This window comes from Oxyura jamaicensis, chromosome 26 (assembly GCF_011077185.1).
Source record: "Oxyura jamaicensis isolate SHBP4307 breed ruddy duck chromosome 26, BPBGC_Ojam_1.0, whole genome shotgun sequence".
Classification (NCBI taxonomy): domain Eukaryota; kingdom Metazoa; phylum Chordata; class Aves; order Anseriformes; family Anatidae; genus Oxyura; species Oxyura jamaicensis.
This window is the reverse complement of record NC_048918.1, coordinates 1,375,156-1,497,917: the sequence shown is the minus strand read 5'-3', so window position 1 is coordinate 1,497,917 and position 122,762 is coordinate 1,375,156. Positions and strand designations below refer to the sequence as shown.

The window sequence follows — 122,762 nt, the reverse complement described above, 5'->3', positions numbered from 1 at the left end:
CCCCCCCCCCCCCGCCCCCTGACGTCACCGCCGCCCGCCCTGACGCCACCGCCCGGCCCAGCGCCCCGCAGCCAATCAGCGCCGCCGGCGCGTCCGGGCCGCGTTGCCACGGCAACGGCCCAAGCCCGCCCCTCCCTCGTCGCTCGGCGCCCCCTAGGCGGGCGGGGGCGCGGCCTGCGCGCGGGGCTTGATGGGAAATGTAGGCGCTGAGCGCGGGGCGCGCTGGGAAGGGAAGGCGGGGAGGGGAGGCACAAGATGGCGGCGGGGGGGGGGTGATGGATGTGGGGGTCCTCCTGCCCTCCCCAGCACGCCCTGTGTGCCGCTTTCCGCCCCTCCTGGGGGTACCCAGGCTGTCTGCCTTGTGCGGGGTGAGCTTTGTGCTCTCAACGCCATAGCTGAGGGCCTGGATGAGGCTTTACACCCTCATGCCCAAGGCAAACCACAGCAGCGGCTGCTGGGATGAGCGGCGTGTTTGTACCCCCCGGGCTCCGTGCCCGCTGCGGGTGCTCAGGAAGCAGAACGGCACCCGCAGTGTCCCTCATTAATTCAAGATTCCTGCAAATGTGCAACCCTTAGACAAGGGAGATGGGCAGGGGGGGTGTCGGCAGAGCTGCTGAGCTGGTAAAAGAGCCATAAAATCCTAGAAACGTTAAGGTTGGAAAAGCCCTGAGACATCACCTGGTCCAAGCAGCACCCTGCTGCCAATGTCACCCACCAAACCTTCACGTGGAGAGTGGTTGTGCCACTGCAAACACCCCCATGGTGTTGTTACCCCGGGCAGCTGCGGGTTTCCCACAGGAGACGCCCCCCACACACCCTCCCGCTGGTGTGGGGATGGTCTCAGGGACAGGCGGGTGGAAGAGCAGAGAGCCACGGTGTCCCCACACCCCTGCGAGCTCTCCTTTTCACCCTTCTGCAGGGGTTTATTCCTAGTCCTAGGCACCGGAGCGCACACCCGACGACGTGTGCCTGCTGCTGACTTAGGCAAGCTCCAGGTCGGCCGCTCCGGGAGGGTGAGACAGAGCCGGGCACATCCAGACCTGGCACCCGATCCAGGGCGGGTGCTGACACTGCTCCCTCCGCGCCTGTCCTTGCGGCAATTAACAGCTAACATTCTGCTGCATGGGAACGCGGCTGCTAAGAGCCAAAGCCACGTTCCGGGGACTTGCTTTAAGGAGAGACGATGCAGCCCAGGAGGTGGGGAGAAGCAATGGCACTTTTCACCAGCAGCTCACGACCCAGCATCTCCTGGGGGCTGAGCACGAGGCACAGGGCCCTGCGACAAGACTGCAGAAATGGGCGGAGGTGGCCCCTTTTCCTCCTGGCCTAGGTGTGGGACCTGTCCTGACGCCCAATCGGGGAAGAAATTGCGCTAATGGAGCTGTCAGAGGCGGAGGAGGTCGCCCATCAGTGCATTTCCACCCAGCCCATTTCCTTCCCAGTAGAAACCAGCGTTTGGCACCCTCCCCGTACCCGCCTCTGCCTGAGGATCTCACGGGGCCGTGAGCTGTGCCAGGGTCACCCTGGGAGGCTTCAGATCTTCACACTTCAAGGCCAGAAGAAGGCCCAGCCCCGGCTGATTTCACCCCCGGGGCACAATGTGTTGCGAAGGCCCTGCTCCACCAGAAAACGTGCAGAGTGTCGGGTCCTGTGTTTGAGTGGGATGGCTGGGGCGGCACGCTGGCACTCGTCACAGAGCCAGGCAGGGGCTCCAGAGCTGTCCGGGGACTGTATGGGGTTGCAGCGGTCAGGCACCACTGCTCAGGACTGCTGCACTGCATCCTTTACAATCCCCCACGGTCCCCAGCGCAGTGAAGAGGAGGACGGGGGATTAATTCCACCTGCTGCAGTCCCTGGCAGGCGGGGACAGGCCCCCGGAGCCATCGCTGCGAGGGCTGCAGCCACCCGTGCTCCCTCTGCCACGCGGGGACTGGGCTACGGGGCCACCCAGGCGTCCCTAACGAACACACAGAGCTGCTTTGTCCCAGCAAAGCCACCTCGTGCCACACAGACCTGCAAAAAAGGCCTTTCAGGCAGGCACAACTGAAAAGAAGTGTAAGAAAGGAGCACTGTAAAAACTAGGGGGAGGAAGAGCTCCGCGAGCAAGGGCTCGAAGCCGCACAAGTAGGAAGTAGATTGTAATCTCCCTAACGAACTGCAGTTAAGCATCATGAGCAACTGTGAATCTGGGGTTGATGCAGGGGTTTGCTACCAGTGTCTGTTTTCAGAGGGGGCCCTTACGTGAGCAGGGGCTCTGTGCCTCAAAGTAACAGGCAGGTAGGACTGGACTTAAGAGAGGTACTTGGAAAAATTAACCCCAGTATTGTTTTTTGGTGGTGGTGGTGTTTTTTTTTGTTTTTGTTTTTAAATTTCTGTGTGTGTGTGTGTGCAGGGAGGTTTGCCAGAAGACTTGGCTTTTGTTCTTGGTCTTTCAGGGAGCAAATTAAGTGAAGGAGGCAGGCCAGGCCAATGTCTCTGAAGAGAGCCAACACATCCACCTACTCCCGGAGCTGATGGAGCCAGCCCAGCTGCCTCCAGGAATCTTTTCTATTGCTTTCTGCAGGCCTCAGACCAGATCCCGAAACAGAGAGTCCTACAGTCCAAGGGCAAGGACCTAAATCCAGAGCACTGTTACCTTCCTATACAAGCACTTAATTGAAGTAACGAGGTATTGGCCCTCCCAGAAGACACCCCATTGCCATTCTTGGCCCTCCACAGACTAAACCAAAATCTGCTGGGACCTCTTTTCACTGATTGTGTCTGATTTCTTTTTAATTTCTTTAATTTTCTGCAGTGGATATCCAGACCCTGCCCTGTGCATGAAGATAACCGGGTGCCTGCAGGGCCACAGATGTGCAGGGAACGAGGTCTACGGGCCAGTGGCTCCAAAAGCTTTATTACTTGTTGGTTTGGACTAACATCTACGTGACTCCAGTGACTAACAACCACCTTCAGGGAATGCACGTGTTAGTTCAGGACATCCTGGGCCACCTGGTCAGGGCCGAAAATGTCCTTTGTGAGGGAGGAGAAGTCACTGCTCAGTCCATAAAGGCTGCCCTTTATGGGCAGCCCCTTTGCAGGGGCACAGCGGACGACACAGCAGGCATTGCCAGTAGAAATCAAGGGGGAACGGCAGTCCTGGACTGCGTGGTCCAGACCCGCTGGTGGTGTTTTGAGGCAGTGTTGAAACCAGAGTCCATCGTGCAGGGAGGCACGTCCAGCCCCCTACGCCTGGGCAGCCCGGAGGAGATGGCCCCGCTGCCTTCTCCCCATGTTGGGCTGCCTGAGCTCCTGGCACGCTGTGGCTGCAGCACATCCCTGAAGAGAAGGGGAGCGTCTCTGCCCTACGTGTAGTCACTTATAGGCTCTGTGCTGGTCTCCACTGGTCTCCACCCAGAGATGATCGCACCGACCAGGTCTGCTCAGAGGGCCGTGCTGGGCCCTGCGGCTCCCTGCTGGGCTCTGCCATCCCCTGGGGCTAGTTGGAGGGCTCCATGGCCATGGGGTCCGCATCCGAAGATGGTGGCGGGCCTCTGTTCCCACCGTTGCTCACGTTTTCCTTGCTGCCGTCCCTCACGGGGTCACTGCCTTTCTCTTCCACTTTCTGCTTGAGTTTGAGGGAGGAATCTCTCCGGCACAGGAGGGGATGGTAGCCAGCGAAGCCTCCTCCGCTCACGTTTGTACGCTTGTCTGGGGACAGACAGAAAAACCAGATTATTTGCCTGGGGTCCAAATTCACCTTTTGGTGAAGGAAAAAGGGGCACAGGGTCTCACTGCCAGAGGCGACTGTGCTTCTCTGAGGATCCCAAAGAGGGGGACAGGGAAGAAGAATCGGCAGCAGCACTGAGTTGCATGCCCTGGGGGAAGGTCTCCTACCTCCCGGCTCGATAGGGTGCATCAGTCGGTTCATCTGCACGTTCCAGTGCTTGACGTTGGTGCTGGCCTGCCGCAGCTTCCTCTGGGCCGCCTGCAAGGAGGTGGAGGAGAGCAGTGAGCCGGCCTGAGAGTTTTCCTTCCCTAAGCCTGGGTTTGAGGCTCCCTCTGGGATGGAGGCAGCTCACCCTCCTCCAGGTCTGCTGCTCCCACCCTGCTTCCAACCCTCCGTCCTCCTCACGCGCTCCCAGAGCTGGCGTTGCTGCTCTCTATAGGGACACTAGTGCTGTCCCCCCAGCAGGACGCCCTTGTGGCACTTCAGCCACCGAATCAGCCCCTGGCACGGATCAGAAAAACCCAGAGCCGCGTGGTGAGGAAATGCCAGCCTGGTGGTTTCTCCGGTGCCTGCCCTGTCAGCAGATTTCTCCTAATAGCATCTGCCAGCGCAGCAAAATGGGGGCAAAGTGGCCACAGCCTCCTCCCCGCTTGGCTGGCCTCGCAGGCTGAGCGCCGAGCCTGGCATGGCTCTACCAGGAACAAGGCATGTGCCTCGCAGGGCAGACGTCCCTTCCCAGGCAAACCTCCAGGCTGCTTTCCCTGCTGCAGCTAATGTAACGCCCTAAATCCAGCCTGGCTGCAGCAGGGTATGTGTCGGGAGGTCCCCAAAGTCTCTGGGTTCTCCCCAGCGTGGAGGTGCCTCAGAGGAGAGCCAGGAAGTCCCCCCGGGGCAGTGGCACCAAGGCAACGCTCACCATGACATCTTGGTCCACCCGCTGCCTGTTCACTCTCACTTCCTCCAGCTGCTTCTGGGCCTCTTCCAGACACTTGTTCTTGTTTTCCATCTCCTGCTTGAGGACCTGCTTCTCCAGCTGAGTTTTGATGATGTATTCCTCCTGCTCCTCCTTCAGCTTCATCAGCTGTTTCAGCTTCTCCTCTTCCTCAGCCAGCAGCCTGTCGAGAAAGTGCAAGAGCTGAGGACGTCCCTCTCCCACTTCATCCACCAGCTTCCCCCAGCCCTGCTGCCATCACGGGTGGTCGCGGGCACACGCTGGCTCCCCGAGGAGCAGTCGAGGCCAGTGGCATCACCCCGAGGAGCGTGTCTGACAGCCCTACGCCCAGCCCTTCCCTGGTCGAGGAGAGCCAGGGATGCTGTGGTCCTACCTGGCCTGTGCGTATCTCACAGACTCCTCGTCGTGCCGAGCTTTCACCTCCTGCTGCAGGGCCTCCTGGAGACGCTCCTGCATCTCCTCCAGCTCCGTGATGCGCTTGCGCTGACGCTCTGCCTCTGCCTCCTTCAGGACCATCTCCGCCTGCATGGAGGCACGTGCCTGCGGTGGGAAAGGAGCTGTCAGCGTGGGTGCTGGCCCTGCACCCCTGGGTGGATGGGGCCAGATGTCACCCACACCACGGAGGGCCCATGGGGAGAGCTCCAGAGCACTGGCTGCAAGGACAGATGTGGGCTCCCTGGCCAGCATCGAAGCCTCTCAGCTTCATAAACCCTGGAGCACGTTGTCCTCAGCTCCTGCTCCTCATGCGCTGACCCGTCTGTCCCTTGTCCCCAGGTCCCACACCACCACGGGAGCCCAGAGGTGATGGGTACCGGCAGTGTTATTGCACAAAGAGGACGTGCCCAGCTCCTCCAACCCCCCAGGGACCATGGCCGAGGGATGGGGAAGGCAGCGGTCATCCCACGAGCGATGCGGCCCCGCAGCAGGACCTGCCACGAGGATGCACCCACCTGCTCGGCTTCCCGCAGCTGGATCTCCAGAGTCCTCTGCATCTCCTCGTGCTGCTGCCTCCGCCGCTGCTCCTCCTCCTGCAGGAGTATCTCCGCCTGCCGCTGGGCCTCCTTCAGCAGCTCCAGCTCCTGCAGCTTCCGCTCCTTCTCCTCTTGGAGCTGCTTGAGCCGCTGCGTCTCCTCCTCCTTGGCCGCCTTCCGCTGCTCCCGTTGCTCCCGCTGCTCCCGTCGCTTCTGCTTCAGGTCTTTGTGCAGGGACTTCTTGCCTTCGGCCTGCAGCCGGATGGCGGTCTGGATGGCTGGGGAGGGAAGGAAGACGTCAGCGGGGCCACGGGGGTGCTGGGGAGGGGACACGGAGCGGGCACGGGGACACGGACCTAGCGTCCACTCCTGGCGCTGCCGGGTGTCGGAGGCGCTCATCTCGTACGTGCGGGAGGAGGTCTTCACGCAGAACATGCACCTCTTCCCGTCCCGGTCGGGCAGCACCTGCAGGGAGAGGACACAGCACGGTGTCAGCACGGGGTGAGGGGACAACCAGCAGGATGACGACCAAGATAAACCCACGCGGGAGGCGTTATCCCCGCCATGAGCCGCGGCCCAGGCTGTACCTCCACGCAGCAGTGCTTGTCCAACGCGATGCTCCCCTTCTTCTCCTTCCGTTCCTCGCTCATGTAGTAGGACAGGACGCTGGGCTTCAGCATGAACCACCGCTCCGACCAGTTCCTCCTCAGCTGGCCCTTCTTCCAGAGGTAGCCCTGCGCCCAGGAGACACGAGGTTCAACAACGGGGCAGGGCAAGGATGGGTGGTGGTATAACAACACCATAACCATGCCCTTAAGGGCCAGGAGAAAACCAGAACACCCCCCCAGAGAGAGCTTGTGCCCCCAGGACACGTGGGCTCCTTGCCTGCTTGAGCACGTCCTCGATCACCTCCTGGTACACCTCCTCCACGGCCATGCTGATGGCCTCCTGCTCGATGCCCCGCAGGAGCCGCCCCGAGTTGACCATGTCCAGGAACTGCCAGACCGTCAGGCCGCCCTGCCCCTGTGGCTCCTGGGAGAGGTAATCGTCCAGCTCGCAGGAGTTCAGCTCCACGTTCATGGCCGTGCAGATCTTCTTCAGCAGGTACTCCACCTGCGGGGACGGGGAGATCGGCGTCGGGGAGGAGCGAGAGCCGTTCCCACCCCACAGCCGCCGACTTGGAGCAAGGAAACCCGTGGTGGCTGACCTACAACTGCGTCCCTTTCCGTGCCTTATCTCAAAGATAGCACCCCTTGCACGGGTTGATGGCAATCACCAAGCTCTTCCAGGCTCGGGACGTCGGTTTTGAGTTAAAGCTCGATTAGCCCTGGGAGGTTCTTCATTTTTGGCCACAAGGGCTAGATGCTTTTGGCTTCTTTGAAGAGAGAGAAAGCACCGCAGAAGTCAAGTGCCTCGGGGAGATTGGCCCAGCACCGCTGTCCCCCACCCAACCCACAAGGCAGGCGTCCCAGACCATGGCCCTGACCTCAGCACCACTCTGGTTTCCAGCTGACGTTGTGAGAACCTTGGGCTGGAGCAGGGGAAGAGGTCCTGCAGAGGAGATGAACACCAGCCCCAGCCTGGCCTAGGGCACCCCCAGCCATGGGGCACCCCCAGCTCCTGTGCCAGGGCCTCACCGCCCTCACAGTGAAGAATTTCTTCCTAATATCTAACCCGTATCTCCCTTCTTTTTCCTTTAAACGTCCTTAAGGACATTTCCCCTTGTCCTATGACTGCATCCCCCACAAAGACCCTCCCCACCTCTCCTGCAGCCCCCTTCAGGCACTGGGAGCCCTTCCTCATCTGAGAGGACTTCCCTCTCCTCATCATCTAGCTAGGAGAAATTAATTTAATATATTTTTTTCTAGGACAACATACATTTTTTTTCTTTTTTCCTCAGGCCCGGCCCTGTCAGCAGAAGGATGATTCATTTTGTCATGGTCTGGGGAACAGGAAACACCTCTCCCGGGGAGCAGGAAGTGCGGTTGCCCTCGTACATCTGCGCAGCGCTGCGTTTCTTTTCTTTTTTTGGCATTTTGTTGTTTTTGTTGTGTGTTTTTTGTTGTTTTTTTTTTTGGTGGTGGTGGGTTTTCTGTTTGTTTGGGTTTGCTTTTTATTTTTTATTTTTTGGGAGGGGAGCGGGGGGCTGATCTCAGGGGGGAGATGGTGCCCAAGCGGGTGGCGGCCGCCTGCCCGGCCCTGACCGCTGCGGCAGGGCCCGGCGAGGCCGCTGCTGGCTTCTGAGCCTGTTCCTACTCCCGGCATCTGGAACCTTCTCACGAGGCTTTCGTCTGGGCCCCGGAGAAGGGAAAGCCTAAATGCAGCCCGGAATTTGGAGATTACTGCCCGCCCCTCACCAAACAGCCCGGCTGCGCGCCCCTCAGGTGCTGAGCTCTTGGTGGCAGCGGGCACGGACGGGGACAACGGGGTCTGCTCTGATGCTGCCTTCTTCACAAGGAGCACCCCGTGATAACAGTGGGTTTAAAGGGCTTCTCATCATCCTCTCTCTCATCCCTATAAAAATCAGGAGGAATCCTCCAAGTCCATGCCCAACTCAACCGCTGGGGGATTCCTGGCCCGTTGCAAGGGCTTCAGGAGCCGAGGTGAGGATGCTCCTCGGCTGGTGGTCTGAGAACCAGCCCCTTCATTTCACAGCAGGCCAAACTGCTGCCTCACCCAAAAACCAAGGCGGACCAGCCCTTTCCTTGTCCTCCAAGCCATCTCTGCTCCGGAGGCTTCAGCGTTTCGGAGGGTTCCTCCCGGCTGCCCCCAGACCACCCCACTTCTCGTGGGCACGGCTCTTCCTCCCACCCTGCCCTCCTCTCCCCCAGCCTGGCCCGCAGGATGTGCTGAGGCAGGCGAAGGAAGGACGTGCCAGGAAGCGATAGCGGGACATGTCAGCCCAAAACCGAGCCCGGGGAGAGGCAGCTAGCTCCTACCTCGTCCGGCACCATGACGAGAGGGTATTTGTCTTCAGACAGAAAGTTGAAGAGACACCAGAGCTTGAAGGCGTCTTGGTGGGACACGATGCTGTTCCCGTTCCGGTCGGGCTTGTAATTTTTCTTCGCTGTCAGAGTCCAGCAGAGCTCGTCGAAGTTTTCTTTGACAAAAGCACCTTCCTCCACCTGCGGACAGGACCCAGGCTGGTGAAGGACTGCGAGGGGGCTTCCAGGGGGAGAGGCTGGAGGGAGGGCAGAAGCTCCACACCGGAGATCGCCTGTCCCTGCCGGCACCGACTGATTTGTCCATGCAGCAGAGCACGGGATGCGACCGTCGCCGCAGAGCGTGGCTGAGCACTGACTCTTGCTGCAAGGACACCAAGCACAGGATCCCTTGCACGGGCGGTTTTGGGGCACGCCGACCGGTGGAGAAAGCGCTCCGGGATCGCTGCGGTGCCTGGGCACCGCGGCACAGCACCTGGGGCTGCGGGGCACCAGCAGAAAGCACACGGCAAAGCACATCCAGCACCGCTGGGCTCTCCCCAAGCCCACACTGCAAATGTCTGCATGGCTTTGGGTCACTCTCTTTATCCCATTTGACCAAAAAGAGGAATAGGGGCTCGGCAAAGGGAAGTGACAAGCAGGCAGCACCGGCAGCAGGGATAACACCTCCATCGGCCCCGCCGCCTGTTCACAAGCTTCTGTGGCCACCAAAAGGCTTCCTTGGGGCTGGACCTGAGGTACCGCTGCTGGTTTTGGAGGCTGTGCCACACAGGTAGGGGGTGGCAGGGACCAGACCGGCCTGTCCCGCTCTGCCCCTGCACTTTTCCAGGAGAGCCCTACCACTACCGCGTGGCTAGCATGAGCACAAACCACAGTCTGCAGCAGCAGGGCCAGAGAAAAACCTTGGGTCCTGGGTACCAGGAACAGCTAAAAGCCCCTCTTACTAGGAAAAACCACTTCCCCTTCGCAGGCCGCCTCTGGGATTTTATTAGTGAAAGCAGAAGGGGGTTTGAAGGTCATGTCCCAGAGAACCACATGGGAAACTGCAAGGGTTTGGGACGCTCTGCAGCAGGAAGATCGGGCTGTGCCAAGCAGGATCAGCCCCTGGTGCCCTCCCCGGGGCAGCAGGGTTGGGGTTGGCTCTGTTCCTGCTCACAGCAGAGCCGATCCCTATATCCCTGTAGCTGGGGTCCATGCCAGCATCCCCAGGGCTCAGCCAGCACCCACCGGGGAGCGGCATCGGAGCACCGGCGGCAGCCAAAAACCCATCTCAGCCCTTTGGGGAGGCAGCAGGGGAGGGAAGGGTGCCGGCACCCTGCTCCGGGCCCCCAGCGCCTTGAAAGCACGCAGTGGAAGAAAGCCGTCAGTCGTTTTTCCTCTCCTCGTATGCCCAGAGGAAACGAGCACCGTGCCGCCGTGGTGCGCCGCGCGGAACAAAGGTGCCTTTGAGCCACGGAAAAAGAGCGAAACCCACCCACCTCCCACCCCAACCCCTGCCCTGCCCCAGCGCCCCGGCCTCCCCCAGCCTCCTCCTCCTCCTCTGCCAAGCGGCCGAGAGGTCGTGCCTCAAATCTCAACAGGGGTGGAGAGGAAAAAAGGGCTGGAAGAGGCCTCCGGGACCCCCTCCGAGCCCTTTAGGAAATGCTGACGCAGCTGCGCCTCGTCCAGAGGCCAGATGGAAAGGGGGAGGCTGGCTCGCGCCTCGCCAAGGAGGCTCATTTTGGCCTTCATCTGAGTGCTCTGAATCCTTCTGAATCCTCCTGTCCCAGCCCACCGGCAGCGGAGTGGACAGGAGACGCGGGACGGCCTCGAGACGCGGGAGCGGAGCAGGCACCGCGGTCACAGCGGGTCCCGGGGAGGGGGTCCGGGGGGCTCACCTTGTCCAGGATGTACTTGTTGAGGTAGGGCATGTAACCCTGGCTGGACACGGGCCCGTCGTCGTCATCTCGGAAATGCTCTTCCAGCGCCACGGGGTCGTGGGGGATGCACAGCACCGTGTACAGGTTGTGGGACAGCACCTGGCCGAGCACAAGGGAGAGGGGACGGGGTCAGGCTCCAGCCCTACCAGCTCCCACCACCCTCCCAGCACCGAGCCCCCCGCTGCCTGGCGGGGACCCCCGGCCCCCCAGCATCACCCACTGCAGCCTCGGGGCACGGCTTGGGTCTGGCAGCAGGAAATCCCCAAATATCAACCTCAAATAATCATCTGGGAACGGCAAAGAGTTCACGTGGAAGTGAGGACTTTCTGGCATTCATTTCATTCTTTTCTTGGTACACGGAGAACTTTTTTTTTTCTTTTTTTTTTTTTTTAAATCGGGCTGTTTCAAATATGACAGAGCAAACAGGACACGCTTTGATCTAGAAGGGACGATAAGCCGCCCCGAGCCGTGCTGTTTGGCAGCTGCCCTTAGCGATTTCTTGAAAAAAAATAAAGAAAGAACGCACCCAGGCCGGCTGCCGTGCTGCAACCTGGCGGCAGCAGCTGCTTTCTGTAAGTGTGTCACGAGAAGATGCAAAAATGAAAACAAGGAGAGGTCGGAAAGAAATGAAGACCAGGTTTTGTCTGACGTGGAAGCAGACGACGGTGATCTGGAGCCACACCAGCTCCACCAGCGGTGCCGCCCAGCCGGGTTTTGTCCAAATCCCCCCAAGCGAAGCACATTTTGCCCAAATTTCCCACGTGTTGGCAATCCCGCCTGGAAATCCCAATTTTTCATGCGAGAAAGCCCAGGGGGAAGGTTGCCCGTGAGCACCAACGCCTCCGGCTGGCGGCGCGGCGCCGTCTGCCCTCCTTCGACCACTGGCGAGCCAGAGATGCTGGGAGGAGAGGCCCAAAAGCTGGCGGCCTCCCCTCGCCTTGGGATTTACACAAAAAGCTTGGGTCGAGGATTGGGGCTGGAGGAGATGGTGCCCGGGCACACGGTGTCCTCGCTCCTCTCGGCACGGGGCTGGAGATCTCCTCCCAGAAGGAGAGGACCCGCCGGGGGCCACGCCGGCTGCTGCAGCTGGAGACTGATTCTCGCTCGACTTGATTTTCTCTCTTTTTTACCCTCTGGACAGATGCTATCAGCAGGGCTCCACCCTGCTCAGACACCCTGCGCAGGCCATAGCCCCGAGCACATCTTTTGGGGTTCGGCGCAGCTCCGGGGTCCGCACAGGGGTGGGGAGGGATGGAAGCACCGGGGGGGCATCCGGGAATCCAGACTGAGCACGGGGAAGCGCGCCCTGCCCTCCCCTTCCCACTCGTGGCCTCGTCCCCTCCTTGTCCCCTCTCCTCCTCCCACATCCCCTCCAAGAAGCCCCTGTCCCACCTGGGGAGCTCCAGCTCCTGCCCCGGCAGCACGGGGATGGGGTGGGAGAGACCCAGAGAGGATCCTGCTCCTCCGGGAAAGGGTGAGAGGAATTGTTTCCTCATCCTCAGCCGTAGGGGTGCTGCTGTGTCCCAGCCCAGCATCTCACAGCCCCCCAAAAGCCCCCAGAGGGCTCAGGTGTGCACCCCGCCCCCGCCCGCCCCCCCCCCCCCCCCCCCGAACCCCTCTGTGTGTCCCCCCCACACCGCAGCCTGCTCCTTGCTGGAGCAGTCCCCCAAAATCCGGGAGTGGGGCAGGAAAACCAAACCCTGGCCGGGCTCACTGCAGAGTGCGTGGGGCCGGGGCTGCCCCAACCCCACCGAGACAGAGGAAAACACCCCCCCGGTCCTGAAAAAAGGGGTGGGAAGGCAAATAAAAGTGGGGAGGGGGGGGAAGAAGAAGAAGGGCGAGGATGCTCCGAGCGACAAAGCCCAGCCACGCAGGTTTGGTGACGCAGCCTTTCCACCGCGACGACGTGCAGGGGCGGAGGGGACGGCCCCGGTCAGCCCAGCACCGCGGGCACCCCACGTCCAACCCCCCCCTGCAGCCCCATACTCCTCCCTCCACCCTTTTCTCTCCCAGCCCCGTGGCCGCTGCTGACGCCAGCCGGAGCCGGGGGTGGAATCCGTAACACGGCGGGAGAAAGGCTGCCCCTTTTCCTCGCCCCCGTGGGAGACGCCGGGGGCGATGCCAGGGCTGGGGGGGTGACCTTTGGGGTTGGAGCCCGGCTCGGCGCGTCGAGCACGAACCCCTCCAGCCCCTGCGGGACCTCCGGCACCATCGCTGCTGCCTGGGTTTCCCCACGTGTGAGCAAACCGACCCCTCTGACAAAACTGGAGCATACCCGGAGGGGGCTGCAAGGAGCGATGTCCCCGGGGGAGCTGCCTCCCTGCGGCCAGGCACCTTCAGCTGCCCAATTCCTGCAGCAAGGGGGGCACGAGAGGGGTCCCCCCACCTCGCCACCCCATCAGCCAAAAGCGTCGTGGTTCCAGCCCAGCCCCGTGGGCTCCTGACCTCCGATTTCCCCCCCGTGCACGCACAGAGGAGCTGCTCCCAGCCCTCGTGCTGGCCCAACTGCCGGCGCCAGCCTGTGCCGGGAGCCCTTTGTGCATTCAAGAAGCTTTCAACAAGCACAAGGTCCGAGCCAGGCGCCTCCTTCCTGCCCCCAAGGGTCCGTAACTGGCCGCGGTGAGCGAGCCCGGCCCACCAAGGCATCGGCGATGCCCTGCGTGGATCACGGGCTCCAAAAGAGAGCAAGAGCCGTCCCCCTGCCACTTGCACCCTGTCCCACCCCGACACGCAGCCCGGGCACCTTTGGGACCACCGCCGCCGCCCCGTTTCCAGCCGGGATTCCCAGGGATGAGAAGCCCGGAGCGTGACCAAGCCCTATTAATACCACCCCAAATTAGGATTTTTAAATTCCCCACCCAGCTTCCCAATCCCAAGCAGCATGCTGCCAGCCCCGGCAGAGCTAATGGTGGCTTCCAGCGAGCAGCCTCGGGACACCCAGCTCCTCTCCCCACCCTGCGCCACGGGGACAGGACCCCCAGCAGAGGAGCGAGAAGTGCCGGGACGGGCACAGCCCCCTGCACGCTCAGCTCCGGAGCCTCATCCTGCGCCACGGCCACCCCGAGGCCCCGGGACCGGCTCCGCCAGCGAGGCTGCGATGGCACAGAGAGGATAAAACCTCTTCGGAGACCAGGCCCAGTGCGTGCCCGCGCTGGGAACAGAAACAGCCGATATCTTTCGGCTCGTAGCTCTTAACCACAAGACTGTCTTTCCTTCCTGTGCGAGATCCACACCTACAGAGCACATACATATGCACGCACCCACTTGCATAGGGGTGTACATGTAAAGAACTCAACTGCTGAACCCAGCAGCTTCCCACAGCTCTGCCACCGAGCTTTGAAATGCTGCTAAATTTACTTATGCAACTGGCTCAAGAACGAAACGCCCAGCTCCCACCGGCTCTCTTGTAATCCCCCGGTAAAACCCAGCGTCAGCTTTTGGGGTTAAACTGGGCTTTTGTTTCGGGAGCTGCAAGAAGTCGGTGAATGCCAGCAGCTCTCCCACCCTCCTCCAGGACCCTGCTGGGGTCGGGGGGGCAGAGCGCAGCCCCGCGCCGCCAGCTCGCACCGTGCACGGGGATCCCTGCGAGGGCACGGAGCTCAAACCATCACCCCGCAGGGTTGCTTGGCCGCTGCCCCTCCAAGCAGAAACGCTGCCTTGCGTAGGCTGGGCAGAGCTAAACCTCGCGAGCAGGCAGGGCCTGGAAGCAGCGAGCGATGGAAGTGAGGTCTCGCAGGCGGAGAGCTGTCCAGAACTGAGATTCACGGGGGAAGGAGCACAGCCGGACACCCCGCATGAGCCTGTGCCGTGCCCCGAGCTGCCAGAGTTCCCATTTCAGGGCTGGAGGCGGTGGAACGAGGGTGAATCTGCCTTCTGCTCTGAAACGTCGCTCTGGGTAAAGTCACCGGGGAGATGCCGTCCTCAGCATCCCGCGGCCCTCGGCCACCGCCCCGCACAAACTCTCTAGGAAACTGCCCTTAAACCCGGGGTGTTTGAGGCCTCAGCACCACAGACCCTGCACGACGAGCGTTGGGCGTTGACGTTGTGCTGCCGTCAGCCCCTTTGGAGCCCGGTTTTGCACGGCAGGGCCAGGAGCAGGCCTGGTGCCATGCTCAGCACCAAAAGCCCAGGCAGAAGTTCCCCAGCGGAGCCAGCTCCCCAGCTCTGCTCTATTTTGGCATTTTCCTGAATTTCGACAGATATTTCTACAGCTTCAGGTATATTAAAAAAAAAATCACAAATCAAGCCCTGGGCTGATGGCCCCGGGGAGCCTTCAGGCCGATCCCAGCCCGTGCCCCCGTCGCCACGTGGGTGCTCTCCACCTCCGTCCCGCCACGTGCAGCCTCAGACCCCGAGCACGAAGGCGCCGAGGGGCCCCGTGCTCCTCACACCTGCAGCCACTTTCTGGGAAACAGCCGCAGGAGCCCAGCTCCTCCAGACCCCTTCAGACAAAAATCCAGTTTTCCACCCAAATGTGTCCCCCCCGTCCCCGAGCCCAGCACCTCCCTGCAGCCTGTCCCGGGGGAAGCCCTTGAAAGTAGAAGGAAAAGGAGGAAAAGAGGTTTCGTTGCAGTTTCATAACACATCTCACAGGCTCGTGGCAGCTGCCAAATGCTCCTGACGCAACGTTTTTACCGGGTTTTGCATGTTTCTAGCTCAGGTCCTTCCCCTGCCTTCCACCCCCCTGCTCCAAGGAGCATTTCCAACCCCGGTGCCAGGGGAAGAAGCAGGATTAGACTTTTAAGCAGCGATACAAAAGGGCTTCCAGCATTACCGAGTGGAAAAAAAAAATCTTAACTGTTGCTGCAGCGGTAGCAAAACCTGGTGGATTCCACCAGACCCAGTCCTGGAGGTGGACAAAAAAGGTTTTTAAAGCCACGAGGGTGCCGATGAAGGGCTGAGCTCGGGAGCCTCGTGCAGGGCTGCGGAGGGCACGGGGGAAATCAGAGTTTTTAAAAAAAAATCGTGCGTTATTTCTGGGCTGAGGAGCTGTAGTTTTCACAAGGGGCTCCCTTCACCTTCCAGCCCTGGGGTTGAACAGGAAGCAGAGCCGCGGGTGCAAGCAAGAAAATAAAAGCCGCGTTTGGGCTGGTAGCCGGGTAGTAAAAGTACAAGAAACTAAAAACACCCCCCAAAAAGAGATTTCCCCTTGTTTTATGCATTTTTCCCCCCAAAAAAAATACACTGGAGGATCAACTCCCTCCTACTTCCCCCCACCTTTTTTTTTTTTAATTAATGTTTAAAATGGAGGTGAGGCAGGGACGGGGAACCTCACTGAACCCAGGCACGAAGCGGAGGCGACAGCAGGGGCTCGTTCCTCCCCACACTCAGCAACTCCCCCGGAGCATCCCCGCAGCCACCCCGCAACCTCGCAGCCCACCTGCGAGCCCCGAACGGGGGCAAGCAGCGCCCCGAGCCCCCCGCTTCCCCCCCCCCCCCACCACCCCCGGTACTCACTTTGAGCTGGGATTTGGACACCTTGCCGCTCTTCTCCACGTCCAGGGCGGTGAAGGCGTACCAGATGGACTTGAGCAGCTCCGCTCGCAGGTCCATGGCTACGGGCGGCGGTGGCAGAGGCTGCTCTGTCAACGCCGAGAATCCGGTTTCAGGAAACCGGTTGCTTCGACAGCCTTCGGCAGCCGGAGCCGCGCACGAAGCAGCAGCGCCATCTGCTTGGGTGCACCCCCGGAGCTCCCCGGGGTCCCCGAGGGGTTCGCAGGCAGGGGTCGGCACCTCTCAGGGGCCTGGGGTTGGCACCCGCTGTAGGAATCCCCTCTCTGACCCCGCTCGGATCGCTGGGGGGGGGTGGAGGGAAATAAGAGGGATGCGCGGTTTTGGGGCTCCCGGTGCGCAAAGGGAACGGGGAGTCGGGGCCCTTTGCTCAGCCTGGGGATCAAAAGCTGTCTCAGCACGGAGAAATCCCCTCCCTGGCTGAGGCAGCAGCTTCCTCTTCTCAGCTTTAAGCGAGGAGCTTCCCCTAGCAGCAGGAGCACGAGCTGTGCCCGCTGGAAGGGCTCCAGCCCGGCTGCTTCGGGCTCGGTCACCCCGAGGAAAGGAGGCTGGGACCTAACCCACGGCGGCTGTCCCGGGGAGGTCGGGGTGGCGGCCGCATGCCCACCCTTTCCTGCAGAAACCTCTTCCTCTCCAAACGTCTCGGGTAGATGTGACAAATAAAAACCTGCTCGCTCCCAGCTCCCTGCGCTGGCTTTGGCCACAACCCTGGGGCACGGGCAGGCACCAGGGCTGCTGGCGTTACCCCTGCCAGGTCGGGGAAGCCAGCCCAGGTCTCTCCCCCAATCTAAGAGGGGTGTAGGATGCATTCAGAGGTATTTTCTTACATGAAGTGACACAATCCCCTAAACTGAGGCTTGCAGGAGCCCTTGGAGGAGCCAGGGAATGACGTGGGACTCAGGAGACATCTTTTAGTCCCCCCCTAAGACACACGCTGAGGGCTCAGAGGCTGCTGCCTGGCTCACACCCCTCCTCAGTGCTGCTCGGCGACAACCACTGCTTCAGCAGGGCACGCGGTCAGTTCAGCAAAGCTCCTGAACTTCCTTAATCCTTACAGCTGGAAAATAAGAAAATCCACCCCCCCTCCCATCCTCTGCCAGCCGCTGCCCCCAAGGACCGAAAGAGAGAAGTTTTTTTAAAAATAACTTTTATTTTATTTAATTTCCAATTACATCCAAACCTAGCTCAGCGCCCAACAAGTGTCGGTTCGCCTCATTCTGCTCCATGGCGCTGAGCCTGCCACTGAAATTTGCTCCAGAGCAGAGAGAAGCGTGGTAAAAAGATGGGAGAACTCCTGTCACACCTGGGCGCCTGCTCCGTGCGCAGCCCTGGGAACACCGATTTCCAGCCTCAGGGTAGGGTCCTCACACTAACACCCGGCCCAGGACAGCCTGGGCTCGCAGACGAGGCTTTGTTGCTTCTGTGCCATTTGCTGCCCCCTTGCCCCTTTCATGGAAGGGCTGGCGGAAAAGGGGAGCTGTTGGGCCATTTCTGGAGGGAGGGGAAAGGAAACGCCACCCCAAAAACATTTGGCTCTCCCAGAGACTGATGAAATCTCCGCAGCTCCGTATCTACTGCGGGAGACTGGCAGGTGTTGGAAAACTTAGCCATGAAGAAGCGAGTAACAGAAGACACAACCCGCTGTCTCCAGACAGAGGGAAGCAGCATCCGAGGCAGGGAGCAGTAAAATTGCTGCTCAGAGCCCAGGAAAAAAACAGCAGAGCCTCCAGCAGAAGGCAGCAGCCGGGATCTTGGACACCGCTCCGTGAAGAGCCCTTCCAGCAGGATCACCCTGCACGGTGCACACACCAGCCACGTTTGGCTGGCCTCAGACACCTTCCTGCCCTCGGGTACCACCCGTCTTCCGTGTGCCAGCTGGCCCAGTTCCTGCAGATCTCGATGCCCCCGTGGAGAAACGGGCTCGGGCCGCCTGCTTTCCCCACCCCGGAGGCTCTTCGGGGTCTCAGCACCCGTTTTCAGACACGGCTGCGTCGAGTGTTACGGGTTCGTGCTGGATTGCTGCTGCTGCCATGCTGATGGCGTCCTCCAGGCTCTGCTGCTCTTCTAACTATTGGAGGAAAGAGAAAGAGAACACTGCGCTCCCCAGAAGTGCACTCAGGAGGCTTGGGCTTGTCCCCGAGGACAGAGGTGTGGGTGACGCGGGTACGAAGCAGAGGGGCCAAGCAGAGACACGGCTGTGAGGGGGAAAGGCTGCTTACGAAGGAACATCCTGCGCTCTAAGCAGCGTGCCCCTGCTCTCCCCTACACATCGGGCAGCTGAGAATGAAGTAGCAAGGAACTTGGGCGAGAGGAGGTGCAACAAAGCAAGAGGTGGCTGCTGAAGCCAGCGGCGGGGACGTGCACGGAGGAACAAAGGGGACCGGGCAGCAGCAGCGCTCAGGCTCGCTCAGGGTGCTGCGTGGTACCTGCACGGCGATATGCGTGCCGTTGGCGGTCGCCAGCAATGCCACCTGCTGATGGCAGAGGGATGCCACGGCTGACTCTTCGGACACGACTGCCCCCGAAGTGACAATGGTGACCTAGGGAAAGTTAAGACAAAACCCAAATCATGTCTTAAAAGGAAACGCGACCCCCTCCTTGCAGGCCGTAGCTCTGCAGGGCCGAGGGAAGGCTCTGCTTTTGCCCGTACCGGCTGCGTTTTGGTGCCGTCAGCGTTGACCACGGTCACGGTGTGTGTGTCATCACCCACGAGCTCTTCCTCAGGCACAGCGAAGGCCCCGCTTTGCGTCACCACGCTGATTGCGCTGCCCAGGGCCTGCAGGTCTTCCTGTGACAAAGTGACCTGGGCAGTATAAAAACACACTCTCAGCCAGGGTGGCTTCTCAGGAAGCCTTACACAACTCCTGAATTTAGCAACAGCAAGGCCTCATAAGGATGAAATTCTCTCCCCTCCTTCATGTGGAAGATCTAGGGCACAGAGAGCCCCAAGGACAGGGTGACAGAATTGGTGGAGACCTCACAGACCTCCAGTCTCCAGCCCTACCCCTTCAATCATGCCTCCCCTTCCCATTTAACATCCTTGGGGATGTAGCAGCTCACGCAGGCAGCACCTCACGCTAAGAGGAAACAAACCTGACTCGTGGCAGCTGCTTCCTCTGCCCCATGCCACAGAAGGAGTTTTTCCCAGTCAGCACAGCTGGTGAAGGGAAGCGTGTGCAAGAAAAGCACTGCCATTTACAGGCTGAAATAAAAAGCCATCTCCAAATCCAACCCGTGTCAGCAAAGACTGGGAGCTGCCTCTCGACAGCTGTGCGGGAGGCGAGGGTTGGCAGGAGCTGCACTCAAGCCCATATAAATGTCTGCAAGACCCCATCCAGCCAAAAGTTGAGTCGGGGACCAGAGGCCTGTGGTTTACCCTCCACATCACAGCTGCAGCGGTGGGATAAGACTGTAAGGAGGGAGCCCTCGTGACAGACAGAGCCCGCTAAGCCCCAGGGTCTGCTTTAACTTGAAAAAAAGCCTTGAAGGGAAGGCCACGCTGGGATCCAGCCCCCACGGGACATCCTGTTTAGTGGCACCGGGAGGTACCCCAAGGCACACGGGGTTGGGAGAGGCAGAACCTCGCTCGGATGACTGCTGGCCCCCAAGTGCTGCGGGCTGTTAGGTCCATACCTGCTCTGTCCCACCCGGAGAGATCAGCGAGACCTGTGCGGTCATATCATCATCTTCCTCTTCATCCTCATCTTCCTCCATCTCTGACAGGAAAGCAATGTGCTGGGTCTTCGTGGGGGAGCCTTCCTCAGAAGCAGCTGAGCCAGCAAAACAGGAGAGCAAAATGGGAGCGAGAAGTGCTGATTAAAACACGAGAGGACCCACCTCACCCTAGCACCTGCCTGCTCCCTGAGGGCCAACTGAGGAGCAGATCACGGTGACAACAGCCCAGTGGTGGCCTGAGAAAAAGGACCTTTCTCTCTCCTTGTACTACGGAGAGGGAGAAATTCCACTCCCAGCTCATGACATGCAGTTGGGACCAGGGGCAGCCTTTTCCTTTTGGCCGTGACACAAATCTGGGCACGACGAGCGAGGCCGAAGGTCACAACACAGATTCAGGTCTCAGGGCCAACTGGTCCTTGCCGTCATCTCTCTCCCCTCTGCCACAGGGCCAGCCCCAGCACCCCGCAGGTGACGGGGGAACGGCCGCTCACCCTCCAGCTGCTGCTCTTCGTACAGGCCCTGCTCGCTCTCCTCCGTGGCCTCCAGCTCGCCGTGGCTGCTGCGTTTGTGCGTGGCCAGCGTGGAGGTCTGGCGGTAGGTCTTCCCACAGCTCTTGCAGGTGTAGGGCTTGCAGCGCGTGTGCACCACGTGGTGCTTGTAAAGGCTGGAGTACTCCGTGAAGCGCTTTCCGCAGCCCGGCACGGTGCAGACGTACGGCTTCTCCCCTAGGGCAGAGGCCACAGGGCAGAGTTTAACCCACTCACCCTCATCACGCTCTGCAAAGATTCCCCACCAAGGGGGAATAGCTGGAGGCAGACCACTGGAACAAGTGGAATAATCAGCCTGATAAAACAATTCCCACTTCATTTAATTCCCTGGCTATCCCCCCAACCCTACCCCTGCAATGCCCGGCCTGGAAACGACCATCTCAGCCCCCAGATTTCCCTGCAGATTTCCCCTGTGGGGAGGAGCAGCTGTCCGTTTCCTCCTCTCCCCGGCTTACCTGTGTGGATTCTCATGTGGTTCTTGTAATTGGTGGCGCTGCTGAAGCCCCTCCTGCAGTTGGGCTCTGGACACATGTACGGACGCTCGCCCGTGTGCGTTCGGATGTGAACCTTGCAGATGTTGGAGGTGGTAAACGAGCGGCCACAGCCCTCAAACGGGCACTTGAAGGGACGCTCACCTGCATTGACAGAGCAACGTGGATCAGAGCCTAGCTAGACCGCAGCTGCTGGGGATGCCCCGGACAGCTGTACCCCTTCACCCCTCCCAGATATCACACTAATGAGACCCCCGATCGGTCCCAACTGGAGGCTCGCTGCGTCCAGCAACACTGGCATCTTTAACCCCTTTTGCTCTGCTGACAGTAACTGAGTCGACAGCCCCTGGTGTGACTTCTGCTGCCCGTCCTCTTCTCTCTGAAGACAACCTCAGCCCTGCCTCGCTTCGCCCAAGATACCAAAGGCACGGCCTGAAGGCTGAAGCAGTACTTTACCTTGGAGACCCTTTTGATGGGGAGCTCGGTTCTCCTCTTGTACTGCTCACCTGTGTGTGTGCGGATGTGTTTCTGCAGATCCCCAGAAGTTTTGAAGGCTTTGCTGCACATGTCTTCTGGACACTTGTACGGTTTCTCACCGGTGTGTGTTCTCACGTGGCTCTTCAGCCCGTACCCTGCCCAGTAAAGAAACCGCCCAGTTAATTTTATGAGAAAGAAATCACACCGCAAGCTGCGCGCCACCTCTCAGTTCCCGCACACATCTGTCCTGCGTCCGCAAAGCTGAAGGGGAAGAAATATCCAAAGCGTCTCACAACATCCCTCACAACTCACTTTCTTCTTTTAACTCCTCTCATAATCAAGTTCGTAATCAATCAAGTCCTGGGCAGTCTCCCACACTGAGATTCCTTCTCAGAAGGCTTTAGAAGCTAGCTGTGCTTCTTGTGCTCTGCTGGGAAGAATGGCTGCTATTCTCAAGAGTGGTTTCAACAGGACAGAAGACAATTTGGACACAAGAGAAATCGTTACCTGTAGCAAATGCTTTCCCGCAGCCTGGGAAGTCGCACATATACGGCCGGTCACCCGTATGAGCACGTTCATGTACCTGGAAGAAACAGAACAGTCCTCAAAGTGAGGTCCAAAACAAAGGGGGAAGGAAAACAGCGTGAAGAAATGTAGCCGTTGCACAGAATCTCAAGTTCTCTGCTGGGTTTCACCTTGGGCAACTAACACATCTGTCTCTCATGGGTCAAAACCTCTTCCCAATGACATATTCCCACTTGAATTTTTCGAAATTAGACACTTTTTCCTGTTCCTTCAAGGTTGAAAGCATCTCCCTAAAGACCTCAGAAAAAAACTCACTGCAGAGTGATGTGACAGTACCAAGGGATACTCTGACATCCCCTGGGGCATTTGACCTTCGCCCAGGAGCATTTCCCTGCTCCTTTGTAAAGGAGCATTCTGATCTGGCATTAGAATCTGGGGGTGTGCTTGGTTTGCACACTGACTGTGCGTGAGCTGCTTTACCTTCAGGTGGTGGGCTGTGGTATAGAGGCGGCCGCAGCCTTTGTACCCGCAACGGAAAGCTCTAGCGCCAGCCTGCTGCCCCTTCTCCCTGCCGTGCACTTCTTCCTCCTGCAAGTCCTGCCAAGAGATGTATGGAAATTAATCCAACCAGCCACTACCGCAGGCTTGGCAAAGCCCACACAAATCATTGCCTTCCTGGCTATGCAGACACCCTCCTTCGGTTATCCCCACAAAAATGCGTTCCTGCACACACCGCTTGTACACACAGTGCGGCACAGGGCAGGGAATTTCCCATCCCTACCTCCCAGCTCACTGTTCTCAGACACGTAACTCGCCTCTCCATGCTTCACTCGGCTCATTTGTAAACCCAGTAGCTAACAGATTTGTTAACGTTGCAGAGAAGCCACAAAAGGATTAGTTCTCCTAGCGAAGTGCTCTGCATCAAGAGGAGTGTAGCCTACGTTCAGAAACGCATCTCTGAAAAATTCACACCTGAGAAGGGACATCGCTGGGCTCCTCGCTCTCCACGTGACAAGCATCGGTTACTCCCTCTCCTTCCTCGTCCGACACCTGTAAACAAAGAGGCAAGGCACACCACTCATACCTCCTTGGTACGGTGCGGAGCCCGTGAGCCACCCAAGCACAAAGGCATTCCCAGCAGCAGCGCCGCCCTGCTCTTCTCCAGGGAGCTAGGGGAGGCTGGTGCTGCCACAGCAGAAGGTCTGCAATCTTTTCAGCTGCCCAGCTGAGCGCTGCATCAGCACAGTGCTCGTAGCCCCCTCAACACCATGAAGCTAGGAGAAAATGTCAGCACGCAGGCCTACAGACGTTGGTAGGCTGCAGTGATGGGGCCCTGCAGCGACAATACGTGTTAAGATCAGAAGCTATTACGGTTTTTAAGGTGATTTTTAACATGGGAACTGTGGTCCTAACTTAGCCACTCCTGACACGTAGATTTGCCTCAATCTGCTGCTTGAATCATGTATGGAAGAGCACATCATACCCAGGTGGTGTTAGGAAAAACCTAGGCAAACAGGAAGAAAGAGCCTACAAGGAGGGACACACAAAGCAAGAAGAGAAATCCAAGCTGTATCACAGCAGCTGCCTGCCTTCCCAAACCTGTGCCTGCAGTAGCTTAAGGGTAAAAGGCCCAGCGCTCTGTAGGTGGTGAAGGAGGAACCTGACACGCTCCAGGTCCTTGTCAGCCACCCACCAGGGCTGGCGCTCTCACAAAAGCCCTGCCCAGTTTCTCTTCCCAAAGTTGGCGCTGCTGCAAAACTGACACATGGAAGAACAAATGAAAGGAAGCAACTAAAACTCCAGGCCAAACGCGGACTAGCACACCCGTCCCTCGGTGCTGCTGGCAGACCATGAAAGAAGGATTGCATCCTCACCTTGCTGGCGTACTGCTTTAATGCGTGAACGGTCTTGGCATCAAAGGCATCATCTTCCTCCTCTCCAGCTAACTCCTCCAGCCCAGCTCCTGCCTGCACTTCCAGGATGGTGCTGCCAGGGGGCACGATGACAGGACGATGTATGTAGGCGGTGGAACCATCTTCTAGCTGGACAGCCTCAAAAGTGCTGGAGTCATAACTTTCTGCAAGGGGAAGCAACAAAATCATCTTTAAAGAGCTGCTGAGCATGAGCCACCCTTCATCTTCCCCAGCTACCTACACAGCCCTGGAGATCTGTGACAATTCAGCACTTTCTGCTCCGGCTGCCAAGGGAGGAGAGGGGAATATTTTACCTTTAGGTGCGTTCTGTATGTAGGCCATGCTGCCATCTTCCAACACGACCGGCTGTCCATCTTCAAAAGATACAGGCTCTGAAAAAAAAGGGGGAAAAAAGTCACACACGTTACTGGGAGACTCAGATGGGATGGAGGGGGTGCAGCAGCAGTGCCTGAGCACTGCAGCATTTACACCCACAGAAGAGCACAGAGCAGGGCTGCCTGAGCTGAAGGTCAACCACAGCTGTAGTTTTAAGACACCGCCTGAGCCCTTCAGGCCTAAAGTTGGAGTTTTTTCAGGCTTCACACATAATTTCATGGCACTTCTTTAGCTCTTTGGGGTAATGCAACATCTCACCCATGAGGAACTGCCAGGCTCCGTCCTGCACGTGATGAACAGCTCTAGCACAGATGCGTAAAAGGTAACGCACAGAGCCCAGGGCAGGGGAAGCAGAGATGACAATGAAAAGCCCTCGCACCGTGTTTGGAGGCAGGAAGGAGGATAAAGGGAGGAAAAGGGCAGAGCCAGGCATGCAAAATGGATTTCAAGCATCCTTTGGAGAACAGAAAAGGGAGGTGGCAAAGAACTTGGCAGGGTGAAAGGAGGACTGCCCAGAGCAACTGATTTCCTTCTACCTGCCCTTTCATACCTTATCGTGGCTGGGGAGGATGGCTTTGTGCCACTTTCCTTCCTGCCACATGAAATGAATTCCCATCACATCTTGCATTATCGTCACCTCCTTTCACAGCTGATGAGCCAGTGAACAAGGTGACAAAGCTTCCAGTAATCCCCACCCTTCCCCCTCTAACGACTATTTCAGAATATCTTATAGGTCAGAGATAATTCCAGTTCAACTGCTCCTAAATGGAACAGTTTTTGTCTGGGCTCCATAGTTAGCACAAACACAGCAGACAGCTCGCGGGCCTTGCCTGTAGACTTTGTGATCCATGCGGACAAAATGTGAGAGCCCACATGTGGCACAACCCCTAACAAGCATTTCCTTATCACACCAGCAAACTTAGCTTCTTGACAAATCGCTAAGAAAATCGCAGGAAATCACATGTTCTACGTTCTCGTTCACCCAGCCTCAAAACCATGGAAATTTCAAACAAACAAACGAACAACCTTCCCCTAGAAGGGCTCAAAGCTGCTGGGCCACGGATGATTTCCGTCACACCAATGTCTTTCTGAGAAGGAGGAGGGTGAATTTACAGTCCTCACCTTTCTGAACCGTCACCTGATGGATATAAGCTGTGGTCCCATCTTCAAGTTCGATGACTTGTCCTTCGATCAGCTTTTCACCTGGAACAGTTAAAAACAATGCCATTAGCACTGCCTCCAGAGCCCTCGGTCCTTCTGGTCTCACGAGCCCTTTGCTGCGTCTTCTCAAGGAAGCCAGTCACACAGAAGACGGCGTACCCACACTTATAAGCAGTTATTTATCATGCTTTCCCCCCAGCCACAGAGGAACTTGACTTCCCAGACCTCCCTTTCCTAGACAGGAGAATAGAAGACAAAGAACCTCAGTCATCGCTTGTTTACAAGCTGCCCTTCACAGCTCTTTAAGCCGAGAAGCAGAAAGAATGATGTGTGCTAAGCACTTTGGATTTAAAGTAGAAAGCAATTAGACTTGTGCTGGAGAAAACTCAACTGTGAGCTTGCAACAGCAGTGACCTGAAAATTTACGTTCCTTTGCTTTGTTGGAGGAGCAACTCTTGGAGAAAAATTAGAGGTCCTAAAGGGGTCTAAAGCATTGCTGCCCTTGAGTTATTAAAAAAAGCTCTTAAAAATAGTGCAGAAGTATTAAAAAATAGTGCAAATCTGAGGAACCCTGCAATAACGTTTTAGTTATTTTGTGCAGAGCAGACACTGCTCCTTCCCACTTGAACTTGGGGAATCCGAGTTGCTTTCACCTGGTGCAGAGCATCGAGAGGGCAGGTCACAGAACCTACTGGTTTTCAAGAAGGTTCAACTCCACACATTTAACACATTTCCAGTGAGTTCACACAGAAAAGTAAGCGAGCCAGCAATCACCAGGACCTGGAATCCTTGCAACCTGAGTCCTTGCATCAGGACACTTCCGATAACTCCATTTCAAGGGGTCATTTGAGAGACTTTTATTCTTTCCAGCCCAAAGACACCGTTACCTTTGACAGCCTGCTGAATGTAGGCTGTCGTCCCATCACTAAGGGTCACTGCTTGCAAGCCCAAGCTCTCCATCCTGCCCCGGTGACCTGTCCTCAGACATGAATTTCACTTTTCTCGGCGTGCTCTCAGAGAGCGCTGGGACCCAGAGCACGAGGTCTGCGGAACGGCGAGGCCTCTTCTTCGTTACAAGCCTGAAATAAAAAGAACAATTCAAGTTTTATGTTTTTTCCCTGAAGCACACGCGTTGTTTTTGGCATATTCATCCTGGAGAAGAGAGGGCTCTGGGAAGACCTTGTAACAACTTTCCAGTACCTAAAGGGGGCTACGGGGAAGCAGGAGAGGGACTCTTTGTCAGGGGGTGTAGCGATAGGACAAGGGGAAATGGCTTTAAAATAAAAGAGGGGAGATTTAGGTTAGATATAAGGAGGAAATTCTTTGCTCTGAGGGTGGTGAGGCCCTGGCCCAGGCTGCCCAGAGGAGCTGTGGATGCCCCATCCCTGGAAGTGCTCAAGGTCAGGCTGGGCTCAGCACTGCCTGGTGTAGTGAAAGGTGCCTTGCCCGTGGCAGGGGGTGGAAGCGGGTATCTGTAAGGTCCCTTCCATCCCAAGCCATGCTGTGATTCTATCACTCTAGGTTTCTGTGACTCTAGGATACGAAGAAAAGCTTGAATGGCAAACTATTTTGGAGTCTGTAAAGGCTTATATCGGACAAAAGATGCATTTCTTCCTGTACCAACGTCACGATTTTCTAAAAGGCAGGGCAAACAGCTGCCCTACAGACAAATTCACGACGAAACTCATCAAGCCAGTGAACGGACACCACCTCCAACCCCTCGACAGGTTCCTTCGCCCCCTAAACCCCCAGCCTGCAGGCGTGCTGTGCTGCAAGAGGCAGGGTCGGGCCCACAGCTCTGCCCCTGGCAGCGTCCTCGCCCTCTCTTCCCTTTCCCAGTTCCCAGCTTTTGGGGGAGCCGAATTTCGGGCAGACGATGCCGACCCCCCCCCAGGATCACTTCTCTCCATGCCTGTCTCGGCACGCAGCTGCAGCCGGGATCTACAGGAGTCATCCCTGAGATAACCCAGGATTTTATCATTTTGCCCTAATATTTTCTCCCTTTACTTCCCAGAACCACCAATATTTTACCACTTTGCCCTAATATTTTATCTTTTTGCCTTCCCAGAACCTCCAGTATCTCATCATTTCTCCCTAATGTCTCATTTCTCCTTCCCAGAACCACCAATATTTCATCCTTTAGCCCTAATATTTTATCCTTTCTCCCTAATATTGCATTTCTCCTTCCCAGAATCACCAATATTCCATCGTTTCGCCCTAATATTTTATCATTTCGCCCCAATATTTCCCCATTCGGGGCTGAAGGGACCCCCCTGGGGCTGTCCCTTTTGGGGTCCCCCCCTCAGGGCCTGGGCCCCGCCGCCCCCTCAGGGCCCGGCCAAATCCGCCCCTCCCCCCCTCTCCCTCCCTCCCCCGCCCCGGCACCGACCTGAGGCAACCCGCCGGGCACGAGTCCGCCGCCGGCCCGCCATGCACCGCGGCCCGGTCCCTGCGCGGCCCGCCCCGCAACCAGCATAGCGGCAGAACGCGCAGCCGCACCCCGGCCTCCCGCGGGAGTTTATGCAGGTTCCGGGGCCCAGAGCTGCACAGCCCCTCGCTGCCTCCCGGAAGTAGGCTGGTGCAACCTGCTTGAGGCAACTGAGGTGCGCATGCGCAGTGGTCTACAGTGAAGCCGAAAGGCGCCGGGCGCCAGGTGTGGGCAGGGTCCTCCTGGGTCACGGTTGGGGGGCTGCCCGTCAAGCTGCCTCCGCAAAACTGCCGCGTAGACACAGACCGGGCCGGGCCGAGGCCGAGCGGCCCGCGGAGAGCAACCGAGAACCGGCGGAAACCGCTGCGGGCCCTCTGTGCCTCACCCGCCACTCCCAAGATGGCGGCGCCGTGCCCAAACACGGCGCCACTCCAAGCATGGCGCCCGGCGCTTCCCGCTCTCGCGAGATTTCCGGCAGTATTTATAGCGCGCGGGGCCACGCCCCCCTCCTTTCTGCGAGAGCAGCCGCCGCCATGAGGTGCGTGCGGGGCGGCCACCGCCTGTCATCCACCGCCATCCGCTGTCACCCGTCGCCATCCGGCCCCCGTGAGCGGCCCGGGGGGTTGGCAGGGGCCGGGAAACGGCGGCCGATGGCGGGGGGGAAGCGCGGATGAGGCGGGCCGGGCTCGGCGGCCTTACTTCCTACGCGCGGCCTAGCCCCGCGCCTGAGCCCGTATCGCTTCTCCCCCCGCAGCAGCAAAGTGTCCCGCGACACCCTGTACGAGGCGGTGAAGGAGGTGCTGCAGGGCAGCAAGACCAAGAAGCGCAAGTAAGAGCCCAGCCCCGGCGCTCCGCTCGGTGTTCCTCCCCCCTTCCCTCATCCCCTCGTGCCCTTACCCGGCTGCTTTCCCCCTCCCCAGGTTCGTGGAGACGGTGGAGCTGCAGATCAGCCTGAAGAACTACGACCCGCAGAAAGACAAGCGCTTCTCCGGCACCGTCAGGTTCGGCAAAACTCTCGCTCCCACCCAGCCTTCAGCCCGCAGCCCCTCTGCGGGGCAGGGCGCTTGGCCCAGGCGGTGCTGAACGCCCAGGGTAGTTCAGGACGCCCCTCCCCAGGGGGTGCGGCTGGACGGACCCCCACCCTGGGTCTTAAAACATGAGGGGAGGTGCGGGCGAGGCCACGGCCGCTGCCCCCACCGCCCTGCCCGAGAGGGTAGGTGAGGAGCCGTGGAAGAAGCTGGCGAGGTGCTGCGGTAAGGTGTCATCGTGGTGGGGTCGCTCCGTGGTGCGTGGTCCTGCAGCGCGGGGTGACTCCGGTTCTGTCCGCAGGCTGAAGTCAACCCCGCGGCCCAAGTTCTCGGTGTGCTTGCTGGGGGATCAGCAGCACTGCGATGAGGCCAAAGCCGTCGATATCCCACACATGGACATAGAGGCTCTGAAGAAACTCAACAAGAACAAGAAGCTGGTGAAGAAGCTGGGTGAGTGGTGGTGGGGATGGGTCGCTGAGCACCACGGCTGAGCTGGGAGGGCTGGGCAAGCAGCACGGTTCTCCCTCTGCTCGGATTTCCATGACACAATGAGCTGGAAAGAACAGAAAACTGCCCAAAGTCAGCATGAAGAACAGGGATCTGTCTAAAAACTACCTAGAAGAGCTAAGATCCTTTCACCAGCGTAGCGTGCCCGACAGGTCAGCGCTTGAGGAGTGCTGGTTGATCACCCTCCTCCAGAAGGAGGGGATGCAGGAAAACTGGTGGTGTCTCCCCAAAGGTAGCGCTGTTCCCCGGTGTTCCTTCCTTTCCTGGTCAGGTTCCTGATGCAGCTCAGAGTTCAGTGGCAGTAACGTGGCACGGTAAATGTTTTTCATGGGAACAATCCACGTACAGCAAGCGTGTGAGGTTGCTTTCAGGACGTGAGGCTGGGTCCTGGCAGGTCTGGCTGGTGTGCCAGGGGTAACTGATGGATAACGGGGTTGGAAAAAGGCAGGGTTCTGGGAACGTGGATGTGTGCCGGGAGGAAATGCAGTAGTACAGTCCGAGCTGAGCTGAGGGTCCTTCCTCACCTGCCATTGCCTTCCTCACAGCCAAGAAGTACGATGCCTTCCTGGCCTCCGAGTCCTTGATCAAGCAAATCCCTCGAATCCTGGGTCCAGGCCTGAACAAAGCAGGCAAATTCCCTTCTCTCCTCACTCACAATGAGAACCTGGTGGCCAAGGTGGACGAGGTGAAATCCACCATCAAGTTTCAGATGAAGAAGGTAAAGAGCAGAGGGCTTGGAGCTGCTGAGGCAGCTCCTTGCCTTACCTGGGGGTTGGTGGCAGGAGGTCGCCGTGCGTGGCTGCGATCTCTGCTCGGGGCTGTAGGTGTCCCTGCAGCGTCTTACAACAGCTCCTGGGAGCAGCAGCCCAGCAAAGGGCCACAGCCACCAGAGCGTTCAGCTGCTAACTGGAGAGGAGCAATTTGTGGTCGAAAGATCTTAGAGCAGATGATTAGGAGACGATCCTGATGCTGAGCACAATGGCTCGTAATTAACACTTAATTAACAGCGAGCGGGTGACGCTTGCAGGGTGGGGCCCTCGCGCCCCGGTGGGGTTGTGCAGGCAGCAGTGCTTTGTCAGGGGCAAGCCTGGGACTTGACTCCGCAAGCGAACTCCGCGGCAGCTCTGCGGATGTCTGCTCTTGCTGTCAAAGAGATGCGAAGGCACGCTGACTCCCTGAAACCAAAACAGCCCCACTGAGGCATTGCAATTCTCTGCCAGCGGTCTAAACGCGACTCCTGGGTATTGCTCAGAATTAGCAGCTCTGCCAGCTGAGGTGCGCCCTTGGACTCCAGCTGATCTGGGCTCGAGGGCACAACAACTGGAAGCACCCAGCAGATGTGATAGTTTGCAAATGCTGCAGCAGTTCCAAGCAACTGAGCTAATGATATCCTGACACTTCTCCTGTCAGCTCGCTCGTAAATCCTTTTGTCTTCGGCCTGTGGGGAGCATCGCCTTACAAGCTTCTTGGCGAGGCTGGCAGGCGGAGGCTCGGCCCCCGTGCGCGTTGCGTGCAGAAGGAAGGGGCTGGTGCCAAAACTGAAAGCGAAGCTGGCGCCGCGCTGAGCGGCGAAGTTTGGAGCTATCAGGCTGTGTTAGCAGCTCGCAGGGAACGTGCCAGCGCTGCCTAGCGAGCGGGGCACGGCATCAGAGGTAGAGGAGAGGTTTTATCCCGCCGCCCACCAGCTCACAGCGTGTTGCACGGCCCTCCCAGCCTCCCCATCTGCAGGAGGCTGCTGCAGCGAGCCACCTTTGTGCTCCGAGGAAGCCAGAGCCACGCAAGCGGTGAGATTGCCTCCAGATGCCACTAGCCGTGTTCGTGGGGGGCCGCATGCCGAACGTAACGGGCCGTGCGGACGCTCTTACCCCCGGATGAGCCTGGGACGTCCCGTCCAGCTGGCAGACGGGGCGGGGATCCGATACCTCAGGGCACTGGGCTCTTGCTCTGCCCGTCAGTGTGTGAGTGACCCCCATTTTGTCCCCAGGTGCTCTGTCTGGCCGTGGCCGTCGGTCACGTGAAGATGACGGAGGATGAGCTCGTCTACAACATCCACCTGGCCATCAACTTCCTGGTGTCCTTGCTGAAGAAGAACTGGCAGAACGTGCGTGCTCTGTACATCAAGAGCACCATGGGGAAGCCCCAGCGCCTGTACTAAGAGGGCAGCAATAAACTTGTACAGGACACCGAGAGCTGCGGCTGGTGGTGTGTCTCCAGAGCTTCTTGGGCAGGGCTTTGTAGAGAGCTGCTCCTTTCCAGGAGGTCGCTCGTGCTGGTGGGGATGTGAATTCAAGGGGAACGCCAGAATTTATCTCAGAGCTGTTGGAGGAGCAACCCGAGGGGATGCCCTGGGAGAAAGACAAGCTTCTGATCCCACAACTGGAGCGGGAGGGAGGGGGAAGAGCTCAATTAACACCTAGAACAAGCAAAAGGCAGCTGGTTACCACAAAGCCGAGGGCTCACGGCGCGGGTCGCTGCTCAGCAGTCAAGGTGGAGCCCCAGGTTCCCCAGCTCCCCCCAAGAAGGGTCCCTCATCTTGTAGGGGCAGCTCCCCTCCCCAGCAGCCTCCTTGCCTTGGGGGTGGGCTCACATTTAGAGGTTCTTGCTGTCCTCATGGTGACCAGTGAAGGGTCAGGGGCTCCTCCTGCCCAGCAGCAGCTCGTGAGGACCTGATGGAGCTTTCCAGCTGGCCACAATCACCTTTGGATTTAGGGGAATGGGGGCTATTGGGGGGGGGAGGGGGGTGCTGGCCCCAGTACAAAAAGCATTTTGCAGCGGTTTTGCTTTGCTCTGGCCTAGCAGAGGGGTCCTGAACCAGTCCCCATCCAACTTTGGGCTTAAAAATGAGCTGCAGTGCATCTCATCCCTGTACATAAATACTTTGTGTGGTGACTGGTGGGCTTATGGAAGTCCATAGGATTTAAATTTCTGGGGGGGGGGGGAAGTCCTCTACCCTTGAAAAGAGCTTGTCGTAGCTTCCAAGGGCACAGAACAATGAAGCCAGCTCTGGAGCCTGCTGTTAGAAACCTTTACAATAAGCGTCAGAGCCAGCTTCTGAAAGATCAACACAACACCAAGAAATTCCATTTAATAATTAAAAAAAGACATTACAAAATGCAAACATTTCTTTTTACAAAGTTCAGATACATTTTTTTTTTTTTTAATCAAGTGCAAATAACTTTATGAACTACATCTTTCTCGTTAACTTTACTCGTTTTGCTGGAGATGGTAACTCATGGCCTACTGCAAAAGGCAGATATAAATATTCCAACATGAAAATCAAAACAAAACAACAAAACACACAACAACCCTTAGTTACGTTCCCCGCGTCGAGACATTCAATCCATCCGAGGTGGCTGATGCCGTTTTCAGCCTTTCCAACCTTTTCTGAGTCTATTTTATTTTGGAGGGGGGGGGGGCGGGGGGAGAAAGGACGGCTCCTTCCCGGTGGCCCCGTGGATTTTCTGGGGGGTTTGTTGGGAATATTGGTGAGAAAGGGGAGGATTTGTTATCGGATCTCGTTGTCCTTCGCGCCCTGGCCACCCGACTCGCCTCTTCCAGAGCTGCCTCCGGGGAGCGGAGGTGGCCGCCGCGGGGACATGTGGCACCCAGGACAGCCCCGCAGGGCTCCCAGCGGCAGCAGCCCCGATTTTAAATCACGGAGACTGAAAAAAAAAAAAAAAAAAAAACACCAAAAAACCTTGGGGGGAGGAAGGAGGGGGCTGCGTTGCACCGGGGCCACCAGGGCGAGCGTTCCCGGGGTGGGTTGTTTTTTTTTTTTTTTTTTTTTGGTCCTTTTCTTCTAAAATATGAAAGACCCTTTCAGCGGTCACTGCTCCGCTGCCACTACCCTGGAGCAATAAAGAAAAAAAAAAAACCAACCCTCCAAATCCCTCCAACAGCTTTTGTGCATCAAAGCAGCTGCTTGCAGGCACCAAGCGAGTGACAAAGAGCTCGCTCCCCCCCCGATGTCGAGCTTCCAAGCGGGCTGGGAGCCGGGCGGCAGCAGGGATGAGCCCGCAGCTGCGAGGAATCGGGGCTCTCCCCCCACGAGGTCAAGGGACGGTGACAGAAGCAGGGATGGGGACAGCCAGCAGGAGAGCTGAGCCCCACGGCCCAGCACCTTTCCTCCAGGAGCCGCAGGATGGGGTTGGTGATAGGGGGGTGACAGCCAAGGCTGGGGAGAGGGACGAGGGGGTGCCCGGTGGCAGCGGGGTCGGTCCTTGTCCCCAAGGGGTCCCGTCCGGTCACGGTGACACCCACACTGCCATCGTCACCTGTGGTGCCTGCCTCTGGAGCGCGGGGAAGGGCAGGATGGATCCCCCAGGCTCCTGCAACCCTGCGAGGGAGCTCGGGAAATCGGTGCCACCGCATTTTGGAGGGTGGCACCTGCACCCCAGGGGTGGCACCTGGACCCCAAGGGTGGCACCTGGACCCCGAGGTGACACCCAGACCCCGAGGTGACACCCGCAGCGCGATGAGCGAGCGCAGCAGGACGGCGCCGCGGCACCCGAAGGTGCTTGGAAGCACAAAGCTTCCCGAGAGCCGAGGAGGGCGCAGAGCCCGGTCGCTGGGGGGCAGAGATGCTGGGGATGGGGGGACACACGGGGGGGACCCCTGAGCACAGCGGGATGACAAAACCCCTGGCAAGAGGCAGCAAGGAGGTGCCGTGGCCGAGGGCTGCACCTCGCCAGCCTGGCAGCCTCCGACAATCCCAAACTGCTGCGGATCAGCCCCAAAACGCGTGGCACCGACGCTGTTCGCGGACAGAGACACCTTGAGACCCCCCCCAAAAAAACCTCAGCCCATCGCGCAGCGTGGCCGAGCCCCGCTTCCCCGCAGAGAGAGGCGGGGGCTTTCCACCAAAAGCGGGGATTTTTTTGGGGGGGAAAAAAAAAAATAATGGGGCAGGAAAGGTTCCAAGGCCTGAAAACGCCACCGCGTCGCTCGCTGGCAATCCAGGGCCGGGCTTGCTCGTTTGTTCCTGTGGCAGACACACATTCTCATTTCTCAGGCAGGTATAAATATCGTCGTTTCTAGTAGAAAAAAAAAAATCAAAAACAACAACAACAACAAAAAAAACAACCTTCCCTCTAAAATAATATAAAGAAGACTCAAAACGATTGCACTTAATACATATGGAAAAAAAAAAAAAAAAAGGTAGAAAGGAGGATATCCTAGTGCACAAACATTTACTCCTGCTCTTCACAAAGCTTGCTTTTTCCATCGACGAGTTCCTCTTTGGCAGAGCTTGTAAGAAAGTCTGGTTCCTTGGCACAAGTGTCTCCGGGGGGGTTTGGAGGGGGGGGTGAACGCGGCCGGCTGAAGCCCTCCTCGGTCGCTGCAGTTTCTCTCCCGTGCAGCCAGGCATTGTTCTCCGGGAACGCGGCGTGGCCACCAGTGCTTTACCTTCTCCTTATTATTTTTTAATGAAGTAGGCGTCGTGTTGGTGTTGTTTCCCCCCCCCCTCCCCGATCTCCTCTGCAAAGCTGTGCGGATGGCCGAGCCCCGCGTGCTGCTGCCTCACCTCCCGTGCTGAGCCCCGGGCCTCTGGTGGCATCGAGGAGCGGGGACGGAGCCGGCGCGGAGGCGAAAAGGGAATTAAAAAGGGTTTTGAGGAAGCTGCTTCGGAAGAGAGGACCAGCATCGCCGGCGGCAGAGACAGAGCGTGCTGAGACATCTGCGGAGCGGGAGGTGGCGGTCCTGCCGGAGCCGAGCAGGGGGGAGGAGGAGAAGTGAAATAAGAAGCGAGGGAGAGGAGGGTTTTCCTCGGCAGCCGCGCGGCCCGGGGCGGCAGGGCGCTATTTGTAAGGCCGGAGGAAGCTGGAGACTTTGGAGCGGAGCAGCTTGATGAAGGAGCGGGGCAGCATCTCCTTGTGCTTCTCCGTGTACTTGAAGTAGTTCTGGGGGTGCGCCAGCACGTCGAAGAAGGCCTTGATCAGCTTCTTGTCCTGCGGGGAAGCAGAGCCGGGGTCACCCTCCCTCCCCAAAACCCCAGCACGACGCCGAACCGAAGCAGGGAGCACGAGACGTGCTCACCCCCAAACCCCGCGGGCATCCCCCCAAGGACCACACACGGGGACACGCTCACCTTGAGGATCTCCTGGTGGTTTTCGGAGGCGTATAGCCTGCCGTCCCGCACGATGTCCTCCACCAGCTGCTCATAGTCCTCTGCAACACCCGAGCGAGAAAACAGCTCAGGGGACGCGGCCCCAAACCTCCATCCCCCCGCCCCCAGGCACTGAGCTGCTCCCCCCGGCGTGGAGATTTGGGGTCCCCGGGTACCGGGCGATGTAGGGAGGCGATGCCAGGCCGAGCTGCTCTCCCCCGTGCTCACCGTCGTAGGTGACGTAGGGGATCTGGAAGCCCCGGGCGCTGTTGGCCTCGCTGGTTTTGAAGTTGATCCACAGCTTGCGAGAGCGGGCCGTGAAGGCAATGGGCCTCTCGTACGTCTGGCACGTCTCGTAGGTGGTGATGGAGGACGGCGAGGCTGCAAGGGGAACAGCCGGGGGCTGCGTGACGACCCCGGCCCTACTGCGCCAAAAACCCTTTTAAGGGGGTGAGGGGCAGAGCAGGGGCACCAAGGACGGGGTTTGTCCACGCGCAGCGAGGCTGAGCCCCCTCCAAACCCTCCTGTTGAATGCCAGGGCTGCCGGTATCCCTGCCCTGCAATGGAAGGGGCTCCTTCTTCCCTTCCAGAGGTTTTAAACCCCGGAGAAGGCGTGCTGAAGGGCGCTCAGCCCTACACACATCCCTACAAACCAACAAGGCGCCCGAGCGGGCGGGTGACACCGATCCCCTCCCGCCCACCCATTTCCTAGGAGCACCCCAGCACCGCCACCCCGGGACGGGGCTTTTCCCCTCGGCATAAAGCAGCCCTGCTCAGGAAAACCGCGGCTCTGTGCTCCCCCCGCTGCCGCCGCGAGCCCCGCGGCGCGCTCGGTTACCTACAGTTTTTCCGCATGACCAAGACGTCCCCGCACTCGTCCTCGGAGGGCAGGAAGATCTCCGGCACCACGATGAGGATCTTGCGCTTGGGGGGCGGGTTGATGTTCCACGTGCACTCCACGTTGGCGGGGTAGTTCCCCGGGTAGTTGGGGGACTCGATGTAGCCCGTGTACTCGCCCAGCTCGCCCCCGCACTGCCGGTCTGCAAGCGAGGAGGGAGAGGGCACGGAGAGCCGGTCCCACTGGGAACCGGTGGCACGGGGACTGGGACGGCGAGGGTTTTACTGGGAGGTACTGCCCGCTTACTTTTGCACTGGGACACGGAGGTGGAGCCGTCGAAGTCGGTGGTGGTGTTGCCGGGGCAGGCGATGCAGTAATTCTGCCGAAAATCGGGCTGGTAGGTGCCCACGGCGCAGCGAATGCAGCGGTGGACGCTGGTGTTGTAGTAGTGCCCGGGCGAGCACTGGACTGGGGAAGCGGAAAGCAAAGGGGGGGGGGCTCAAAAGGGGGCACGGCACCCACGGGACCCCCTCCCGCTTACCCCCGGGGGGCTGTCTCGGACCTACCTTTGGTGTCACAGTCCTGGAAGGAGAGGGCTCCCTCGTGCTTGGTGGTCAGCCCCCCGCCGCAGGGGAAGCAGAGCGCCCGCCCCACCTCGGGCTGGTAGGAGCCGCGGGGGCACGGCTGGCAGGGCTTGAAGCCGTCGGCGGAGTGCTGGCCGGGGGGGCACTGACCTGCGGGCACAGGCATCGCTGGCACCCAGCACCCACGGGTGCCCCACGCCCAGCTCCTCGCCCCTCCAGGCTCGGCAGCCCCGATAAAATAGGGGCGGGTGGTGGGGGGGCCCTCTAAAGGCTTCTCCCCTGCTCCAAAATGGGGAACTCCTGGGGGTCTCCGGGCTGCCCAGGGCTTTCCCACCTTCTGGACGAGGACTGGTGGCAGGGCGTTGAGATGGCGCCGCGGGGATGTCCCCAGGGCACTCCCCCCCAACCCCCCTCCGTGGCCCCCTACCCGTGCAGCCGGTGATGTTGGTGGCTCCCACGGGGCCGAAGGCGTCGCTGCGGGGACACAGGTCGCAGGAGAGCTGCCCTTCCTTCTCCTGGTAGGTGCCCGAGGGGCAGGGGACGCACTGCTCCGTCTGGCCGTGGTAGTAGGTTCCCTGCGAGCAGCTGACTGAGAGCCAGGGGTGGAGGTGAGCGGCACGGCAGGGGGATATCCACACGTGCCAGCCCCCGTCCCGGCGCCCCGCGGTGCCCCCTTACCACACTTGGTGCCCAGGCGCTGCTGGCCCGGCCCGCAGCTCTCCTGCCGCTCGGGGGCCACGCTCAGCTTCCTCGCCACCTCGTACTCCATCCCGGCGAAGCGGAGCAGGAACCGCTCCTGGTTGATGGATTTCTTCAGGGCTTTGATGGCCGACTTGAGCTTTTTCTCCACTTTCTGCCGCAGGCAGTGCAGGTTGCAGCTGGCTGGGTGTGCGGGGGGGGGGGGAGGGAGAAGAGGGACGGCGAAAATAAGGGGGAAAGCCAGCGGGATTTCACATCCCACCCCAGTGGGATCCCGCATCCCACCCCAGTAGGATTTCACATCCCACCCCAGCGGGATTTCACATCCCATTCCAGTAGGATCCCACATCCCATCCCAGTAGGATCCCACATCCCATCCCAGTGGGATCCCACATCCCATCCCAGTGGGATCCCGCACCCCACCCCAGCGGGATCCCGCACCCCATCCCAGTAGGATCCCACATCCCATCCCAGTAGGATCCCGCATCCCACCCCAGTAGGATCCCGCATCCCACCCCAGTAGGATCCCGCATCCCACCCCAGCGGGATTTCACATCCCATCCCAGCAGGATCCCACCTCCCACCCCCGCGGGACACCAAGGACCACTTGGGCTCTCCTTTCTGCACGGGGACAGCACGGTGACCCCTGGTGCCACCACCCCGTCCCTCCCCAAAGCACCAGCGCCGTGCCCACCTGTGGTCTCCTCCGGCTTGATCTCGGCCTCGAACTCCAGCGTGATGCGCGTCACCTCCTTGCCGGAGGAGTTGCGAGCCCGGCGGCCCTTCCCTTTCTTGGACGAGTCGCACTTGAGGTTGACGAAGGCAACCTGGCAGTCGGAGCAGGGCGCCACACCGCCTGCAAGGGGGGGGACACAAGTCAGGGCCCCGTCTGTGCCAGGGGGGGACACTCAGGAGCACCCCCTCCGACCCTTCCTCACCTTGCGCCCCGGCTTTCCCGGCCTCATCCTGCTTGCCCTTGGCCCGCGGGTGCAGGTGGCACTTGGCGTCCTTGATCTTGAAGGAAGCCTTTTGCTTGATGGGCGCAACGACAGCCTCTAAAAGAAAAGGCGGGTGCTGAACCAGCCGGGGGGCCGAGGGGGCAGCCTGGGGGGGGATTTTAAGGGGCGGGGGGCGGCTGCTCGGAGCCCCCTTACCGAGGCACTGCTGGCTGCTGTTGGCCGGTCTCTGCTGGCTGCCCTGCCGCAGCACGGGCGTCCCACAGCTCACCGTGTAGCTGCTGTCGGACTCTGCGGGAAGGAGGAGCGGGTGTCGGGGGTGCCCCTCGGCACGGTGCTGAGCCCCCCCGGTCCCTGCAGGGCGGCGGTGCTTGCCCCGGGGGGATGCAGAGACCCCGGGGGGGGGAGTGGGCAGCACCCTGGGGGGGGGGCAGCACCCAGCACCCCACCGCCCGGCTCCTGCGCTGCACAAACCCGTCCCGAGGAGCCAAACTCAGCTGCGAGCCAAAACCCCAGGGGAAAAAAAAAAAAAAAAAAAAAGAAACAAAGCAAAACACTTCCTTTCCCCTCGCCCAGTGCACGGGGCAGCAGGGTGCCCCGGTCAGTGCCCCCTTGCCCCCAGTTTGGGCCACCCAGGGAGATGGGGACCCCCCCCCAAGCCCCCCGTACCTGGCTGGAAGCGAGCCTTGGAGGCGCAGGTGAGGGCGCAGCTGTCCTTCTTGCCCGTCTTGTTGCAGGTGAGGGTGGCCCGCGGCGGCACCGAACCTGACAGGCATTTCACCAGCTCTGAGGGACACGCGCCAGCTGGTGACGACAAGCGGGGACGCCCGTGGGTGGCACAGAGCCACGGCGGGACCCCCTCGTGTCCCCCTCTCCCCCGGCCGGGAGGACGGAGCAGCGTGGGGACCCCGGGAGCAGCATCCCACCCCCCGGCCCAGCTCCTCCTTGAGCCGTCAGCATTTCAGGATTTCGGGGGCAGAGCTGCACTTTGCTCCATCTTTCCCCAACGAAAGGGGGGAGGTCGGGTGCCAGAGCACAGCCAGGGTGACAAAAACCTTTCTTTTAGGGGCACCTCCTGGGGCACAAGCTCACAGCCAGCCCCAAGCACGGTCCATGAATCAGTGGATACAGGTCCATAAATGAGGACGGGGGCGGGCAGGACAACACTTCCCACCCCATCTAGATCCACGCCAAGGGACCCCAGAAAAAAACAGCCAGCTCTGGAGCATCCCTGCACCGGGATGCCCCAAATCCCAGCCCTCCGCCCACTGACAGCTGTGGTTGGGGGCCGTGGGGCTTCGGCACCCCCCCAGGCTGTGCCGGAGCACCCCTGGCAGCAGCAGGCCCTGCCCCGACGTACCTACGCAGTCCTTTTTGTTCCAGTGCAGCTTGCAGCCGGCGGGACAGGTACACTGGTAGCTGCCGGGCGTGTTGATGCAGCCGAATTTGCAGCCCCCGCGGTTGATGCTGCATTCGTCCACATCTGGGGGGGGACACGGGGAAAGGTGGGGGGTGGTGGCGGGGGGGCAGAGAGGGACCCCTCTGACGCTGAATCACCCCCGGAGTGGGATTTTTGGATGGCCGAAGAGCACAAACCCTGTGCACCAGCAGGGTGCTTCCAGCTCTGCCTCCTCCCAGCAGCCGCCCCAGCTCCATGGCCCCAGTTTGGGGGGGTTCGAGGGAAGCCCCAGCCGCGGGTACCCCCAAGGGCAGGGGCCGGGCGGTGGCGGGTGCAGCCCACCCAGGCTGAGCCCGGCCCCACGGCGGGCTGGGGAGCGGCGGGGGGCAGCAGACAGAGCCGACATGGAAGCATTTAGCAGCCCAATTCAAAAGGCAGCTGCTTGGCAGCCCGGCCTCTCTCCCCGCTGCTCCCCTCCGGCACAGCCCCTCCGCGGGGGGACCCCTGAGCCCCAGCCGTGGGCAAAACTCCCCCCGGCTCCCCGTCGGATGGGGAGAGGGACAGAAAACGGGGCTGTCACCGCTCCCTGCTGCGGACCCCACGAGGCTCGGTTCCAACCCTGAGCAGCCCGGGCTGGGGAATGCCACCGGGGGTCTCTGGGGGGTCACCCACCTCCCCTGCCCTGACCCCGCTCCGGCACCCCCTGCGCATCGCATCTGCCTCCCCGCGTCCCGGGGCGCCGCACGCCCCCGCCCTTGGGAGCCCGCCGCCTGGCGAAACTGAACTCGGCCCCTTTTGATGTTCCCCTTCCCACCCCGTCCCAGCTCCCTGCCAAAAACACCGGGGATTTCTCCCCTCTCCGCCGCTGCAGACAAGTCACAAACTGTTCCTGTCGCCCCGTTTGAAGTCGCAGGCGCCAGCCTCTGGCTGCGCGCGCCCTTCCCTGCCTGGCCCCGGCACCGGGTGCACGGCGGGGACACGGGGCAGCCCCCCGGGACCCTGCAAACCAGCCCTTGGGGACAGCCCCCGGGGACCTGCAGCCACTGTGCCGTGGGGCTGCCCTGTTTACTGGGTGTCCCAAGTGCTTCCCCAGGGACCTGAGCCACCAGCCCTCGGGGACAGCCCCCGGGGACCTGCAGCCACTGTGCCGCGGGGCTCCCCCGGGACCCGAACCCATCAGGGAGGTGGGGTGCCAGCACCCACCCGGCCCTACCTCCGCAGTGGGTGAGCCCGTACAGCGTGTAGCCCTTGTTGCACAGGCACTGGAAGCTCCCGGGGGTGTTGATGCAGAGGTGGTCGCAGGTGCGGTCAAAGGAGCACTCGTCGATGTCTGGGGGGGTGTAAAAAAAAGGCAAGGTGTGGAGGTGAGGGCTGGCACGGTCCTCCCCCACCTGCTGCAGCAAACGAGGGGGGGCTGAGCTGGGATGCTCTGGTTGTACTGGGATGCTCTGGGACCCCGTGTCCCACCCTTGCTGCCTCCGAGCTCCCTCCCTGCACGCTCCAGCTGCTGCCAGACGATTTGCAGCCCACCGCATCGCCGTCCTTCCCTCTCCAAACTTCCTACAGCCCCTCGGCACCCAAACCGTGCCAAACCATGCCCTCAGCACGGCTGCGGGGGCCCTTGGGCGCTGCCCGGCGGGCAGGACTCTTGCACGGGCACATCCTGCCCCGGGGACGGTGCCAGAGCTGTCTCCGCACCCCCGCGGGGCACCTCTCTAGGGCTGGGCGGCCCCGGCTGTGCGGGTGAGCCCAGCCCGGCGGGTTTGATCCTCGTTTCATTGGCTTCATTAAGTTAATTGCCACGCTCACGTCAAACTTTGCAAGAGCGCGGCACCTGGACGGAGATGAAAGAGGGCTCAGCCCTGGAGCGTCGGCAAGCCCTGCGCCCCCCTGCTGGGGCCAGAACCCGAGTTTTTGGCTCACAGCAGCTGCGTTTGAGCACTGCCCTCGGCTCGGGGCTGGGGGGGAGCCCCGTGCACCCCCAAAACGGCCCCGCAACCGGCGGTGCCGTGCCCCGGCACGCAGCGGCGAGGTTTGGTGAGATTTTGCAGGACGTCAGGGTGGGGAGAGGAAGGTGGGAAAAGCAGTGCTGAGCAAAAGCCACATCCCTCCCTCCTGCCTGATGGGGAACAAGGAAAACCTCGCAAAAAGCACCCAAAAAAGCGCTGAGCTGTGCCCGGCCAGGGCAGGACCCCTGCTTGGGGCCGGGGCCGCAGAGGGAGGGAGGAGGAAGGGCAGGGAGAGGTGAGGGCTGCATGCCCGGGTCCCCAGCGCCCCTCACCTTGGCAGTTCCTCTCGTTGATGAGCAGCTTGTAGCCCTTCTTGCAGCTGCACTCGAAGCTGCCCACCGTGTTCCTGCAGATGTGGTCGCAGCCCCCGTTGTTGAGCCGGCACTCGTCGATGTCTGGAGGGGACAGGGACACCCCTCGCACCCCGGGCTGGTGACCGCGGCCACCCCCGGGGGCGTTTGGTCCCCCCAAACCTCCCGGCTCTGCCCCTGGACCCTGTCCCCAGCAGGATGGTGCCAGAGGAGGAGACCTGTGGGATTTCCTGGGCCAATTTTTTTCTTGCCATAACCAAGGCTGAAAATGACGCTGTGCCGTAACTGCGAAGAGCGCTGGGAACCTGGAAAGAGGCTGGCTAGAAGATGTTGGTTTATTTTTTCGTCTTTCCCTTTTTTTTTTTCCTACTAAACACACAATTTACTGCTAGGAAATGCCCTGTAAAATGGAAGGAGAGCAGGAAGAGGCGGCTGTCTTCCCCAGCTCCCCGGCCCCCCGCTGCCAAGGCTGGGGCGACAGCTCTGCCTCTCTGGGGCCGAGGCTTTCTCTTTATTATCGCGGGGGAACCGGCTGTAAAACAGCTCGCAATTGTAATAAAACCCCCAGACGCAGGGGCTATGGCTCCAGGTTATTGCGCTTTCCTGGAAACTGCCGAAATCGGAGGGGCAGCGGGCGCTGAAAAAATAACCAGGGGGCAGGGGGCTTCTGGAATCAGTCAGCAGGTAGACAGCTCGCGGCGGGCCGGGGCTTTGGTTTCAACCAGGGTCAAGTTCCTGAAGCTGCCGAAAGACAAAACGCAGGCACGGCCCCGTCCTGCCCCCCCCTCGGGGTCACTGCGTCCCCTGCACCCGGGTGCGTGCGAGGGGCTTCTCCCCTGGCAGACGCACGGGGACGTCCACGGGAGCGTGAAGGGCTTTGCAGCATCCCAAAGCATCGCCCACGCGGGACCCGGTGCTTGAAGTCGGCCAGCAGACCCCCGCAGTCACCCCAGCAGAGCCGCACACCCCAATTTGCCTCCAGCTTGACCCAAATTGCCCTTCCCCGGGGGACTGGGGCCAACCGCGGCACCTTTAGCTAAGAGGCTCCCGTTGCCAGCTCCGAAGGAGCAGAAACAACGGGGCTGCCATCACCCCGCAGCCAGGGTCTCCGGGATTTCCCCACCCTCTTCATCAACCCCTGTGGCCACCAGTCCCTAAAGCACCCCCGGGGTTGGGGCAGCCAGCTCCATGCCACCGTGTGGCTGGGGTAGGGGGGGCTTCAGGGCTGAGCTGGGTCCCCAGGGAGCCCCAGGAGACACAGGGGGGGGGTAAAGGGCTGAGCTGGGTCCCCGGGAGTCCCCGGGGGATCCTAGGACCTGGCCAGGCTATGGGAAGGGAGAGCAGCTCCCCTTGCGTGCACGGCGCCAGGTTGGCAGGACAGGGCGCTGATGCATTTGGATGCATCTTTAAAATAGACAAGGAGATCAGAATTTGGGTTTTTCCCATCTCAGCAGACACCCGAAAAGCTTTGCAAGCCTGGCCCCAGCTCGCCGGATCCTCCCTCGAGCAGAGCACCCGTGGGTGCCCACCACACCCCAGGAGCCCCGCACGGGGACGTTCCCCCTTCTCCACCCCTGGCTGCAAACACCGTGGGCAACGCGGAGCTGAGCCAAAACCGAGCCTTTGCTAAGGGCTCTGAGGACACAAGTGAAGGCACCCAAGGGTGACAGCACCTCCCTACCTTTGCACGTCTTCCTGTCGGGCTGGAGCATGAAGCCCATGGGGCAGCTGCAGTGCACGCCCGTGGCCGCGTCGTGACACTTGCTGTCGCAGCCTCCGTTGTTCACGGCGCACGTTTCTGCGGGGAGAAAGAGAGAAAAAGCCCGGGGCTGAGGCTCACGCTGCCCAAAACGTGCTGCTGCTGCTGGGCGGGGAGAGGCAGAGGCTGCGACCCTCCCTGCTCGGCTACATCGGCCCTGGGAGCCCCCCAGTTAATAACCCCCTGAGCACACGAAGGGAGTGCTTTGGGGTTGAGGCACGATTTCAGCTCAGGGCCCGGCTGCACGCCGGCAGTCCCGCAGCATTTTCCACCTCGGTGGCGCTCGCTGCCTTTACAACGCCCGGCCGCTGCTCTCCGTGGGTTTTGGAGGCGAGATGCTTGGCTCATCCCAGGCTGCAGGCAGGGCAAAGCACCCAGATTTCTTGGTGTCTGTCCTAGCCCCTGCAGAACCCTCCTGCCTTCCAGTAATTCGCGCTTCAGAAGTGGGCAGAGGTCGGTGGCACAGCCGGGGCACGCGGGAACAACGGAGGCGGCTCCATGGAGGCAGAGGGAGAAGCAGCTCTGCAGGATTCATCCTGCCTTGCTCAGCTCCTGGGAAATGGTCCTGGGTCCCCCAGGAACAGGATCTGGTGGGATCGAGGGCTGGCAGCCCCGAGGTGGAGGAATTGCCATTCCGAGTTACGCCCCAGCAGGGTGAGGCTTTGGGGCTTTCCTGCCACCAGGCAGGAGCCGGGGGCTGGTGCTGGGTGAGGGGGCAGCGTGGTGTAAGCCCGACCAGCAGGAGGCTCGGCCAGAAACACCGGGAAAAACGAAGGGAAAAATGCTTTGGGGCTCCTTAGGAGACTCAAAGCAACCCTCATGGTGCAAACGGGTGACAGATCGGCAGGTTGTGGTTGGAGAATCCAGCACCGCTCCTGGGGATACCCGGGGACGGTTTCCAAGATGTTCACCCCCAAAACGCCCGGGAACGGTTCCAGGCTGTTCACCCCAAAACAACCCAGGGACAGTTCCAAGCTTTTCACCCCAAAACACCCGGGGCTGTCACAATTCAGGTGTGCAAAACACACTTGGAGGGCGCGCACAGCCCCGGTCCCACACCAGACACCCCCAGCAGCTCTCATGGGGCACCCCAGCACCCCCAGAGCACTCAGCCATTGCTCCCACCCTCACTAAAGCCCCCCGGCTCTCTCCGAGCTCCAATTCCCACAAAATCCACTCCCAACACTTGCGCATCCCACGTCCGTGTCCCCTGTCCCCACGTGTCACCCACTGGCAGGCTCGGCACAGGCGGGCGCGCTGGCCGGTCCGACGTCGCAGGCTAATTTGGGAGAGGTTTTGTAAAATTAGAACACACACACGCAGGCAGCATCAGTGGAAAAAAAATCCAGTTAAAAAAAAAAAAAAAAAAAAAGCTAATTATTTCAGTATTATCAAAGTCAGCTGTTGCTGGTAAAACTAGAAGGGACACTAATTTAAATGAGGCATTTTCAGCTTGACAGCTTCCCTGTGAGATCAATCTTCAATTTCGGTCCTAACCACCAGAACAATGGCTCGAAGTGCATTAAGTTGTTCACAAAGGGTAATAAAGTATTCCTTTCAGAGGGCTGGTCGCTCGGATAAATGAGGCGCTCGGGCTTCAAGGAACCCGACATGAAAATGCCTTGAAGAAATTCCTTGGAAAGAGCAAAACCCCAGGTCCTGCCGCTCCTTGCGAGAGCCGCGTGGGGCACGAACGGCTGAGCCACGCAACCACCCGCTGCAGGGCGACGGAGCTGGGATCGTTCTGTGCTCGTCTTGCCGCTGCTATTTTTATGATGTCCCGTAATAAGAGAACAAAGGGACCAGCTCACAAAATTAATGGCCGGCGCGATTACAAAACGGCCGGGGAGGGATTGGTTTTTTTGCGCAGATACGGATCCCGCAGCCGGGTCCTCACGGCGCACGCAGCCTGGCCACGATGGGGCCGGCGACGTTACGCCGAGGGGAAGGGAAACTTTCTGGGGGCTCGATTAAGAATTGAACTCGGCCTCTGTCCCGGCGGCTCAGGCACTGGGAGCCCCGGCAGGGTTGGTTTAACAGGGTCGCTGCAGAGATGAGACGGCGTGCTCGGAGCGAACGCTGCTTTTGGGGTGACCGAGGACAACACAGCAAAGGGGGGGGGCGCATCCCAGGGCTTGCAAAAAAAAGCTTTTGCGAGCAGGCCACGGGCTCCTGGGGTACCTGAGAGGCAGCGAAGGGTTGGGGCCGGGTGCTGTGGGGCTGTTCGGGAGCCGGCCCTGGGAGAGGAGCATTGTTTGGTGGTGCTGGCAGCCCGGGGGCTGCTGCGAGCTTGGTGCGAGCCAGCATGAGTCACCGAACCACACAGGGCTTTGGCGAGGGCCCCTGTCGCTCAGGGAGGGAGAAGACAAAGCAGCTTGTGCGCACACAAACGCTCACACACACACACACACACACACACTCGCTCTGTCCCAGCCTTGCCGTGCCACGACCATGCCCCTGCATCGCCCCGATGCCGCGCCGGGTCCAAGCGTGCCCTCCCTGCCCGCCTGCGCTCCGGTTTCGCCTCCACCCGCAGGGAAACGTCAGCCCCACGAGCTTTCTGAGATAACTGTGGGGCAGTCGGGGTGATTAGAACCAGCTTTGCTCAGCTCCGAGCTGAAACTCCCTCTGATCCTGCCCAAGGGAAGGCTCTGCAGAGCCCCCCGAAGCAGAAAGCGGGGAGCTGCACACCCGAGCGCGCCGGGAGGCTGCGTGCACCCAGCGCGTCCCCAGTGGAGCCTCCTGGCTGCAGGCAAAGTGCTGAGCCCTCAGCACGCCCCACGTCCCGGCTGGCAGAGCAGAGGCGTCGCCTGGCCTCGGGGCAGGGCTCGAACCTCCCTGGTGCTGCAGTGATTACAAGGAAAACCCCCAGAGAAGCAGCCACGGTGCCAAGTCCAAGCTAAGCTCGCTGCGAGAGAGCCTCTGAGCAATTTGTCAGCACGGTGAGCAGCCACTCTGGGACGTGCCAGGCCCCCAGATGTCCCCACCTGTGCCTGCAGGGGGGCTCCAGGAAGGGGTAACTTTGGGAGAGCCCGGGGAGCACTGCCGTGTCACCAAGAGCTGGGGTGGCTCCTGGGATCCTGCAGTGATGGTGTGGGGGCTCCTGGGCACGCGGAGGGAGCGGTGTCACTTTGGGGTGCTGCTGAGTCAGCTCTGCCAGGGACACCCGCTGGGGCACGGGAAGGGAAGAGAGGAGGGGGTGTGGAGGGCGCACGGTGAGGGCTCCCCAGCAGAAAGCACCGAGGGAGAGAGCCCTGCCCTGTCCAAGCAGTGTCAGGCACGCCAGGCTTGCGGCACGGCTCCTGCAAACACCTTTTTTAACTGCCCTCCTGCACGGGTGGCAACTGCTCCCACCTTCGCTACGGCCGCAGAGACGGGCACGGGCATCTCCCCCCGTCACACAGCCCCAGGGACACCGCCGGCCACTTCTCACCGCGCGCCTTGGCCGGGGTTTGGGGACAAAGATCACAAACATCGCCGCTGGCGCTGCCCCGCCGGGAAGGAAACCATCACCCCATGCCCGGGCAAGGTGAGCGCCCCGCGTCATGCAAGCGCAGCCAGGGAAGGGGTTTTTCTCTCTCTCTCCCCAAAAGCAGAGGCTGTTCGCAGCCCGAGGCCGGGTTGGAAAGCAGCAGCAGAGGGGATGGTTAGTGGGGCCGGCGGCCGTGCGAAGCGAGGCATGCAGTTAGTCCGCCCGCTCAGCCCCCCGAGTTACGGTCTGGAGGTGAGAGCACGCCGGCGGTTAGATCCCCTCGCGGAGGTAGAGAGAACAAAAATATTTACCATTAGAAAACGTCTCAAGGATAACGTGTTGCTGGAAGTGTCTCTCCCCTGTTTAACATTATAAAAAAGTGATTTAGAAACAGTGTCCAGCAAGGAGCTCGTTTGGTGTCGCACGTCAATTACTGCTACTCTGCTGCCTCTCCAGCCTGGGGGAAACGGGCCCTTTATCATTTTTTTTCTCCCCCACCTCCCAGAAGAACCAAAATCAGGGTGCCGTGCTATCCAACTCCTCCATCGCCCTGTCCGAAGTCACCCCCAGCCTCTCCAAGCCCCCGCCGGTTTCGCGCTCCGCTGACCGTGGGCTCGAGCACCGCGGCAGGCACGGGAGAAAGCAGGTTGCGAGGAGCATTAGTGCGGAGCCCGTTAGTCCCGGGGAACGGTCCCTCGCTCCCAAGGGAGCAAAATTAGTGCTCACCCACGGGGCTGCAAACGCAGGGAGGGGGCAGACAGGCAAGGAACGACCCCAGCCCACCGGGTGCGCTTGAGACGCTCGGATTTAGCGGCAAAGCTGGCTGAGGCGACGGGAGCCCAAGGTGGGGTGCTTGGGGTGCTCGGCGTCCCCCTGCGCTGGTGCACCCGGGTGCTGGGAGCTCTCCAGGGGATGTCTGGGGAGTGTTTTTAGGCGCCGTGGCACTGAGCTGGGAGTTGTCCCTCCTCATCCTGGTCAGTCTGGGGAGGGGATGAGGCGCCCTGGCACCTGGGTTTGCTCCCACGCAGGGATGGAACCCTGCACCCACGGGACGGAGCGGAGCCGCCCGCGTCCCTGCTCCATGAGAAGCAACGCCGGGTCCACGCGGAGGGGAGGGAGGAGAAAAGGGAAAAGAGAGGAGGAAATGCAGCTCGCCCTGCGCCCGTGCTGTGCCAGGAGGCTCAAGCCAAGGGCAGGGGACCCGTCGGCGAGGACACAGAGCTCCCGTGGCTCTGCAGTGCCAAGAAGGGACCTGCCTTCATCCTCCCGGTGAGGCCAGCGTGCTCAGAGCAGCACGCACGGTGACACCACGGCCACCCGCCTCGTGTCCCCAGGCTCTGCTTTCCCCTTCCCAGAGCCTTTCCATCCACCCCACGGCCTCTTCGCCCTGCTCTCCCCAGCCCCGATCCGGCACCATCCCGGCTCCGCGACGCACGGGAGCATCCCACGCGCTGCCGCCAAGCACAGCTCAGGAAATCTGCCATAAACCTCGAGCCGGATTCGGTTTCCTTCCCCGTCTAATCGCATTTCCTGCCCGTCCACATCTCCCGCTCCGGGCTCACCCCGCTGCTGGTGCTCAGCACCCCGCCTCAGCCCCTCTGCGCCCCAAACGCCAGCGGGAGGGGAGCTGCGCCGTGAGCATCCTCCTCGCCTCACGAATCCTCCCAGAAAGCAAAAACCCACGGCCACGCAAACCCACAACAGCCGGGTTCGCACCTCCCCGAGGGCGCCGTACCCCGCGCGGGGCTGCCCTGACCCGACGCTGCGCGGCGCTTTAACTGGGAGGGCGATTTGTTGGGCCTTTTTTTCCCCCCCCCCCCCCCCCTTCTTCTGCTTTTAAGGCTGCTTTTAGAGCACAAACATAAATATCCAAGGTCAGTGGCCTCCCCTCCCCGCTCCCCATCCCCCTCGATGCTGCAGACATGTTGGGAGCCATTAGGGCTGGCCCCGCTTGGCTCGGAGGCATGTTATTCATTATCCGCGTTTTTAAAAGCGGCAATAAAAAGCGGAAAAATGAAAAACACCGGCCGTGGCCTAATGAAACTGCCACTCAGAGGGGCTGCTCGTGCTTCCTGCCGCGTGGTGTGATCTGAAGGGAACCTGGGCCGGGGGCCTGCCCCAGCAGCCCATCAAACGCACCGCGTTCGATTTCAAAGCCCGCAGCCCGGGGAGAGAGTTTGCGTTCCCCTCGCTGGAAACTTTATTCCCCTTGAAACGATGAAATATTTCGGAGGAAATGGAGAAGGAGAAGAGGGGAGGGGGCAGCGCCGGAGAGCACCGGGGCGCTGGGAGAGCGGGGCGGGCTGTTCGCCGAGCCCCAGCCGTAAAACAAAGCCGGGAGGTTGTAAATATCCGAGCAGGTACCTCGGCCCCCGTCTCGGCCGTAAATCTGTCGGCTGGGCTTCCCCAGGGCACCATCCCGCCCTGGTCCTGCTGGGGCTGGGGGGCCAGGACCCCCCCGGGGCGGGCACGGAGCGGAACGGGGCTGTCCCGTGGTGCAAGGGGATGGGGCCGCAGCACCCGGCGCTGCGGGGACGGGATCGGCAGCAGCCGGGGGATTTTGTGCTGATGCTGCTCTGGAAAGCCTCGGTCACGGTGTTTAATTTCCCCCTGTGCGAAGGTTGGGTGGGGGGAGAGCTCGTGGGGATGCACTGGAGGAGGCGGGAGAGGTCTCAGCGGTGCTCGGACTGGGGATGGAAGGGGAGATTTTGGCCAAGGCTGAGTTTTTTTTATAAAATGCAGAAATCCCACTCGCACACCTGTGGTACCCAGGGCTCTGAGCACTGAGACCTTCCAGAAACCAGATCCCTTTCGTGCATCCCCCAGATCACCAGCTGCTCTCACCAGGTAGCATCATTTTGGTGCCAAGCGCCCCGTTCCCGAGTCCCCCCCCATCTCCACAGCCAACACACGCACACACACGCATGGGGAGCCCCACGCAGGGCAAATACAAGAGCAGAGGAACCCCGGGCTGCAAAAATCACTCATGGAGAGCTGCGCTGGAGGAGCTGTCACCTCCCTCAGCACAGCAACGTCCCCACGGGCTCCTGGGGTGGTCCCTGCCGGGTGCCAAGGTGGGACGGGCGAAGACGCATTCACAGGAGCCAACACCGCCCGGCTCCCTGCTGCTCTGGGGCAGGAGGGGATCTGCAAGCAGCCAGGAGGGGCCGGGATTAACCACAGGGGACAGCAGTGACATGAAGTGGCAGGGTGACAGCGGTGACACAAAGGTGGTGGCACTCAGAGGGGCTGGCTGCGGGGAGCGCAGAGCGTCCCCAGTGCAGGCACAGCGGGGATGGGAGCAGCCAAAACCTTGCTGCTGCTTTCAGTTGCTTTCAACTCCTTTTTCTTTTATTTTGCAAGAACTAAAACGTCTAGAGCAATTTGCAGACTTAATCACTCCCCAAACGTAACATATTTTTTAAATCGAATCAGCTGTTCAGCAGCGCAAGCATATGAAACCAGTAAAGCTCCTACCTCTGTCTGATGTTTTACAACTCGAAAACGCGCACAGGAAAAGGACAATTTTGGGGTGGCTGGGTTGTCGGGTTGGTGTTTTTGTGTTGTTTTTTTTTTGTTTGTTTTTTGTTTTGCAAGGCTCAGTTCCTGAGCCGAGACCCCGCGGTGCCAAGTTGGAACCGATCACGCCACATCCAAACCTGCCCCCTCCGTGCGCCTCCCCGGACAGCGAGCCCTAAGGCAGATAGTGGCACCCGGGTGACAGTGACAATGCCACCGCTCTCCCTCCAGGGGCACGACGACAGGCGGGGACTCTGGCACGCCAACCTGTCCCCACGCGTCCCCTCCAGCATCCCCCAAGCCACTTCTGCTCCCGGCGGTGGCGTGGCGGCGCGTCACCGAGCCTGGTGGGTGCACGCAGCATCACCGAGCGGCTCCCATCTCAACCCTTTCAGCTTCATCACCGAGCAGCTCTGACCCCAACCCTTTTAACTCCAAGCCAAAAAGAAGCTCCCCAGCCCAAAAGCCCAAAGAAATCCTTCATCCAGCCAAGACCGAAACGCGTGGGGTGAGCGCGAGCCCCGCGGTGCGGCAGGCGACGCTGGCACCTACCGATGCAGGTCACGCCGTCCGAGTGCAGCAGGAACTTGACGTGGCAGCCACACTTGGGGCCCTGGTCGGTGTCGTCGCAGGTGTGCTGGCAGCCGCCGTTCCCGTAGTTGCAGGTCACTGCCGGAGGCAAAGCGCAGCGGTCACGGGGGGACGCGGCCCCTCTCGTTCCCGACACCCCCCCCCCCCAAGGCTGGGCACGCACCAAAGGACAGCGTAAAGCTGGCGTGGAAAACCTCAACCAAGTCCTAGGACAGGTCTCTCCCTCCTGGATAATTTCTAAAACCCTTCACAGCCTTCCCTGCGGGATCTCGCAAGGTGCGAGCTCTGATTTATTGCTTATTTTTGGCAGATTTTTCCACCGGTGGGTCTGGTGGAAAGGGACCGGAGGGCTGGTCCCCGGGGAGCACAAGGGGAAGGGCGAGACTTCGACGGGCTGCAGAATGACTCAGGTGCTCCCGGGAATCCCTGCCAGCCCTCTCGGGGAGGCGAGGCGCCCTTTGCCTTTAGCTCCTAGGGAAAAAAAGGCTCGTGGGATTAACCCTCCGTTTCATCAGCAATTTTACACGCTTGCTGCCGACGGCGAGCGAGAAGCAAAACACAAACAGTTGCCTCAACACAGAAAGGCACATCCAACGAGCCTGGCAGTGGCAGCGAGGTGCTGGCAGGAGATCAGACGGGCTGAGAGCACCGCGTGCCCCGCGGGGAGGATTCCTGCGCTCCTCCCGTGCCAATCACCCCCCCCCCTTGCTCACCTTCCCTGGGGGAAAGCAAAGCTGGTGGGAGAGGATCGAGGCACGCTGCACCTCCGGGATCCCCTGTCGTGCCATTTCAGGCTCGATAAAGCAGCTGCTATCGGGGGGCTGTGACGTTGGGACGAGGGTACGGAGCAGGACCGGGGGCTGTGGATGCCCCGTGCCCAGCCCCGGGGGTGCTCCTTACGTTTGCAGTCGCGTTGGTTCTTGGTGAGCTCAAAGCCCGGGCGGCACTCGCAGGCGATGCCCCCCTTGGGGGTCTCCCGGCAGATGTGGGCGCAGCCGTGGTTCTTGTTCATGCAGTTCATTCCTTCTAAAAAGAGAGAAGGAAGCAAAGGAAAGCTCCAGAAGGTTGCGGGCGCAGGTCACCGGTGGCAGAAAGACGTCTGGGGTGGGACAGGGGCGTGCGGGGGGCAAAATGAGGGGGGAAAAACTTGGGGGGAGGCGAGGGAGGACCTCGGCAAGGGGCACAATAAGCCCAAGCCCAATGCACTGGGTTCGGGGTCACCCTGGTGGGCTCGCAGCTGACTCAAGACCACCCCATGAGCATTTCTGGGGCCCAGCCCACCCGTCCCATGCCTGGGGATGAGCAGCACCCGTAGGAGCTGGGTGCTCCCCGGCTGCACCCCCCTGCACACCAAAGGGAGGGAGGGGGGGCTCCAATCTGGAAGGGAATTGGCACCCCGGGGTGCACCTGCACACAGGCAGCGGCATGGCCTTGCTTCCCCAAGCAAGGAAAGCTTTTAGGGGGGAGCTCAGGGCTCACACCAGGGCTGCCTCGGAGCTTCGCACGCCCTTTAATCCTTCTTCTCCCTGCCACACGGCCATCTGCGCCGCGAGGACCCTGCTCTGCCCTTCTGCTTTTGCCGGTTGCCCCTCGGGGAGGGAGGGCAGGCTGAGCTTGTGCTGCCCAGGAGGTTTTTGCGTTGGGGCAGGGAACCCCAAAAGTCAGGGATCATTTCTTTCCCATTCCTCTGCACCCAGGAGCATCGCTGGGGTGAGCGTGGCAGGGCCTAAGGCACCTGGGTTTTTGCCACAAAGGGAAGATTTCCTTGCAGGGCTCACCAAAACCTCACGTCTGCTTGTGCCAGCATCTCCCTGCCGCGGGGAGGCAATCCCCGGGGCCCTGCGGTGAGGGACAGGGGCACGGTGCTGCCGGGGGCTCCCAACCCCACAGGGTTTCAACCCCCTGCATCTGCTCACAGCGAGGAGGGAGAGAGGAAAGCAGCAGGGAGAACGGGGCAGGAGAGACCACAGAAGAGCAGAGGGAAAGGAGAAAGCCTGCCAGCGCCAGAGACAGGGAAGGAGAAGGGAGGCTCGGTGCTGGCGAGGACCCCAGGAGGAGGGAGGCAGCCGTGCTGGTGAGGGTTAGCTCTCCAGCACTGACTGCTTCTGCCTTGGCAGTGCCCTAGGCAGGAGAAAAGTCAGAATGAATAGACAACCGTCCCCAGTTCTCCTCATTTTCCAGGCTCACAACTCAGGGATCAGCTCCAACCCTTTCCCCTTTTCTCCTGAGAAGCCTCTCCTGAACCTGAGCGTGGGGACTGGCAGCGATGAATCCACCCTCGGGGCGCAGAACTGACACAAACCTCCCCGGGCCAGCAATGCTCTACAGATGCTCAGCTCAAAAAAACACTCAAAAAACAGCACCTGCCTCCACCGGGGCCACCCACGGCGTCCCTGCGTGATGGCAGGGAAGGGACAAGGGGCTCGTCCCTCCTGGGCACGCACACAGGGATGGGGACGCGGGAGATGCTGCTGAGCCGTCCCAGCCAGGGAGAGATTCCCTGGGGAGCTCGAGGGACCAGCGCAGCTGGGAAGGAGGAAAGCAAAAAACAGCCAGCTGCTTCGCCAAGCAGCAGAGATAAAAATCAGCAGAGATGCAAGAAAAAAAAAAAAAATCTCTCTCATTTCCTCGTATTTTGGCTAAGAGCTTGCTCCAGACGGCAGCAATTTAGAGCTGATATCGAGACGAAGGGATCGGCGCTGGCAGGAAAGGACGGGTCCTGCAGGGCAGCGCGAGGATCTCCGGGTACCTTTTGTTTAATAAAAGGCTCCGAGTACAAATTAACATCCTCCGCTTGGTGTCATTGTGCTTCATTAAGGGGCCTGCGAGGGTTTCGCTCGGGAGATGTTTACGAGCCCTGCAGCGTCCTCTCCCAGTGTGCTCTCACCAAATTTGCTTTTGGATTTGCAAAGCTCCCTGCTCCGAGGCGGGGGGGGGGGGGGCCTAAACCCATGTGTCGTAGGGGGACGATCGCAGGAGCCCACTGACCACTTCGGGGGGGCTCCCTGCAACCACCAGATGGCCACCGCCAGAGCAAACCCCACCACTGGTCCTCGGGACCTGACCCGAGCAACGAGGTGAGGGTTTCCCCACGGGGTCCTTCATCAGGGAGGTGCAGGAGCGCAAAGGTGGGCAAGGAGGGTGGCGGGGGGACGCCGAGCACTGACCTTCGGGGCGCTGGATGCAGGTGTGCTGGTTGTCGCTGAGGAAGAAGCCCTCCCGGCAGAAGCACTCGTAGCTGCCCATCATGTTGACGCAGGTCTGCTGGCAGCCGCCGTTGCCCTCGGAGCACTCGTCCAGGTCTGCAAAGGGAAGGCAGCGGGGGGTGAGCACGGCTCCCCAAAGCGAGGGGAAGAGAGGGCGACGGGGGGTGGGGGGGAGGTTGATGTGCGGCAAAAATTGTTTCTCCTTTGTACAGCCGTGATCCCCCAGCTAGAAGAAAGGGGGACGCTTTAGCGCAGCAGGGGACGAAGCCAAAGCACATCAAGGCGCGGATCTCGGAGGCCACACAGCTTCTCCGGCCGATGGGCAAAAAATAAGAAATAAAAAAATAGGGGGTGGCCCCGTTTTACAGATGGGAACACCAAACCGCAGAGGTTTTCCTTGCCCTACATCCCCGGGCAGGCTGCGCCCAGGATGCTCGGCCGCAACGCAGCCGCCCCCGCTGCCAGCCCCTCCGACCCCGCTGCCGCTGGGGAAGCGCCTGGACTTCATTACGGGGAACAGGGAAACCTTAGCCCGGAGTGGGGATAATTGCTTTTAAGGAGACTCAAATCCCCTACAGCAGCCGGGCTCAGGGAGGAGACGGCGGAGATGAAAACTCCTGCCTGCCCGTCCAAACGCCGCAGGAGCGGTGCCGCTGCCCCGCATCGCTCCTGTCCCCGAGGGGTGACGGCCCCGGCAGGGGGACCGAGGGGCCCCATGCCAAAGAAAACCTCCCCTGAACTCAAGCACTGCAGAGCCAAAAGCTTGGGCGAAAGCTGAGCTCTGCCAGCAGCGGATGCTGGAGAAGCTGGGAGAGCAGCTCGGGGACAGCCTCTTCGTAAATCCTACACGGCACAGCTCGGCTGACACGGCACGCACCGAAACCCCCTGCTTTTGGGGCAGAAACGTGGATAAATGCATGTCTGGGCGGTGCAGGGGCATGGCACTGTGCGAGCCCCAGGGATGCCGCAGCCTGGGGATGCTCAGAGCAGGACGGAGCCCCAGCTGGGAGCTGTCACCAAGCGGTGGCACAGGCTGGGTGGCTGCAGCCAGACAAAAAGGGACACCCTACTCGACGGCTGGAGGCTCACGGCTTCCTCGGAGGCTGGTCCCAGCCAAGCTCTGTCCTGCAGATGCCAGTAACTCCCCTCAAATCCCCCGCTTATAACAAGGGCTTAACGTCTTGTGACTTCTCCTTAAAGCTCGGCACAAAAATGAGGAGGCAGCTGTTCAAAACCAATGGCTGAAACGAGACTCCGCCGCCCTAATACCGATTTTATTAAACGCAACCGAGGCGGGCAGCAGCCAGAAGCCCCGTGGCAGGACGAGGGCTTGAATTCCTGTCCCAGTTCAAAAGGTCGCCCGAGGAGGGGATGCTCAATACCCCAACCCAGCTCCCCAGTCCTGCTCTCCCACGGGTGCCCAGCAGGGACCTGGCCACCTCAGGGCTGGTGTCCTGGGGTGGTGCTTGGTGACTCCAGGTTATTTTGTGCGCAGGGCACGGGAGCAGAGAGCCAGGGCTCCTGCTGCCTGCTTGGCCGCTGCTCCCAGGGTGAGGGAAGCTGGGAAGGCTTCTCAGGAAGCTCTCACCTTGCTTTGTTTCTGTCTCCTGGCTGAACGGGGACGTTCAGAGACTGGGGAATGCACGGCCATGGTGGGGAGGTGGGGGATAAACCCCCTGGGGCTCATCCCTGCTTCCCACCCAGGGCGAGTAAAGAGCAAAACCTGACACAGCCCTGGAAAAAAAAGAGGGCAGCGACATCCTCGTCTGTAAAATGGGCTCCGAGGGATAAATTTGTGCCACCCTTAAACCCCGCTGGGAGGAACCGTGGAAGGGCTGAAGCAAGGAGCCGGGGCTGCCCCCCGTGTCCCCCCCTCGCCCCGGGGGCCGCCGAGCCCAGCGTCTCCCCTCCCGCCCCGCTCTGTAAACACATGACGTCTGCGGCTCGCCGAGCCCGGCTTCCCTTTCTTCTCCTTGGGCTCATCCTCCCGGGAGAGGGGAAGGCAGGGCCGCCCGCCTGCGCCTCCTTCCAGCTGTGTAAATCTCCCTCTTCACCGAGGAGGCTGCAGAGTTCCCGGTGATGGCAGCTAATGCAAAGCGTATGTGGCCATAATCCCTTCCCCCCCCCCCCCCCCCCCCCCCCCCCCCCCCCCCCCGCCTTCTCCTCCCTCCAAGTGATGAGCTCATTAATGACCCCAGCGCAGACGCTAATTAGAAAATAGCACGGAGCCGCCGCTCACGCTGCGGATGCCGGAGGGGGGGCGGGTGGCTCCGGGCCCCACCGTGGGTGCTGCGGGAGGAAGCGGTGCCGGGGTGCGGGCAGCGCGGCCGCCCTGGGGCTGTGCCGCGGGCTCGGCTCGGCCACGGCCGGATGGAGTTTGGGGCGGTGGGAAGGATGCGCGGCCTCTCCGGAGGCAGATGCCGGGTTTGTCTTGGCCCCGGGATTATTTACCCGGTCCCTTCCCTGGTTCACATCCCCACCGTATTTGCTATGAACTCATCTATTTTGGCAGGTGCGGGGCTGACCTCAAGCACGAGCCCAGCGGGCGGCTGCGCCCGGGCGAGCCCTGCAGGCTGGTCCTGCCTTTGGCAGCACAGCAGGACGCGGCTCCCAGCCCTCATCCAGCAGCGGTGAGCAGCCCCCAAGCCCACTTTACCCCAGCAGACGGATAGTTCCCATCCAGCAAGGCTTTGTCCCAGCACAGGGCATCCTCTCGCAGCATCACCACCGTGCAACAGGGACCGATCCTGTCCCTGTCCCCGCAGGGCTGTTGTGGCACGGGACACATCTGTGCCCTGGTTCAGCCGCCTCCCCTGTCAGCAGCTCTCCCAAAGAACACGTTTGAAATGTGTAATTGGGAGATTATCAGCTTTCAGCACGTGGGCTGGCGGGGAAGGGGCGTCCAACTTTCAGCGGCGATGCGTCAGCCTTGGGGAAGGCAGAAAACCCTCGGCTGCTGCTCGTCGGTGGCAGCACAGCGAGCAAGGAGAGGGTCTGCAGCACAGAGCCAGGCAGGGTGCACGGGGATCCTGTGCCCCCGCAAGGAAAGGGGGAGAAAACAAATCTTTTGCCCTGCTTTGTCTCCAAAAACCATCTGCTAGGAGCTCTCGGTGCTTGCACCCTCTAAAACCTGCTGTGCCCTGAGCCACGCCGGTTCATAGGCTGGCGTTGCCGCAGCTTCCCACCAAGAGCAAAGATGCCGAGGTCAATTTACCCAGCAGCAAAGCCTCGGTACAATAAATCCTCTAGCAAAAAGAGGGCAGTGAGCTGGCCCCGAGCCGTGACGGCCGCGTGTGCTCTCCCCAACCCTCACCTAGGCAGTTGTGGCCATCGTGCGCCAGGCGGAAGCCGTCGTAGCAGGTGCAGCGGTAGTTCCCGGGGATGTTGACGCACTCGTGGACGCAGCCCGCGTTGTCCTCCCGCTCACACTCATCGACGTCTGCGGAGAGGAGAGAGAGGAGGGCAGGGGGTGCAGGCAGCTCACGGCTCTGTTTTTTTTCTCCCCAGCCCCATCGCGGTCACCACCCCAGCAGATATTTCGCCCCGGGGTCTCTGCTGCGTCCCTGGCTCCATCTGTGCCTGCAGCATCCCTCCACCACGGGGATCCCGCATCTACAAATCTCACCTCCTCCCCTCTCCCATCCCGATTTTGGGCCTTTGCACACCGGCCAGCAGCCCCTTCACCTCCCTGCCTGCGTGCTGAGGTGCCCCGGGGAGCGCAGCTTTGGATCGCGGCAGCCCCCGGCGCGTCCCCACTCCTGGCTCTGAGCCCCGCGCAGGAGCAGAGACTCGTTTTCACCCCTGTGAAACGTGCGCTTCTGGGCCATTCCCCTTGCTGCACCTCTCGCAGAGCTGGAAACTGAGGGCTCTGCACCCGCAGGGTGATGCATGGCGAGGGGAAGACGTCGCCCGTTCCGCACACGGCTTTGAAAGCCTCGGCGCAGGGCAGGGCCCCACCGCCTGTCCCCCAGAGGAGCAGCTCCCTCGCAGGCCTGGGATCGGCCGGGATTTCCCGAAGGCAGCCTGTCTGCCCGCCTATCTGTGCTGGGATCTGGCGTTAATCCCCTTGCTGTTTGCACTCCTCCTGACTCGGGAAGCTCCCCCTGCACCCCGAGGAGCTGGCTTCCCTTACGCACCCCGCTCAGCTGCATATAGACCTGTCCTTAAACTTCCCGTGCTACTAACCCAGTTCTGCACCTTTTGGGTTGCAAACCCTGCGAGGAAAAAAGCCCAGATTTCTTACAAAGAAACCCCCAGGGGACCCTCCTGGGGCTGGAGCAGCCCCAGCCCTGCAGACGGGGCTGGTTGCAGGGCAGGGGGAGCAGCACGGTGACAATCACAGTCAGACACTGCGCCGTCCCCATTCGGTGTCAAGAGACCAGGCTGGTTTGGGGCAGAAGAGGGGAATAAGAGGTTTGCAGCCAGCTGCAAACCGGCTTTGGGCCTGTTGGCTTGGGGCTCGTTGGAGGGGCTCCCCGATGGCTTGGGGCTTGTTGGGGGGGCTCCAGCGGTGTCGCGCCCCTACCTTTGCAGTGCTTCCCATCACCGGTGTAGCCGGACTTGCAGATGCACTTGTAGGATTTCGGGGTGTTCTGGCAGATGGCGTCGATGTGGCAGCTGTCGGTGCCCTCCACGCACTCGTCCACATCTGCAAAGGGAGAGGAGGCGACGGGCAGAGCCGCGGGCAGGGGAACAAGGAACACGAGGGCCCACGGCAGCCACCCGGGTTTTCAGGCATCAGGACGTGGATGAGGAAGGAACCAAGGGAGGAATTTTGCTCCTTCGCTCCCTACGGCTGCACCCAGCCCCGATGCAACCGGCGATGGGCTCTCTGCAACCAGGGAGCTCCCGGCATCGCCCGCGCCCCCGCTCTCATTAAAGCCGCCCCGAGAGCCACCGACCACACCTAATAGGGATCAAGATGCAGACGCCCAAAGTCCAGGCTGGAGCCGGCCCAGGCAGAGGTGAAAGTCTCTGTCTCCAATTAGCAGTTTCCTGAGCCGACCAGCCACCCAAATAATCGTCATCGCTTTCTATTCTTAGGCGCGGAGGAATGTGCGCAAATTAACGGGAACCGCGCTAAGTCAACCTGGGAGTGGGAACCGAGGAGGGGTAACTGGGAAAAACGTGGCTTACTTGGAGGCACAGCCAAAAGCCCTGCTTCACCGACACCTTGCTGCCCCCCTGAGTACCCCCCTACCCAAATACCTGGGGTGCAGCACCTCACCGAGGCACACAGGACATCACACCCAGAGCACAGCGCTGCAGGCAGCGGCCCCAGATGGCGATACCCAAAGGCTGCAGATGGCACAAATTACAGGGAGGGGAGGTTTTAATGGCATTTAGGACCCCAGGACAAGCCTCAGCTGTGTGGGGTGGAGGTTTAGCAGCAACAGGCTGCTCACCTGGCTGCTTTCTGGCTTGGCTGCTCAGGCAGCAGCGGAGGCTCCGGGGCTGCTGGTGATGGAAGGCAGCTGGGTGTCCCCAGAGGGGGCTGAGCATCACGAGCAGCCCCTCGGCACGGGCGGTGGGGGCACCACATGTGGCTCTGCCCCCGGCCATCTCCCCTGGGAGAGCCTAGGACCCCCCAAAACGGGAGCCTGAGGCCGGGAAGCTCCCAGCTGCCTTTAAAAAGCCGTTTTTCCAGCACCCAAAGAGCAGACGCGCTCCGGGAGGTCCCCGAAGACAAGACACATCCTTGCAAGCCAGGGGAGGGCGAGCAGCCCTGAAAGCATGCCAGGATGGAGGCCACGGCCGCGGGAGCGATGGCCTGAGTGCTTTCTGGCCACCGTGGCGGCGTTTTTTTGCCGGGAGATGTGAGTCACCCGCCCTGGGGGAGGAGAGGTTTGCGTTTGCACCAGGGAGGCGGCACGTGCCTGTGCATTGTATAAATATTTACAGCACGCATTCATATTTGTTATTTGACATTAGCCATGGCCCGCGGCCACCGCAGCCTCCCTCGGGCCATTAATCACGGGCTGGAGGCTGACCCACCGCGGTGGAGGCGGCGGAGGAGCTGCAGGGTGGCGCGGGGACGGGCACCCTGCTCCGACACCCACGGGACCGGCCCCGGTGCCACCACGGGGCCGAGACCACCGTGGGCGCGCTGCACCCAACGACACCCTCGGGGGGACCCTCGCCCTCCTGTTGGGGTTGCAGCCCTGGGGAGCTGAGCGCTCCCAGCTCGCGGCCTCCCCAGCCAAACCTGGCATTTCGCTGGGCAACCTGCCCCGGCGCACGTGCGCCCCGGCCGTGTCCCTGCCTCACCTTGCAGAGGCACCGTCCCACGACACTGAACGCGTGTGCAAACAACCAGCGAGGGGAAAAACCCACACGAGCCCGCGGGAGCGTACAGTTCACTGCTCCCTGAGTCACGGCTCCCGGCGCCCAGCCCGGCCGTCACCGCCGGTCCCCTCCCTGCCACGTCGAGGGACGGCGGTGGCACATTGCTGGGCTCCCCACCCAGCACCCCAAAGCCTCTGGGTGCCCACCCCAGGCCCCCCAGTGCCTGCGGGATGTCAGAGCAGAGGGATGCGTTTGGGATGTCCAGGGCTCGCTGCCTGGCACACCGCGATGAGCCCAACGGAGCCAGCAGCCAACAGTGAATGGAAGGGGTTTTCATCCCCAAATTCATGAACCGCTCTGCGCCCGGAGCCCACAGCCCCGTGGCCACTCACACCCACGTGCTGAGGGAGCCCACCAGGGCAGGGGCTGGGGTTTTGCAGCTCCCTGCACCCAAAGGTGCCCTTGGGACTCAGCACCCGCGTGGTCTGAGCCGGCACAGGGCGTTTGGTGGCCGCCACGCACACCTCAAGCCCAAGGCAAAAAGTTCCCTTACCCGCTAGAGCTGGGAAACCCCACCCGGGCACCACCTGGAGGGGATCAAATCAAATCCAACCCATCAGTTTTCTGAGCTTCAGCAGCTCAGATCCGTGTGCAGCTCATTTCACAGCTCCCGTCCGCGCCGAGGTCGTGCTTCCACCCTGCTCAGCACCGGGCGGGCAGAACCCCCCCATCCCCATCCTCTGAAACCCCCCAAAACACGCAGCATCCATCACACACCATGTCATCGAAAATTTTCCCAGCCTTCTGCCAGAAAACGCGCTTCTTTTGGTATTATTTTTTTTAACATTTCTTTTCTTTCTGTGCCCTCAAAGTCAACACAATGAACAATGCCTGCGCGACACTGAAAACAATGCGTGGCTTCCCTTCTCACACATGTACGGGGGGGGGGGGTTATTTCTATCTTTTTTTTTTTTCCATTCTGTAACTTCAAAACTTCTCTAACTTTGGAAAGATTACACAGCAGCAAAAGTACAAAAGAAAACATTATAAATTTGCCACTCTGTAATTTTTCCAAAGCTGGAGACATTCTGAAAGGTTACGGGATTAGAGAACGGGAAAAAAAAGGGATAAAAAAGTGTGTGTGTGTGGGAAGCGTGAATAAATACCCTCCCAGCCACCCGAGGAGCCATCCCCGTGTTGGCAAGAATCCTAACTTCAGAACACCAAAATTTTGGCTCCTTAGAAAAAGCATCTTTAAGAAATGATGCAGTGGAGAAGAAGAAGAAGAAAAGTGCCTTCTGAAAAAAAAATAACCAACAAATTTTTGACTTTTTGTCAATGCACCAAGCGCTTTCCCACGGCGCAGCAGCTCGGCTGTCGGGACAGCCCCGTTTTCCTGCCGGAGATGTTTCTTCCTCCGAAAGCACCCGCGGCAGCCCTGCAGGTGCTTCCAGCGGCCGCGGAGGTGCGAGGGCCACGATTTCCAAGGCAACTGAAGGGGAGGCTTGAGAAAAAGCAACCTGCAAAACCCCCACTGGTCCCAAACCCAGGGTCCCAAACCCAGGCTGGGGTTTGGGGTCAGCCCCTGCAGACCCCCCCCAACCGTGGCCGCTCTCCCCTTTTCCCGCGCAAATAACCAAACTGCCCTTTTTTAACCCAAAATGGAACCAAGCTGACGGCTGCGCCGTGCCCCACATCCCCTAAATCGGGGGGATTTAAGTTTGACGAAGACGCAAAGTCCCGCTGGGGGGACGCGAGGTCTCTCCCGCGCCCAAAGGCCCCCAGCTCCACACCTGGCCACAATTTTGGGTTTAATTAACCCTAACGAGGGCGCATGGCGCGCGCTCGCCCCGAGGTCCCCGGGTGGGGGGGGGGGGGGGGTGATTCGCAGCGCGGGGCTGGGGCGCTGCCCCGGGAGGAGGCGGCAGCGCCCGGCTCGATGTTTTTTATTCCGTTGTGGGTGGGATTTTCCAGCGCTCGCCGTTGGGCCCCGTTCCGCTCCAGCTGCAGCTTTATTCTCCATTTCAAAGGCAGCCGAGGCAGACGGTTGCAACGCCACTGCCATTTCGAGCGCGCCGAGGGGACGGCGCCCGCGGGGGACCCAAGGGCTCGCAGCGGGGACGTGCGGGGAGGCGGCGGCGGGGACGGGTTCCCCCGGGGGTCCCGTGCCCCAACCCTGCCCCGCGGCGATGTCCGTGTGCCCGGGGGGGACGCAGCCACGGCTCGGCTGCTTTACGAGCCCGGGTTGAGGCTCCCCCCTCGGTTCGTTATTAAAAATAATAATAATAAAAGATGCTTTTATCTGTAGGCTGAGAGGCGAGGTAAATGGGAGGAGGGAGCTGAGCTAAGGTGGCAAGAACGCCCTGAAAACCCCTAAACAAACAAAACCCTTTTTCTCCCTTCGGCTTCAGCTTTTTCTTTTAAAATTAGTTTTATTCTTTGTTTTTAGGTAGGCGCACGTCTTAACAGCCTGCCTGGATAGGGCCGGGTGTGTGTAGCTGTTGGCAGGGGCGCGGAGTTTCCACTCGGCCTTAATGCCAAATTAAAGCTTTATAACTTCAGTAGCTCTTTTTTACCGGGGTATTAATAACCACCTCAGACACTGTGGTGCACTTTATTAATCATTTGTTCGGCCGCGTGCGGCGGAGCGGGCGCTGAGCGGCTCCGCCAGACCACGAGCGGCCGCGGTCCCGCGGGACGGGGCGGGCAGACACCCCGCGAGGCGGTTTGGGCAAATTGGCCAAAAATGCATGGTCTGAACCAGAAATCCTGACTCAGGTGCTCGGCGCTGGCTCGTCGGTGGGACGGGAACCGGGCTCCCGGTGATGTGTTTGGGGAGGGGGAGATGTGACCGCGGGGTGCAGCTCGTTATGGGGCGGCGATGATGGTGGAGCACAAAAAAAAAAAAGAGGAAAAAGCACAAATATGGGCAACGGCAAGGGGGTAGGAAAGCTGTCCCCATCCCACCGCCATCCACCTGCAGCCCGAGGGCGTCGGACCCACTGAGGTGGCTTCCACGCTCCTCGGGGGATTGCTCCTGCTGCTGCTGCCGCCGCCCCTTCGGCTTTTCGGGCTGAGCAAGCCTCACCTTCAAAACCCGTGTCTGTTTGCTTTCTGCTTGGGGAGCAACAATTACAACAGCTCCGGCAGGGACGGCCTCGCCGAAACGCGGCCGGGCGTCCTTCGACAGCGCGAGACGGAGCAAACTTTATTTGCCATCCCGGGCTTCTCCTAACGCCTCTCGGGGGACTTACAGTTTTGAACGTGAAGGTTATTCACCCCTACTTTTTTCTTTTATTTTTTTTTCTTTTTTTTTCCTAAATGGATCACTCCGCTGCAACTGTCTGCAAAGGAAAAATCTGTATAAAACTACAAGAAAAAATAAAATAAAAGCTAAAAACCCCGAGCTGCTTGGAGACAGCAATCCATCTCCGCACTGGAAGACTCGAGGTGTCTGAATATTTATACTCCCCGTTGGCAGTTACAAAAAAACTCTTCTTCCCTCCTTCCCACCCCCCTCCCCTTTTTAATCTAAGTACGGGCATGTTAGACGCCCTCAGTCAAAGATCTCCTTTGAACTGCTGCATGTTGAAATGTTTACAGTTTTACATTTCATATTTCAGAGGGGCGGAGGGGACAGGCACAACAGTCGCACACTGTGAATGCAGGAGAGGGAGGAAAGCGGAGGCCAAGGGGGAGGAGGTTCGGCGGGGATGGGAGGGGAATAAAACGGCATCTCCACGCTGCAATTGGAAAATTTTGTACTCCTTAAGGAAAAAAAAAAAAAGGAAAAAAAAAAAAAAAAAAGGCCCTGGCGGTGTAGGCTCTGCAGGTGCATCCCCACGAAAGCGAAGCGAGCCCCTCGTGCAGGGCGCGCGGGCTGGCAGCGAAGGGGCTGCTGTGAGCAGGGAAGGGTTGGACAAGGTGGCAAACCTTGAGATGTGGCTTCACGTCCGGGGGGTGCTGCCGGAGGGGCCGGGGGACCAGGACTTGCTCTTCTGCCTGCGGGAGGTGGGACGGGCTGGCGGAGGAAGGGCTGGGATGTGTCACCCTGCCACAAAGCGGGGAGCAGAGGGCACGGCAGCAGCAGGGGAAACTTCTCAGCATCCGAGTGCCTGCAGTGCTCGGGCTGCCAGGAGCCTGCCGGGCGTTGTTTGGGTTTATGCCATCATCAGTTCTCTTCTAGCAAGCTTTCCGAGCCCTACACTGACCCGATAAACCCAGCAGACGTCCAGGTCCTCCAGCAGATGCCATCCAGGCCCGATGGCTGTGCCAACCCCTTCCTGCCATACTGAGCTTTCCGGGGTAACACAGAGGTATGAAGGAGCCAGCAAGCCCTGCTCACACTCCGATATTATCACAGCAAAACAAACCTGTCCTGAGCAGGACGAGCTGTCTCCAGCCCGTGACAATCACCTGGGAAAGGCACCCCAAAAGGGCAAAGGCTTTGGTGGGGGCAGTGGGGTGAGGTGCCCTGTCTGTGGGCATCACCCCGAGGATGCAGGGGGATTGCCCGTTGCTCTCCAGAAACACCTTACCCAGGCATATGGCTTGCTTCAAAGAGCTCGACGTTGCTAGTTCATGGAGAAAACCAGGTGACATTGGGTTCCTGGGCAAAGCACATTTTTATCTGGCATCCCCAGGCTCCGCCACCCTGCGTTCAGCCGTGCCCCAAAACCACCGGGTCCACCCCAGCGCCCTGCCTTGGCACCCCGCGTGCCCCAGCAGCGTGGCAGGCACCAGCCTCACCCCCGGCCTCCTCCTGCTGCCTCCCCCAGCCCCGGCAGAGGCTTCGAGGATTTCTCAGCCTCCCGGAGCCTTTGGTGGGGCCGGGGAGCAGGAGGAGCCTGCGCCGCCCCGGGTGCGAAGCGGGCGACTTAGCCCAGGATTTCGCTCACCTCTCTCCACCCCCACTCCACCCCGCTCATTCCCCAGAGCGATCTGTCAAGTCCCTGCACGATGGAATTTTACTTTGCTATTTTAATGCAATTCTGGCTCAGGCTTAAATGGAACTGGAAACCAAAAGGCCTTAATAAATAAATATTATGATAAGAAATGAAAGCAATGCATACACTAAAGATAATTTGAGAGGGGATAAAAACCTAAGCATTCCTTTCTAAGCCTAAATCGTAAAGCTTTACATGAAGCCGGACGCCTTCTCACCAAACCTTTGCCCTGGAAAATCTCCCCTGTGCTTGTCCAGACTGCCCTCCTGAAAAGTCGTCTATTGTTTTAAACACTTTGAGCCAGATAAGACAATAGCCTTGAAATTCCTTCCAACTTTGTCAGTGACAGGGCTCAGGGTGCCGGTACGTGGCTATTACTAATGCCTGCACGAGATCTTTAATTATATCCCGCGCTCCTATATTTCATTCACACTCTATTTAATCTCGCTGTCTGCATAAACATGCAGCTACTACAATGGCAGGAGCCAAAGCTGGTGTGGATAAATCCTGCATACAGTTAAAGGCCATGGAAAAAAAAAAAAAAATAATAAACCCAACAAACAACAGATTGTGCAGATAGTGGTGAATTAGGGAAAAGAAAAACACAGCCACCTTCGATACAGCCAAGAAGATCATGCACATAGGGCTGTGTGTGCTTGCGTGCGCGCGCACTCCCGTGCGTGTGCCTGGAGAAAAAAATCCGAGCTAAATATAGAGGTGCTACAGAAAAACCTAAGGTATAGATAGCCCGGGCATAAAGCTACGTGTGTATGGCTGGGAGGGAGAAACTCTGGCTAAGCGCAGGAGCAGGGAAACAGCAAAGCCTTGAGCCGGCACGACGGGACGCACCTCTCTTTTCCAGAGGTGGGCACACAGAGCGGGCTTTCTGCGGGGTTTGCCGGCGGCGTTGAGCTCGCCCAAGTTTGCTGCAGCACACCCAGCACCCCCCCCCCCCCCGGGGTCTCAGCCTTTGAGGTTCGACACTCACGGATGTAAAACAAGCGCGGACGCAGCCGTGCGGCTCCCACCTTCCAGCACGAGACACCAGCTCCGCTGTGCCTTCCCTCGAACCCAGCCAGAAACGCGTCCTCCTCACCCACATGGCAATGGGAACGATCCCACCCCGCGGGCAGCGAGACCCCCAGAGCGGCACAGCACCCCCAAACCGCCCCGAACAGCGACCTTTTGGCTTGCTGCCTCCGCGCGGGGTGCAGGCTTGCCTGCACACCCTCATTCTCTGCCTCTGCAGCCCCTGCCCTGAAATAAAGAGTTCAGACACACACAAACACACACAAAAAAAAGAGTGTAAGAAATGCAACTCCTTCACGAGTCTACAGAAAACCAAGCGGAGGCAGCAGGCAGGATAGCTGCAAGCAACATTTCCAAGCAGCCCGACTGGTCGTTATTGCTGCTGCTCGTTTCTCCAGAGCCCCAGGTCTGGAGACGAGGTCCGGCTGCCTACCCGCACATCCAACAGCAAACCCTCGAGCTGGGAAGATTTCGCTTACCTTGACCGGCTTTATTTGCCAGCGTGTTTCCAGAGTGGAGGAGAAAGAAAAGCGTGCAAAATCCAGCAAGCTGCAACGCTCCCATCGCAATCCCCGGCTGCCTGCAGGAGTGGGGGCAAGGAGGGGGATTTCTCGTGCTTTAAAGGAAACAAGAGGCTGAGCATGCAGAGGGGGATCAAGAGAAGGAAGGGGCTCTCTTCTTGCCGTGTGTGGGACAGAGGGAGGGAAGGGGGCTGAACTGATGGAAAAAGCTGCTCTGGGTTCAGTTTTGGGGCTCTTGGTGTTGCTAAAGAGGAGGGAGCGAGGGAAGGAGACCCAGGGCAGTTGGAGGAAAGTGGACTCTATCGCCCTCTCTCTGGCGGCTGCTCTGATCCCTTCTCCTTCTTCTTCTTCTTCTTCTTCTTCTTCTTCTTCTTCCTTTTTTTTCCTTCCCTAAATAATCCCAGCCAGTTCCAGTTTTGCAAGAGAGCAGCAGCAGCAGCAGCAGCAGCAGCAGCGATGAAGGGGGGGAAGCAGCAGGCGCCTTGCACTGGTGCTGGGGACCTGAGAAAGGGGAGTGGAAAGGAGAGCCCCATCCAAGCAACGCCCTTTTTCTCCCTGCCTTTCTTTCTTTCTATTTGGCTTTGGCTGCTCCTTCCCGGCTCCCCCCCTCGCACCCCCAGGCTGGGCTCTGCCTGCAGGAATTTACAGTCTGCTCTGGAGGAGCAGGGCCAGTAGCCATGGAGACTGCTTCCCTGGGAGCAGGGAGGTCAGGCGCAGACCATGGGCGATCAATGCATCAATGCAAAGCCCCCCGCGACCCCCCGAGCCACCCCGCGCCTCGCAGCCCCTCGGCCCCGCAAGGGCTCGGGGTTGGCGGCGGTGGAGAGCTGGGAAAGGGGGGGGGGGGGGGGTAAAGGGGTCTGCCGTGAGAAAAGGGAGTGGGAGGGAAAGGAAAGGGGAAGGAGAAATGAAAATGGAAGGAAAAAAAAATAAAGAAGGGGAAAATAAATAAAAACAAGGAAAAAAAAATGCGAGGAGTTTGGGGATGCTGCGGCACGGGGCTTGGCGGCTGCGGGAGCAGCTCGGCCGGTGGGGAGCGGGGTTGAAGGGCAGCTCTGGGAGAGGTGGGGAGGACGGGGAATAAGGGCAGGGGAGCAAAAATACGCGAGAAAACACCTTTTTGAAATATTCAGGGTTTTCTTTCAGTTGTTTGTGGGAGCCTCTCGCAGCCTGATCCCCACACCCAGCATCCCAGCCCCCCCCCCGTGCCTGCATCCCCTTGCTGGGAGCTGCTGGCGGCACCTCTCTTCTCTTTTGGGGTGCTTCCACGCCCCAAATTCCAAATCCCCATGGTGAGGAGGCTGCAGCAGGGAGCCGGGGCAGGCAGCGGGGCAGCAGGAAGGAGTGCAGGCATCCCACCTGCCCGGGGAGCTCCCGGGGTCGTCCCAGCCCACCGTGCTGCCCCGGCAGCCCCCTGAAGGTAAACCCAAAGGGTCTGGGGGCTATGGAAAACGCCCAGCTAAGCCAAGGCACCCGCTGCTGTCTTGCAGTGGAAAGGAGAGGGGGGTCCTCAGCTGGATGGGAACATGCCGAGGAATCCCTGGGGCTGTGCTCTCCCTACAAAAACCCTCGGATCGCCGCCGTGGGCACGCAGGGACCTTCCCTGCAGAAGGAGCTTCACCAGAGCAGGTCTGCCTTAGACACACAAAGGCAGCGGCCAAGGAAAGGCTCCTGCTCCCCGTCCCCGCGGTGCCGTCGTGCACCCAGAGCTTCTGGTACCAGCAGGGCCTCCAGGCAAAGGATCGGGGTCCTACACCCACACGGGAGCCGACCCCTTCCAGAGGAGCGAGGAGACCACCGCCGGCTGGAGGACAGATGCCCAGCCGTGGACAAGAAGCACAGCGGAGCAGCGCGTGCACCTACGCGACCTGTCCCAACAACTCACCGCATTGTGTCCACCCCGTAATGCCAAGCCCTCCCCTGGCCCCACCAGGCTTCAGGGCAGCTTGGGAAGGTGCAGGGATGGACAAATTATTAGCAAAGATCTAAAAAAAAAAGTGTTGTACATAGAAATCCGAATGCATCCGGAGAGGAGCGCGACGCACCAGCAGGAACGTGCTGTCCTGCGGGGCTGCTGGAAGGGGCTCCCGGCTCTCCCACCAGCCCCAGCCCGGCCCTTGCAGCCTCTGAGCCGCTTTGCACCACGCGGCTTTGCTCTGTATTCCTGCTCGGATGTCCCAAACCCATAGCAAGGTCCCCTCGGCAGTCCGTGCTGAGGGCTCTTTGGGCCAGAGGCTGTGCCTCCGCGGGAAGGGGCTCCCCCGCTCCTTGCCATGTGGGCACAACCGATGTCCCTGCGAGCCGAGGCGCCGTGAGCTCTCAAGGGATCCGCCAAAAGCCGTGGCCCCGCTGTTCTCCCCAGGTTTGGCCCTGTCAACACATCTCCTGCGACTTGCCATCACGGGACCGAGCCAAAATGGAAACCCCGCATCCCCTCGCCCAGCCGCACCTCGGGGCCGGCCGCGTTCGCATCCCACCCCGCGATCTTTTATCATCATAACCAGAGGAAAAGTAAACCTTCCTTTTTTTTTTTTTCTTTTTTTTTCCCTAACCTGTCTTCTAAATCTGGCGACCGATCTCAAGGCACGAGGGACAAGACCTTCAGCTATGTTGATTTATAACCGAGCTTCTAAATTACAGGTTTACGCATTAGTATAAACACCCATAAACCAGCCCTAAATACACAGTGCCGTATGTAATCAAAACGCCAAAACACCGGGCGGCCACGTGACGGCGCGGGGGGAAAAGCAAGCTCCTCGCTCCCGTTGGGGCTGGGACCGGCCGAGAGCTCCCAGTTAAACCAGTATGGTGCACTGGGGGTGGGTCTTGTCTCTTACGGCACGTCCTTAGCTGCTGGGAGCACCGCTCGCGCCCCACGCCGGGCTCATCCGACGCACAAGGGCTGCAGAGCACCACGGTTGGGGTGGGCTGCTGACGTCAAGAAACTCCTGAAAAAGCTGGTTTTCTTCCCCAAACTGGGGGAAGAAGGGCTAGAAGAGAGGAAGGTGGAGGTCCCAGCACCGCCACGGGTCCGCGCACACCGCGGTGCCCCTCGGCACGGAGGGGCCGTCCCCTTCCCGGCGCAGATGGGGAAAATCAGGCGGACGGAGCTTCCCCAGATCACACGGGGAGGCTGGAGGGAGGGCCATGAATCACACTTAAATCGCCTGAAAGACAGCCCGGTGCTTCGGCCCCGGTGGCTCCTCACCAGCTTCTGCCGCGTGGGGCCGGCAAGGATCCGGCCCCGGGAGCCCCTGTCCGAAACCGTTCAAAGGCAACAGGGATGGGGAGCAGAGCCACCGTGTGCACGTGTGTGTGTGTGTGTGTGTGTGTGTGTGTGTGTGCCGGGAAGGGGAGGAGGTGGCAGCACTCTCCTCCCCGCTGCCTCCACTCCCCGTGGAGCACTTCTGGGCAAAACCCATTTGCTCCGGCTTCATGTAGGGCCAGCAGAGCCGGCCCATTGTGCTGCGGCGCTGAAGAGCCGGCGAGGAATTGTCGACCATGCTGAAATGGTTACATGGGGAGTAATGAAAATTTACTGCACCCTGCTCGGGTCTCCAGCCAAGAAATAAAAGCAAAAGATCACAACAGGCATTTTTTTAATTTGAGGCAAAATTAAAAAAAGAAAGGATCCGCACTTAGAAAATAACAACCACATCCACAGATCAAAGCAGCTGCTCTCCTCTCATTCTGGGTTTTAAGAGGTTTCTGCAGCTACAGGGATGTTTACACTGGGAGAGAGATACATACATTGTGCTGTCTTGATGCTGCCTCTCCCCCCTTCATCTGGCAAAACATTCCCTGGGAGGCAATATGAGGTCATTCTTAGACCCTGCGTTGTTTTCCTCAAGCTGCAAGCCTTCGGGGCAAGAGGCAATTCATTTCCCATTAGCAAACACACATTTGCACTTGGAACCCTCCCATGCACATCTTGACAGGGAGCTGGGGGCCGGGGCCAGTGCTCGCCAGCTCGTCGTGGCACTCCCGGGGGGACTTCCAGCACCCCGGGGCTGTCGGGGGGGTCACTGGCTCCGGCAGAGCCCCGAGGAGGGGACATGAAACTGGGGGGCAGGCTGGCATCTTCTGCAGACCGGCCTCAGTGTTCCTGTGGCTTCCACTGCTTTTAGCACAAGAGGGGCTGGATGGCTCTGGGGAGCTCTAATGGGCTGTAAAAATCTTGTTCTCCTCCGTCTCGTTGGCTCGAGCCCAGTTCGGAGCAGGGCTGAGCCCCGCTGCAGAGCCCGAGCAGGGATGGAGGCTGTGGGAAGGCGCCGGGGCCAATGCTCCCTTCGCCCCCCTGCATCCCCCCGGTGTGCTGCGCGGGCAGCGTCGGCTTCTCCAAAGCAAAGTCCGGCCACGAGCGGTCCCATGCTAACGGTGCGAATTAAAAAGAGTCTTTAAAACCTGATCTCGCCAGCTCTAGCGTGAATTGAATGCCGTATGCTGTAAATGAGCCCCATCTTCAGCAGTGCCTGGGCATATCTGCACGGCGGTGGGGCCAAAAAGGATTTCTGAGGCTGTGCAAGAAGCCACCGCGAAGCAGCGGGCACAAGAGTCCCATTACAGACCTCGGGGCGTGCAGAACCAGCTCCGGAATCGGGCAGGGGCACTGGAGGAAGAAGAAGCCAAGGGGTTAAGGCACTGTGCTGAGAACCAGGAGGTCTGCCTTCTCCTCCCATCCACGAGGAGCACAGGCACCCCGCTGCCATCGCCCCCGGCGGGACCCATCCTGCGCGCCGGGCGCTGAATAACGCTGGTCGCTGCCACAACTTGGCTCGAGGAAGCAGCAGCCGAGACGTTTCGATGCCCCGGCGAGGGGTGCGGTCCCAAACTGGGAACAGAATGGGCTATTTTTAAAAACAGAGAGGAAAACACTGCATTCCCAGTAATAAGCCAAGGGCCCGGGCTTGACAGGCTCAGCCCATCCCCATCGCGAGCTCCCGGGCACATCTCTCCTTTCCTCAACCTGCAATTTGATGGCGATGCCTCCAAGGGGGGGGGGGGAACGAAAAGCGCCGGGTCCCGCTAAATGACCGCCTGCCACGCTGTGACGCCTTTTTTCCAGCGTCGCAGGGCTTCCCAAACCTGCGGGCGGAGAAAGCCCGTGTTTGTAATTCCCACTTTGCAGCAGGAGAAGCTGCCACAGGCGGAGGTGAGGTGACTTACCCGGCGTCACCAGGAAGGTCGCTGGCAGCGCCAGGAATAGCCCCGCTCCCAGCTAACCACTAACCACACTTAGCCCAGAATAAGGGTCCCTTTTTCCAGCTTGAATTTATAACAGCTTTCTAAGTGACATAAGCCCTTACAGAAATAGGCAGGCTTTTCTTCCAGAATAATTACTGGGAAATCGCACTAGGGCGCGCGGGGGGTGTAATTACAGCCGAGCGGCTGCTGCTGGGGGCTCGCACCCCGCGCTGCCGGCAGCTCCCCGCAGCTTTTACCTCGTCCTGCTTTTCCACCAGCATGTGTACGCCAACTGGCAGCTCGTCAGGATGTGGGTGGAGAAGGAAGGGGCTTCGGGCAGCAAGGAAAGCGATCCGTCGCTCTTTGAAGCTCCGTTGACCATCTTTCCCCTAGAAGATACTCAAACAATGCATCATCGCTCGGCTACCGACGGCAGAACTCCGCGGGTGTGCTTCGGGCTCAGCCCAGGCGCTGCTGCGGAGCAGGTGCCTGCTTTTAAAGGCGTTTTTAGGTCCCACGCGCGTCAAATCAAGCTCGGGGTTCAGGTTCTGCTGAAGCGAGGCCTGAAATGCGTTTCTGACACAAGCCGTGAGAACACACCGTGCTCAGCACCCCCCAAAACCGATTTATTAGCGTTTATCAGGTGGCGATGCGTCCGTATGTCCACCCCGATCTGCCAAGAACGGGGCTCGCGGCTCCAACGAGGGTTACCGCGGGGGCCGGCGAGAAGGCAAGGGGTTAACCCGGCACCGCTGACACCACTTCAACTCCAGGACCCAGACGCGTGCGTTTAAAAGTAGCACTTCTCTCCTTAAAATAGTTTATGGATCTTACTCGGGGATAAATCCAACGCCCCCGAGCAGAAGGAGACCTATTAATTCCTGAGTTTTTTCACGCTGCAGTAAAGCAGCGATTTTATGTGCCCGCGTTGTGTAAGATGTCAGTCATTTTCCCACTTGCATTTCCATACGCAATTTAACAAGGCATTAGTTTATTTCCAGAAGCCCCGGCCAGCCCTGAGCCAACTGCGTCAATATTTTGTTGCTTACACAAATGCCACCGTTAGAGTCAACACCGCGTTTTGGGGGAGGCTTTTTTTTTTTTTCATTTTTCCCCCCCTTTTTTTTTTAAAGCAGGGTTCCTCCGCGCTGACGTACGTATAGCTCTTAAAATACCCCCGGGACCACGAGCCTTGCAGGGCGGCTTACCTGGGTGCAGAGGCGTCGCTTTCAAGGCTGAAGAACGCTCCTGGAGGGCGCTGACCTGACCAAAGGCATTCGCTAATTAATTCATTCTTCCAAGAGACTTAACTGCCTCTTGCCTTCGGAAACCCGAGGCAAACCCGAGCCAAATCCCAAGCCTGTCGGAAAACACGGAGAGACCCTTCCTGACTGCACAGGACCTCAGAGCCGGGAGCCGGCGGCCGCTCCGAGCCCGCTGCAGCGCCTTGGCTCCCGGCCCCCGGTGCCAGCGGCGTGCCAAGCCAAGGCGGCCGCTTCGCCGCGTCCTCGGAGCTGCTGTCGGGATCAAGGGGGAAAGCAGAGCCCGGGTGCCGGGTCGGGGAGTCCTCACCTTTCTTAGCTGAGTCCTATAGAGCTGGTTTTTGGGGTTTCTCCTACGCTGCAGCATCTGGGGCACGGCTGAGGGATGCTCCTGCAGCTCGCGCTGTCCTGTTGTCTTTGGCACGCTGTCCTGAAAACCCTTGGAGGTTTTCCTGGTGCGGCGTGAGCACAGCACGGCGGGCTCACCCCCTGCCCCAGCCCCGCTGCCTCCCTGCGGACACGGCCCCCGAGCCCCGTGCCTCTTGGGATCACCCCAAGCACCTCTCTGCAGCCTCACCGGCGCTTACAACCCCAAATATCTGGGTGTTCCCACCAAACCCCCTGTCCATTACCCTCCAGCCCCGCACACGGCTGAGATTTCTGAGCAAATCCCCACTCGCAATCCCCCTGAGCCCCCCAAAGCTGGGGGACAAGAGGAAATCAAAGAACAAGTTTCCCCAGCGCCGGCAGCCGGGAAAGCCCTGCAGGATCCCCTCTGTGATCCCGCAGCAGGGCAGCCTCGCCGGAGAACAGAGCGGCCTTAGTGTGTCAACAAGCCCTAAACACCCGAGGGCAGCTGGAAGTGAGATGCCATTATTATTTTTTTAATTTAAAACTAACTTCTTAACCTACAGGAAAGTAAACGTGCTTCTCGGATGGCCAAGAAAACCACGCTGGGATTTTCCAAATGGCTATGACTGACTGTTTATGAGCAGAGGCTTCCAAAGGCAGAAATAAATGGCTCGCTCTCAGCAGGTTTTCCTTTCTATATTTACCCTCACCTGAAATGAACATTATTGCACACTGCAACGTTTATTCCCTCTGATCAGGGGAGCGGGCGAAGGAACTAACCAGCCGCAACACGTCAAATAAATTGTTAATCTGCTGTTTGCACTGGGGCCGGGGGAGGAGGGAGTCCCCAGGTTTTGGGCTGCGCCCAGCTCTCGCTTACAACTTCCATCCCCGCTCCGCGGGAGCGCCGAGCTTCGCCCGCCGCAGCCTGCGGCTGCCTGGAGTTGGGGCCGGATCCTTCCCGGCGCCGATCCGTCGCTCCCCTGCCCTCCCCGCAGCACCCGAGCACCCTCGGGCCGTGCAGGGGCGGCCACAGGAAGGGTTGCTCGGCCCCTTGCATGGGAGGAAGCCAGCTCCGAGGTGCGAGGACTCGCTCGAGGGTGCACGAGAAGGCTTCTGCAGGGCAAAAAAGCGGACACGAATCCCAGGGGAACGCACAGACAGGAGACGACCCTCTCTGGAGCTTTGCAGTTCCCTTCCCTGAGCCTTTCCCATATGGTGGGAAGGTTCCTACAGACGGGTGATCCACGAGCGGTCCCGCTGATGGGCCCAAACGGCCATAAATACCTAAAAAGTCCTTCCCGAGGAGAAGCTGGCAGGGCCGAGCCTTTGCAAACCGATTCCTAAGGCGACGCTGGGCGCTCGGCTGTAAAATCCCTCCTAATCCCAGCTCCCAGGAGAGGAGAGGACGCTGAGATCAATCACCTGGACGTCGCCCCCATCACATGGCGCCCTCGGTCACGCTCTCGCCCACCACTGGGTCCAAATCTGGGCTTGACCTCCCATTTACCTTGAAGCTCTCTCAGTCATCGGGCCGACCGCTGGGCGCCAGCCCCAGGAGGGGTTCACACAGCCCCGGAGAGACCGGGGGGGAGCTCCTCAGTGCCTGAGGTGCGTGGGTGACCCTCGAAGGCAGCCCCCGGATCTGGGAACAGCCGTGCTGGGTTCGCAGGGCTCGCACGCACTCTACGCAAAACGGGACCTTGCCTTTTGTTGTTTTTTCCCAGCTCAGACTTTTCACTTTTGGAAAAGTCTTTTCGTGTCGGGATGGCTTAGCAAGCCTTTCCCCAGCCAACCACTCCGAGAGCGTTTGCGTTAATCCAGATTAACTAACATGAAGCAATTTAGATAAACCGCGTTAAGCCGAAACACCTTTGAACTTTTTTTTTTTTTGGTGGGGGTGGGGGGGTGGGATTGGAGTCCCTGCCCGAGCGCTTTGTGTGGTTCGGGCCTCCCCACGCTGTGGCACTGCCGGAGCTGAGCTCTCCGTGAGCAAGAATGGAGTCAAGTCAGCAAACACAAAGATTTCCCAAAGGCACCGAGCCAGCAGCGCCGGTGCTTGGCCAAAAGAGCCCAAAACTGCGTCTGGGAGCATCCAACGGGGCAAGAGGGTGCAGAGAGCGGCCCCTGGGCACCGCCCCGGGCTGAGGACGTGACCACGAGCCAAACCCCTGCAAGCCTCAGTTTACCCAGCGCCGTCCCCTGGGCACGTGGTGATGGGACCGGCTGGCCACGCGCTGAGATCAGCCGCTGGCCACAAGAGGCCGGGCTGGGCGGGCGATGGTTTGCTGAAGGTGGCCAGATCCCACGGCCCGGCCACATGCGCTGCGACCGAGGTGGCCACGGCCAGCCCAGGTGTATGGGATGTCTCGTGGAGACGGTCACGCTCTGGGTTAGGAGGAGGGAATTAAAATAGCTGCTGTAGTCACCGGGGAAACACGCAGCGCACCATGGGCACGTCCACGCCGAAGCAGCGGAGGAAACTCGCCGAGCCAGCGGGCTCCCAAATTGCCACCAGCGGCTACGGCAGCCCCGGCACCAAGACCAGAACCTTGCAGCCCAGCGTTTCCATCCCCTCACCTGGACAAAACGGGCACTAATACTTCATCTGCTTGCCGGGGAACTACAAGCTCCTCGGGATCCAACCGCCCGGCCGCATATTAGCACCAACATCCAGCACGGAAACAATCCTGACCTTGTCTGGTGCACCGGGAGCTCCTGCAAAAATAGCTTTCCTGGCTTGTGGGGCAGAGGAAAACTCCCCTCTTCCCCAGCTCCCTTTCTCCACACCCTCCAAAGGCACCTGCTCAGGCTCTCTGCCCTCCGCCCTGCTCGTTCTCCTCTTGGAAGGGGCATTTCTGGCAGAGCCAAAGCTGCGGCACGCAGGCTCCAACTTCACCCATTTTCTGGGAGCCGAAATGCCAGCCGGGCTTCACGTCCCCCATTCTGACGGGGTTTGCTTTTCTGTAAACAGAGCCGCAGCCCTGCTCACGGCGCTCACAGCTCGGCGCTGTGCTCGCTGAGCTCCGCTCCCAGGTGATTTGGATCAGGATACACCAGGAAGTTTGCTTTCGGCCGCCCCAGTCGGCGCGTGGGCGTGTAAACAGTGACCGACTTCACTGCAGGTTCGCCTCCTTTAAATGGGGACTTTCACGTTCGTCAGACCTGAAAAAACAACGCCATCTTTTAAACAAAAAATCCATTTCCCCTTCCATTGGCTGCACCCGCCGCCGAAGGTATTTCTGTTTGAACAAGCGGGCCCTTCCCTCCCGCTGCCGCCTCGCTGCGCCCGGCGAAGCCGTGCCGCCGGTGGGGATGCTCCCGCGCGGAGATTTCGCTGCCCCTGGGACGTGCAGGGGCAGCCAGAGCGACGCTGCTCCCCCTGCTCCTGCTGGGTGGGTGCTTTTTTGGCAAGCCAGGCTGGCTTTGCCCTCCTGGGGCAGTTGCTTGAATGAGGGCAAGGGAGAGGTGCCTGGGTTCATCGTCGTGCCGCTGATACGGGCAGGTTCGCAGCGCGGATGGGTGCTTTCCGATGTGAAGGTCGGGGTTACAAGTCTCCGAGGCCGTAAAAGGGCAAATTGGAAATATCCCCGTGGAGGTTGCTGCCTGACACTTGAGCACTCACCCTGAAACACTCAAAAAATCCCCATTTCCCCTGTCGGAATTCCACCTAAATGGCTTGGATGAAATAAATGAGATTAATCTAATCAGAGAGATGGATGGAGCTCATTAAAACAGTAGATTAAAAAAACCTACCCCACTTATTGCCAACACTCCTGAGGTCCTCTGCCTTTGCGGCAAGTTACAGCCACCCAGGAACTGGATTCCCTTGCAGAAACCTGCAGGAAAGGCATTAAAAATGCATTCAGCTATTACAGTTCTCCGTGTCACCAGTCACTGGGGAAAGGGAATGAATGCAGGGCAAATGCACGTACATTTAAATACACAACTGCCTCCTCTGAGACCAGGATTTATAGGCTGGGAGATCTGGGCCCTGCTCCGAAATGGAGAGACGAGGGCAGATTGAAGGCACCAGCGGGCTGTGCTCCTTTATTCTCCGACACAAAAACCACCTCCCCACCCTCGGCTTCCTCACTCAAAGCTGAAGATCAGAAAGGGGCAGAAGCAGGGCCTGGCACCGCATGGAGCTGCACAGGGAGCACAAGGGGAAATTCCTGAACAGGATTTGGCCCGGGCTGGCCCCACGATGAGCTTTACTGGCTTATTTCTCACAACCAGTGGCCTTCCTGACCACGAGCTGCCCGCCAGCTCCTTCCTGGGGCTCCCAGCAGAACATCCGCCCCGAAATCCTCCTCGTGCCCCTTCACGGCTGCTCTTTGGGACGAACCCACGGCGCTGATGCTCCTGTACGTGCAAACACCATGTTTGCACCACGTGCAAGGGCCTCGTTGCTTTCACTCCCCTCGCCTTTTCCTGCCGTTGAAATTTCCGGGCCGGACAAATTGCACGTGCTATTTTTGGAGGGTTCTCCAGTCATTATCAGCTCACGCGAGGCGAGCAGACAGCCCTGCTTCAGCCTGCTGCGCCGCGACACGCGTTCTCTGAGGCGAGTCCACCCTTGGAAAAACAAATGATAAAAAAATAAATAAAAAATCCTGAGCCTGCCTTGCCCGCAGAGTGCACAGCAAGCAGCGCTATGGCCTGTGCTGCTGCACTGCAGGGCCCTCGATTCGGGAGGGAGCGAATCTCCCCCCCAGGGCCGTGTTGACCTGGCAAACCCCACATGCCAGATGAGCTCTGGGGTGCTTTGAGCAAGAGGAAAGAGCTGTCCGCACGGCGGGGTTTTCCCAGCTCCTTTCTCAGCGGCATCCACCCCCAAGCCAAGGGCCGCTCGCCATCTGATGTAACTGCGGCGGCGCTGCCCGAGCCAAGCACTTTTCCCTCATTGCTTTTTGATGGGATGATTTTTACAGCTCCCCGGGGGCCTGAGGAAATCACCGAGGGTTTAAGGAGATGGCTCTGACACAACCGTGTCCTGCAGATGCACAGTGGGACAGCCGGGGGCTCAGGCTATGGCTAGCCTCCCCGGCACGCCGTTGTTTACAGAAGCTAAACGGGTTTCAACTCATCATCTGAGCTGCATTAATCACGCTCCCAGCCTGCTGCAAACCCACGGCAACCGGGGCCAGCTCCAACCACCTTGAAAACCCACCCAGGACATTTCCCTTTGCGACTGCACAGGGCTAAGAGCGCTGCAGCATCGTTCGTGCAGCCCAGCTGCGGAGCTGTAACTAATTACATGTGGTAATTGGGCTGCCCGTCCCCCCACGGCGTGCCAGCGCCGCGCCTTTCATCCTCTGCAGTTCTCCAGCCACAGCACCCAAACATCCATCCTAGGCGTTTCAGAGCCTTTGGAGGACCGAGCTGCTGCAGGAGGGGCAGATCAAGGCCCCAGCTCCCAGAGGGGCCGCTTCGTGTGCCCGTCCCACGCACACGAAGCTGGGTCCTGCGCACCCTGAGACCTCCCGGCCCCTGCCCCGTGGACCCGCAGCGCTCTGTGACCTCCCAGCTCCAGCCATGGGTGCCGCAGGTGCCTGCTGTGGGCGTTATCGGATGCTGAGGAAACGGGAAGGTGCTGGAAGGGAGGAGAAAAGCAGACATTTCATGAGAGCACAAGCAGCCCGGGCTGGGCATTTTGCCCCCCAGATTTAATTCCAGTCAAGGGGAGGTTATAGCAGAAGGGTACACGGGCAGAGGGTCGCCTGCCAGAAAGAAAACTGATAAAAACAAACGAGAAAAGTTAGGTGGAAGGACACTGCAGCTGTTGCGAACTCCAGCCCTAGAGTTGGCTTTTTCGCTTTATTCACTCTGACAGCTCTAAGGTTAATACCCTGGCAGTTGACAGCCACTAAGCCACGGCTTTAGGTATAAAAACAATCAGCCCGTGACTCCCCCAGCCTTCGGACGGCGGAGAAATTCCTGCCATTCCACAGAGGGCAAGGGGAGCCGGGCATGGCGACTGCCTTTTGTTCTGCTGCAGCCCGGCTCGTCCTGCACAGGCCTCCTGAGGCATTCACACGGAATTTATCCCCAAAGCGGGGCTGGGGCCGGACTGGGAAGGGCCACAGCAGCACCGCCTTTGGTGAGGGACACGGCGCCTTGACGGCGCGGCAGGGACAAGGCGGTGACGGGTGACAATGTGCTTTGCTCTCTTTTTACTCGAAGTGCTGCACGCTGTGAAGGGCTGCTGAGGGAGCAGCCTTCGGCCTCATCACGCCGGGGCATAAAATGGTGGCTCCCAGCTCCCGGCTGGGTTTTTGGAGGCGCTGAAGCCTGCGGAGCCGCCAGCAACATGGCTCCACCACCTCTCCTAGGCCACGCTGTGTGCTGAACCTAAACGCACATCTCCCTTCGCTTTCACAGCCCTTCTCTGGGCAGGTCGCCCCTCGCCCCACCACAGCCCTCCCGCTCTTCGCGCCCACCCTCCTCATCCTCCTGTCTTCCATGCGGCCCCTGAGCTTCGTGCCTCCCCCCCGCCCCCCCGCGTTCGGAATGGGACAGCCCCGCCGCGCTGCCTCGGCTCAGCGCCTGGAGCGTTCCATCCCGCACGCGGGGGGGTGACGGGCAGCCCTCCGCCCGGACTCTGCGCTGCGGAGGGGCCCATTGGGCGCCACTATGGGGGAGCATTGGGGGAGCGGGCGCTCCGTTAGCGAGCCTCACCCGCTCAGCGACCATCAGCGGAGCCCCACGGAGCGGGTCCCACCTTTAGGTGCCGGCGAGGGGCTGGCACCCAGGGGTGGGAGTGGGATTGGAGGGGAGAATGCTCGAAAGCGCTGAGGCAGTTCCCCCCCTCCCGCCTCGCGTTGGTTTCGTCCCGTTTGAAGGGGCGGCGGGCGTGGGCCGCGCCGCGCCTCACTCCAACGGCGGCCCCGTGAGGGGAGGAGGGCGGCGGGGCAGGGCGAGGGCCTCAGCGCCCCTTTTACCGCCCTGGAGCCCATTTTTCCACCTTAGCGCCCCTTTTACCATCTCGGCGCCCCCTTCCCAGCCCTAGCAGCACCATGCCCAAGCCCAGCCCCGGCGACGAGCGGCCCCCGCGGCCGGCAGGCGCTGAGGCAGCGGCCGGGCGGCCCCGGGACTGCGGCGAGGAAGGGCCGCGGGCTCCCGGTACGGGGGAGCGGGGCCGGGCCCGGAACTACCGGCACCTCAGCGGCGAGCTGCGGGGTCTGGCCAAAAACGGGAGTTTCGGAGCTGAGGGGAGCCTCTGGCAGGGTTTAACTTGGGGGGCGACACTCCGAGGGCTCGGCTGACGGATAAAAAACCAGCCAGCCTCCGTTAAAAGCAGCCCGAAATGTCACGGCCTCGGTAAAAAGCTCCCCGCGGGGCAGGCGATGCCGAGCAGCGGGCAGTAGGGGTCAGCCTGCTATCGAGCAGCGAGCTCACAACGTCCACCTTCAAAAGCTAAAGCGCCCTTGCACAGCCAGTTCCTCCCCTAAAACACAAGTTGCCCCTCTTTTTTATTTTTCCCCTCATTCTTCAGTAGTGTTTTTAAACCTCCTCGCAGGAGGCTGCGGAGCAGTCCCTCCTCACGGGCTTGTCTTTTCTCCTGCTCGCCTACAGCCAGCCCTCCGCAAGACCTCTCCGGGAGTGAGCTGCAGGAAATAGCTGACGAGATCTACAAGCTGACCATGGCGCATGAAATCGTGCTGAATGGTGACTTCAAACTGCAAATGGTCAACTTCTCCCCGTTCAGGTGTATATATATATACACACACCATATATACATATATATTCAGGCTAGTTTTCTTTCTGTCACATTACAGAAAAGATGCAAGAACATGAAAAGAAGCTTTGGCTCTGACTATAGAAGTAAAAAGAGTTCTTGAAACAACAAATAAAAAAAGGGGGTTGTTTTATTTATTCTTTGCTTCACCATTTGCTAAGAAGTTCTTAAATACAGTGAATGTCGGATGTGACTCACTAACACTGAAAGAATTAGAGGCTTCGGCTGCGTGAGCTGCAGCTTTGACGAGAACAAAGCAGAATTTCCAGTGAACGTCTCTGAGGTGTCTGCACGTTAGTTAAAGATCTGTTTAAGTTGCTGACACTCTCCTTCATTGCAAGGATGAGCGCTAGCTAGAAAACTATTCTCTTGATCTCTGAGGACTTACAAGAGTTTCTGAAAAATCCTATGTTCTTTTTATCCCATAGTTAAGAGGGGCTGAGTGCATTTTACGAGCAGGGCTGAGAGGATGGGGTCCCGTTTTAGATGAACGGGACATTTAATCAGAGAGAGATTTTCATGAGGTGTATTGCTGCCAGTTTGGAGGAAAGACTAGGAGAAGAAAACGTCAAAAGACGTAAACTGCAATAAAAGCAGAGAGGAATGGCCCCATCGAACTGAGAGGTTGTGTTTATCTGATGCTAAGAGAACCCCCCTTGCTCTCCCCTCTTCTTTCTTAGCCTAGAAAACAGAGTGAAGGAGACATTGCACGAAGCCTTCTGGGACAGCCTGAAGGAACAGATCTCTGCCAACCCCCCTGACTACACTCAGGCAATCCAGCTGCTGCAGGAGATAAAGGAGGTCAGCTGATCCTGGCACAGGGAAGACCTTAGGATTAGTCTCCCCTTAATCATCACCCCACCCCTTAAATCCAAATATTCCCATGCGAACATGTGTAAGAGGGAGGCAAAAACAAGCTCCGTATAGTTCACAGGGAGACGTAAGTTACACAACTGCACCTTCTAAAACCTGTCTGAGAAGGAAACTCATTCTCTGGTTCCAGGTCTTTAAAAACGCTCTACCAAAACAATGGGAAGCCTGTTGAGCTGTTGGTTTTAGTAACAGCAGGGATAGCGTCTGCCAACCAAAAACTGCAATTCTCTATACAACGACACCCCTTTAGCTACACGATGAACTGTAGCTGCAGTGTAAGTGTACAACGTGGTCTTCAAGAACGTTGTTTAGAACTAAAAGACGATGGTTCTTAGCAGAGCATGGTGTATAGTTTTGCAGTTCACCTTTTCCCCTTAGATTCCAGACAGGTAACTCCCTTCTTTGGTACAGGATGGTAGAGGAGATTTTGCAATCTGCGAAACAGTAGCCAGACATCCTGAAGTGAGTCATTAGAGACAAACAACCCCTTACCGTGTGCCCCACGGTTTGTGTACTGAGTCTCAGTTCAAGGCCAACCTTGATTCCTGTTGAGCAGTTCCGGAGAACTGTCGTGGTTTTGGATTCAAATTTGGTGTTACTTCTTTGGGCAGGCTCTGCTGTCGTTGCTGCTGCCACGACACAACCAATTGCGGAGCCAAATTGAAGAGGCCCTCGACATGGAGTTAATTAGACAAGAGGCTGAGCACGGGGCTCTGGACATCCGTGGCCTCACCACGTACATCCTTGACACGATGGCAATGCTGTGTGCGCCCGTTCGAGATGAGGAAGTGCAAGGACTGCAAAGCCTCACAGACCCAGCTCAACTCCTCAGGTGGGCGATGTTCCCTCTGTCTCAGGCTACGCAGACCAGCAAAACCCTCAACATTAAAACCCTGGGTTAAGAGGAAACTGCTCTGGAACTACATCCCTTTTTGGTTTTGGTTCTGTTACATTTGTATTGCCCAGTTGCTCTTAGATAGTAGAACAGTCTTCGGGGAAGTACATCCATTTTTTTTCTAGAAAGAATTTCTGATTTTCCCTTAGCATTCTAAAACAACCCACAACTATCGCTTTTACTAATGTATTAAACTTTCAATTCTCTGTGTCTCATCCAGGGAGATTTTCCGGGTGTTGGACTTGATGAAAATGGATATGCTGAATTTTAGCATCCAGAGCCTCCGCCCCCACTTGCAGGACCCTTCCATCCAGTATGAAAGGAAGAAATTCCAGGAACTCTTAGATAAGCTTCCCCGTAAGTCAGTGGGGAGGGGAGGGGAGACCTATTACTTCTGCAGGAGATAATGAAGCACCATAAAGGACCTTGAGTATCCTAAAGCTGATGCTTTCATCACATGCTCAGTAAAAGATAAGAGAAATGCCTCTGAAAGCTGAAGGAGCCTTTCTCAGCCTCTTTTCTACCATACGCTGCAGAAAAGAAGTCAGCGTGCTTCAGTTTCTGCATGCATAAGATGAGCCTAATAGCTGCCTCGTGAGTAACTGTAAGAGCTCGCAAATTTAAAGTGCTTTGAGACCCTCAGAGGAATCAGCAAAATGGTATTAGCAGGTGTATTTCAATGAAAAGCTGGCATTTGATGCAGACATCCCTTCTGTGCGAGGCTGTAGAATATTTCTGGCTGCCTCTCTCATTTATAAGGCTTAATTAAAGGTGCTGTTCGAAGACTGAAACCCTCTCTACAGCATAAAGGTCTCCAGATGCCGGTGTCAGGAGGCCTAACCCTGTGCCCTGCCAACAGGCATTGATGCTGAACACCAGAGAAGGTGCAAACCCCTCCCCACCATCCCAGGATCCAGCACGTGCCTTGGCACCGTGGATGTGCATCCTGTTCAGCTGGGACATCGCGTAGCCACTTCTTACTCAGTTTTACTCAGTTAGCTTGACCTGTCTGTTCTTGTTTATTTTAAACCCTGTTGCAGACAGCCTGGATCACACCACAGAGTGGCTGCGTGAAGCCGCAGCAGCAGTGTCCGCATCCCTTTCAGAGCCGCAGCCCCACTCTGCAGCCTTACAGGGGGCAGCGGGTGGTAGCACAGCGCTGCCGAGTCTCACGTCCATGCTAAATCAAGGATACATGAACCTGCTCTGCTGGGAGCCCGGACAGAAGGAATACCCTGAGGTAGGACGAGGGCTGCGACACCTTTACGGCATAAAGATACACAAAATAAACAAGCGTGTAGGTTCTCTGTCTTCTGTAGAAACTGGCAAGAGTCTCTGTCCCCTCTACACCACAAGCCATTGCACGGGGTTTATTCCCCGTGGGAAACAAGTTAAGATTTTTCACAGAACCAACCTTCTCTGCTGCCTCCCTCCACTCGGCTTCATGGGGCTGTTACATGGCTGGAGAACTGCTCGGTCACCACGGCTGTTGGCTCTGCACCCACAGGCTGCCTGGTTTCTGTCCACAGACGCTGCTTATGGACCAGGCCCGGCTGCAGGAACTCCGAGCGCAGGTGAATCAGCTTACTGTCACAGCTGCAGTCCTGCTACTGACCAGCAGCACCTGTGGAAGCACCTTATTATTTGGCTCACCTGGGCTTGGAGCTAGGCTGAAACTGGTAACACAGGGCCTCTTGGAAGGGCTGCCTTGTGCCAGGTGGGTTATTTATATTTTCTTTTCCAGAAGGAGAAGAGTGAGGATGTAGGTACTGGTTGGGTGTGGGACGAGCAGCAGGAATCTCCTTTGGCAGCAGAAGAGGATCTGAGATGCAAATGGCAGCCAGGTCCACCACAAGGAGCGGGGGAAGCCAGCCAGCGTATTTAGCTGGGTCTTAGCTCCCTAGGTCCCTTCATGGTTAAAGGGACCAGCCAGTCGTGCTGATCCCTGGGTCACAGGAGCCAGCCTCAGGGCAGCTACCTGCCTGCTGAAGAGCAGAGGAGGGGAAGCGTAGCTCCCTTGCAGCAGGCACCAGAGCTGTGGCTGAGTGGGGTTTGTCAGATGCTGCTCCCTGCCCGTGATGACACCCAAAGGGCACGTGGAGAGACTTCCCTGCTTGCTCTGTGCCCGAGACCCCTTCCCCAACAGATCTGCCTGCTGGTTGGAGTGCAGGTATATACCTTTGCGTGATTTAGGTGTGAGGAAGCTTTGCAAGACATCAGCGATCAGGTGCTGCAGGAAGTCAGCAGGACGCTCTCGCAGCTGGGTTACCCTGCTCTTACCAGTGACAAATGTGCTTCCCTGAAAGGCCAGATAAAAAGCATCGCAGACAAGAGCAACGTGGTCCGGCGTGTCATCGGTGAGTCTCTGAGCTCGTGTCTCCCTCAGCTATGAAAAGGCTTTCATAAAAGGTTCAGGCTAATAACCCTGCAGGATAGGTACTAGCAAAGAAACTCCCTGCATCGTGCACAACTACTGCAGGGTCAAGGAGCTAGGTTTAGAAACTGCCCCGATTTTCCTATTTCACCCTGAAAGACTCCCAAACAGTAATTGCTTTGAAAATCTCTTAAATCCTACCATCCTCGCTAAAAGCTAAACAGGCCTAAGTGCAAGGTCTGTTACTAGGTGGTGTTGCAATCTTCAGGCTAGTGTGTGGAGTGAGAGCTTAATCGCTGGCTCTAGTAAAGCACCACGCTAAGATCTTTAAATAATATTTATCCCTAGGGAGTGCACTGCCTGGTATGCAGCTAACCAGCTGCCCTATAATGCTGCTCCATCAAAATATTTATTCAAATGTCTTGGATAAGAGCTGATTATTTTGACCTTTTATTAGACTCTGAACACTGCTAGCTCCACATCAGATTGCAGTGCCACGGGCAGCTAGTGCACTGCAGGAAAGATTACTTCCACATGGAAGACAAGCTATGAAAATAAGGTGAGGCTCTTCCTGCCCGATGCTGCATCCAGTTAAGTATCCTTCTCAGCCCACATAGATGCTATCACATTATTTGGGTCTATCCCCTCCATGTCAGAGCAGCCTGTTCTGTTCTGAAGTAGTTCAGAAGGCTGAATTAATAGCCTAACCCGAGCTTGCTGGGCAGCGTGTGATGGCAATGACTCACTGATGGCGCGGCGTTAGAAGCTGCAGAGCCAGACAGCCTGCCCCCCTCCACGTCTAAAAAGCAGCGTCTCGTCTGTGCTCTTTGTAACTCTCAGCACTTTCCAGATACATCAAACAGCAGCATCCAAGGCTGTCGGGTAGCTGAGTCTCAGCTGTGGCCCTCAGAGAGGCTGCTTGACTACTTTGAGTTTTAAAATGCTGCTGTGGCAGGCTAGATAAATCCTGGGCTCTGAAGTTCTATATTCCTTTGTGCTTCTAAGATGCTTGACAGTTCTGTACAAAAGCTTAGAGTGGACAAAAAATCTACATTATTGAACTGCTCCACTTCGGTGTAAGCATTGCCAAATCCGTCAGACCTAATGTCCTTCCGCCCAGGATCCCAGGTAAAGCCACTGTTAAAAGCAACAACCCCGGACAAAGTGAAAACAAGGCACGTATACCTAATGTTCAAATGCTCTCCCAGCATCAGGTAGCTTCACCTTGGTTCCTGTGCTGGCTGCTGTCTCTACTTAGTTTGTAAGGAGACCACGTTAATCCACCACGTCCCGAGTCCATCTAGAGCTTGTCCGCACTGTCCTGCAACAACGCAGCCGTCCTCAGATCTGCTCTCGACTGCAGCAGGAATCCTTTCTCTCAAAGACTAGCTTGCTGTGCAAAGGGTGATTTTTGTTCTGCTTTTGCTCCCTACAGAGCAGCGGATTCATTTGTTCCTCAGCCATTTTATTTCCCCCGACGGATGGAATCCTCAAAAAGGTTTTCCGAAGGGTCTCGATGCCATCCAGGAAGAGCTGCAGGAAGTTGGGCGCAGGTTTCGAAGCGTGATCCACCACAACAGGCAGGTGTTTGGCCCTTCCTACTTGGGAATTCTCAAGAAAGTGCTTTTCCCAGAGGCAGAACCAGAATCAGATGCAGGAACAGATTCTTTCTGATCATCTTTATTATGTACCACACAGGAGGGCAGGGGTGGAACACATTCTCCAGCAGTTTCTCAAATCATGCTTCAGCTTGTAAAACTCAATCAGATAAACCCATCTGGGCCGCCACAGCTACTGGGAAGTGACTCTTAGCGTGTCAATAACTGAATAAACCTCTCAACTACAAAAGGGAATGTTATTTTTTTCACCCCCCCCCCCCCCCCAAAAAAAAAAAAAAATGCCACTATTTAGTAGGGAAGGAAATGAAGGTTATAAAACTGCAACTTTTTTTTAATTCCAGGTGTTAATTCTGTTGTGGGCCGTAGCCTACTTTGCTGAAATGTTAGTCACAGCCCAGGGACGCAGTTTGGATTTGATAAAGCCACATGGTATTTAAGATCATTAAAAGTGCTCAATATATTTCAGAGTTAGCTTGAAAACCTGACTTACTGAATTATTAGAAATGGAGCATATGGTATAAATTTAGCAGCCCCCAATGAATTTAGTATTTTACATCAGCCAGATCTCAACTTGACACAAAAATCTGAACTTTCACCTGTATTTAAATGTCTGGATTTCTTGCTCTAATTTTATGTAAAGAAAACGTCCTACTCGGCGTGCCAAAAATCTTTGCTGGGTAAATACTATGTGCAATGGCTGCCTGCACTGTTGGAGTTATGTGAATTAATAGCTGCTGTGCTGCAGCAGAACATTGATTTTAGTGTTTATCCTCGGTAACTTAGGGTCCTGACAGTCCTCCCTCAGTGGAACAATCCTTGCAGGTGTACACGGGAAGGGGTAAAAATCAGCCTTGCCCACAATTATGTGGAGAACTGAGTGGTTGGAGACCATCGTGTAACAGGTGGGTGTATCCTACACAGAGCACGTGGACCTGCTTTTATGCATAAATCAGTCTCAAAAGAATTTAGTTTTCAGTATCTGGGATCACTGTTGAATCAATCCCAGTCACATTGGGATGGGATCAGCATGATTAACTGCAAAACGAGCGACTTCAACCCAAGTGATTTGCACAGCCACCATCCTACGTCCTGCGTGCCACGCGCCTCGGGACAGCACAAGCCCTGCACTGCGGCCCGAGAATTGCATCAGGTGTGCTCCCAGCAGAGCAGCAGCCCGTGCTTCACTTCCACAAGAGCAGCAAATCGGCTCCGCACGCTGCCTGACATTGCTGATGGCCTCTTGTTCCTTGGATTTACAAAGCAAAGCAACACAGGTGCAGCGCTGGGCTGAACTAAGCACACCTCGCTCAGCTGCCCACCCTCACCCCGTTCTCTTACCTGCTTCGGCTGCACAGGTCGGGTCTGCGAGACGAGGAAAGAACAGCGTGGCTTGCACAGATGAACAGACTTCTGCGCAACACGGAGGTCGCAGTGATAACAGGGCGAATGTGTGTCTAAGTTTGTTTATTAATTCAGTCTGTTCTAAGTTGTACAATTATGAAAACAACAAAACGACTGCTGGAAGCCCAGGAATATTTACAATCTCGCCTTGTTGTAGTGAGGTCAGTCTATGTTGTTGCACAGATTGGTTATGTTTGGTACCACAAGATGTTGAAAATTCAGACAAATTTGAACAGATTAACAATTGTATATACAGAAAATAAAAGGAAATTCAAGTATCAAAATACAGACAGATTAAATAACATTTGTATTACAAATCAGTCCCACTGCCATACATCACAATTAGCAAAAATGTCTACATTGCAAACTGAACTGGACTGTTCTCTGCCCTGTTAGGGAATCTCAGGTTATTCTTCCACGGGTAAGAAAATCTACTTGGTAAGAGCAGCGCATTTACTTCCTTTTGAAAAAAAAATGCAGTAAGTAATGCCAATAGGAGACCTACACGGGAGACTTTTTGCAAGAAGACAGTGTTGCAAACACTGTGCTTGCTCTAAAATAAAGATCTGATTGCATGGAAACGATGCAAGCAGAAGAAAGCCAGGGAAAATTCTGCTGCTAGAAACTTCTGAAGCGGGGTGGGAGGAGCATTAAAGCAACTGAACCCACATCAGCTGGGCACAGCACGAGTTGGTTGGAGGTACTATTTGGCATCTGGTCTGTGTCTCGCAGCAGCCTTGTGAAGGCATGAACTTTTCGCTAGAGGTACATCCTGGAAGGTGCCCTACCTCCTCCCTAGGAGGGAGAGAGGCATGTACCCCACAAGAGTTGCATAATTTTTATCTTCTAAAAAGAAAAATCCCAAAGGAAGTTCAAAACCAGCTAAGATTAGGTGGTTTTGTTTGTTTTTGTCAATACAAAACTAAAAAGGAAAAAGCAACTTTGATTTGGAAAAAAAAATCATCCCCTCCTTTATTAAAAAAAAATCTTAGTAAAAAAAACATCTTAGCAAACATCTTTGTTTGTCTTGAGTTCTCAGCCTGGACTCATGCCGTGTACAAATCAAAGCCTGTAAACTACAATCTGTTCTCAAAAAGGGGAACAAAACCTGGGGCAGCACCACCTTTCCGCAGGCAGGCAGTACAGCAGATGCATTTTAATTCAGTCATATTCAGCACCAGCAATTTAGGGCACTTTCCTCCAGGTACCGTGAAATCCTGTAGGGAGGAAGAGCCAAAATACTGTGTCATGGATGTGTTAAATCACCGGGAGTCAGTGACTGGCATGGTCCAGAATCAGTCTCCAGCATGCAAGTACCTCAAAACCCACTGAAATCAAAGGGGAAGATGCACTGCCAAAACAATTGCCTTGTCTATTAAGTGAGAAAGAGCATCTGGCTAAAGAACTGTTGGATCACTAAAGACAACCATGGAATTATACACAGGGCTGGAAAGGACCACCAGGGTCACCAGTTCCAGCCCCCTGAAGATTGGAGTCTTCATCACCACTTCACCTCCAAGCCAACCTTCAAAAAGCTCCTGCATCAAAAAAAGAAAGGTGTCCCTCCTCCCAAGCAGAGGTTCAATTTGCAATCTCTCCAAAAAGACTTGTTGCCAACACACCAAATATTTACACTTACACCAGGATGAATTGCAACATACGCATAACAAGGAATGTTAGGTTTCCTAAATTCATCAACTTAAAAAAAAAAAAATCTCCACTTTCCCCTCCTAATCATTTACAGGTCTATGCCCTCGGGATTACGCTTCACTTCTCTCCTCGTCTTACTGGCTGGAGAGACTAAATGAAATCCTGACGTACAGCAGCAACTGGAGTTAAACAGGAATTATTAGGGCATATCATTCTAGTAAAGCAGCAGGGTACCACATCCCCAAGCATTACAACGCCTGTCGAGATCGTAACAAATGTGCTGCGCTACGTTTTTTGCATCCGAAGGATTAAAAATCACAACTGTTTTAACAGCTCTCCCCCGAGAGGAACAGCGCTGTGAAAACACATCAGTCACAGCCACAACTCCTGTTAAATACTCCGGTAACTCACAGAAAAACCAGCACACAGCACACCTTGGAGATGGCGGTATTTGGAAGGGGGCCAAGCCATCCTCGGGTTGATAGGATTTATCCTCGGGTCGATAGGATTTATCCTCGGGTATGGATTGTTTCAGTGTAATGCCCAAAATTTAACTCCTTTTTTTTTTTTTTTCTGTTCATCTTCCAAAAACTGTTGCACTAATTAAATAATGAGCTAGTATCAAAAAAGTGCTAAATCACAATTGAATAAGCTTAAAAAAACCCCAACCCTTCAGGGCATAACTGCATTTAAAAACAAGACAGGTGCACAAGAGGCTGGAGTCGCCTCCAGGTATTCAGTGCGTAAATGGGAAGAAATTGTGTCCTTGCCATAGAAATGTCCAGTATTGCAATGCAACCGTTCTCTGTAGGGGAAGCGAGCTTTGTACCATCGGGAATACTTGGCCACAACCACTCGGAGGTGGAAGATCCTTTGCAGACTCTTTTCCTTATCTCCATCCGCTATTAAAGCATGGAGTGGCTTGGAAGGCAAAGGATGCGGACCTGCCCTGCAAGGCTTCTCACACTGGAGGAAGTTATTTCCAAGAATTTGGCATTTCTCTACTGTTCACCCAGAATTGAAGCAATTTTCAGTACCGTTAGAGATGCGCACACCACTCCCACTGCTAAGACTTTCTATTGTACTCCTTGCCGGACTGCGTGGATTCTCAGTAAATAAAGATAATTCTTTTTCCCTCACCAAAAAAACCTGCAGTGCTACATTTAAACTGCAAACTGGATTTACTCTGTATCATTTCACATGTAAAAAAAAAAAAAAAAACAACGAAACGGGTCGAAAGAAGTTTTTTTTTCTCAGCCTAGGAAGCGTGACATCGCTCTCGGCCTCGGAAGTCTCAACTTTTCCTTTGCTAGAAATGGAGAGCTGCTTTATCAGCTGGAGGCTGGGATCCCTTCCCCCTCTGCTTTGGGAGCCCTCACTGAGCACCCACTCCGAGGCAGACACCAGTGCCAGATGGAGATGATCTTCGTGTCAGCAGGCCACTGCTTCTTAGGTCTCTGCCCCGTTACTACATTTCCGTGGTAGGAGACAGCTGCCCGGAGATCAGCTTTTCAGAGGCAAACAGAAAGGAAGATAATGGAATGAATGATTTCCGAGTCATACACAAACGAGTGCCGGGAAAGGCGAGGCGTACAGCCAGGAGATGAGACACAGCCGTGAGGGTTAGGGACACAGAGGAAGCTTTGTAGTGAGGGCAGCGCCGCCTGTTTCCAGCTGGGTTGGGACGGTCACCCTGAGAAAGGCACATGCACTAGCGGCCCCGTTTCGGGAGGAACCTGCCGCTCCCAGCTCAACGCGGGGGGAGATGCAAGAGCTCAGACCCTCTGCAATGGGGAATAGGTGTGGGTGACTGTATGGTAAATGCTTACACGTGGGAACGATATTCCCACTGCTGTCAGTTCCCTTCCTCTCTGAAGGATACCAAACCCTCAGGGCACTCGTACAGTTCGGACAGCTCAACCCCAGACCAAGCTCTCGGAGCACCTCTGACGCTGCAGTACTCAGCCGTCCACAATGCTCCGGCTCGTGGGACAGAGCTGCAGCATTTTGGGCAACTCCAGCACGACCTCTGCTTCAGGCCTTTAGGCAGAGGAGCCACTGGGTCTACGTTAGGGGCTTCATAACACAGGAAATACATCTACTTTCCTTTTCTTGCTTTAAGAAAGTCCTCTCACTGGGATGCCTGGCCCTAATTTTGAAGTCAGTTTGCCACTCAGTGCCATTAAGCCAGAAAGGACTCCAATGATCAAACTCATTCCCAAGAAAACGGCTAAATAAAGATGTTGAAACATCAAATTTCACCACAAGTCTGGGGAAACAGCTAGGCAGAAGCTCTAAAGCCCCAGTAAAACTCAGGCGAGCTCGTTCTGTCCCCTAAATAACAGCTGTAAATAACCCAGTGTTGCTGTTCTGACCGCGAGGGGGGATTTGGGGCAAATTCCAAAAGCTCTTTTGGAACCAGAGCGCTGCTGGAGACCTGCGTGCTCCCCCTGCCCACGTAACCCATGGTGCCCACGCAGCCACGGCACGCGGGTGTGCGGGCAGCTCACCTTCAGGCCTCTAACTCGGACCCACCGTCACCACCAGCTCCCCACACCTGGGCTGCAAGGGGATTTTTCCAGACTCTCGCCCGAAGATGCACTCGGTGAGCTATGGCCCCAGCCACGCTGCCCCGGCTGCTCAGCCTCCCCCCGGGAAAGGTGCGCGGCCGCTGCCTGCGAGGGGCTGAGCAGGGCCCAAGCCGGGGCTTCGCTGCGAGACCGCGGGTCCCGGATGGCGTCGGGAGAGCGAGGCTGAGCGCAAGGGGTTTGCTGCCACTGTGTGGAAGTGGCGACGCCTTTCACTGCGGGGCCCCGCAACAGCTCTGTAAACGGAGCGAGCCTCGCACCCTGAGAGGTAGGTAAGTGCATTCCCAGCCTGAAAACGGGGACACCGAGGTAAAGAGAGGCTACGTTGCTTGGACATGCGGCAAGTTAATGAGAAGCAGAAGTTAATGAGAAGCTGGAGTCCTGCTTCCCAGCACTGTCTCGCCATCAGATCACCCTCCTCCTCCTCAGTTCCATCTCAGAGAGCTTTGCAAATGCAGGTGAAGGAGCTGGGGGCAGGTCTGTGACAGCTTGCTCGGGCGCTCACGGGGGACGTGAACTGTTCTGCAGTCCCAGCCCGTCCCAGCTCCGCTCCGACCTGTGCCAAGTGCCCTGCAGCCTCGTGCAAACGATTCCCAGTCCGGGATTAAAAGCGGCTTCTGCTGAGATGCACAGAAACGGGGACATGCTCCCAGAGGAAAACACGCACTTGAGAAGCAGCCAGCACAGGCAGAGGTGCCCACTGACACGGGGCCATTTCCAAATGAAATCCTTGCTCTCAAGGATGAAAGGTGACAGATGTTTCAAGATCCCTATAGCCCTCCTCGTGCAATGCTTTGTAGACTGAAAATAAGCTTTGGGTCAGCAGCAGACTGATTTCAATCACATCTCTCCCTTCGGCCAAAAGGGAAAGCTGCAGGAGACGTGCTGGACGCGGCACAGCTCCGCCTGCTTTACCAGACCTCCACCAGCGCAGCGTCCAGCCCCTCTCAAACACCTTTCCTTCCCAACACGGGGCTAACAACACGTGCCTCTAAGTGCTTTACCTCTTCACAATCTTTACGATGAGAACTACACCCACAGGTCACGGGAAGTCTGTCTGGTGAGTGTAAACACAAGGACTATGGGGGAAACTCCTAGCGGGGACTGAAATGCATGCAGCTGAAAAGCTCCCGCGGGGCGCTCGCCGGGGGCCACCGCGCCGGATCTCCGGGAAGGGTCAGAGCTCACAGTGGGAACGATCACGCCCGGCCCAAACCTGACCTCCCATCAGAGCAGCTTCTCTGCTCCAGGCTTCGAGGAGACTGTGGGCAGGGACCCCGAGAGGAAATCTAGTGACCGTGTTATTTGCAGACAGCATCACAGTGGTTAGTGTCGATTGGAATGACAGGTAAGAGGAGGGGTGAGTTCACCGGAACGGGATGCAGCCGTGGCTCAGTCGGGAAATAGAGGGTCTAGGAGGAGGGAGCGCGTGCACCGCAGAGACGGGAGGTCTCCATCAGTCCAAGGATAAGAAGGTGAAATAGAAAAAAGGCCCGGGGAGCGTCACGTTGCCCCAGGGATTCACAGTGCCAGAGTGAGGGGAAAGACGTGAAAACGGCAGGCGGCTTCCTGGATCCACACCTCCGACTGCCCCAGCCTGCACCCCCCTGCACCTCCCACCTGGCGGACATCTAACAGCGTGTTACCCTTGTTTCCGAGTAAGGAGAATTCACAGTGTTCAGTAGTGATCAGGTACAAAAGCCGTTTAAGTCTACAGTCTCTTAAGTGCTGCTGCCTTTGACGTAGTGCCTACGCGGGGCTCAGTGCGAGCAGCTGGAGGAAGAGGGAGTTTAGAACAGCAGACAGATCAGATCGCAAAGGCACGGTTAGACTAGGTGGACACAGGGTTTGTTTGCTTTAGAAGATAGTGGTCTCATACTTAGTGCTGAGGGTCCGCTTGGAGTCCTGTTTGGGGTCCACGACCCAGGAGACACTGGCATGAGACTGGGAGTCTTGGTCCACTTCGGGGGGCTCCAGCTGGAAATGAAGGAGAGAAAGAACGCGTCAGGGCATCGCGCCTCCGGGAACCCGAGGCTGGGACAGATCGAGCGGGCACTCGACGCGTGGAGAGGCTGCTGCTCTGCCCAGCACCTATCCCCAGAATGTACGTGTGCAGGGAAGCAGCTCTCACTGCGGAGGCATTTGAGTCCTTCACGGCTAAAACATTTCTAAGCACATCATTCTCTGCCCAGCACCCTGGGATGGCTTCCTGAGCTAGGCCTGCGAGCCCCTATCACCGTTAGCGACAGCTTCACTTCGCTTCACAAACAAGCATGAAAAATTCAGTGCTGTAGAGACGGCACTGTACAAAAATAAGAGGCAGAGGGAGAGAGAGGGAGACAGCTCCAGGCAGGTGAACTCCCATGTGAATTACTCTCCTGACCAAGCAAGGCTCTTTCCTCTTGTCCTCCCGCATCAGGATCCTCCGGGAAGGTTACCACCACCAGGAAGAGCAAGGTGCTTAGCTGAGAGCTGCCGCTCTGCATCAGCGGGGGCGACCGAGCAGTTTGTCCCCGGGGTCCATCGGAGCCCGAGGCGCGGGCCCTGAAACGAGCGGGGAGGGAAAACGGCGGCGAGGCAGGACACGGGAGCACGGCGGGAGGCAGGGGAAGCGGGGAGGCCGGAGGCAGCTGGGGCAGCCCAGGGCTGGTAATGGAAGGTGGCAGGAAAAGGGTAAAGACCTTAGCTCCGGGACTAACAGACTGCAGCGGCAGGTAGGAGGGGCGGTGTGTTGTACAGGTGTGACAGTAACAACAGCGGGTGTCGGGAGGGAGCGGCACCTGAGCGGGGGGAAGCAAGCAGAACACAGACAAAAGGAGACATTAAAGGAAAGCAATGGCTGGTGCAGCAGTCCCTGCTCCTCAGCAGCTCCAACCTTGGCGCGTTTTGGCTCCAAGGGCGCTCCCACGCCGCAAACTGCAGGGTGCCCACTGAGCTCCCTGTGGCTCTGCAGGTTTGCACACGGAAGCTGCACTGGATCCAAGCAGGACACTTAACCCCCATCCCACCCGGGGCATTTCCACCTCTGCTCGCCCTCATCCCAGCAGGGGAAGCCCCGCCACCGCAGCACAGCTGCCAGCAGAGCCACGGCCACTGCAACACTGGCAGTGCCTGAAGCTACGGGCACCCCGTCTGCACCCAGGCTTCCCCACCACGACGAGGGGGGTTTAGGCAAGCTGCGCCCAGGAGAAACCCCAGCTAGGACCACGCAGACGACACCCGGCCGCCTGCCAGCCCGCGCATACGTACTGCAGATTTCCTCACGCCGGCTCGTGGTTTAGGCACCGGTTTGGAAGATTTCGTCTCGATCGTCTCTGCTGCTGCAGCGCCCAGCGGCTTCGCTCTCTGGGCTTGGAGGGCCAGCTGGTAGGCGACCTCGAACGCCTGCCCCAGCGTGAGGATGATCTCGTACGTCAGGTTCTTCGGAGAGAGCACAGAAAACACAGCCATTAGGTGCACGCGAGCTCCCTTACCCTGAGCCCACGCACTCGGCAGCCAAGGGACGAGCTTGCTCTGGAGACGCAGACCCTCAGCAAGGCTCGTCGCTTTCCCACCAGCGGGACACATCCTGCCCTGTCCCCAGCTCCCTCTCTGCGTGGGGCAGCACCGAGCTCCTGCCCCACAGCGCTGAGCAACCTCCCGCACACCTTCCTGGGACCGCCTGCCAGCCTGCTGCGGCCCCCCGGGCATCACTTTGCGGCGTTTGGCATCGGAAAAAGCCCAAACGCTTTGCATAGCTGATTCTGCCCAAGAAGAAAAGCAAGTGATGCTCCCACACACTCAGTGAATTAAAAGGCTGTTACATCAGCCTATTACACTGCGTGTAATTGAGAGCGTGTTAGGGCTTTGTTCACAGCATATTCCCCAAGAGGGAAAATCTCCTGCCCTGGTTTATTCAGCACTGGAGACCGCAGTAATGAAGGCAGACAAATATCCTCTTTGTCAACAGGGCTGGAAAGTAAAAGCTGAGCTTGGACTCCTAAAGGAGTGCTTTAGGCTAGGAATAGGTAAGAGCCCCGGAATGGGCCAGATCCTGGTCTCTGACTCGCCAATAAAGCTGAGTAACTACACAGCTGCACAGATTGAACCCACCCGAAACAGAAGCCACGGCTGGAGTCCGATCACACAGACCGGGCTCACACACAAACAGGCTTCGTTCAGCTAACGGCCCGACCACTCGGACTGCCACAACCCTCCTGGCAGCCCCTCAGGGCACTCAGAGGTGGCCTGAAGGCAGATGGACGAGCTACGAGCGCTGTGAACACGGCAAGCCCCTGTCCTACCCGCACGCTCCCTGCTCCTGGGGAACACCTCCACGCCCTGGAGGCCAAAGCAGGCGGGACAGCGACCACCTGGGCAGGAGGAGAACCCCGCGGGGCTGTGCACGCGCCCCGAGGCTCGCAGCGAGGCCGGACGCTGCACCCCGACTCACCACGTCCACGGTGCTGAAGACGTGGCAGTAGTGGTGGCTGGTCTGCAGGTCCTTGGTGATGTAGGCGAACGTGCAGAGATCCTCGGGGTCCTGAGCAGCGCAGGAAATGTTCCGGATCTCGTGCTCAGCAATGACATTCTGGAGGAGACAACCACAGCATCGCCCTTGTGGGGCTGGCAAACACACCCAGCAAAAGGAGCGGTGACAAGCGTGTGCTGGGGACACGGAGCACACCAGGAGTTGGCAGGGAGGGGTTTCTCCCAGCCAGACCAGTGCCAGCTCTTTCCCCTTGTAGGAATAAATGGTAACGGGGTCCCTAAGCAGCCTGCTGGCCAAGCCTTCGGCGTTCAGGTAACCGTCACCACCCTGGTGCTCCCCCATGGCCCCCGCTGCTCTGCAGGACCAGCCGTGGCTTCTGGAGGCACCAGATGCGACCTGCAGCCCCTCAGGCAGGTGGCAATGCAGGTCTTGTCCCTCCAGGCACCAGCTTCGAGGCGTTTTAAGCTCACCTTGTTAGAGGCATCGATGAACTTCACCCCCTTGTACGTGATGGACAGTATTATGGTCGGGATCTTCTTCATGTGTTCTGTGGATTTCTTCAGAAACAAGAACGCTCGGGTGAACAATGCCCCCTTCCTCAGCACCACCCCAACCCTGCTGGGGGCCAGCACACACCCTCAAGGGGAGGCCTCTGGGGGGCTTGGACCAGGAGGCAGAAAACCTGCTTCTGGTGGAAGGGAAGGGATGGGATCTGGCGTGAGCCTGGTTTTCTCAGCAAAAAGCCTGATTCTCCTACTGCACAGCCATTTACACCAGAGGGAAGGGTGCTGGGGAGGGGCCCGTTCACCAGTGACAGTGGCCACAGCCTGTTACATGGCCTGGGCCCCTGCTCTGCCCAGCCTGCGGGGTCTGGAGAGCTGCAGCCACACCAACGTCCCCCCGTTCCCCTCATCATCCCCCTCGGGCTGCGAGCCGATCCCCCCGTCCCCACAGCCCCCTTACCCTCATCTTGGCACAGGCGTCCTGCGTGGACTCCGTCCCTCGGAGGTCTTTGATCAGCATGGAGCCCAGGTACTGTCAGGAGGAGGAGGAGGTGTTAACGTGCTCCCAGACACCCCGAAGGCTTCAGGTGCAAACTTCCCAGCCCCGAAGCGAGGCCGGGGCCCAGCAAGCAGCCAGCGGCCACGGCCGTAGAGGAGGAAGTCACCCAGGGAGGGGGGAGGACATGCGCCACCTCCCCGTGCAGCACCCCAAGCCCACAGCCTCCTCGCCCCGTCCACCCACACAAGCCAAGAGCCACTTACGTTGGCCTCGTACCCGCAGGACTCGAAGATGAGCTTCTCCGGCTGGTGCTGCCAGTTCTGGACTGGGGCGTACGGGGCAGCCAGGCTGGGGGGGCGCAGGGTCAGCTTTGACTCCCGACGCTCCTCCTGCAGGGGTAGAAAGGTGCGTGTAAAACCACAGCGCATCCTCCCCAGGGGGAAACACAGATCTCGGGGGGGTTCTGGGGGTTGATGGTTCCCAAAATCTCACAGGAGCTGGGAGGGGGCAGCACGCTGCGTGTGAAGGTGCTCGTGGATGTGCACGTCGCCCATTTGAGTGGTAAGACTGAGGGACAGGTTGCTGTCCGTAGGCTCCCTGTCCCTGTTTCCTTAATTTCTCAGCTAAAACACTACCCAAGCTACAGGCCTCCCTATTTTCTTCAAGGTTTCCTTGTTTTTTTCCTCGCTGGCTCCAGAGGAGGGGGAGCCCGTGTCCAGGACACAGGGAAGCACGCACTGACCTGTGCTTTGTAGCGGTCAACTCTGGAGTACGGCGCAACCTCGCTGCCCCGCTCGTGTTGCCTCTTCCCGGTGTCTCCGGAGGGCAGCAGGAGATCTGCGGATCTGCCCGTGCAGGAGTCGTTCTGGCTCAGGGGTGACGACGTCTGGGACATCAAGTCCTGGCACTGAAACGGGCAGACACCGAGAGCCGTCCCCGTCAGCCTGTGCCGCAGCCCTGCCCGCACCGCGCTCCTCCTCGCGCTGCCTCTGCCCCCGCTGCCCTCCAGCCCCGTGGGAGCGCAGGCGGCCAGCACCAGCAGAGCAGGATTTGGCTGCTGGTGCTTCCCTTGGGGTGTGCTGGTCCTGCAGGTGCCGTGATCTGCACCGTGTTATCTGCACGGCCTGGCCAGGGCTCGTCCCACAGCTGCCAAGTCGATGCTTGAGCAGCAGCCGCTGCCCTGCAGCCACCTGGAGCGCGAGGAAGGGAAGGGCTCGAGCCCAAAGCTGTGCCTTGGGTTCCAGTTGGGATCACCGCGATAATTTCTCCCTAGGAACAGGACCAGGGTCTGCAGGCTGCCCCTTACGCTGCCCAGGTTAGCAGAGTTACCAGGGCCAGCTCCTGCTCTGGGGGCTTGTGGCTCAGCACCTTCACTTAGCTCGTTCCTTTTCCCCTCCACACCCCTGCTCTGCTCCAGGACGGTTTCAGGCAGGGATGAGGTGGTGAAGCACATCCCTGCCTCCTGTCTGAGGCACGCCGGGCTGTGGGCAGGCTGTTTGCAGAGAATGGGCTCTGCTAAAGCACCCAGCAAAGCCCTCGGATCAGCCGCCCCCGGAGAGCCTGGCTCTGCCTGCAGGCAGCACTCGCTGCCTGGCCGTGCCAAGCGGCCCGGCAGGCAGTGCGGGGAGCTGGCAGCTGCAGCACGCCTTAGTCCTATTCAAGGGGCTTGCTTAATTTGCCATTGACGTCCTTCCGCTCCCCAGCCGCAGCCAGGCGCTGGGAGGCACCAGCTGCAGCGCCAGGAAGCGCTGCGAACGGCCCCGTTCTCCTCCACAGCCTCCCCGCCCCGCACAGCCAGCGGCCGCTGCCCCCCCAGAGCACTCCTCTCCCCACCACCTTCGGTAACTTGCTGCAGCTCCGACTGCGTTGGCTGAAAAGCCCCGGGAATCACGGGCAGCAGAGAGGAGCTTGGCAGCAGAGGAAGGAGCAAAGGTTGGGACGGGGAAACCCCAGTCGCTCCCCGTTCCTGCTCCAGGAAGCCCATCTGCAAACACTGGGAGGAAGCAGTGCGACCCGCTCACCCTGCGTGACTTGCTGCCCTCCTCCGAAGCTCGCAGGTTAGCTGCGAGCTCAGTGCTTTGTGAAATCCAGCTCCCAGGCAGCAGCTCTCAGCAAGAACGGCAAATACGACCGCTCCCCTCCCAGGCAGCCCAGTACGGACGGGCCCGACGTCCAAAGCTCCCACTGCTGCAGCAGAACTCAGCATCCACAAATCACCCCGAGGGCTATTTGGCGGCGGGAGCAGCGGCTCTTGGACAACCCCAGCAGCTCAAGGAGACGGATCTCAGCCTCCCCAAGGGCGCAATCAAAGCGTCACGTCCCAGCTGCATCCCATCGCAGCGGCTGAGCAGGGCGCATCTGTCCAAGGGACGGTGCCGGTCGCTGCTGCGTGGCCCAAGCAAAGCAAGGTTTGCACGGCACAACGTGGCACCTGACATTTGTTCTCTCTCTGTCCTAGCGCTCAGGGTTCAGGCTGGTCTGAGATAAGGGGAATTTCCCTTTTCCTGCAACCAGGAGGTTTTCTGATGCGGGTGTTTGTAGGAAGACCCAGCAGAGATAAGGAGGAATCAGACGGGAGGTCAGGGCTCCGGCCAAGCGAGAGCCGGTCTGGCTGTCACATTCCCAGAGGTCGCTCGGTCTGGTTCAGGGTGGGAGCATCGGGCTCTGCACCGTCCACAGCATCAGCTACGTACTGGGCTCTGCATCATCTAGGGCAGCAGCCAAGGTGCATCCATGGGAACGGCTCAACACAGAACCCCCTCCGCACCGCCAGCTGTGCGTGGTTGCCTCAACACTTCAGGAACTTTCTTCCCAAACCAAGTGTCTGAGAGCCGGGAGTAACCCGAGCTTCCAGGTCAAATCGATTTGTTCTAATCACAAAAAAGCCTTTTTTTTTTTTTTAAAAAAAAAAAAAAGCAACACAATCTTCAAAGATCACTCTCTACACTTATTACTCTCGCTACCTACTTTCAGAGGAGTTTTAACTTAACCATTGACGTTGTAGGGGTCTTATTCTCTTTTTTATCGATTTTGCTAGGCAGAATTTCCTGTGCACAAAAGAAGCAGAGGAAGGCTGAACGAGCCTCCCCGCTGAGCCTCGCTGCCCAGCCAGGACCTACGCCCTCCCTAAATGTGCTCCCTGAGCCCCTCAGAGGTGTCAGCCGCTAACCAGGAGGTGGTCGCTCCTGGCAGACCCGGGATTAGGTCTTTGAAAGAAAAGGGAGGAAAGTGAAGGCGAGCCAGGGCAGAGCAAAGCACCCGGCCGCTACCGAGAGGTGTCCCCAGCCCAGCGGGGACACAGCCAGCGACTCACTCTCAGCTGCGAGAACCGCGGCGGCTTGGCCGGTGGCTCCTCGTAGGGCCGGTCCGCCAGCGAGGCGATGATCCTCTTCCGATGGCCGAGCAGGTTCACCTTCAGCACCTGCAGGGAGAGACGGGGCGCCGTGAGCAGGGCTGGAGAAACGCACAGCAGCTTTGGGGAGCGCAGGGGCAGCAGCTCCCCGCGCGTCCCCCCGCTCTCCTGCCCCCCTGCACGAAGGAAGCGTCCCTCCCCGAGCACGCGTCGAATGTGGCTCCCCGCAAGGAACGGCCCTGGGGGGAAGGCAGGCAGGGCCCCCCCCCACCGTGGTGGGATCACGGTGGTACTCACGTTTACTATTTCAAGCTCCCAGAGGTTTTTCACAGTGTCGATAGAGCTGTAGCCGCTCGAGAGGAAGGACTGGATGTAGTCCTGCAGCCCCAAAGAGTCGAGCCAGGCGGGAACCGAAGGCTGGCTGTTCCCATCGCAGCCCAGGGGCTTCAACTGCGAAAGCAGAAGGCACCAAGAGGTTAAAAGCCCCAGGGGCTGAGAGCCCAAAGCATGCAGCGTCTGCAATTAAAACCAGTTTAAACGCTATCACCATCTCCCCTTGCAGCTTTAAATTGCAAAAAATTGCTGCACAACCAGGGAATGAACCTCAGCAGCCTCGCCCTTGCCGTGAGCCCTCTCCCAGGTGGGCAGGCGATGCCGTGGGGGCTTTGAGGGGCACTGCTGCCCACCCCAACCACGGTGAGAGGCACGGTCTGCCTGGCATAAGTGAGGCAAACAGCTCCAGAAAAGCCCTTTCCCAGAAAAGTCCTTTCTGTGGCCTTCCCAGCGCAGCTCAGAGCAGGCCCCCCAGGAGGGACCCCCCCCGTCTCCAGCACCGCGATGTCTCCCGGGGTCATCCTACCCCCAGAGCTGGAGGCTCGCACGTTCCTCCTCCTAACCCCTTCCCACTGCCCCCGCCGTCCTTTGGGGTCAGGGGGACACGGCTGGAGGCAGAGGTCCTGGTTTTGTTCCCTCTGCCTTCAGAGCCACGCTGGGCCCTGCTCCCCGCGGGGACGTCGGCGCTCACCTTCGGGAGGGAGCGAGCTGCCTGCAGGAGTTTGCGGCGGTGCTGCGGGTCACCGATCCCGATGTCCCGAAGGTCCTGGTCTTCCATGACATTACAGCCCTGCGGGGACAGGAAGGGGTGACATGCGAGCGGAGCCCACGCACTTTACAGCCCCCACCCCACCTCGGTCCCCAGCACAGCCCGCGCAGCCCCCCTGGTGCTGGCCGCGAGGAGGCAGCTCCCGAGGAGGCAGCTCAGCCTCACGCAGCCTCACGTCCCCACCTCGGCACCGACACAGCGGGCACAGGAGGGGCTGTGGCACTGCAGCACCCGCAGGGGGGCTCGGTGGGACAGCGCTGCTGCCCCCTCCCAGTGTCCTCGTCCAGCCTTTGGGTTTCAGGCCATCCTTACAGCGACCTTCCCGTCTGAGAGGCAGATCGCTGCTTAACGATGCCATTTCCCAACGCCCGAGTAACCCCCAGCATCCGAGTAACCCCCAGCATCGGGCCCTGCTCAGCCCCCTTCCAGGGCCACCGAGAACACACGTTTCCTTCCACCTGAGCAGCAAAGCTCAGCTTCCTCCTCCTCATCCTCGTTCAGGGGAGCAGCTCGCCCCCAGGGACGCGCTGGCTGCCCCGCACCGCTTTGCTACAGCTCGGCTCGTGCCCCCTGCCCCGTGCGGAGCAGGAAGGGATGCACGCAGACCGTGCTTACTCTCCCCCCTCCATCACCACCCGCTCCCCCCTGTACCTGGGGGGGCTCAGGGCTCAGCCCGGGCTCAGCTCCCCATGGCTCTCCTGCGACCACGACACCGCAGCAGCGAGCTCGGGGCTCAGGGACGCGCAGCGCCGGCTCGCACCCAGATCCTCCCCCCCCAGGACCTGCCTCCCTCCGCTCTCGGGAGAGGCACAGCTGAAGGTCTGAGCTGCCGGCACTCCGCTGTTCCACATTTTGGTTTTGTAAGAGAAAACCTAATTAAAACTGGCTGTCGGGCAACGTGCTGCTGCAGGCTGCGCAAACAGCGGGCAGGACGGCCAGGGCTTGGGGAAAGGGAGCTGCGGGGAGAATCTCTCACTGTCCTCTTCAAAGGGCAGTTTTTAAATTCCTTCCCACTCTGCTTGCTTGGTCTGTGCCCACTGGAGGATGGTGCTGAGCGCGAGCAGCACCGCTCCTGCCACGTCCGAAGCCTGCCACGATAACTCCTTGGGCTCTGCGTCCCCAGGAGATGCTCTGCCACCAGGACGCGGAGATGAGTGCTCAGAGCAGCAGCGAATTAACGCCGCAGATAAGAGGTGCCCGAAGCAATGTCGCTGGGAGAGCTGCCCTCGGAGGCCAGACTGCAGAGAAACAATTATTTAGCAAATGACAGTGGCAAATTAAATCAGCGGGTGGCTGGGAAGCAGGGCTCGGCAGGCGCTCGGTGACCGCCAGCGCCCGCAGCAGCGAGACGGGCGCTCCTCTGCCTCCGTCCTCCTCCCTTGGCAGGCAGAGCCGCCCGACGCCCTCGATTCCTGGCAGGCCTTGGGGGGACCGAGACCGCAGATCTGGAGCAGACAGCTGAGGCACAAAAGCGTTTGTCGTCGGGAGCTGCTTAAATGGCCGAAAGCTGGGATGGAAGGATCTGCAGCTGACGCGGGCGGTTTGTTCCCTGCCTTCCCAAAGGTCAGCTCGCAGCAGCAGGCTGGGCGCTGGGCTGGGGCACCCGCTGCCAGCTGCGAAGTGCCCCTGGGACCCCTCAAAATGGCACCAGGGGATGGGTGGCAGCTCCGCGGGGACACTGATAGACTGCGCCTCGCGTCCTGCGAGCAAACGGCTGGGCTGCACCTGGGCGGTAACAGCACACGAAGCCTCCTCCGAGGCTGTCAGTGTGCCGTGTGAGCTGCCCTGCGCTCCTCCCAGTTGCAAGGGGAGGCTCCTTGCTGGTGGAAGGCTCTGCCGGTGCCCACCTGCTGTAAGAGCAGCCCAGGCTCCAAACCAGGCAGAGGGCAAACCCCAGGCAGGGCACAGAGCAAACCCCAGGCAGGGCACAGAGCAAACCCCAGGCAGGGCACAGAGCTGCCCCCAGCGAGAGGCAGCGATCACCCAGCCCGTTAGCAGCAGCAGCCCACTAAAAAGGGAAAACATCCCTCCCCTTCCTTGCTCACAGTTTTTAAGCCCCAAAGCCCCACTCAATGTGTTTCTGTAGCAGCGGGAGATGTGTGCTCGGCCCGGGGAACAGGATGAAGGGCAGCTTAACTCCGCGGCCACGCACCTCACCCAGCCAAGCGCTTTCGCAAGCTGCAGCTCTGCTGAAGAGGTCGCCAGAAGGTCCTGGGGAGGAAGCACGTGTGCAAGGAATTCATCTCCTGGAGCGAGACGGCTTTTAAAGGGCCTTTTAAACGGACAGAAGGTGACCAGAGCAAGCAGTGGGGTGTCTCCATAAGCCCGGTGAGCAAAGCATTATCCTCCTGCCAGGGGGGCAAAGGACAGCGCGAGAGGACACCTCCCGACATCCCCGCAGCAGCAGCAGGTTAAGGTCACGGCGTGGGGACCTGGAGCCTGCAGCTCCCGGCCCCTCAGCCCGCTCAGCACCCCGGGACCTGCCCGTCCCTGAGCTCGGCCGCTCGGTTCCTCCCCAAAGAGCCGGGTGCCGGAGCTGCAGCAGGTGCGGGGGCTCGGGGTGGATGCGGGCGCACAGAGCAAACCCTGCACGCGGCAGCGAGGGCGGCACGGACCTGAGCAAACGGTGACGTTGGCTACGTGTAAGCCTCACGTACCAAAATCAATAGGCTTGCTGCTCCTCCGTGCATTTTTTTTCACTCCTCCTTATTTTCCAGCATTGAGCCCTTTTGGTGCTAGCGCGCTGTAGCACAGCCACGCCTGGCTAGCACGGCCCCTCTCCAAACGAGCAGCGTGGAGCTGGCTGGGCACACGTTTCCAGGCTGCACACACATTCCCAGGCTGGGCACACACATTCCCAGGCTGACTATTTGATGCTGACACAAGCAATGCCAGGCCCAAGGCAAGGCGCTAGGCGTTCTCCCACTTTTGGCATCTCCAGTCCAACAAAAATTGCTTGCTGTGCAGCAAGGGTACAAGCTAGTTAAACACTGTAAGAGCCACAGCTTTCTCCGCCACTCCTTATTTTGATGTGTCACATTAAATTCCCTCGATGCCAGTCTGGATTCTCAGGGTACTTAACCAGGACAGACAAAGCAGAGCAGCTCTGAATAAATCATTAGTCTATTGTGCATGAGCCTCTGCTTGGAGGAGCGTCCTTTAAACCCATCCGGATTTCATCTCCAAAGAAAAAAATAAGCTGCCACTAAAATAGATAATTAAATGCAAACACGCTGGAGATCTTTTAACCTTTGCCAGCTGAACAGATGAGCTGTTTATTCTCAGACTTTAAACCTGTTTGCATTTAACACGCTGCTCAGACAAAAGCCAAGGGGCAGGGATGCTCCACGCAGCGCCCCGGTCCCGCTGCCACCTGCCCCCACGCCACGCAGCGATTGCCACCGGTCTGCTCGGTGCCCTGCTCTCTGAGAAATCCTTTGCATCAGGAGCCCCCTAAGCAAGGAGGGTTCCCGGGCATGGAAATCCTGCTGGGGTCTCCTGCAGCTTTCCTCCTCCCTGGCCTTTCCCAGCATTTCGTGCTTCCCACGCCAGCCTTCAGCCTTCTCGCCCTCCCTGCCCGGGCTTTCTGCCCTCTGCCCCGCCAGGCACCGAGCTGCCGAGGCCGCTGGGTCTGTCCCTGGAGCAGGCAGGAGCCATCCCTTTGCTGTAACAAGGAGGGGAGAAACGGAGAAAAGTCCCCACCCAGCAGCTCGCAGAGGAACAAGGAAAGGCGCTCAGTGCCGAGGTGGAACAAAGCCTCTCCACCACGCAGCGCTGCTCCAGGGAGACTGCCTCGATGCAGGGCTGCAAAATTCCAGAGAAACTGCTCTTTGGTGAGGTTTTAAAAACGAGATCCCACTGTATGGGGTATTTGGGTTTTCGTGCACGTGGTTTGTTGTTGTTTGCTTTTTTAAAAGCAGGCAAAGGTCCCCGTTGGTGCTGACAGAGGTCAGCAACCAGGCCAGGAGGTGCCATCTCCCGAGCATCCCGCTGCAGGCTGCCAAGCAGCCCTGGCACCCTGAGCCCAGGCTCATGGCCGGCCCCACTCGGGGTCTTCTGAGGACGAACGCAGCAAATGCCCAAGACAGGGGAGAGGAAAACTCCCAGGGACTTGCTTTGCTGTTACCCTGTCCTCTACGGCTCAGAAATGCCAATTAGAATCACCGAAACTTTCTGAAGACGTAGCTCAGGCTGTATCCATTGTGACAAGTGCTTCTTACCTTGTGCAGGCTGCCAGGCTGAGCGCAGCGAGCACAGCTCGGGGCTGCACGAGGACCAGAGCTCTCCTTTTGCTCATGCCGGGGAGCGGGGATGCCTGAGCGCCCCGTCCATCCCACACCTCACCCTTTTCTCCTTCGGGGCACAGCCGACAGCTCCTCGCTTCCATCAGCTCTCAGCACTGCCCGCACTGCAGCGGGGATGCGGTCAGGGGCTGCTCCTAGAGCATTAATCTGGATTTTGGTACAGCACCCCACGCACACGTTAATAATTGTTGGAAGTGTTTTGTTCCTAGAACAGCTGGGGTGATCCCCGAAATGATCCCCTATGAAGCAAGGGCTGTGCTTTTTTGCAGCAGGCACAGGAGCACAACACATCCCTTCCCTTCCCTCCGTGCATCAGTTTGGCCCAGGCAACATTCGGGCAGGGTGTCCCGTTATCAACCCCAAATCCGTGCTTCACCTTCCTCGGGGCTGAGCAGCTCCACAGAGAGAGGCAAACGCCCAGGACCACGAGGGGCCCCTCCGAACCCCGTTCCTGCCCTCTGCACGGCCCCGAAGGAGAGCAGGGATCCGCCAGCGACCCACCTCTCGTCTGGACGGAAACCCAGCTTTTAGAGGGAGGCTCCGCTTTAGTCATGCTTCGCATCCTACACTGTAATTAAGCAGCCTGCGAGGCTCCAGGTTTCTCATCAAAGGAGAAAAGCGCCCTCGGAGGTTGGACCGTACGGAGGCAGCGTCCCCTCCTGCCGGTTAGGTGACCCCAAAGCCGAGCGTGCCAAAAGCGGAGCCGTCGAAATCTGCCAGCACTGCTGCTCCAGCAGGGCGCTCCGCAGGCACTTAACTACCCAATTTTCAGATGCTGCTTCTTGCACAGAGCCTGGCTCTGGGCCATTCTCTCTTTCCAGCTAAGGAAGGGCCCAAGGCAAAGAAAGTTTCGTATAGGACGCGGAGTCTTATCCAGCCAGCAATGCAGCTTAATGAATCCCGCCTGTCCCGCTAGGCTCACGCTCATACAAGTGCTGCCGCTGTTACTAAACCATGTATTAAAGACAGGCGGCGGACTGCGGGGAAGAACTGAGACCAGAATGTGTTTGCTATTAAAAGCAACAGATGCAAAACCCAAACACAGCTTTTCCAGACTACAAAGGCTTCTGCGAACATCTATAGCAGAGTGCTTTCAGTTGGATGAGCCAAAGCATCCATTTTTTTCTTAGATTAATGCACACAAAGCTCTTTTTTCTCCCCCTTCTCAGTAAATTCAAGACAATTTGCATCTTGTCAAGGATTTTGCTGTCACTGCTCTTGCTTTACTTTTGGCAACCAAGAGCCTGGATGCTGGAGATGGAGCCGCATCCAGCTCACCACAGAGCCAGCACCAACAGGGATAACGCAGCAAGTCCCAGAGCACAGAGGCCGCGCTTCCCTTCGCCCCCACGCCACTCGCCAAGCTCTCCTTTTGAGGCAGGGAAATAAAGGCAAAGAAGGATCCTGCACAATTCTATAAAGCCACCAGCCCTCAGAGCCCGGCAGCCTTGGGCAGCACCCCGAGGGAAAGGGAAGGCAGCGAATTTAGGAAGATGAGCTACAGCGAGGGCATTCCTGCAAGCGGGCAGAGCCACCAAAGCAGCCGGCAACAAGCTCCGTCCCCAGATCTGTTGGTAGCTAAAGGCTGAGGGCCTTGGCTCCCTGGGGGGCTGGAATTTGCATGTTTGGCCTTGCACCATCCCTGCGTTCAAACCCATCGGAGCTCTGTGGTGCTGGGCAGAGCCACCAGGACCTGTGCTTGGGGCAAACTGCTCCGATAAATCTTGTTCAACAGGGCAGGGGCAGCTAACGCCGTGCTGATGGACTAATTTATTGCCTCGTCCCAAAAACAAGCTTGCATTCTGTCTGTGCAAGTGCACCATCTGCTCCTGGGGGCTTTTTGCCCCCTTTCACAGCCCCAAAAGCCTAAAACCTCCCAGGGAGGATCCAGCCACGAGCAGAGGCACCGCTGAGCACCACGAGCCAGCCCTGGGCGCACAGCCCCTCCGACAGACCCGCTCCAGTGGCTGGCGACCCCAAAACCGAGACCTACCCACCCCAATTTCACGGGGCAGCAGCAGCCCTTGGCCACAGGGATTTATATTCGGCCTCACGGTTTTGTGCCTTCCCTTAGTGGTAGCTTCAGTTCGAGGTAGTTCAATGGAAACTAGGGGAAAAGAAATGTTTGTTTTGCCAAGGCCCTGACAATGAAGGCCCGGCTCTTCACATAGCATTGATTGTGGAAAGGACTCCTATACAAAAGCCTACAATAAATCCTAGATTAGCACACAGCCACTTCATTTTTGCTTAATTTTTTTCCCCCCATGCACACTGGCAGCGTGACAATGGCAACGGAGGGAATCGGTCACGGTTGTCAACTTCAGGCAATTTTATTGAGAGCAAAAAAAATTAACTGCTACTTTAATGGCTTTTTTAATGTTTATTGGGCCTGGAGCTACTAATGAATCAAATGTAAGTATTCTCTAAATTGCCAGTTCTGGTCCACCCACTTCAAAACCCACTCTGAGCTCGCTGCTCTCCGCGAAGTCGCTCTCATGGTGCGCGGTGCTCAGCGCCGCGCTGCCCTCAGTCCCCAGCCGAGCAGCCACAGGACTCCCTTGGAGCCCGGCTTCTGCATCCCACGGGTCAGGGGAGGCAGTCGCAGGCTGAACACTCTCACATCGTCCCCGTCCAGAGATAACCCGAAAAAGCAAACCGTCCTAGACAAATCACAGCCCTCGTGAGCCACCCAAGCAGCGCCTGACGCACTGGAGAGCTGTCAAAAAAATCCTTTCGCTGCCTGAATCGGTCCCCGCTCAGACGCTTGGCAGGAGCTCCTACACCAGGGTCCAATTCCGCTCTTACGGGGTGCTCATCCAGGGCATCCAAATCAGTCTGGGGACCGAGGAAGAAACGCGTTTCCAGTATCCTGGCAGCAGCGATAAACAGGAGACAATACCATGTAATGTGGCTTACGAGCTCCCTAAGTCATAAAACTAAATGAAAGCCATTTCAGGCAATAAATCTGCCAGCCGGCATGAACCAGGCCGGCGAGATCAGCGAGATCCTCAGATCTGATTCACCATTGCTAAGGGTGGATGGCCGCCACGTCTAGCTGGCAGCCGCCCCTCGCTCCCCGGCGGCTCAGCCCACACCGACGTGCAGGATTGATCGGTCACCAAACCCCGCTGTGGGGCAGAGAGCCACGCACACAGCATGGGCTTTAGGAAGAGCAAGCCCAGCTCCACCAGCTCGAGACCTGCCCGCTCCGTTCCCCGGACAGCTGGAGGTTGCTTCAGCTTGAAACCAAAGCCGGCTGCCCAGGCACGAGCGGGTCTACCTGCGTCTGTCTGAAGGTGTTCCCCGAGGGCTGCGAGCGTGCCAAGTTCTCCCGCTATCTCACCACGTGCAGCAGCTGTGAAACCTTGTCTGCGGGACCTCTGAGAGGTCGCTGGTCTGCAGAGGTCAGCGCTTGGTGCAAAACGCGACTGGAATACGGCAGTTCAGTTCTGCCCTCGGTGGCTACTTGACAGTGGCCAAATGAGAACTGGTTTCAAATGAAAACAATTCTCAGAGCGCGCTGAAAGCCCGGCGGCACCCGGGGGGCAGCGCCTGCAAGCCAGGAGGGACAGTCAGGAAGGAGATGGTGCAGAGCAGAGCTCCCACTCACTGACCGTGACGCCAGGAGATGCCTGTGCTCCAGCAGCGTGCAGCTGGTGAAAGCAGCGCGCAGCCAGCACCCGAGCACCAGGACTTGCAGGGCGAAGGGGACCCAGCCCCGTGCGCATCGCATCCCTCGGCGGCTGGAGGGCTGGCATCAGAGCTGGCCTGGCACACGCTCAGAGCTGTGTTTCAGCCCTGCTCTGCTCACACATCAAGCCAAAGCCTTGGCTCTACGTTATTATTATTTTAACTGCTTGCACACAAAAGCAGGGGGAAGGGGAAGGGGAAGGCTGTGCTGTACTGAAGACCACTGCAGGCTAATCTAACGTGGCACTGAATTGCATTTAATCTAATTAACGTCACTACTCTCAATTATTTGCGGATACCCCGTTCTCCCAATCCTGTCATAATTCTACCACTTCTCCCCAATTATGAAAAAAAGAAAACCCTAACGGAGCCCAGGGCACTACACGAGGGGAACAGATTTCCGTTTCTGATGCTGTCTGATTGAATCAGCATTAGCTGCTCTCCACGCACTCCGCAGGAACGCAGGCTTGAACAATAAAAATAAAAGAGCCATAGGAAATAGGTTCTGCTCTCTTTTACCTGCTCATTTGCGAATCGAAGGATCTTTGGACTGAATAAGAAGTTGAGGCACAGAATAATCACCGAACAGAGCACACGAGGTTCGCCCTTCTCAGGCATCAGGAGCCGTCTCAGGCAGCACCGGGCATTCGGCCCTCCAAGGGAAGGGCAAAGCTTTAGAGCATCTCGGACAAATTTACGGGCTGTCACGGATCACAAGCCACTAACGTACGGGTACAGGCAGTGGCACTTCCTTCTCCGTTTCAGTGGCAGAGCTCCCCTGTGAGCTACTGCAATCCCTTGCCACCGCTGGCTCCATCCTTCCTCTCCCCAGCGTGCGGCGCAGCCCAGCCCGGCCTCTCTCCCCAGGTCGTCCCGTGTTTGCCACGGGGCTCTGGGACACGCTCTGCATCTCACAGCCCCAGACCGGTTTCCCCGACCTCCCGAAGCGAGCACCTCCTGCAAAGGCACTGGTGGCCACAGGGGACGCAGCGGGACCGAGCCCTGGCAGCAGGACCCCTCTCGGTTCCTACCCCTGACATTTTTCCTACAGCTTCATTCCCAGCCAAGGACAATTAAATTGATTTATAGTGCTCTTTTCTTCCTGAATGACACTGCTCACTCACTGCTACGGCTTTGTGAGCTGACCTTTGCTTTTCCTCCTCCGGTGGAGGATGAGGCAATGGGTCTCCTGAAACGCCGTGCAGCCACCAGGGCTGCATTCCTCCACGTGGGAGGTAGCAGCGCTGGCCTCTCTTGGGTGGTGGGGTATTCTTGGTTCATTAGGGCTGTTAGCGTTTGGCATGCACTTCTGCTGAGGATTTGGGTCTAGTTGCGGAGCTGTACTTCGCTAAGGCCAGGACAGCACAGCCACTGCCAGTAATCCTCAGCGAGCAGCTTCGGTTCGGCGATGTTTACCCATCGCACAAATAAACCTTCCCCCTCTAATGACAGAACTCCAGCAAGCTGCAGAGCAGAGGAGGAGGATCTGAAGCACCATCTCCATTTTCTCTTTAAATCCCCAGCTGGCTGAACAGGCTGCTCTTCGAATTAAAGCCCCCCCGTGAAGAGCAGGGGTTTGGTGTCACAGTCCGATCGCCCCGAGCCAGCACTGCCGACGGGGAAGGTCACAGCGGGGCAGCAGAGAGGACGAGCCAAAGAAGCTGCTCCCAGGGACTGCAGGGTTCAAGCTGGAAAGAGACGGGGAAAAGCAGGGAAAGGCCCTTTCCTAGCATTGCCCACAAGGACCACAGAAAAGCAACTTAAAGGGAACAGGAGAAGTTCTCCAGAAGCAGCAGCGTGGCGCAGTGCAGATGTCTCTATTTGGAAAGAGAACTCGGTCTTGTAGGAAACAAAGCTACTTCAGCCCATTTTTATCGCCCATTTCTTCCCTTTATCAAGAGGGAAGCTCACGTGAAATAAACGTAGCTTCAGTCCCTCCCCAGAAACACACACATTGCAAGTAGATTTTAACGTCACGTCAGACTGATGTTTAAATAACCCTGCTGCCTTCTGTCAGCAATACCCACCTCGACTGCGGTCGATGCCCGATCAGGATTGCTTACTGTGAACCACTCATAAACGCGCAAGTTTCTGTGTTGGACTGAAACCAGTCGGCATCCCTGAGATGCTCTCGTGTGCCACACCAAGCACTGCAGCGCTTTGTTTTGTATCTCTAACAATGGAAATACTGCTCGAGGAGCTCGGCCTGAAGAGCTGGAACAAAGCAAGGCACCAGCGAGGCCAGCGCTGCAAACTCAGCCCGTCTGCTGCTTCCCAGCTCAGCTCCAGCTCCTAAAACACCAGCACCCGCGTGCAGGCAGGATGATACCCCTTGAATTTGTGCGTTACCATGCACGGTTCTTGCTTGCCCTTCCCTGATAACCGCTTCGTAAGCCCTCAGCCGCGTCTCCAAGTTCCAGCAGTGAGAGTGCTCCTAACGAGCACAGCCTGACACCGCTCAGAGCTAACTGGTACTGCAAGTTATCCGGTGTTTGTCCTGAATTCCCCCCCCAGGAAGAAACAGCTCTGACAGACACACGTGGGAGACGGGGCAGTCCCGACGGCAGTCATCGCTCTTACCAAAGCGGACCCAAAGGGCAACACAAACGAGAGGTTTGCTGCCAGTGGCAGCGCTGCTCCCGTAAGGGCAGCCCGTGGGCAGGGGTCCTGCCGCAGCCTGAGGCCGCCCAGCCGCAGGCTGCCAAATCTTGTCCCTGCTGCAGCTCTGGAGTCCCCCAGAGCAGAGAAAACTCTGCTCAGCGTTCCCAGCCCGCACCAGCTACCTGCTAAAACACACTTCTCCCTTCCCTTTTTATTGGAAAACCCATAAAACGTTCACGGCTCGCATTACCGCTTACATCCCCAACCCTGCCTTTTTGACATAACCCGGGGAAGCTGCAGGTCTCGGAGTCCCCTGGGGCTGGCGGCGCTCCCTGGTAAGCAGGCACGCGGCAGGGTCGCTGCCTCCCTTCCGCCCAGCGCCGCTGGAGACGAAGCTCGCGCCGGCCGCGTGTGCGCAGAGCAGAGGGAGCCAACCACATATCAGCTAATAACGAGTCTGGATCTCCAAAGCTAACAGAATTATTATTCTTGGAAACAACGGGTATTTCTGCCTTACAGCTGATTAAGCAGCTTAATATATTTACAGAGAACTTCTCAAAAGCGCTTTACCGTGCTGTGCGTTCGTGAATCATTTCCCTCGCGTCGGGGGGAAAGGCTTTTGTAACACAGGGTGCGAATTAACACGAGAGCCCAGCGAAAGTACCAAGGGAATTTGGAACTCCTGAAACCAGAACTGCCTAAAGAAGGGGCTAGAAGGGCGCTGAAAACCAGAAGGCCGAACTTCTGCACCCTCCGAGTTCTCTCTTACCACCTTTGCACTACAACTTTGTAGAAATCTGTTTTTTTAAATAAAGCAGCAGCAGCAAACAGCCCGGCACCAGCCAACGCTGCATCTCCCCCAGTCCCCGCTGCAGGATGTGCTCCTTGCTAGGACCGCTCTCTTAACCCCCTCACCCGTACGTACCGCGGGCTGAGAATTCCTCATAAAGAGCTTTTCTGGGAGGCTGCGTGTTTTGCAGTATGCAGCTAACATTTGGCTCGTGCAACGCTTTGTCGTCTCCCCAACTTCCAGGCTTCTTGTTTGCTCCCAGAGGGGCCACCCGGGGATGCAGGCAGCACCGGGAGCATCCTCGGCAGGCTGAAAAAACCCCGCAGCACTGTATCAAGGGCGTCATGTGATGTGAAATCTTATGGAGGAAACAAGTGTTTCTCTACGAAAAGGCTCCAATTTCTTTAGTTTTGCTCCTACAACTTAATTAGCCTCGCAGCCCACCTGGCGGCTTGCAAAGCATCACCCAGCATTCGTTGGGCTTGGAAACAGTTCCCGTACCGAGGCCCTGGTAAGGGCTGAGCCTTCCCCAGAAACTGTTTTAAGCCCAGGACAATAATGCCGCTTAGTCTGAAGTATCAGTGACCGAAAGCAGGAGTTAATACAGAAATCGTTGCATCAAAAAGGAAAGGAACGGGCAACCAGCCACGGCAGGAGCCCAGCACCGATGCCCTCTCAGTACTGGCTGCAGCAGCCAGCTTCAGTGTCTACAACAATTTTAATAATTCATCTGAGAGCATCACCATCAGTGTTAGAAACAAACGAACAAACTCGGTTCCCGTTTGGGCGGTACCTGAAGGTTTTACTCCCGCAACACCAGCAGCTGAAGGGAAGTAACAGCGCGGAGATTTTTACGAATTAGACTTTCAGACCGGGCTGCCTGTGTTAGCCCAAACTTCCTAAGGCTCAGATAAAAGGATTTAAAAGCCAGATTTGACATGGGTGCCAGAGTCGACTCCCCAGTAAAAAGGATAAACAGCAAAGAGGAAATCAGCCAGGGTTTGCAGGAAATCTTTGTTAAATTATTTGACCTTTTAAAATTGAGAGGAATGAGCAAGGAGAGAGCGTCCCACTGCCTGGAACGAGCAGCGCTGATTTCCTTACAAACGAGGAAATTCTGCACGAGGCGGTCAGCAGCTAAGCAGCTGCAAAGAACCTTCAAATTCACTGCAAAGAACCACAGCCAATGCAAATTCCTGCTCCTGAGCCTCCGGCTCCTGCTTCTCTGGGGCCAAATGGAAAGTTGAGTTCCTTTGTTGTTAAACTTCTGCTACCCGCTGGAAGAGGCAGCCCGGCAGCACGCTGACACCGCCAAGGTCAGCCCGTCGGCAGAGGACCCTAAGCAGGGACCTAGGGGTGATCCATTTCAGCGCAGGGTGGAGGCAGAAGCCCATGAGAAAGCCGTCGCCCGTCGCCAGCAGTTCCCCTGCTGAAGGTGCCTGAACTAGACAAAGGAGAAGCCGCGTGCCACGGAGGCCAGGACGTGGGGCTGGATACTCACAGGGGCACATCTGCCAGCGTTCAACCTCCAGGGCTGGGCGGAGATCCCGTGAGGCTTACAGGAACGTTTGTCCTGTTGGTCAGGTTATTTTCTAAGAGCGTAATTGCATCCTGCCTTTACATACCCAACCGAGTGCCCTTCCCTGCCCTTCCAGCCATGCCCCGCTCAGTCTCCCTTTCTTCCTCCGGCTGCACCCCACAGACCTCCACCACCGCGCGATGATGGGCACTGCTTTTACCTTGGCAGAGCAGGAGGCTCCCCGCAGATGTAGAACAGTCACATTCACTCACCGGGGTGTTTTCGGAGCCCCCTTTTTTTTTTACCTGGCTCACAACATGGAGTGACATCCCCTGGATGTCACCTCTCTGCACCATCCTCAGCACCAAGGAGTCCGCACACAAAGGCGCACAAAAAGCACCCCCCACCTCAATTTGTCTCCGCAGCCTATCATCCCATGCAAACTCTGATTTCTGCAGCGTGCCACCAAGTTGCCATGCACTAAAACCCTCAACATTAAACCTTAGGGTGCTGCCATCGTTAGGTTTCAGAGCCAACAGTGTCACCACAACCAGGTTCAGCTCCCTAAAGTCCTGCCTGCGTGCTCAGAGCAAGGATACGTCCAACAAGAGGTCTGCCTCCTCCTTCACAGTCCAGAGCACAGACGGCTCGGTGACTTTTTCAACACATTAATGAATTCCAGCTCCCATATCTTGAATGAATTGGATCGTAAAGATTTAGGCGGTAGAGTAAATAAAATTTTACAGCAAAATTACAGTGAAAAACGGTAACAACTGTAACTGAACCGAATGGGAAGGTGAATGAACCGAGACAACCCTCGGTTCCTCCTTTTGTCTAACTTCCTACACATCCTCCGGACCATTCTGCTGGGCTGCAGAACCCAAATCTGCTCTGCAATGGACGCAGGGGTCCTGCAACAAGTCGGGGTCCGGCTGAGGTGTTCGTTAGAGCCCGAAGGTCCCACCGGCAACTTACCAGGAAGCGGACATCATCAAAGCCGTTCAAAAGCAGCTTACTCTCGTATTGCTGCAGGCCAATGGACTCCAGCCACTCCCCGACACTCTGCTCCAGCATCCGCGAACCTGACGAGAGAGGAATCGGCAGACGCTTGAAAAGGGAAAAACCGTTAAGGCGGTAGCAGCGGCACTCTGAGGAAGACAGATGGCATTGCCACATCATAGTCATTACCATAAAGAAACTCAAAAAATTATGCTCAGAGTGCAATAAATCAGCTGGCAGACAATTCCGCTGGTGTGCACAGAGCATGGACAAGCTTCCAGCGCCTCCACGGGCTCCGGGTTCAATTTGTATCCCAGTTAGCACTCAGAAAACGAAACACCTTGCCCCAGCAAACTGCTTAAGAAGCGCTCCCGGGACCATGGCACCACATGCACTGCTCGCAGGGCTCGGGCGAGTTTCTTGCCAGGCAAACGCACGAAGCCCAACCCCACGGGGATGCTGATCCAGTGCTTGGCTCATCGGAAGGGGGCGGGAGGAGGGCAGCAAACTTTCCCCCGAGGCATTCGCAGCCAGCCGCAGGTGCGAGGGAACGGAGTGGAGCCGCTCAGAGCCGCGCAGCGCCGCGCAGGTCCGCTCGTCCATGCGACTCCGGATGCGCTACGCTGCCCAGCGGGCCAGCAGGGAGGGCCAAGCGCGCTGGAGGCACAAAGCAGCTAGAGAGAAAGTACGTCTTCATGCAGCTGAGACACAGAACAGACACGACGGACTTTGAGAAAAGCAGCAGAAGCCAGACTAGAGCAGCTGTCCACAGGAAGACATGCAAGACAAAGAAAGCACACAAACTGCAGCAGAAGATAAGAAGGGCTTATACTTTTTTTCCCCAAGCAGTCCTGAAAGAGGCAAACCATGGTAAGGGCTTTTTCTCTCCGTTACTGCGTTACGAGGAGCAGAGGGGCGAGCGACCCTGAGCATGAGTCTGAGAGTCCTGGCGCTGCCATGTTACCCCCTATCCGACACGGGGCATTTCAGCACGCGGCTCCGACCGCGCTGGCTGGCTGCACCGCGGAGCCTAACTACGGAGCTGCGCTGCCTGACAGCAAGAGAGACAGAGGAATCGGAATGGGTTTTACACAACGCATTCAGTCCTGCCAAGTGCTTGGTGCACGCTTGTATTTGCCCTTCCTTCATTTTCTTCAGCTAAGTGCAGCTGCTGCATCCCAGCCCCTGACTCAAACAGGCAGCAGCTCTGGAGAACGAGGCGTTTTAGTTCCTTGCTTCCAAAGCACGTCAAAACAAAACGAGACCAAACGCAAGCACACCCTCTCCTCTTCCCGCAGCAGCTCAAGTCAGAGACATGCCACAGCAGCTCCTCTCAGCCTCTGATAAATGAGATTCTTCCCAACACCCTACAGAAGCTGTGCAGACAAGCTCTCCTTCCCTCGCCCCTGGGAAGAGAGTCCAGGGACTTGTTCCTCTCCTCTAGAGGAGCTCGAGATGTGACAAGAAAAGTTCAGAGATCTCCTTTTCATCAGGGCATTTGCTATGCAAGACAGGCTGAAATTTTCAGGCTGCTTAGCACATCTGTGTTTCAAGGGTATATGCAAATAAAAAGATGATCAGGAGAGAAACAAGTTTGCTTTCTTTGAACCTTCAGGTCACCTGAAGCTGCTTGGCACCTTCCAAGCCATCCTTCCACCCCCACCCACTGCAATGGCTGCACACCGCAGAGCTCACGGTCTCGTCTGGAAATTCTTGGGGAAAGGGATCCTGCTGCTCTGGTCCTCGGGAGCGCTCCTCTGCCAGGCGAGCCGCGCTCGGCGAGTTCGGGAGAGCCGGCCGGTCTTCCTAGTGCACGCTGCAGCGCGAGCAACGCAGAGATCACAAAAGGTTTCCGTCTCCCTCCCCTAACGCAGCCAGTGCAGAAGGACAGCATCTAAACCTGGAATTTATGCAACAAGCTCCGGCTCGCCCGGGGTCTCCATCCTTCCCTCTGGATCCTCTGCGGTCCGCGAGCAGCCAGGCAGCCGCGTCCCTTCCCCGGCAATCGCTCGTCCTTGCAGCGAGCCGCAGCAGCGGGCTTTGTCTGAAGGCAGCGAGCTCCACGCTTGCCGTTCCACTCTCAGTCCTGTCTCCTGCTCTCGCATTGCCTGTCCCTCCCTTCTCTTCATCCTCTTACCCCTCCCAGCTTTTCCATCCACTGCACGAGCAGCCTTCGCAGCAGAAGCTGCGGGAGAGGGGAGGGAGACAGCAGCTTTATAACTCTCTAGTGGAAATGACTGACTTCTCAATATTTACTCAATGATGGACTACACAGCTCGGCTTTTCAAAAAAAAAAAAAATGACGTTGCAGGTCTGCTTTGACAGTTCAAAGTGATTTGTGGCTGGCTCAGAATTAATTTATTGAGAGAGAGGTGAGGAAACTGCTTGCTGCCTACTACAGCATTTCTGGAAGCAGTTGGGGTATTGGCAGGGGGAATGAAACCGCAGCAGTTCCTTCCTCTGAGCTCCTGAATTTGCTTTAAAAAAATTATTTACTCTACTCAGCCTTTTGTACACTCATAAATGTGTTTCTGCTTTTAAAGGGGAAAACCTACAGTGACACCAAGTGCAGGTTTTCTGGTTAAAAACCACGTAAAATCAAGGCAATACAGGGGTATTTGGAGGGGGAACGGAGGGGTTAATATTAATTTTAAAAAAAGAGAATAGATGCCCAAAACATCCCAGACTGAAACAGAAAAGTCCAAGATATTTCCATGTTACGAGGATGACACAGGAGCAAATGAATGCCAGTCACCGTGCTGCCCAGCAAGAGCTGGACCCCAACTTCTGATTAAATAAACTCCTAATTCTCAGCCAGGTCAGCTCCATCCTTCTCCCTGTGCTCCAAATTTTAGGAATCCTACCTTTAAAAGGTCTCGGGGTGGGGGGCAGCGGACAGAGTGTAGTTAGAAATAATTACAGTATTTAAAAGTTGCAGAAAAAGCGAGCCAAGCAATTCAGTTCCTCTTGCAAGGTTTTTCAGGTAACAGAGCACACCCCAAAGAAGCCAGAAAAGGGACAGGGCCACCTCGGCCATTTACTGTTCCAGCAATGACCCTTAATGCCATGTTTGAGCCTGTCTGGAGGAAGGAAGAAGCGCGACACGCCTGGCAGCCGGCAGCACCCTGTTTGCTCTTGGAAGCCGAGAGCAGTTCAGCACAACCTGGCGTGGCCTGAAGACACACGACTGAGCTTTCCCAGGAAGAAAAAAAAACTGCATGGCTAAGCAAGAGTTGATGAAAGCATGGTCCGTACACAAAGAAAGCATGCAAAAGCAGCAAATCAGGCATTTGTTGCCACAGCTGGGGCCGATCATCAGGTGGAAGTCCTTAAACCCGCAGAGGGGGGGCTGTAAGCTCAGGCAGTGCATTAGGCAAGATGGATAGGCCAGGAGAATGTAGTCATTAACGCCGTCAGACACAAGAAATAGAGCCAGCACCTAACTTTACTGGAACTAAAATCAATTAACCAAATGCAGATTGCTAACGAATTTCTTCCTCTTTTAGCCCAGCAGCACAGCAGGCACGTTTCTCAAGTCAACGGCAGAGTTAACTCACCGAGCCCCAAATGCATTTGCTGTCCAGAGCAGCATGCCTCCTGCCTGCATCAGCCTGATTTATCGAGCACAGCCCATTCATCTCCTCAGTTTTGGGGAGAGAAACACCACCTGACACATCGCTGTAAGGCAGGGAGCAAGGCACAGGTTTCTTTTTTCCGAGCCAGCAGCGAGGTGAGAAGCCCACCCAGGGTTGGAGATGAGAGCACGTTTGGAAAGTTCCCTGCATGTTTGCGATGTGATGTGAACCAAACAGCCCTACCAAACTCCTGAGCAGCGAAAGCCAAACTGCTCAAAACCACGTGTCAGGGTGCCCGCAGCCCAGGAGGCACTTTGTCCTCAATGGAGGGGCTGGCAAAGCATTGTCCACGTTCCAGCTGACCACCTTTGTAAATAAGGAGGAGAAAAAAAAAAAAAGAGAAGCTGGGAACATGCACAGCAGCTGCTCTGTGTCCAGGGAGCCCACCCCAAGTGGAAGGCAGCACAGGCAGCAGGAAAACGCGCTGCTCGCGGCTCTGCCTGCTTCCAGAGCCAGGTGTCCATTTTGCTGAAAACTCCCTGCACAACAGCAGCTTTTGCAGAAGTGAAAGCTCCTCCTCTCCCCTCCATGTCAGACCTCTTCCCTAATGATATCGATCAATCACACGCGCTGCTACAGCTACAGCCCTGCTTGGGGAGGGCTGTCAGAAAGCAGGATGCGAAAGGGCTGCCGTTGGATTAGACCAAAAAACACACGCTGCTTTGCATCCCCCAGCAAAGCCCTTTGGCCCTAGGAAACCACAAGCCCTAATCAGTACCCAGTATGTAGGGCAGGCACGGGTTAACCCCCTGGTGGGAACTGGCAGGGGGTTCCTCCTCACCAAAGCAAAAGCCCCAGTGACAAATGGATGTGAGATAAGCTTTATTACGGCAGGCAGGAGCCGTGTGCGCAGATGCATATTAGCATCTCATCAATGGGAGACGCTGCCCACTCGGAGCAGTTTGGAGGTGAAGGATTTAAAAGGACAGAATTATTTAAAAGGACAGAATTCCTCGCGGCGGCAGCCCTCCAGCATCCTCCATCACGCCACAGTAAAGACAAACAAGCTCCCGAGGTCTGCTTTTGTCCTGGCTCCCGATTAAAGGCAGAGGAGGGGATTCATGCTTCAAGTAGGGGAGGAAGCACCTCTGTCGCCAGCAGCCTTGTTTGGTGAATATCAATACCTACAGCCTAACATCGCCCACATTTAGGAGGGTGGCAGATTAACCACATCCAGAGGGCTCGGCCACCGCGCCACCCGTGCTGACCTGCAACTGGTAACCCCCGGTCCTGCTCCCAGCACAGCTGCTGCCCCGCCAGGAGGGATGGGGGACAAAGATCCCCCAGAGAGGCCCCAAGGGACATCGGGAGAAGGCTGTGTCCCCAGAGGGGCAGGATTGTGGCACTGGGCGAGGGGTCCAGTGCCACCAGGGGGACAGGCCTGCCATAGCCGAACTGCTCTCGCCACCAGAAAGCATTTCCTCCGATACCATTTTCGAGACATTTAGATTTTCTGAAACCCTTGAGCAGTACATGATATTTAGTCACCTTCAGTCCCCAGACAGCAGGGTTCAGCAGCAGCCGTTTAATCAAGCTCTGTACCCTGTGAGTCCCTACAAACAGCCCTGTTTCCAAAGGCTCAATTAAAGCCAAGCAATTATCTCCTTTGAAGGCCAGGACTCGGCTCCATCCGGAGACAACGCACCCGCAGCTCCGCCTGCAGCAGCAGAAAGGGCAGGTTTGTTAACAAACTGCTGGTTTCCGGACTGAAGCTGCATCTCGGGAAGAGAAGAATTTCAATAAGGCTCCCGAGCAGCTCGGTAATGCAGAAGCGTGGAGACAGGCGGCTGGGGAAGAGGCCGGCTGCTTCCCTGGGCTGTGCAGGGGATGGAGACACAGCGAGGGACATGCGCGCTGATATCAAAGCCTCCTTCCTCTCAGCTTCACCTCCCCTTCACGTGCACTTTCCTCAAAAGAAGGAACAAAAAAATGTATAGAAAAAGGTTTTGGACGCTTTCTGTGAAAGGTGGTAGAAC

The 122,762-nt window shown here is 58.1% G+C and overlaps 6 protein-coding genes and 1 long non-coding RNA gene across 31 annotated transcripts in view; 2 read left to right on the top strand and 5 right to left on the bottom strand.

Annotated features, from left to right (window-relative positions):
- Positions 1-2,754: 2,754 nt before the first annotated feature.
- On the bottom strand, positions 2,755-16,564 carry DEF6 (DEF6 guanine nucleotide exchange factor). Its single transcript, XM_035346808.1, has 11 exons — positions 15,951-16,564; positions 10,452-10,592; positions 8,572-8,757; positions 6,518-6,745; positions 6,220-6,366; positions 5,989-6,097; positions 5,612-5,910; positions 5,035-5,201; positions 4,626-4,824; positions 3,877-3,967; positions 2,755-3,690 (listed from the first exon to the last, which is right to left on the bottom strand). The coding sequence occupies exons 1-11, from the start codon at positions 16,044-16,046 to the stop codon at positions 3,479-3,481; spliced, it is 1,875 nt and encodes a 624-aa protein (XP_035202699.1). The 5' UTR covers positions 16,047-16,564; the 3' UTR covers positions 2,755-3,478.
- A 576-nt stretch (positions 16,565-17,140) lies between these two features.
- ZNF76 (zinc finger protein 76) lies at positions 17,141-27,710 on the bottom strand. Of its 3 annotated transcripts, XM_035346811.1 has the most exons (15): positions 27,580-27,710; positions 26,078-26,269; positions 25,152-25,232; positions 23,948-24,025; positions 23,595-23,797; positions 22,693-22,770; positions 22,201-22,317; positions 21,703-21,778; positions 21,225-21,350; positions 20,683-20,862; positions 20,171-20,404; positions 19,638-19,774; positions 18,655-18,807; positions 18,431-18,544; positions 17,141-18,072 (listed from the first exon to the last, which is right to left on the bottom strand). In XM_035346811.1, the coding sequence occupies exons 2-15, from the start codon at positions 26,148-26,150 to the stop codon at positions 17,968-17,970; spliced, it is 1,755 nt and encodes a 584-aa protein (XP_035202702.1). In that variant the 5' UTR covers positions 26,151-26,269; positions 27,580-27,710; the 3' UTR covers positions 17,141-17,967. The 3 variants fall into 3 exon arrangements, with proteins under 3 accessions (XP_035202702.1, XP_035202700.1, XP_035202701.1); XM_035346809.1 differs by lacking the exon at positions 17,141-18,072 and having other exon boundaries at positions 18,080-18,544; XM_035346810.1 differs by lacking the exons at positions 17,141-18,072; positions 27,580-27,710 and adding an exon at positions 27,243-27,445 and having other exon boundaries at positions 18,080-18,544.
- Positions 27,711-28,027: 317 nt separating this feature from the next.
- Positions 28,028-31,342, top strand: RPL10A (ribosomal protein L10a). The gene is made up of 6 exons (XM_035346820.1): positions 28,028-28,156; positions 28,373-28,447; positions 28,539-28,619; positions 28,948-29,096; positions 29,699-29,871; positions 31,138-31,342. The coding sequence occupies exons 1-6, from the start codon at positions 28,056-28,058 to the stop codon at positions 31,306-31,308; spliced, it is 750 nt and encodes a 249-aa protein (XP_035202711.1). The 5' UTR covers positions 28,028-28,055; the 3' UTR covers positions 31,309-31,342.
- A 3,277-nt stretch (positions 31,343-34,619) lies between these two features.
- On the bottom strand, positions 34,620-67,905 carry SCUBE3 (signal peptide, CUB domain and EGF like domain containing 3). 6 transcript variants are annotated; one of them, XM_035346802.1, is made up of 23 exons: positions 67,342-67,905; positions 59,128-59,250; positions 57,916-58,041; positions 54,564-54,698; positions 52,297-52,422; positions 51,358-51,474; positions 47,598-47,645; positions 43,737-43,853; positions 42,017-42,139; positions 40,949-41,065; positions 39,697-39,819; positions 39,006-39,140; positions 38,535-38,627; positions 38,319-38,435; positions 38,075-38,236; positions 37,360-37,563; positions 37,109-37,270; positions 36,664-36,831; positions 36,404-36,565; positions 36,102-36,299; positions 35,488-35,640; positions 35,242-35,321; positions 34,620-35,101 (listed from the first exon to the last, which is right to left on the bottom strand). In XM_035346802.1, exons 1-23 carry the CDS (start codon positions 67,424-67,426, stop codon positions 34,952-34,954), a joined length of 3,024 nt encoding a protein of 1,007 aa, XP_035202693.1. In that variant the 5' UTR covers positions 67,427-67,905; the 3' UTR covers positions 34,620-34,951. The 6 variants fall into 6 exon arrangements, 5 of the variants coding, with proteins under 5 accessions (XP_035202693.1, XP_035202694.1, XP_035202696.1 ...); XM_035346803.1 differs by having other exon boundaries at positions 39,006-39,122; XM_035346805.1 differs by having other exon boundaries at positions 39,006-39,101; positions 67,342-67,904.
- Positions 67,906-70,965: 3,060 nt separating this feature from the next.
- Positions 70,966-78,603, bottom strand: LOC118178601. 3 transcript variants are annotated; one of them, XR_004756221.1, is made up of 6 exons: positions 78,116-78,603; positions 77,937-78,019; positions 76,761-76,898; positions 74,140-75,296; positions 72,825-73,927; positions 70,966-72,468 (listed from the first exon to the last, which is right to left on the bottom strand). It is a non-coding gene; the product is annotated as an uncharacterized LOC118178601 (long non-coding RNA). The 3 variants fall into 3 exon arrangements; XR_004756219.1 differs by having other exon boundaries at positions 72,825-75,296; XR_004756220.1 differs by lacking the exons at positions 77,937-78,019; positions 78,116-78,603 and adding an exon at positions 76,984-77,322 and having other exon boundaries at positions 72,825-75,296.
- Positions 78,604-80,891: 2,288 nt separating this feature from the next.
- Positions 80,892-87,840, top strand: TCP11 (t-complex 11). Of its 2 annotated transcripts, XM_035347294.1 has the most exons (9): positions 80,892-81,305; positions 81,759-81,891; positions 82,602-82,722; positions 83,406-83,626; positions 83,910-84,046; positions 84,730-84,929; positions 85,219-85,406; positions 85,883-86,046; positions 87,499-87,840. In XM_035347294.1, the coding sequence occupies exons 1-9, from the start codon at positions 81,200-81,202 to the stop codon at positions 87,735-87,737; spliced, it is 1,509 nt and encodes a 502-aa protein (XP_035203185.1). In that variant the 5' UTR covers positions 80,892-81,199; the 3' UTR covers positions 87,738-87,840. The 2 variants fall into 2 exon arrangements, with proteins under 2 accessions (XP_035203185.1, XP_035203186.1); XM_035347295.1 differs by lacking the exon at positions 87,499-87,840 and having other exon boundaries at positions 85,219-85,263; positions 85,883-86,016.
- A 1,289-nt stretch (positions 87,841-89,129) lies between these two features.
- Positions 89,130-122,762, bottom strand: part of ANKS1A (ankyrin repeat and sterile alpha motif domain containing 1A) — a 100,390-nt gene continuing 66,757 nt past the window's right edge. For 6 of the 15 annotated variants that reach the window (XM_035347277.1, XM_035347280.1, XM_035347281.1 and 3 more), the window contains 12 exons: positions 117,128-117,234; positions 103,171-103,269; positions 102,444-102,596; positions 102,108-102,215; positions 99,537-99,701; positions 99,058-99,183; positions 98,756-98,827; positions 98,263-98,349; positions 97,754-97,891; positions 96,571-96,741; positions 96,003-96,101; positions 89,130-95,298 (listed from right to left, as the gene is read on the bottom strand). In XM_035347277.1, coding sequence (XP_035203168.1) covers positions 95,179-95,298; positions 96,003-96,101; positions 96,571-96,741; positions 97,754-97,891; positions 98,263-98,349; positions 98,756-98,827; positions 99,058-99,183; positions 99,537-99,701; positions 102,108-102,215; positions 102,444-102,596; positions 103,171-103,269; positions 117,128-117,234 — 1,445 coding nt within the window. In that variant the 3' untranslated portion in view covers positions 89,130-95,178. Of the gene's footprint in view, positions 95,299-96,002; positions 96,102-96,570; positions 96,742-97,753; positions 97,892-98,262; positions 98,350-98,755; positions 98,828-99,057; positions 99,184-99,536; positions 99,702-102,107; positions 102,216-102,443; positions 102,597-103,170; positions 103,270-104,386; positions 104,392-117,127; positions 117,235-117,983; positions 119,275-122,762 lie in introns of those variants that run through there. The other 9 variants (XM_035347283.1, XM_035347287.1, XM_035347292.1 and 6 more) reach the window with 7 other exon arrangements.

Coding starts and splice junctions, on each gene's coding strand:
- DEF6 (XM_035346808.1), bottom strand. CDS start 16,046: ATGGACCTGCGAGCGGAGCTGCTCAAGTCCATCTGGTACGCCTTCACC. Junction 3,968..4,625: donor GGGTGGACCAAGATGTCATG/GTGAGCGTTGCC, acceptor ACCTCCTTGCAG/GCGGCCCAGAGGAAGCTGCG. Junction 3,691..3,876: donor GCACCCTATCGAGCCGGGAG/GTAGGAGACCTT, acceptor GTCTGTCCCCAG/ACAAGCGTACAAACGTGAGC.
- ZNF76 (XM_035346809.1), bottom strand. CDS start 26,150: ATGGAGAGCTTGGGCTTGCAAGCAGTGACCCTTAGTGATGGGACGACA. Junction 24,026..25,151: donor TCAGGTGACGGTTCAGAAAG/GTGAGGACTGTA, acceptor CTTTTTTTTCAG/AGCCTGTATCTTTTGAAGAT. Junction 22,771..23,594: donor TAAAGCAGTACGCCAGCAAG/GTGAGGATGCAA, acceptor CTTTGTTTACAG/GTGTCGGACGAGGAAGGAGA.
- RPL10A (XM_035346820.1), top strand. CDS start 28,056: ATGGCGCCCGGCGCTTCCCGCTCTCGCGAGATTTCCGGCAGTATTTAT. Junction 28,448..28,538: donor AGCAAGACCAAGAAGCGCAA/GTAAGAGCCCAG, acceptor CCCCCTCCCCAG/GTTCGTGGAGACGGTGGAGC. Junction 28,620..28,947: donor CGCTTCTCCGGCACCGTCAG/GTTCGGCAAAAC, acceptor TTCTGTCCGCAG/GCTGAAGTCAACCCCGCGGC.
- SCUBE3 (XM_035346802.1), bottom strand. CDS start 67,426: ATGGGAGCGTTGCAGCTTGCTGGATTTTGCACGCTTTTCTTTCTCCTC. Junction 43,854..47,597: donor CCTTGAGACGTTTTCTAATG/GTAAATATTTTT, acceptor TTCTCCCCGCAG/AAACGTGCGCCGTGAACAAC. Junction 36,566..36,663: donor CCAGGACTGTGACACCAAAG/GTAGGTCCGAGA, acceptor CCGCTTCCCCAG/TCCAGTGCTCGCCCGGGCAC.
- TCP11 (XM_035347294.1), top strand. CDS start 81,200: ATGCCCAAGCCCAGCCCCGGCGACGAGCGGCCCCCGCGGCCGGCAGGC. Junction 81,892..82,601: donor GTCAACTTCTCCCCGTTCAG/GTGTATATATAT, acceptor CTTCTTTCTTAG/CCTAGAAAACAGAGTGAAGG. Junction 84,930..85,218: donor GACAGAAGGAATACCCTGAG/GTAGGACGAGGG, acceptor TTCTGTCCACAG/ACGCTGCTTATGGACCAGGC.